Source organism: Bombyx mandarina, chromosome 08 (genome assembly GCF_030267445.1).
Source record: "Bombyx mandarina strain Sakado chromosome 08, ASM3026744v2".
NCBI classification, from domain to species: Eukaryota; Metazoa; Arthropoda; class Insecta; order Lepidoptera; family Bombycidae; genus Bombyx; species Bombyx mandarina.
The window spans coordinates 6,011,985-6,154,881 of NC_143215.1; the positions used below are offsets into that span (position 1 = coordinate 6,011,985).

At 35.5% G+C, this 142,897-nt stretch overlaps 4 protein-coding genes across 7 annotated transcripts; 1 reads left to right on the top strand and 3 right to left on the bottom strand.

Annotated features, from left to right (window-relative positions):
• Positions 1–11,305: 11,305 nt before the first annotated feature.
• Positions 11,306–101,302, bottom strand: LOC149502493 (G protein-coupled receptor Mth2). Its single transcript, XM_089729053.1, has 10 exons — positions 100,751–101,302; positions 23,332–23,543; positions 20,593–20,819; positions 19,900–20,085; positions 19,705–19,783; positions 18,741–18,922; positions 17,221–17,346; positions 16,601–16,751; positions 15,553–15,742; positions 11,306–14,821 (listed from the first exon to the last, which is right to left on the bottom strand). Exons 1-10 carry the CDS (start codon positions 101,252–101,254, stop codon positions 14,714–14,716), a joined length of 1,965 nt encoding a protein of 654 aa, XP_089585179.1. The 5' UTR covers positions 101,255–101,302; the 3' UTR covers positions 11,306–14,713.
• Positions 101,303–110,798: 9,496 nt separating this feature from the next.
• LOC149502494 (inositol polyphosphate 5-phosphatase K) lies at positions 110,799–134,286 on the bottom strand. Of its 2 annotated transcripts, XM_089729054.1 has the most exons (10): positions 133,874–134,286; positions 133,491–133,610; positions 130,711–130,936; positions 129,040–129,215; positions 122,969–123,214; positions 121,884–122,037; positions 115,511–115,714; positions 114,704–114,847; positions 111,703–111,898; positions 110,799–111,143 (listed from the first exon to the last, which is right to left on the bottom strand). In XM_089729054.1, exons 1-10 carry the CDS (start codon positions 133,885–133,887, stop codon positions 110,947–110,949), a joined length of 1,677 nt encoding a protein of 558 aa, XP_089585180.1. In that variant the 5' UTR covers positions 133,888–134,286; the 3' UTR covers positions 110,799–110,946. The 2 variants fall into 2 exon arrangements, with proteins under 2 accessions (XP_089585180.1, XP_089585181.1); XM_089729055.1 differs by lacking the exon at positions 115,511–115,714.
• A 1,109-nt stretch (positions 134,287–135,395) lies between these two features.
• geminin (geminin DNA replication inhibitor) lies at positions 135,396–138,057 on the top strand. The gene is made up of 5 exons (XM_089729059.1): positions 135,396–135,637; positions 135,708–135,829; positions 136,002–136,142; positions 136,737–136,863; positions 137,651–138,057. The coding sequence occupies exons 1-5, from the start codon at positions 135,617–135,619 to the stop codon at positions 137,750–137,752; spliced, it is 513 nt and encodes a 170-aa protein (XP_089585185.1). The 5' UTR covers positions 135,396–135,616; the 3' UTR covers positions 137,753–138,057.
• Positions 138,058–138,061: 4 nt separating this feature from the next.
• On the bottom strand, positions 138,062–140,528 carry LOC149502496 (uncharacterized). 3 transcript variants are annotated; one of them, XM_089729057.1, is made up of 4 exons: positions 140,307–140,528; positions 139,836–140,118; positions 138,974–139,507; positions 138,062–138,726 (listed from the first exon to the last, which is right to left on the bottom strand). In XM_089729057.1, coding segments are annotated over exons 1-4 (1,122 nt in total). In that variant the 5' UTR covers positions 140,309–140,528; the 3' UTR covers positions 138,062–138,423. The 3 variants fall into 3 exon arrangements, with proteins under 3 accessions (XP_089585183.1, XP_089585182.1, XP_089585184.1); XM_089729056.1 differs by having other exon boundaries at positions 140,203–140,528; XM_089729058.1 differs by having other exon boundaries at positions 140,303–140,525.
• Between the last annotated feature and the right edge of the window lie 2,369 nt (positions 140,529–142,897).

Sequence of the window (142,897 nt, forward strand, 5' to 3'; positions counted from 1 at the left end):
TACAATTAAAAATAAACAAAATATTACATTTTAATTTGGAATCTGTCATTTTATATGATTGCTCATTTTCTCATTTTGGCGCCAATACTGATACCGATCATTCTATTGATAACTGGCCTCAACGTTTAAAGGACTGTATTGCAGCCAATGAAGACCACTTCGAATAAGCTTTTTATACTTTAAATTGTTTTATATTTCTGTATTAAACTAACACACTGTAAAAGTAATAAATGTTATTTGCAATAGATTTATTTTCATTTTTAATTGTAACAGTATTAATGGCCAGACTAAGTATATTAATAAACAATACAGAAAATTGCAATGATTAAATATTTAAAAAAAACATCAATACATACAATTGTTCACTAGAACGGCTCAATCACATTTCCTTGTCTAATTTCCGTTCGGTATTTCAGTGGGATATAATAATCGTATGTTGTGAAGTGTTTTTCGTAGTATCCGGGACAGGCACCCATGCCGGAAATTGATGTCAACGCCCTCTCGGAGACAGCATCCGGAAAGTAATCGCCCGCGATGCTGGACACATCCATTTCTATAGTAACACACCTGCGGCACGTGTTTTTTATTGCCTTATAGACAGATGGGCATACGACCCACCTGATGGTGAGTGGTTACTGTCGTTAAGTATTCTCCACAAGCCTCATTTAAATCGTGTTGATTAATTTCTACAATAACATTGTGTCGTTCTAAGAATAAAATTAGGTTAAACGATTACAGGAAACTGTTTTTCCTTTGCGTCATTTTGGTATATAACAGTTAATAATAAAAACAGTAAGCACTCATAACAATCTATTGCTCAGTAAAATAGAAACCATACGTATACAGATAATCAGGTCAGATCATAAACGTAGCGTTACTGATCTAATGCAGAGCTTAACATTTTAATTAGATATACATGTCTTTATAAGTCATCGTGGCCTATAGAATAAGATGCCCGGTGTATTCGTATCAAACGATGCGATATGCCGAAGTCAAACCTCAAGTACCATTTTTTTTAAATTGAAGGTATTATATAAGTATTTTTAAATTATATAGAAAATATTTAATAAAAAAATTTGGTATTCGATATATAATCACGAACGGCTTCCACTAAACCGGAATAAGTCTTCTTCTTCTTGTTCTTATTTGTGGGGTCGGTGTAGCAAGTTCTCTTTTTCCATTCAAGCCTATCATGCGACATCTTTGCACTCAAATCCTTGTCTCGCATGTCCTCTTTCACTCAGTCCAACCAAATAAGAAGATACTGTCAAGGAATAATGTGAAAACAATGAAAGTCGCCAATTGTGTGGTAAGGCGCATTGAGTCGGCATGGTTAGTTGGCAACGACCTGACTCTTTCTACTACAAATCACCCCTTAAAATGCTCCAATTTGAACAGTGAAATGCCTATTATACTAATTGAAGCTTTGACCTCACGTCTCGCAGTGGAGTTCTGATGTTCATGGGCTCTGGTAATTACTTTACAACAGATGGGCCGTGGAATAACAACACCAATGAAGCAATAGATAAAATTAGCATACGTTCTATCTGATGTTGGGCAGTCTCCGTGGATCATCGACATCACTGTCTACTGCCAATTAAAGGTTTTTTTGTGTTATCTCACGAGCACTAGAACACAGACGAACGATCTTACTCCACAATCAATGTAATCCGGTCACTGGATAGAAAAAAAAAAAATTTTATAATAACGTTCTAAGCTACTTTTTATCCTGTGTAGCTCCATCCAATCAAATCCCAACTTGCCTTTATCAACGGACAGGAAATACTATTTAGGGTTGTCCCTTACACCAAACAAAAAAATTGGAGTCAATACATTTTTATTCTGATTTCCTGGCTGATATGTAAATCACGGTCTACGCCAATGGACCTAGTGCCTTTTTGTTATGAATAGAGTAAGAAATAAGAATAGTTGATCTAAGTTTCTCCTTTTGCATCGGTAGCCAACATCAAACACAATCAGAAGAAACAAAACACGCTCTAACGAAGAGATAGGCGTCATATTACACGATGTTGTAACCACTATTATAATACGTCTGGATGCAAAAGGCAAGAGACCGAAAATAATGGGGTGCATATGAAGAAACCTACACTCAACTTTGGGTAGACACGGGTTGAAGAGCAGAGAGTTAAATAAATAAGACATCTATGTTTGTATTGATTGACACGTTATGCGTGAGGGGATAATACCAGGGTACGAATATTTTTTTTCAATTAATCAATCATCTTTCTTTCAGTTTCTTTAACATCTCACATGTGGCACAAAGTAATTCAACAAAAAATATCACTCTAATAAGTATAGATCAGAATAAATTGTTACTTCCCATTAACTAAACAACTATCCCTATAAAAGAAATATCTATAGAATTTCATTTTCAATTATTGTATAGACTTTGAAAATAACAAACTTAGACAGACAACCCTAAATGAGAGTAAAAATGAACAAGATTGATGGCGTGTCATCACGTAAACGCCCCTCTGTAAGATATTACGCCTCTCGATAGTGAATTATTGTAGATTCTGGAACATCACTGAAATCATTGACATTTAATCCTATTAAAACAAAAACACATAATCAATATATCAATACGTGAAGCAAAAACTTTGTATCCCTTTTTACGAAAATTGCGCGGACGGAGGAGTATGAAAATTTTCACACTTATAGAGAATATAGAGAAGAAGTGCACAATGCTAATATTTTTTTTAAATAATGCATAAAAGATACATTAAATCAATAAAGAAAACATTACACACACTACATACCATGTATTTGACGCACACACGCATGCATACTATTTATTGTCAAACTTTTGTTCTTGACGTCTGTGGTCAAATTGAGAATAGATTAAATATTGTTTGTCTTTAATAATATTTTTATAGAGTATCCTTGGCGAAATTTGTGATTATAGAAGTATAAAATACAATCATAATAGTGTACAAATTTACAATTCCAATTAATTATAGTCGAATTTCGACTACTGCGAAACATCTAGTATTAACAGTTACATGAATTTATGTACGTTTGAAATCCGTTCACGCCTTGCTGTGACGATACCTGCTAAATACCCATTTTTTGTTTCATCTTCTATTTAGGATTGAAATGTATATTTCTATACTGCCAATTTCTATCGCGAAGCAGACACAAGTTTCGGTTTGAAAACCAGAAATGCCATTTTACAATGCCATTGAGATTTGCCATTTCAACCTCATGCCTAAGGGTAGCAATCAGGATGCCATGTCTATGAGCTTTAATGATCACATAACGCCAAATGGACTGTGAGCTCGTTCACTTATGTACGCAATATTTTGTTTAACTGTCCGCGCCAGTACTTCACGTACAAGCGGGGACTACGAGGTCTGCGGGGGAGTCCAACCACCACCACGGCATCGACGACTCGAGCGGCGAGGGCCGAACACAGACAGTGGACACAGAAGACAACTGGAACGATATAGAATCGCACGCGCGACTCGCGGCTTATATTTTAATTATACTTTATATGCAGTCCACCTTACAATAAAACCTCAAGAACAATAAACTTACTTTTACTGAGCTATCGAACAATAACTATAAATTTACAATACATCACTGTCTGTGATGATACGCCATCAATCTTATTTGGATTTTTTCACCTAAGTATGTCATTTTCAAAGGATAAACAATCATTAAAAAGAAATAAGTGACGAAGTATCATTATAACGGATACTCACATTTAGTTATACTTACATTTAGCCGGTTACGTACTGAGAAATAACTATATACTCCTCTATGAATTGGAATACATGACGGCTGGGTAATATAAATAAGGATGGAACTTGTATGACACATTCGAGGTCACAAGTCACCGTGTACGAACATTGGGGCAGCTAAAATTTAGCTTTAGATAAGCCTACTGTAAGGCTTCGTAATTCGCTATCAAAATACTGTTCATTTTAAGTACGTAGCAATATTCTAGTTTAAAGCCTTTAACCCTGATCTGAAGTTTCGATTTCACTTCAACAAGAACAAAGCTTCACAACAGTAGTTATAACAGTAGGCTTGGCTCTGCTCCTGGCATTGCTGACGTCCATGGGCGACGGTAACCACTCACCATCAGTAGGCCGTATGCTCATTTATGTACAAGGGCAATAAATATAAAGCTTCAATAACACTTTGGCATCTATAGAATTAATATCATATAAACTGAAGTTTCTTTTCATCTTAACCGATTCACACATGAAATTCTTAGAACAAAATTTATAACTCTTTATTCTACGCATGAGAAAATTAATTTTTTTTTATTGTGCTGTGTAAAATAAATTCAGTTTCACGTAATATGATAATTAATTAAAGATACAGAAATTGAATCTCTTAGAATAAGGATACTTTTTTCTTTATTGAAACAGGGGTCTGTGTTCAAGGACGAAAAACGTATGAATACATTTAATATTTAACCTTTTTTTCGGTAAGAAATTCGGCTCCTACCAATTTAATATATTATTAACCATTTGAAAGCAACAATAGAATATTCACGCAACCATGCATATGTGAATAGAATATTTTTCATTACAAATGTATCAATTTTAGAAGTCGTCGTGGCCTAAAGGAGAAAATTATTTGAATCGATGCAACTATACCGAGATTCAAATGTCGCAGGCACTTTTACCTCTTATCTGAGGTCGGTGGCGTCAATCATGTCGCAATTTCTATAGGATCCAATGACACAACAATGACAAATATAAAAAAGAAATTAGTAATTTTAGGAAATACATAACACATGTTTACCATTATCTTTCACGATATAAGAATGACATTGGACGCTAAGACCCGGCAAAAATCATTCGTGAAATTACTCATAGTAGGGCGTATAATCGGCACACATAGGTAAGCACCAACATCCTGCATATATCTACTACAAGCAGATACCATACTACGCTCTTGGCACTGCTAAAATCATTCGTGAAATTACTAATAGTAGGGCGTATAATCGTCACACATAGGTAAGCACCAACATCCTGCATATATTTACTACAAGCAGATACCATACTACGCTCTTGGCACTGCTAAAATCATTCGTGAAATTACTAATAGTAGGGCGTATAATCGTCACATATAGGTAAGTTTTTTTTTTTTTTTTTTATCCTACCTATGCTGATAGCCTTGAGAGGCTATTTCAGCTTCACCCTAACGTTTGTAGGTGAGCTCGCGGGGCTCAACCGGAGAGTTGCTAACACTGACCCTAGCAAGAGCAGTGCTTCGCAGAATCTACCACCGGATCGGAAACGCGACCCACTGAGAAGATCCGGCGAGAAACTCAGTGGGCTGTGTCTAAGGGTTAGTTCGCTCGTCGAGCCCTTCGTCGCAAACGACGGGTTCGACGAGGACGGTGACCGGTGCTTGTGGTGCCTAAAAGCACCGTTAATCGATCAGGAGGATCCGTAATGACGTGCTTTGGGCGACGTCGACGATTTACCATTCGGTCTACTGGGTCGGGTATGTAATTTCCAGCGGCTACGATGCCGACTGCAGATACTTACTAACTGTTACATAGGTAAGCACCCAACATCCTGCATATATCTACTACAAGCATATACCAGACTACGGTCTTGGTACTGCTAATATTTACGAGCAGCGTCTATTAGATGGCCCTTACTCTGGTTCTGTTTTTAGACTTGTACTAGGGTAGAAATCTATACTGCGGCAAAATCAAGCGATTCCATCCAAAGACCACAAGGAACGAAGCGGCTGTTATACTAATAGTCAATGATGCGAATGAGGGATGTTACCCAACTTCGAGATAAGGCACGGCCGCTCGCGCCCCTTCGCGTCATAATTGACAGATTAATCATGAACTAGGCCAATTTTACTGTCTTAGGTTTTCCTCGGGAAGAGACGAAATATACGGTTTTATTTCCAAGATAATACAAAGATAAATTGTATGCTTTAGTTAGATCTATTCGTTTAGAACGTATTAAAGCGAAGTACTGTCGTTATTACAAATTTGTTGGTTCTAAAATTTCCATGTAAATAGTCAAAGTGAATACTGCACTTGACTGATTCATTTTTGGCCTCTGTTTATCAACTGATTTTGTTGATAAGACAAAATTTTAATAGCAAAAAAAGACGAATTGTATCTATAAAATGAATCTAAGAGTTGAGTTGTAACTAATAGCTTAGCTTCGGCCACTAGATGAGCATTCATTAATATTTTTTTTATTTCTTTTTTATTGCTTAGATGTGTGGACGAGCTCACAGCCCACCTGGTGTTAAGTGGTTACTGGAGCCCATAGACATCTACAAAGTAAATGCGCCACACACCTTGAGATATAGTTCTAAGGTCTCAGTATAGTCACAACGGCTGCCCCACCCTTCAAACCGAAACGCATTACTGCTTCACGGCAGAAATAGGCGGGGGCGGTGGTACCTACACGTGCGGACTCACAAGAGGTCCTACCACCAGTAATTACGCAAATTATAATTTTGCGGGTTTGATTTTTATTGCACGATGTTATTCCTTCACCGTGGAAGTCAATCGTGAACATTTGTTGAGTACGTATTTCATTAGAAAAATTGGTACCCACCCGCCAGCGAGATTCGAACACCAGTGCATCGCTCGATACGGATGCACCAGACGTCTTATCCTTTAGGCCACGACAACTATATATAAAAAAAAAACCTTATGTGATCCACACCACTTCAATAATTAAGAGTACTTTTCCATCATCTGTCCTTAATTCTCACCTTAATTTCCGATCCAACTCTCCATGTGATACCTATCTCGAGTACTGATAGTAGGTTGTCTGTCCTGCCTTTTTCTGCTATTGAAGGTAAAAAGGAGAGTCTACAGCTTCTGTTAAAATAACCTATTAAGTGATCATACTACATTTAATAAAACCAAGCTACCAGGGAATCCATTAATTGGATTAGGCAAACTCAATCGGAACTTTGCTATTTCGGCTCCCTATCATTTAGTGTACGGAATCAAGTACATAGTTTCATAGTACTTTTTGTTTTATCAAGATATGCAGTACTTAAGTATTGTTGGATGTACGCATTGTCTTTGAGTATTCCACGCATACTAGCCAGTCTGTGACGAAACTTATCCGTTATTGCGATTACTTTCGCAACACTTGTAATGAATATGCTTGATATAATTGATGCCGATAGTATACTGATAATAATGATTCATTACTATTTTATAATAGTGTAATAATGACGACCAAGTGTCGCCCGGTTTGATCCAGGACAGATGAAACCTAATTACTTAAAAGTTAAAGTGGTAATAAGCAGACGTCGTTATCTTGGCAGTTGGGTGTTCGCGCTCCCTGAATACTCATTATCGGGCGCGTTCATCTTTGAATTTTTCAAATCGGAACGCAACACAGCTTCCATAATAGCTTCTCATAACAGACTAGATGAACAAAATGATTTTACCCATGCTCCATACGATTCTACAACAGCAACTGTCCTACTACCAGTCCAGACTTTAAAATCTACTAACTAACTATATACTGAAACCTTAGAACTTATATCTCAAGGTGGGTGGCGCAATTACGTTGTAGATGTCTATGGGCTCCGGTTCCCACTTAACACCATGTGGGTTGGGAGCTTGTCCACCCATCAAAGCCATAAAAAAGAACTCACGGTCATGTGCAGCCTTCAAATTTAAAATAAACTCACACCTTTTGATTACGGAAACTAAGTTCTTATAATGAGAATAACGTAATCTACGCGGCGGGTGCTACGCCAGCGTAGAACTAAACACGAAACAATTTTATATTCAAAAAATTGTTTCCACAAAAACTTAAAGAATAAATCTCCTAAAATATGCGCCATTTACCATATTCCCGGTGGCGGGTATCGTGCACCGGCTGATAAGAGCCATCAATCACCCTCGTTATAAACAAAGCGAACAGCCTCTTACCCTTCATGCAGCCAAGGAGAATATCTCACAACTAAAGCAATATATAGAGACGATCATTTTATTGGATTGCTTACCAGGTACGTTTAGATAATAAAAGGTGACTAATTCGATACGTCTATGATGTAGCTTTGGTTTTCCGATCGCACGCTTTGATAAACTATATGTCTTAGATTAAACGATACTAAAACTAATTAAGCGGCGATTTCGGGGCGCTATAACAATTTTTATTACGTTGTTTCAAAAAAGGCTTGGAAAGAGTCATCTGCGGTAGACAACGATATTACTGTTTTCATAGCATCGCGGTAGTCCATGAGCGACGGTGATCACTGACCTTAAAAGGGACCGTAAGCTTAGTCTATCTTCCAACAATAAAAAGTAATTTAAGTAGTCGGTTTTTACGCTATAATGCTTGAATTATCAAGTTTCCTAACACAGTTCCCTTTCATTTAAATAGAAATAATAATTATACTATATTTAAAATACAATAATAAATTTTACAAAGACAAATTTTACAGAGACTCCCCCAGCAAATGTAGCTACATTTGCTTGAATCTTGAGAGCTTGCTCTCTGTAAAATTGTAATATACTTACGAATTCACAATTCAATGATTGATTTACACACAAAAACAATATGAACCCGAAATCAAAACTCAAGGCCGCATATTGAATTTGTAACGCACAAAAGTCTAATACGATTTCTAGTTTCTTGGAAATGTTTCAGCTACCTCTAGCACACTAGAACGATTTCAAGATCCGTCACTGAAAACGTTATAGTGGCAATAACCTAGAAATAAGTCGAGTACTGCGCGTTCTCTCTCCACTTGTAACATAATAATATGACGGCTTGTAAATTCTGAAGCATGTACTTTATCTTCAATTGTTAAAATCATAATAGAATTCTATTGCGTTCTATTGCGATTAATGAAGTATTTTCTTGGATTATCACAAGTCGTTAACATAATTAAAACTACAGCTTAGTCTTGTGTTTTCTAAAGTAATTTTGTGAATAATTTCATTTCTTTGTCACGGTAAAAAACGTGAGACTAGAAAATTTAATCTTGTTTAATATACGTTTACTGTTGGTAGGGGATTTTGTGAACCCGCACGGGTAGGTACCACCGCCCTGCCTATTTCTGCCGTGAAGCAGTACTTCTTTTTCGTTTGTAGGGCGGGCCAGCGGTTGTACTCTAAAACTGAGACTTAGAACTTATGTCTCAAGGTGTTTAAGTGTTTTTTCTCACCATAAGGTGGTATTTACATTTTTAATGTCTATGAGCCCCAGTATACATAACACCCCTGAGCTCATCCACCATCTAACAATAAAAAAAAAGTTTGAGTTTATTATGAGCTATTTTTTTAACACAGAAAAATAAAGTCCCCTAACTCTACCTTGGAAATGTGTAACTGGTTTTGTAGAAGCTACTGACAAAAAAACAAAACTAGTAGTATATTTCATTAAAAATAATTAGAGCGAAGATGTTTTTGTATTTATATAATAATATTTACTTTTGATAACTTAAAACACTATTGTTAATATTGTTCAAGCAAAGTTTAATATGGTGCTTAATTCTTCACTTAGAAATTTGCCGCTTGTGAAAAAGAATTCAGTCTGATTCATCGGAAATCGTGCGCGTGGGATAGTGAAGATAGATCTTTTCGCATTCGGCCGGAATTCCGAGAGATTAACGCCTGAGCTACAGCTGAGGGATATTCGGAAAATAGGTAGTATCAATATATAGACGATATTTTTTACTTCGTTTATTTCTTTTGAATGCTACTATGTGGCTGGTAAATTGCATATATAATAATATACCGGTTCAAGAACAGAATATAGGATATTACATTTCAACAATATTTTAGGATGTTCCGCAATGAAGGTAAAAAAGTAAAGGTCTAAAATATTTAAATGTAAAAAAGTACATCGACTCCATAGCAGATTACAATTTTTGCTTTTCATTTAACAGTCCACCAGAAGTTTTTTTCCATTATAAGCGGCCCATTTACATCAGCAAAACAAATTAAATCCCTTAATTTGCATAAATATTTTAATTTCATTTAATCTAAATAAGTTTCCAAAGGCTGACGAATCTAAAATTATAATTCACACGCGTCATTTTCTCGCAACGTAATAACGGGGTTTCCTTGCAATTACGAATGCCAATCGGAATGCCGGATTAAACAAGTTGAATCACAAATTCTTATGCACAATTTAATTTGAGTAGGACGACAACGTTCGTTCTGTTCACGGCTTATTTACGTTTCCGTCGAGGGAAACTGTATGAGTAATGAACGGAATTCAGTATTGCATTGCAATATATTAAGTTCGTGTGTCATTTCCGTTCTGATAGAATTAGTTTATGTGGGAGAATCGATTCGTGACGCACGCGAAATTTACGACTGAATAACACTGACGGTAGAGCGTGTTGAGACAGCGGTAGGTCATGCTTTCCGGCATACTAAGAGGTTGGGGAAAAAAGTCTTTTCGAATTATAGTATGTGTGAATTTCTAATAAAATATCTTTGGCTATACTATTTGTATCTGGATGTTATCGAACAAAATGGTACCTACATACTTTGTTTAAATGTAAATAAAGTATATTAAAAAAGGTTGTGAATTTTCTTAAAAAAATGCGAAGAAAATTTTTCCCCAAACTATTATTTAGTGCCGCTGAACTCATGTTGTCCTCACCTGTCAAGGCTGGTGGCGACATTCACGCTGTGTTTCTATGGGTAGCCTCAGCACCAGGTGACCGATGACCTTACCCACACATGTAGATTACTTACTGAAAATGAGGTATAAAATTACATCATTGTATAACAGTTCGTATTTAGCAAAAATGGTCAAGGACCAACAGTATCAGTTAGACCGGCGGACTGAACGAAGACTGGAAGATGGTTACCGTTTTCGGCTCCAGCTACGTAATTTAGGGCTACAGGGGGATTTTTGTTCTCTTTTTGTGTCTTGAACGATAGTCCATTGGAAATAATCTGAGGTGCATGTCGAGATGGCTTCGCTACCTTCTTCTTCTTACGTTTAATTTTGGCTCGCGCGGCTTGCGCATTTGCCACAGAGCAAAATAAAAGGTTGGGAAACTACGTAATAAAAAAAAAACTTGATAGGATTCGCAAGAGAAAGATTGGGAAAGTTAGAGAAAATATGAAAATATATATATAAATAAGATATATGGCCCATTCTCAGACGTACATATTTACCACGTAACATTAGGCTCTGGAATGAACTCTTTTCGCAGCTGACCTCAATAGCTCGTCCTCCTTCAAATTAAGCTTAAAAGAACTGATTCTCGGTAGACAGCAGCTTAGCTGTACCCACGGCATTACCCGTTTTAATTATTAGATGATTGTTGGTTAATTAATCAAAATCCAGTCTTTGTATAAAGCTTGTTTATTTAACGTCATATTCTGCAAAATAGACAAATATACAATTTCAATTATCATATCTCCGCTTAAAATTTCGCCTCAACGTTTAACAATTACTATACATAGTAGTTACTGTTACACACATAATTATATTTTACACCTAATTAGACATAAGTTATACATATACACTTATTTAGTTTTACATATTACACAATTATTACATTTACATATTTTTTTTACATTTTAACAATCTAAAAACTAGACAATTTAAATTTAAATTACGTATATTCGAACTTATGGGTGTTCATGAAAACAACACGAAACAAATAAATATTTTATTAAATAATTTCCATTTAAAATATTAAGAAGGCAAGAACCACTTATTTGAATAGAAAGTAAACTAAAATAATTAATTTTATTAATTCTAATTATTGTCCATTAATTTTCAATTTTAAGGAATTTTTGGAACAATTTAAGGAGATTGTTTTTCTTTCTAAAATGTCATAAGCTTAAAATTTTAAAAAGTGACCAACTTGACCTGAAACCTAGTTCAGTGATCTAAGAAGTTGACATTCCTATTAATAATCCAAAAAGAATAATAATTCAGTTATTTACGTATGTCAATTCATACCACCAGTCTTATCCAACAACTAGTTTATTTAGGCCTTGATGTCTTCAAAGTGTAAAAAGATTAATTTGTTTGTTTAATTGTTATCGTGCACTATCTTCTAACTTTTTATTCTATTTTACATCAAGACACATAACATAATTGTAAATAATATGAAAGTGGATTTTTTCTTTAATATTAGAGATTATGACTAGCTTACCGAAAATAAATGTATAAGATTGCTGAAAATCAAATGTTGTGAAACACTATGGCACTATTTTTTCTCACATTCAGCCTATATCCACGCATGTAGAATAAAATTAAAAAATTATCCAAAACACTGCAATTTATTTTAATTTTCGCACACATTTATTCTATTTTAGTAAAAAAACTGATAATTTTGTGTATGTGTTTTTTTTTTACATTTCAAATGACACATACCTTCAAACTATTTATAAGTCTAACGTGTGCTTATCGCCGTTACTTGGTCGTACATTAATATATAAAAATATCTATTTGTACTTAGACTATTAACAACCGTTCATACAAAGCATATTTAGTAAAACAACAATGAAAGGAAAATTTACAAAAGGTAAGTAGAGGTTGTTATATATGATTTTTTATTTACGAATATCTATAATGAGGATTATCTATCTACATATGTATATTGTCATGGATAATATTTCACAAGAATTGATGCTGAATTTACATTACGTGAAAATTATAATGTTCTTCTACAAACATTTAATTAGAATTCTAAAATAAGTATAGGTTTTCATTTGGTAATTATTAGAGAATACCAGAGAATCATGAAGTACCCACACACTACATAAAATAGGTTTTTAGAACGTGCACTTCACTAGTCAATAACATAAGTAATTAATAATATAACGATATTTTGTATGATACAAGCGTAGTTAGGAATAAAAAGACAAACAAGATTTTTTCCTAAATTTGTTACTTAATTTTAAAAAAAACAGTTGAATTTTATGTTGCATAATGTTAGCTATCACAGGAATAAATATTTTTCATAGACATTTTAAAACATCCTGTATACTGATTATGAGGTCGATGCAAACGGGAAATATTTTATAAGCACAACGGCCGTCTGGTGTAGTGGTAAGTGACGTAGTCACTACACAAGGGGGTCGCGGGTTCGAATCCCGCCAAGGGAAGATATTTGTATGATAAATATAAAAATGTCTTTTCCAGGGTTATGGATGTATATTAAATATATGTATGTGTATAATAAAAATATTACATTTATTTTCGTTATCTGGTACCTGTAACACAAGTTCTTTACGAACTTACCACGGGACCAGTTAACGTGGCGTGATTGTTAGTAAAAATATAAAAAAAAAAATATATTAATTATTATTTATCGTAGTTTGAAAGAATCAAAATGTTTCGAATTTCAAAGTGTCTTTTAATTAGATTAGATAATTGAATGTAACTGTATGCAATTTTTAAAATACTCTGCACAATTTTTTTTTCCTGGTTTTCTTACCATCTATCTACAAGGTTAGCTAAATGTACCAATCCGCGTTTCTGTCGAGGATACTCTTTCATTACAGTTACTTTTTCATACTTATATCATTCATCTTCATCTTCTATCCCTAGTGAAAGTCATTGTGCTTCAATTATACTTAAGTTTGTAGTCTTACTGCAGAATAATTATCGTTATGAATTTTATTAATCAAAAGTAAAAGGTTTTCCTTTTCTTATTATAGCAAAAACGTTTTCAGCCTCAGCCGAATCGAATGCATGGTAAAACGCAGCCAAAAATGCGTTTTACCTGCGAAAAGTTCCTTTCATACAAAATTACAATAACATAATTTCTTTGAAATATTATTTCGTTTGCATCGCCACGTACTCAGATCCCTCAAGAAGTTTCAGAAAATTTTCATAAAACTATGAAGATCTATAGCAATGTTCATTGAGTTTTAAAGCAGAAAATATAGTTAAGTTTTATTTAATAGGACAAATCTTTTTATGATAAAGTCGCCACGTGAACTCTTAGACTGTAAATTGTGAATAAAACGCCCTGTTCATAGGAAGTAAAATACTGGGGCCATATACTTTTTCTAAGTACGTTCTAGGTGCGTATTTCTTATCAAAACCAGAATAGTCGTATTATGCAATGCAAAAACACAATATATACTTGATGGAAAAATCTTCAATTCTACATCAAAGCCTAAAAGTTTCTAGAAGTTCGCGATTGACGTAAAATCCAAGTTAAATCCGGCGGAAGATTGATGGGCATCACTATGTAAATAAATTGTAACCTAAAACATTGAATGAACATCTGCCATCGATCTTAGAAAATAATACTGTTCCTATCTTCAGTCTCGCTTGTCACTTCACCCGATATTCTTAAGCCTCGTTCACAATAAGAGGCGAGGCAAATATCTTTGATAACGTTTTATTTTATTTTATTTTTTATTGCTTAGATGGGTAGACGAGCTAATAGTCCACCTGGTGTTAAGTGGTTACTGGAGCCCATAGACATCTACGACGTAAATGCGCCACCCACCTTGAGATATAAGTTCTAAGGTCTCAAGTATAGTTACAACGGCTGCCCCGCCCTTCGAACCGAAACGCATTAATGCTTCAGGGCAGAAATAGGCAGGGTGGTGGTACCTACCCGCGCGGACTCACAAGAAGCCCTGCCAACAGTAACCAACGTGAGGTATAAAAGAAATCAACACAACAAATACAACATCCTAGCAGAACTACCTACAACAAATTTGTATTGATTAAAACTACAGAATTGAAGTCACCTCTTATTGTAAACCAAAATATAATCCACTCTATACATAGTCTCTTCTTCCTTGTCCTGGATTGCTATTCCATTCGCTCACAACTGAAACCTCGGAGCTGTTCCTTTTACTTCGACACGTTGAGAAGAATTTTGAAGACTACGAAAAAAAAAGAAGCTTAAAACCAAACCTAACTAGAAATTAAAATGATCTATCTTTTTCCGAGTCACTCTGATTTGAATAACCAGATAATTAATGAAATTATTATGTTGTCATCGATCTTAAATTTTTCAAATTAATAATATTACGGGAAAAATTCATTTGAAAGAATCCATTACATAGACATTAAATTATATCTATATATTAATACGTGAAGCAAAATCTTTGTATCCCTTTTTACGAGAATTGCGCGGACGGAGGAATATAAAATTTTCCACACTTATAGAGAAGGAGTGCAGAATGTTTTTTTTATTTATTATACATAAATATACATTAAATCAATAAAAATAACATCACACACATTACCATGTATTTGACACACACGCATAAATAATTATGGTTAAAGTCTGTGGTCAACTCAATTTGACTAGATACATTAATAGAATAGATTAAAATTGATTGTCTTAAACATTATTTGCCTATAGTGTAGCCTTGGCGAAATCTGTGATTCTAGTAAGTCTTTGGCAATAGAACTTTAATAATGTTCGAATTTATAATTTCAATTAATTATAGTCGAATTTTGTAGGCAGCCCCTGGTATTGCTGAAGTCCATGGGCGACGGTAACCACTCACCATCAGGTTGGCCGTGTGCTCGTCTACCTACAAGGGCAATAAAAAAAAAACATTTCGTCTACTGGGGGGCCACTAGTATGATTAAAACAGCGACTGACCTTGACATAGGATCGAACGGGTTGCTGCAACACGAAAATTGAAAAGATCATGACTCCTTGGAGAGCGTTGATGAGATCGAAGATGGACCACACCGACACCGCGGTGGAACCGGACCCGGCCGCCCAGGAGACCACCTCCAGCACCCACGATAGACCCATGATGAAGGAAAGCATACAGCATGTTCGGAAACTGGTAAACGTGAAATAAATTTAAAACATTGGACATTTTATTTTTTACCCCACTGCTGATAGAGGGTTGTGACTTTCTAGAGCATGTTTATTATGTATTTACATATACCTATAATTAAAATAATTTGATAGCTTAATCTGGCGCTTACTATAATAATATATACGTATAATATTATCGAAATTTCATGTTTTTACAGTTTTCGTCTTCGATCAACAATAATAACATTGTTGATCGAAGGTTTTCGTGATCAAAACCCACCAAGGTCGTCGACATTTGAATATTATGCTAACTACCATATTTTTTTCTTTTACATCAAAATGTATTCATAACTTTTACCTTTCTTTTCACACAGAAAGGACTAACAGTATAATTCGATGTACATACATATTATGTATATCTAATTCACTAATTCCTCTAATGTCGTCCACTCTTTAACTTAAAACTTTTGACAGATATACTATGTACTATGTTACATATACTATGTAACTAGATTTGTCTTAGTGGTGGTACTGACTAGAAATAAAACATTTTTATGAGTAGCTTAAATGCTTCCATTTATACACCACTAATTTATCTCGATCTGCAAAACCTTCAACAGTACCTGTTTTTCGTTTTTTAGTGTTTTTAGTGCAGTCAGATTTTTGGTTACATCTAATAATTTATTTTATTGACGAATACTGTTCCTATATAATATCAGCATTTTTTGGACCGTTACCTGCTATTATAATATATAAATAGAAAAATATTAAAATTTAATTACGATCAGTGGAAGATGACAAAATTTTAAGGTCGATTTTTTTTCTCTAACGTGGATACTAAGCAATGGTCTTTGTAATCGGGTTGATTTAAAATACTCACATCTTCTTGTACTTTTTCAGTCTCTGACTAAAGTTAGTGGGCGCTTCTCTGGGTGATGTTTGCTCCTGATTCGTAACGGGCTGCCCCAGTACTGCACTCAACCTGACCCAGTCATCCGATGTGCTGAAGTCTGAATGTGCCATATCTAACGCTACAAAAATTATGCAAACTTTAGAAGTGTACTTATGCGAAATTCTAGCCGATACGGAAACATTAATAAGGCGTGCGTATCCTTTACATAAGCTTAAAATAGTAAAATTGCATATTTAAACAGGGTATGTAAAGACGTTATTTGCATTTGAAATTTCGAAGATAGCTTTAGGGTCAATGATCGCACGACCCACCTGATGGTGAGTGGCTACCGTCCCATGGGCAAACTCAGCAATGTCAGGGGCAGAGCCAAGCCGCTACCGTCGAGTCAGCAATTTAGCCATTATTCCAATTCATTTGAGACTTATCTCACAACATCTAGCTGCATTCATATAATAATTCTCATAGAATTTGCTAACCGAGCTTCTTCAAATAAATTGCACAAAGAATTAAACATTCAGTCAGCTGTATTGTGTTATCACAGTCACTTTACCTTTCGTAACAATATTGTTCCGATAGTTAGTACTTACGTGTCAGGTCTTTCAGCTTGTCGTAATGCTTGGCAAAGGCTCGAGAAGTTAGGAAAAATATAATTAAGTTGCTGAACAAAATCACGGCTACCGGCCCATAGAAATATGGCAGTGCTGCTTGATCCGCTGCAAGAAACATAAAATATTGCTTTAGGGTGGTAATTTCTCATATCAAATAATAAAAAATACCGAAAATATTTTTTCTTGGCCTTCAAATCAGGCTTGTTTTGAGATCTAATTCCTATTTATCTCCTAAAAAATGCTATTAGAAACTCAGAGACGCGCTTTAAAAAATATATTTCTCCACTTAACCTTGAATCCAAAATACGGTATATGAATCATAGCTTAAGGAAGTCAGTGGACAATAATAAGAGGTTAATAGCAACCATAATTTCCAATGTTTCTAGATACATTAACAATACTTAATTCCACTGTGTTGGTTGTTGTCATTTTATTTCGAAGTGCCAGATAAAAGTGATATTTACAGTGCTTTTTGTAGATGTAAATAAGCCGATATGAGCTCATGCCTATCCTTGATTGAAATGATATATCTGACCCGACAAGGCGAACTCAAAGTCTCACTTCAAGGGTTATACTACCCCCAAATTAAATTAAAGTATTTGTTTGCGGTCACCCAGTGGTAGAATCTGCGAAACATTGCCATTGCTAGGGCTAGTGTCAGAAAATTCTCACAAATTGAACCCGTGAGCTCATCTACTCGTCTTGGCGTTGTCGCAATAGCCCCTTACGTTATCAGCGAATGGTTAGAGAAAAAATGGCGCTAACAATACACATGACAATGTAGCGATGACGTCGACTTCGTGCACTTCTATAATTTGTATTCACGTAATAAAAAAATGGATATATTAAAAACTAATTTTGTAGTTTAATCTCACGTTTTAATTCTTTATTTTCACTATTTTGTTTCGTGGTCATGAACGACTGTAGTAAACGGAGGTCAAAAACTCGAAGCATTGACTTATGTAATAACAATAAGAGATTAAACCGTAAAAGTAGTTTTGAATTTAGTCAACGATTCGCGAAAATCAAAGAAAATACCAAAATATGGATATTTGGAAGTGCATGAACATTTTCATGCACGCGTGGAACAGACTATGTTTAGTTTTGGTACTAATAAAATTCACCCACCTACATTTGTAACTCTGAAGCTGTCTGATAAAATAATATTCCATAATTAATTATCGGTTTTAATTTAAGCACTATAAGAGTTATTTTTCTTCTATATACTTATCTTTTTAGGATTCCGTCATGCATTCGTTGATATAATCCTTATATTTAAAATTTACTATTAAATTTATAATTATACTGAATAAATTATGATGAAGATAATTTCGCTGCATTATAATAACAAGTTTGAAACAGTAAAATAAATTTGTTTTTCTAACAGTGGCTATTGAGTTCAAAGGACCAAATTTCGGCGAAGGGTTGAAACGCCCTCGAACTGTATGACAGCATTAAAAAGATCTAAGTGAAGTACGAGGAGATTCTATAGTTCTTACTTTTAAACCAGCACCCCACTACTCCGAAGTTGGGCTTGAGGTACGTGCTTGGCACAGCCGGCGATAAGTCCATCGTGACCGTGATGATCAACAGTAATACTGGTAGCAGTACTGCATACGCGCAGTACCAGGCAAAACGGCGTCTCATGCTTCTTCTGGTTACTGATGAATTTACGTATCTCCTGTTGATAACCAGGAACACAGATTACAAAAATTCAAAAAAATATAACATGTGACATGGATTCGACACAGAGGAGTTTGCCTATCCGACTGACGAAAAACAATGTAAAGAAAGAGAAAAAAAATTAAATTAAAAATAGAACGTACTTTTGTTTATCAAGTTCATCATCCTCCTGCCCTTTTCCCAGTCACCTGGGGTCGGCGTAACAAGTTTTCTCGTTTCGTACTCCTCTATCATATACCATTACTTCTCTCACTCCCCTCTTATACATATCGTCTTTCACGCAATCCATCCAATTCTTCTTAGGTCTACCTCTTCGTCTACGCGCGTGTAGTGGGCGCCTAAGAATACCCCCAACCCAAACTAACCTCATGAATGTCGTAGAAGGCGACTAAGAGCCAAAGCCTGACCGAAACCAATACAACCTAGGCCCAATGTCAGCAAATGCATTGCCAAGGAGGGTTGAGGACAGGCAGGCGGCCGATCATAAAAAAATTGCCAAAACTTAGAGCAACTTTTTTTTTATCAATAACAACAACAACTAAATAACTCACGAAGAATTTTTAGTTTCTCCCATTAATGTACACAATTTTTATTTAAGAAAACTATGAAAAAAATATTTTGAATACCTACGACATGTTTACTAATCACCACAATAGCTAAAAAACAAAAAAAACTTGATTTTAAATAATGTTCAAACTAGATCACTGAAAACATCTCAACTTACGACTTTGTTAATGACCAAAGCAATAAGTAACCAACTACTTAATTTTAATAACTTACCTAACATTTAAAAATATATCGAAGCACATCACATTCAACCAGAAAAAACATGAGACAAATGAGAACTGGATGATGTACGCTGAAAAAAATATATAAAATGTTAAAAAATACAGAAAGCAATCGTACGGTTCAGAAGCAATATCTATACTTCCTAAAAAAGAGACACTGAACTTGGATGTAGTTAATAAAACTTACCCATCACATTACAAGCAGTGCTCGGAAAAGCATGGCCCGCCAACTGTGTTGTCGCCAAACATATGAATGCCAACGCCAGACAGATTGTATGGCACGCCAGAGCCTTGCCGTGTGTGTCTCTAAGCTCGCATATACATAGATACACACATGCTGTTGCCAGTAAAAATGGTACAGATATCAAAAGTCCTGGAAAAAAAATCTAAGTTTTTTAAAATGATAGAAAAATAAATATATTTTTAAGCCAAATACACAAAAATCTACCTACCTGAAATAATATCTGTTCAAATTCCTAACCAATAGATTATCTTTATGATAATTGAAAAGTAATTGCATTGTCTTATGATATCGCGTAGAATACTTATCATGAGTATTTTAAAAACATGGTATAGTTATCTTTTACGCTACACTCATAATGTACTAAGATCGATAATACAAACCAATAGTGCTTGGCAAAGAAGCTATTAAAAATTTAAATTGCTTCATTACTGGATATCTAATGGATAATCTCTATAAAGGCTTTACAACGTAAATGCGCCACCCACCGTAAGATGTAAGTTCTAAGGTCAGTTACAACGGCTGCCCCACCCTTCAAATCGAAACGCATTACTGCTTCACAGCGGACCCGTGCGGACTCACAAGAGTTCCTACCACTAGTAAAATTTAAATTTAATTAATTTTAGTTTCAAAATTTACCTGTAGCATAAACGATGAGAGTGGCGGAAGTCTTAGTTTCTTCTAAAGGCGTAGTGAAGCAAACCATGGGCAACGTTACCCCAGCCGGATAGGTTTCGTTCCAAAAAGTTTCCATACAAAAATCTTTGGTACCAAGCAAAGGTTTCTTACTATAGGGAACGAATAGCGAACCATTTATTAAAAGGTAAAATTCGTCTGCACTGTATTTATCCGGTTCCAGTTTATATCTGCAAAAACGACAAATATTTAATAATTTCACGGATGTAGAACGCTATTTTTAGAAATTGTCTCCTACTTATTTGTCAAGATGACCACTGCAACTGTGCGAATTTGCCTTGGGTTGATCCTGAGTTAGGTATAATTCTATTGACTGGATTGTTTACCTCGTAAGTATATGTATGAAGCTTGAATAGGTCATGTGCCAACGACTTATCTTTTTCTATCACGCGATCTGTTTACAAGTGTAGCCGAGAACCTATACAAATATAGTCTGACAGATGGCGACATTCACGTTATTGTAACTTTAGCAAACAGCGACCGAATATATTCAGGGTCATGAATGCTTATGCCAATATAAAACTTGGAAAAAAGGAATTCCAAATTAAATTTACAGTACCAGGCAACAAATATCGCACATCGATATTTAGAAAGAGACAGTCGTCTAATTTTGTTTTTGTTGTATAACGTTACCTGTGTGCGACGAAACACTAGTGATCCGGTGTCTAAGAAGACTAAATGTCAATTAGGTAATGTGCGACAGATATAACGCTCTACGAAGCAAAAATTAATCGTCTCTTTCCCACGGTCGATGTGCAATAATTATTGCCGGGTACTGTAAATTACACAGCATTATTTCAGCATTACGTTTCACTAATTCTACTGAGATGCGACGACCTAGCACTAATAAGTCCTTTTCATCCATTCGTAGCAGTATCATCACATATTTTATTGCTCTTAAAGGTAGATGAAACATTCTGTCCACTTAATGGTCGTCAGCAAGACCAGAGACTAAATCTCGTTCAAATAAATGTGAATTTACAATTTATGTGGCATGACATGTTAAAAACCATCCGAGGGGCGATTATATGCTTGTTTACATAATAAATTAACTATTAATACAAAAAAATTTGGATAATTGAGAGCTCATCTGCCTATATTAGAGTAACCGATGGTAGAGTTTATTTTATATGCATTCGCGAGGCAGCTGTCTTTGAACAATTAGGTCTCTTTCAGAGACGCTCGGGCAGCTGTTAGGAAATCCCATCCCTTCTAGCTGAGCCTTTGCTCGCCCACCTGTCCTGGTGAAACTGGAAAGGCCTCCGAGCCACAAGTTATCCTTTCTTTATAAAAAAAAACAACTTTATTTTACGTAAGGAGCTGTTTTCCTCTGTGGACTATCTAATAATTGAAACATGATCTGTAATGAATAAACTTAACTTCATTTATCCACTCATAAAATTCATATACGGATATTTATTTATAGCTTTATCACTACATGCAATTTCTCTACATCCTGTTCTCTGTACAGTAAAAGATAGCGAAATTAATTGTTTGCAGTGTAAAATTGATACGATCGTACCGCAGTTGGGTATGAAATTCGTTTGCTATGAATCATAATGACGTCAATAATTATCACAAGACTGCTGAATGTAAAATCCAAGTACCATTCCGAGAGCTGGAATATTTTTGTTCTTGTTTAGGTAATTTATTTAGGTTGTGAAGCTTAGTAGTATGTTTTTATTCCTTTTGCATTTTATTACTTTATCAGTAAGAAAATATTTTTAATTGAACTAGAATTGTTACTTTAAACTATTATTTGTGTTAAGGAATTATAATTTTTGTTCAATAACAATCGGACCACTCCTAAGAATTTTTAATTATATTGAGAGAAATGGAGAATTTTATGAATTAGAAAGATATTAGGTAAAGTCGTAAAAGATATGTAAATTCAGACGGATTCAGTTCTAGTTATTTGGAAACCCTATTGCATTTTAATAACATTAACGATGCCATGGTATTTCTGACAAACTCTCTGAATTATTAAAACAACAGATTATTTAATGTAATGGTTGACGAGAAATATCTTGTTTTATTGTTTTTAACATTTTATATAACAGCCGAGATTAAATACGGCACTCAATTCTTTTTTCTCTGACTATATGTAGTCGTAAACAAGCGACGATATGACCCACCTGATGGAGAATGGAATTTATATTTGAATATGACATTTATTTTTAAGTTATAATTCCAATGTTGATATGAATTAAACCAGTACGATTAGCAGACCGTTATGATTGTCAGTTCTTGAACCATTGTCCCATGGCTCACTTGCGAACTAACAAAAATAATGACAACCCCTTAGGTAAAGAAATAAAACGGTAGAATTCGTAGTTAATGCTTAAAAATTAACATTTTACTATATTAAAGATTTTGATATTTAAAATTGTTAACATTTTAAATAATCTTATTTGACAGGGCTTACTTGTATATTATTATTCTTTGTTTATTTTATTTTGTTTTCTATATGCACCTATTGTAATTTAAATTTTGATTTAAATGTGGGACGCCCCCTCATTATGTGGTGCGATGACCTCCGAACGGTGGCTGGTAAGAGGTGGATGAGGAGAACCCAAGACCGGGCTCAGTGATGTTGATAGGGATATGTCTATGTCCAGCAGTGGACGGCTGTGGGCCGATGATGATGATGATGATGTTGTATAATTAATCGAATTGAATTACCTTTCGTAGCTACATGGGTTTCCGACTATAGTCTCGTATACGTTGCTATCGTAACTGAAGATGTGCGTGTCGTTCGCGTTATGGAAGATCGGTTGGAAAGTCAACGAAGATCGAGCACAAGAGGTTTTCGTAACGCCGTCTTCTACAGCGATAGAAATATTTTGGCCACTTGGACAGCATTTCGGGACCACTGGTAGCTCCTTTGCTTCATCCTGTTCAAAAAAGAAAAAAAAATCATATATTACACTTAACAGATATTTTGAAAAACAATCGCTTAAATAAAAGTTATGTCTGTTTAGTATTTACTACTTTTATCTACTTTAATGATTAAGGAAATAATATTGTATTGTATGTAACGGATTCTCGCCTAGGGCCCGATTTCTCGGCTCTAGATTGTCATAAATAAATAAGTTCGTATTATTCACTACCTACATAATCTAATAGCGTATTTTAAGAATCAGCGGCCCGAGCTTGTAAAGAACATTTAATTTTGATTGCAAATAAAATCTTGCGAGGTTTTAGCGGCCTGAAAACGATGGTAATAAATGAAAAATACTAAAGTTTATCAATCTTGTAGCCTAACAAGATTTGTTAATTAGGTAGTTTTGTTGTAGTCAAAATCAAGAAAGGAAGGCAATGCGGCGCCTCCTGAGCGAACCGCCCCGAGAATACCTTATTTGACCTTAGGGTATTTTACAAAAAAAAATTCTTACCTATGATATTCTTACCTATTCTTACCTTGCCTTGAGAGGCTATTTCAGCTTCACCCTAACATACAGATGAGCTCACGGGGCTCAAATCGGAGTGTTGCTAACACTGGCCCTAGCAAGAGCAGTGCTTTGCAGAATCTACCAACGGATCAGAAACGCGACCCACTGAGAAGATCCGGCGAGAAACTCAGTGGGCTGTGTCTATGGGTTAGTTCACTCGTTCGAGCCTATCGTCGTAAACGACAATTTCCACGAGGACGATGACCGGGACATTTATCCATGACATAATCACTGACGAATAATTAAGAATTTATTGGATAAATATCTTAACTAGCTCCAGTAGTCTCTCTCTATAATGTAGTTAGTTAATGTGCTTATCAGATTTAAATGGCATGTGACACTATCTTATAAATTTGGTCTCGACGCATAAAGCCCAATGTAAATTACGGACAACTTAATTACGCATGTCATTCAAACAATGATAAACTGTTCGGATCGTATTCAAGCTAATCAAAATTCAGCGGCAGTATTTGAACTTTGACGTTCTAAAGAAGCTCTTCAAGTAAGACTGAGCGAATGATGTAATGTTTTCATATCAAATTGGTCACGTAACATCTTAATGATCGGTTGAGTTGTGTGCATTTGACTTAATTTTATGGTGCATTTCATTGCATTTTGCTTGTTAGTTTCAACGTGACTCTTTCGAAATTTTGTTTCGGATATATCAACACGAAAGATCGTAGCGGTGTTTTGTGAAAATGCTACCTCAGAGATATAATTTATCAAACCCTAAAACTTTCGATTCAAAATGACAATGACAATGAAACAAAAGTAAAAATAGGATACTATTTGATGCCGACACCCACACAATCTCGGAATACACTCTCGCTTCCCTTGAGAGTTGAGAGTGTAAGGTAAAAAGCCCAATATCTGACACGCCACGTGCGTCTGTCACGCGTCTCGTTAGAGACGTGACATGCCAAGTAATGAGAGCCGATGACACGGGGGAGATCTTTGCGGTATCTGATTCCTTTTGATTCAAACTGGTCTACTTCATTACGCAATTGCCTAAAGTAACGCTTTGTCGGTTTACTTGTAGAGGGTCGTTTCGTGTTTCGAAATACAATCTTTCGAAGAATAGTCTTACAGTGTTTAAGTCTGAAGATTTGGTAATGCATAATATTACCTACATATATTTTTTTCTGACGATATGACTTTCGTATAATATAGAAAAAATATTTTAAAAAAAGGTGTGTGGTGTCGTGGGACACCGGATAGGAACGAAATTCCTTATTATAAAAATATTAATTTTAAGTTCTATTCGAGGTATAAAGAAAATAATTATTCGGGTATACATTTTTTATTATGATTTTTTTATTGATAAAAAAAAACTACTTTACAAGGTTATCAACTTTATTTTATTCACAATGATTTATAAAATATATATAAAAAAAATATGTTATTTTTTATACGTTATTACAAAGCCAAGTCTTACACTGTGTGCATTACTAATAAAAATCTTTCGTTACGGACGTTTTTTCCCGGTTAGGGTACCCCCCACATCGTTCCATAAGGAATTTCGTTCCAATATTACTAGATGCGACGAGCATAGAACAGTAAGTAACCATCAGAGTCCACAGACCTCATCACTAGATTAACGCCACGCGCTCTGGATCATGGGATCGTGGTCTAATTAATCTTAAATAAAGAATTACTATTGATATCTGTCTTGAATATTCGAAAATATAATCGCATCAGACGACATCAGAAATAGATCGGACATTTTATCCGTTAGACAACGTTACCAAGTCAAGACTTCACTGGTCATGGCCACTCGATAAATGATTTAAGTCAATTCTCACATTTAAGATGTGACTACACTAAAGATTCTATATCCACATTAACACTCGACTCTCTATAAGTAAGTGGGTGTTCACGTTTGTAAAGCCCGGTTTCCACCGCAAGCGGAACGGACCCATTAATTACTCCTTTTGCCTCTCAATACAAAACTGCATACATGTGTTTCCACCAACAGAGAGTCGAGTGTCATTTGATTTGCGTCATTATTGGTGGTAGGACCTCTTGTGAGTCCGCTCAGGTAGGTACCACCACCCAGCCTATTTTTGCTGTGAAGCAGTAATGCGTTTCGGTTTGAGGGGTGGGGCATCCGTTGTAACTATACTTGAGCCCTTAGAACTTATATCTCAAGGTGGGTGGCGCATTTACGTTGTAGATGTCTATGGGCTCCAGTAACCACTTAACACCAGGTAGGCTGTGAGCTCATCCAACGGTCTAAGCAATTAAAAAAAAATTTACAACGAGGGCGAAAAGAGTAAATGGGCTGCGGACTTGGATCGGAGATGACTCCGGTTCAAGTCAGTTTAATGTCAGACTAGTTTGAAACAGATTCGCTCGTTTTGCACGTTTTTTCTGTGCCTAAGATATAATAAAATGTACTTTTTTTTTCGGTATACATAATCACTATCCTCACTTGATTCCGTGTCACTTAATAACATCGCGAATTCAGAGCAAAACACTACCGCACAACCAGTTCAAAACTCCAACTGAACTCGCTCTCTGTGGAAATCGACTATTCATTTCCCATTTCTCATATTCCGTTCAGATCGCTCAGCTGATTCATCTCTGTCGTTATCCGTTTGCAGTGGAAATCAACAGGCAAAATTCTTCGATGGTGGGAATGCAAGCTTATTTTGTTTAAAAAGAGTCCGCTTTTCTGTAATTGGAAAACTACCATTAAGTAATGGTTAATTACAGAGCATAATGCGACTCAGTGACGCACAATGCCGAATTATGCTGAAGCTTAGTTGAGCATTATGCCGCATAATGCGCTCTTGTGCTGTAATTGGAAAACTGCCATTACCCTTCCGCGGTGGAAACCGGCCTTAATGCTGGCATTTGAATGTACGGAAGCAACGATTCCGTGTGTAAATCATCGAGTACACGAATCAATGTTTAATTTTGTAATTTAGACGTCCGCGTCGCGTGCCGTGCTGTAGGTCCGCATCGTTAAAACAAACTATAGCGTAATAGAGTTGCTTCTAGAATTAGCCTATCCATAAACATATTACGCATACCCTCGTGAAAATTATCGCTTGTTGAATTTCGACATTAGAAGCGTAATATCTGATTCGGTTTTAGCGAAAATCGCTTGAAAACAAATCCGTGTATGGTTTGTTTGCCTTTCGTTTGGGGTCTCGAAAACTGAATTATTATCTATATATTATTAATACGTGAAGCAAAAACTTTGTATCCCTTTTTACGAAAATTGCGCGGACGGAGGATTATGAAATTTCTCACACTTATAGAGAATATAGAGAAGAAGTGCACAATGATAATATTTTTTTTAAATAATGCCTAAAAGATACATTAAGTCAATAAAGAAAACATTACACACACACTACCATGTATTTGACACACACACATATATACTCTTTGTTTTTTGTCAAACTTTTGTTATTGCTTAAAATCTGTAGTCAAATTGAGAGAGGTTAGTATTGTTTATCTTTAATATTACGACTATTTGTCTATAGTGTAGTCTTGGCGAAATCTTTAACAATAGGACCATAATAATGTTGAGACTTATAATTTCAATTAATTATAGTCGAATTTCGACTACTGCGGGACCACTAGTATAATTAAATATACCAAAAAAAACGTTATCTTAAAAACGATCGCATTATTTATCTATAAAACATTAGGACCATTTCCAATTTTGGTTCAAGATTTGAAAACTCGAATATACAAACTTCTCTCTAATATCAAGTTAGAAGTACTTATATAAGTACAGAATATTAGCATGTGTGGTTTTGGATTCATAAAGTTTTCGACGATATTGTATTCTGTAAATATGTTTCTCTTAAATTTATATATCGTAAAATTTTACTCAAATTTTATCTATACTAATATTATAAAGAGGAAAGATTTGTTTGTTTGTTTGTTTCGAATAGGCTCCGAAACTACTGGACCGATTTGAAAAATTCTTTTTCCATTAGAGGCCGACATTGTCCCTGATGAACATAGGCTACTTTTTAATTTTTTTTTAATTTTTTTTTTGTTTCATTTGTGTTTTAATGTTTCCGAAGCGAAGCGAGGGCGGGTCGCTAGTAATAAAATAATTTTACATCCAAAATAAACGATTAAATTACCTTTGCTCGTCACTAAAATCGTTCAGTTGGTGATTACGTAAACAAACAATGACCAATGAACATAATATGGATCGTCATCTTATTTAACAGAAGATAAATTGTATACGTAAGCATTGAGACGATAATTATTTTATTCAAAATCCGATTTTATCTTATTATAATATGACACATTCTAACAATGATTTGTATAATAACTGGGATTATTATGAGCTTTTTCTAACAATTCGCGGCCAAAGTTAAGTGACCAACAGGACCCGGATGAATAACTAAAGTCTAATTGTATACTATCCGGCTGCCCCATTTTTAAATTAGAACTCATGACTCTTTCGTTGCATCATACATATGTTCATCCCTCATTCATTCTGTGCGAGGTTAACATATATACTGTTATATACTGTTACCAAAAATACATTCAATTTAAGCCTAATAAATTAATCGCAGTAATTGATCGGAAAATAATCATGTTTTTCAATACACGAAAACTCAAATCATTCATAAGTAAATTACCAAAAAATTTAGCTGAAAAAACTAAATAAGCAACTACGGAATATTTTTGTCGCGAAAACAAACCAGATTTTTTTCACGACAAAGGGACAAAAAGAAAGGGCAAAACTTTTGGAGCTCGCGTCTACGTTTGTGAACGCTAAAACAATTTGTTTTATAAGGTATATCTTTATGGAAATATTTCGGACAGATACGAACCCCAAACCTTGTAAGTTTGAAACAATCATGATTTTCGGTGAGAACGACAGAACAGTCCTTGCAATAAATTTAAGACTTCTACTTCATATCTCAAAGTGGACTGTGATATTCTTTTTTTGAAGTTATACTTCTTTAGGCGCGTTATGAAAAATTGATGAGAGTGAAATATTACGATGCGCATGCACCGTGACACAATATTAACAGAATGAAGTTGCCCACTAAATCGCTCATTACAATACGACCGACGTAACTTGGCGAGTCTGAATATAGCCGCAGGTGAACTTTCCGAACCGTACCGAGAATTACCGAATTTATACGATGTCAAGAAAAGGGATGTCCAATATGCGTGTATGAGGATGTAGTTTGATCGATTTTTTTTACAAATTGATTAACATTTAAATAAAAAATAAAAAAAAATTAATAAAAATAAGTATAACTTCTTACGCGCGTACATAAATACACGCACCCTTTTTTTTATTGCTCTTGTAGGCAGACGAACATACGGCCCACCTGATGGTGAGTGGTTACCGTCGCCCATGGACTTCAGCAATGCTAGGGGCAGAGCCAAGCCGCTGCTTACCGCTTAATACTCTCCACAAGCATCCTTTAAAAAAGGACATGTCATAGCTTCAGACTTTTTCATAACGCGCCTAAAGAAGTATAATAGTCTATTCGATCTAGTAACCACACTAAGAAACCTGAATGAGTTCCATCCATGCAAAAAACTCCACTGAATAATATTATAATAATAACTATTAAGAATAATAGAAAAACATTTTTTGCATTTAATATTAATTTACGAACACAAATGCACTTTTATGATGACATCACTGTAGAATCTTATATCTTGAAAAGACCAACAAAAATAACCAATTTAAGGAATAACTCAATTAAATTACTAAGAGATAAGATAAATTTAAAACTGCTATATTAAACATTGTACAACGTGTTGTAATAATTGCCTATAATGTTATTATGAATATATAGAAATATTTGGAACAAGAATAAAAAAAATCCTTTGTACTGCTATACATTTATAATAACAATTAGTAAATATTCGAAGTCGCCGTGGTCTAACGGATAAGACGTCCGGTGCATTCGTGTTGAGCGATGCACCGATGTTCCAATCTCAGGCGGGTACCAATTTTTCTAATGAAATATGTACTCAACAAATGTTCACGATTGACTTCCACGGTGAAGGAATAACATCGTGTAATAAAAATGAAACCCGCAAAATTATAATTTGCGTAATTACCGGTGGTAGGACCTCTTGTGAGTCCGCGCGGGTGGGTACCACCGCCCTGCCTATTTCTGCCGTGAAGCAGTAATGCGTTTCGGTTTGAAGGGTGGGGCAGCCGTTGTAGCTATACTGAGACCTTAGAACTTAATATATCTCAAGGTGGGTGGCGCATTTATGTTGAGGATGTCTATGAGCTCAAGTAACCACTTAACACCAGGTGGGCTGTGAGCTCGTCCACCCATGTAAGCAATAAAAAAAAAAGCATAAGTATTGATATGTCTATGCAATCCTACAGAGCAGAACGCATGCTTAGCTTCGTCATATTACATCTTATCTTATGTGTATCTCATGAAAATACACTGTAACATTTACGTCATATTACCTTATCATACCACGAAATATTGGCGATGCAAATACGACGTCAAGATTTGAATTCGTACCTTGGTAATTATTTGTTTAGTGATTTATTTGGTTACTATTTCATTAGATTATTTTTGATTTTTTAATAGTTACATTTTACTAATTTTAGTACATATTTAAGTCTCCTGTGATAGATTTTCTGAATTTATTACTTAAATAGTAGGACGAACTCACGGCCCAATTGTTATTAAGGGGCTACAGGGGCCCATAGATAACACAAAGCAAATGCCGCCACCCATTTTGAGATATGAGTTCGAAGTCTCGAATTCTTCGTACAAGGACTGCCCTATCCTTCAAACCGAAACGCATTACTGCTTCATAGAATAAAACGATTTAAAAAAAAACATAGTACTTCTAAATAAGTAGTTGTTATATTCCCTAAAATTGTTTGCGTTCAACAGCGTAGTTGAAAAACAATAGTGAATCATCAAAGAATCAACATGAGATATAAAAATATTTCATTTAAAAAACTACACACCTATGTTACTCAAACACAAGTTTAGCGTATCATAGATAAGATTAAATAGGTAACGGTACCGTGTGTAAGGGCACCATTACCCAGTATGATTAGAAGTGGGAGTGACGATGGTTTCTAACGATATTATTAATAATTACGGATACTTACGAACGCATTACTGCTTCACGGCAGAAAAGGGCAGGGTAGTGGTAGGTACATAACCGTACGAGCTCACAAGCCGCCCTACCACCACCAATATCGACAGTAATAAAAACAAGTCATAGTAATAAAATTACGTCGAAAAGAATATTAATAAGATAAGATGCTTAGGTGCATGAGACTTCAAAGAATGTTTGTACTATTAAACTTCTACTTTGGGTTTGTATAAAACAAAAGTTGGTAAATGACAACTAAGCTGGAAAACTGGTATTCATTCCAAACTTAACAATGAATACTATAGTCTTATTCTTAAAGAGAGATAGAGACAAAGAGATATAGACATAGACAGAGAGAGAGAGAGAGTATATTTTTTTGCACACCAAAACATCGAAAAAAGTCAACAAAAGCAATCTCCTCCAGACAATTATTTTTGTGTCAGGAAACTCTGAAAAAGATACCGCTTGTATGCCATGTACCATTATTAACTATATTCTTATATATTATTCTTAAGATAATGCTTTATCCATCTTTAATACATACATATGATTTACGTGAATCTTAATTGAAAACATCTTCAGAATAACGAAACACACCTTATTACTTTATGACCGCAAAACGTCTGAGCCCTGACTGGAATTTTGAAATAAATAAAAAAAACGTTCTCCCTGAAGATGCAGACAGGCAATATATGATATCAGATACTCCAGTCACGTCTATTCACGAAGGAATAAGTAGGACAGGCTGACTAAACGCCACCGCTGCGGAGTTGAGAGTAATTTGTTTAGATCGCGATGGAGTTAGCAAATTTTACTGATTTAGTCTAGAAAAAAAAAAAAAAAAATTGTTTTAGAGTCACGTTTGTTTGTTACAGCGAAAACCGGAAACATCAATTGATCAAACACAAAATTAATAATCGAAATAACTAATGTAAAAGGCTAGAGGCTACAACAGACTGACGTCTCTTAATCCCCCGAAGTGTTAATTTATTGAGCATCCTTGAAAAGGTATTAGTTCATACACGTGATATTAAATATTACTATTTTCAAAGCATCGTTATTAGGATAGCACCAACCCATCTCTTCCCACAGCAGCTTTCTCAGAGCATTGTACTAGCGTGATCTGAAAAATACCATCCTATATACTGAACAACAAAAATTATTACACATACATATCATTCATTTCTTTTTATTAAACTCATAGCTACATAACGATAAATTAATTAAGAAATTTTTAACGTATGCTTGCATTGTTTAATTTATATAGCGATTATCATTACTCCCATCTTCATTTTTATGTAAATAAGCACCTCTAAAGTGACAATAGGTATTTGAAAAATCGGTTAATAATCACACATTTCTACCCTTTTTAAATAATTAATTCATACATACCAACAAATACTAAGTTATGAAGTTAAATTTAATTTTTTAGTCAGACGAAAACAGTATTCAATTCGATAAAATCTAAACGTTTTATTGGACGCGATTTATTGGAATACGTAAATCAAATATTCAAAGCGTCAGATTTCAAACTCGGTTATTTGATTTTTTCCACGTTATAATACGTATTTACCGAATGAATTTTAAATTAAATCATCGGTAATAAAACGTAGGTAATAATTTAGAATCATTTCAAATTTTCTTCATCAGAACAATATTGTTATAAATTCTATTTGTTAATACGCCCATGATTTAGTGGTATCAAAAGTCAGTTTAGTAAGCCGATTTTGCAGCATGATCGAAGCTATGCTAAAATGGATTGACCACTTTTAAATCGAAAAGGATTACTAATTCATAGCAAAACGAATTGCAGTTTGCTAAGATAACAATGTCGACCCATACAAGCTTTTACCATACCTATTACGAGTATGCAAAGTTATAAATTTAGATGAATACAAATACTATGAGCATCATAAACCTTTTTTTATTGCGCACATTAGCGAAATAACATCATTGTGCAGCAAAGTATAACGGTCTATAGAAATATGATGGTTTTTTATGCACCCATGTTTAAGGACTAGCTCACGATCTAATAAATGTTCAGTTGCTATCGCGGCTCATAGAGAAATTATATGGAACACGCCGCCACCCGCCCCAAAACGTGAAAACGATTAGATATCGATTATATTACTTAACGTCTATCGCACTCTTGAAACCGGAATACACTAGTAATTAATTAATATAAAATTGCGTGCACAACAATCGCGATGGTTTCTAGACTTACCTAATATACAAAAGCTTCGAACGAGTTTAGATCTCTCTTAAAATGTAGTGGGCTTACTAGGCTCGCAGACTATTGAATAAAAATCCAGTTTGTTGTGAATGATGGACATTACAATGCCAGTTTGACATTCGGGTAATAGAAAATAAACATTCTCCTGTCGATCTTATCCTTGTCAATCGACGTCAGCTGGAGCATACGGGTCTTTTAGACGCAGGAAATTACGTCGGGAGCCCGCTTTTAAACATAACACGAAATGGTTTTCTTTTGTTGAAGTGAGTGGGCAGACACACACGGCCATATACAATAAGCTTGATTGAAATATGACTTAACCGTGAATCTGGAACCATTGATTAGCCACTGAAATTAGTACAAAAGACGGTTTGAATACCTCTCCGTTCAATATTGCATTGGCTCACAATACGTTGAAGCCAGTAAAATATTGATTGATGATTTCAATATTCTTCGTTTTCAATTTATTAATATATTATTGTATTCATTGTTGTTGATAATGGAAATTCAAATTCAATTAAAAAATATTCCATGTGTCTTTTTTAAGTTCAGAATCCGAATTTTAATTAGACACTTATCTTATTTATATCCCACATGCATCTTGAAAATTGTAAAAAAAAAATTGCCTGAAAAATAATTGCCTGTTTGTAGAGCAAAAATACAACGGTCCAACTTTCGTCTTATTGTAATAGCTTTTCGTATTTACAAGCACGTGACAAACGAGAATATAAGCTCAAGACTGTTCGTAAGATATTTTTTACGGCTTCAAGTTAACTTATATAATTAATTTTTAGGTATAACCGACTATGTATTTATGATATAACTTACTGTTCTACTAGTACGCGTTTGTTAGCTAAAAGAACATACCCTGATTAGTCGTGAATTTAAGAGACTTACTTTTCTTAATTTCCTTAATAAGCTCGTAGAAATTATCAGAAATGCGGAGGCTCAGAGGATCTAGCGACCAAAGAACTGCAGTTTTATAATTCTAAAAAAAATAACAAGACAAACAAAAGAAGCAACAACAGAATGAGCGAGTTTGTACTCAAAGCTCTCTTGTCAATTCTTCAGTAGATATTGTCCGGCTCCAGTAATGATGTCATGGAGTGTTAAAGAGTGACTAGGTAGTCTTCCAATTTACAACTCTGTTTTTTTTCTATATTTTAGGATTAATGATTTTTTGTATAACTATGTAATAATTGTAATGATTGAATAATTACGAATAACATTTAGAAGAAATTGCATTTGAGACTCAAACCGATTAATAGCTCCTTTCTTACTATCTTTATCGAGACGGTTTCAATGAATTAAGGGCAATACACACATAATGTAGGCGGTGATATACATTCGGCTTCGTACAAAACGATATACCCTTTTCTGTTTATTATTGACTGAAGAAACCCGTTTGTAGTCATGCAGATTATTTTGTTGACCGTATATTTTGTTGATTTTGTTGTATAAAAAGTACAAAAAAATTCATAATTTGTAACGATACAAGCGCTCCGGGTTTTTTTTTTTTTATTCAAATGTCATCGTATTTTTTTTATATATGATGAAACTCGTTAATTCAAAATCGAATAACGTCAAATCAACGAAAACATATAAAACAATTTCATAAAATCAGTGACAAAACACTGAATTCGTCAGTGTCGCACAAGGTCGGATCTACTTTTCGCAAAAAATGCTTTAAAAAGTGATTTAGTTTTTTGTATTCATATTATTTGGATTTCGACCTCTAGACTACATAATTTAGATCAGCTATATCGTAAAAATTTATCTAAATAAAAATGAACGCATGATATCTTGAATACGTTAGAACTAATTGCAATCCGGCATGCTCAATTTGAAACATTGCTTATCGCGCGCATTTTTTTCATTACTTAAGGTGAACAGTCCGCTTGGTGTGAAGTGGTTACCGAAGCTCATAACAGCAACAACGTCAATACTCTCCCACCTTGTGACATGAAATCCAAGTCTCAGTTGTATAATACATGGCTCCATGTATGACTCCATATGACTCCTCATCCTTCAAACCAAAACGCATTATTGCTTCACGGCAAAAACAGGCTGAGTGGTGGTGGTGGTAGGTAACTGTGCAAGCTCACAAAATGCGATACCACTCACTAATAATTTCGAAAATTATAATGTTACCTTCATTGTGAAAATTATTCGTGAACATGTGAGAAGATCTTCGACTAAGCGGGTGACATTTCTCGATAGACAACATTCGGACCGACGGTCAGTGAAACATTCCTGTTACCCCTGGATGACAAAGAGCCTCGTGCAGGAAAAGTTTTGCAGTACATGTTTCTACAGTGGCACAAACTCGGAGTAGTGCATCAGCGGCATGGTTCTCTTTCCCCGGTCTGTATATAATATCGTATTTGAAAGCAGCAAGTTCCAGTCGCCATCTTTGAATCTTTTCATTCTTCATCTTACTTTAATGTTTCATATTAAACATAAAAGAAACCGAGCGTTTTTTTAATTTTGCGCAATGGAATGATCGGAAGCGTCACTTTCGACTGTAAAAGGTATATTTACATCAATTGCATGTATAGAAGACATCGCGATATCATTTTTCAGGCTTTCGAAACATTTAATAAGACGGTCCGAATGTTGTTGTTCAGAACTTGTATATAAGCAAGCTTATCTTGAAAATATCGTAAGGGAGGTTCAGGCATCTCTCAAATATCTTGTGTTCTATGATGGCTACCGCCATATGCTAAGTATGTATTTCATTAGAAAGATTGGTACTGCAATCCTGCAAGATTCGAACACCGGGATGGTCGCATCGCTCGATACGAATATACCGGGTATCTTATCCCTTAGGCCACGACGACTTTAAACAAGCAACGCATAAAAGCAAACGCCTTTATATGGAAAATCGTTATTTAACAACGATTTACAACAATATTACAAATGAAAGTATACACAATACAAATCCGTAACATAATCTAAAGAAAAACTGCCAGATTGGGAACTTTTTTCGAAATAAATTTCTTCGTCTAAATATTTTCTAGACTAATTAGCGTTGTGTCTGAACAATTTCCAATAAATCGGCTATCGGCAATATAATAACAAAGTAAAAATAATTCCAACACAATTACGAGAACAATATAACTTAATTAAGTTCGGTTAAGTTTTTCTTTTCGATTCTCACAGAAAACATATCGGTAAAAAAAATATTTAAAAAAATATTCGCAGTGACATTGTCTATACTAGTCTAAATCTATACTAATATTATAGAGAGGAAAGATTTGTTTGTTTGTTTGTATTGAATAGGCTCCGAAACTAGAGAACCGATTTGAAAAATTCTTTCACTGTTTGAAAGCTACACTATTCCCAAGCGACATAGGCTACAATCTTTTTTGAAAAAAATTAGGAATCCTTACTAAAATTACAATAATGTAACTCAAGGTGTAAAAAAATTACCTAAAATATTCTTTACATCGCATGCCCTGCGAAAACTATGGATGATAGAATAAAATAATGTACAACGACTTTGTAGAACACATTATTATTTACAAAAAGTGTCGCGACAGCATATGTCTAACTACAGGGTGGCCCATAAGTCCTTTGAAAAGTAAAATTTGAATAAAACGAACAGGGCGCGCGTGAGCGGTGCAGGGGAAGCGTGGGGAGTAACTTCGGTTTCTGGGAATTTAGTCGCGATGGAGCGTTTTACCGGAGCGGACCGTGCGTTTTGTGTGCGCGAGTTTTATAAAAACGAAAATTCGGCAACCGTTGCGCGGCGTAAATTTCGAGAACACAAAGGTTTACACAACTTTGACGACACTCCAACTCTTCAAACGATTAAGAACTGGGTTGCTAAGTTCGAGGAGACCGGTTCGACGTTAGATAAACCGCGGTTGGGTCGCCCAAGGACGTCACGTACGGAACAAAACATAGACACAGTGACACAGTCTATTCGCGAAAATCCGACACAGTCAACTCGTAAGCGATATGTGGCTATGATCGAAGAGTTTTTCATACCAGAATTGCAAAACTTTTCAGGCTTTAATGCCAGGACGTGGTTTCAACAGGATGGGGCCACTTCTCACACCTCTAACACTGCTATGCCCGTTATCCGTCAACTTTTTCCTGGCAAAGTTATCTCTAAGAGAGGAGACATTTCCTGGCCTCCACGTAGTCCAGATCTGACCCCGATGGATTTTTTTTTGTGGGGCTACCTTAAGGCTAAAGTATACGACACAAACCCGCGGTCAATTGAGGCCCTAAAAGAAAACATCCGCAGAGAAATGACAAGCATTTCAGCAGTGACGTGCCGCGCAGTCATCGACAATTTTAGACGTCGTTTGCAAGAGTGCCGTGATCGCAACGGATTACATTTAGGAGATGTTATTTTCATAAAATAATTCCCGTTTTTTAAGCTTTTTATGTAAATAAAAATTTAATTCATAATGTAATTAGTTTTATTTTAATAATTTTTTTTCATATCAAAGGACTTATGGGCCACCCTGTATTATAGCTATGCCGTAATAAGTGTTCTTTTATTTAAAAATATAAAGCAACGTCAAATATCTTTGAAATTTTTGTTAAAGACCCGAGCGGAGCCGGATCGGGCCGCTTATGTGACATAAATATGCTGTTAATAGCAATCCATTCAAAATATGATGGTAGTTCTGATATAAAATAATACATAATATAAATCTGTTTATCTCAGTAACACGACTCCGCCAATGCGAGTGGGTTCCTTCAGTTGAGCGAAATTGATATATTTGATACATTAATTATGTCGTTAAGAAAAAATTACATAATTATATTTCTTATTCTTCGTATTTATAAATAAATGTATTCTTTGTATTTGTAAATACATGTATTTATATAATACTAGAGGTCCCGCAGTAGTCGAAATTCGACTATAATTAATTGGAATTGTATAATAAGTTTGTACACTATTATGATTGTATTTTATACTTCTATAATCACAAATTTCGCCAAGGCTACACTATAAAAAAATATTAATAAAGACAAACGATATAGAATAGATTAATTCTCAATTTGACCACAGACGTCAAGAACAAAAGTTTGACAATAAATAGTATGCATGCGTGTGTGCGTCAAATACATGGTATGTAGTGGGTGTAATGTTTTCTTTATTGATTTTATGTATCTTTTATGCATTATATTAAAAAAAAATATTAGCATTGTGCACTTCTTCTCTTTATTCTCTATACGTGTGGAAAATTTTATACTCCTCCGTCCGCGCAATTTTCGTAAAAAGGGATACAAAGTTTTTGCTTCACTTATTAATATATAGATAATATATAAATGGAATAATTTGTATTAAAACAGCATTGGTGCATCGAACCCGTTCGAAGCGTCGATCGGGACACAAATCAAACATTCGCTTACTCTTGTTTATTTTGTTTTGTTTATAATGCCCACGATCCTTTTTTGAGTTTCGTTGCGCTCGAATCTCTCCTCGAAACGATCTCATAAAAACGTGAATTTAATAGTATGGCGAGTTATCTCGGAGACATGACGCGGCGATACTGATGCGTTCACAGCGACGCGACAGTAGCTCGTTTGTGACAGTCGCAGATAAGATACACCCACACACGAAAGGCGGGACGTAATGGAAACGGGAGTATAGTTAATTCTACATTAACGTACAACAAACCTTCTGTCATTAAATTAAAATTTGATTTGTGTTTTAAGTCGTCGTGGCCTAAAGGATAAGGCGTCCGGTGCATTCGTGTTGAGCGATGTACCGGTGTTCGAATCCTGCAGGCGGGTACCATTTTTTCTAATGAAATACGTACTCAACAAATGTTCACGATTGACTTCCACGGTGAAGGAATAACAACGTGTAATAAAAATGAAACCCGCAAAATTATAATTTGCGTAATTACTGGTGGCAGGATCTCTTGTGAGTCCGCGCGGGTAGGTACCACCACCGCGCCTATTTCTGCCGTGGAGCAGTAATGCGTTTCGGTTTGAAGGGTGGGGCAGCCCTTGTAACTATACTTGAGACCTTAGAACTTATATCTCAAGGTGGGTGGCGAATTTACTTTATAGATGTCAATGGGCTCCAGTAACCACTTAACACCAGGTGGGCTGTGAGCTAGTCCACCCAATTAAGCAATTTTTTTATTTTTTTTATTTAATTACTTCAGTGCGCCACGTAGGGCACCGGTGACCTATATTGCAGTCAAAGGGTTAGTCATGAAAATATACAAAATACTGAAAACAATATTTTATTGTAAATCAAGCTTAAACCCCCTAAAGAACTAGATTCTCAGTTGATAGTCAAAATGTACTCTGTTAATTAATTAAAATTTTGTACATTACAGAATTATCAAACATTGTAATGTATTTTTTTGATCACCTTGAGGTATGTCGGGTGCGCGAGTGCAAGTGTTCCCACAACCTATTATAATATTATTTTTAAATAAAGAACATAAAATGCATAAGAGATTATGAATATTATGGGTAACTCTACCTATGATAAATGAGGCAAAAAACTTATATTGATGACGTCCATGGAAGATAGCAGCCACTTTCAATCAAATTTTAATGTAACGTAGGCCTATCTCGCTACGTCAATAAAAACGATATTTTTAAAGAATATATTATTATGTATACAATAAAACAAATGTCCTTTTCTCTTGCTTTTTCTCTGATATCTACTGATTTCAAACTATTGTGAGGAAATTTGTTTAAATTGTTTCTAGCGTTCAAGTTACGTTTTACAAAATTCAAATCTTCGGAGATATTTTTGTTGCGCAGCAAAATAAAAGCTAATTCACATTGATTTCAAAACAAATTTTCTCGTTCACTAATTTTAAATTCCCTTACAAAACATCGTTCTTTGTTTAATTCGATCGACTCAAAATCATAAACCGCTATAAAATACAAATTTATCTCGCAGTGAATTTTGATATCATAACTACGCGTAGCTAGCTTTTTTTAGTAGTTTGGTGCCATTGCACATTGTGTGTGCACATTCAAAAACAGTGAGGTTCCAATTTGGCAATGTCTATACAGATTAATTGAGATTTCGACCTCATGCCTCAAAGTGGGCCTACGAGTATGGCCACCAGTAACCACTCAACACCAAATGAGCCAATATCCGGAATGTCCATTTTAAAGAAAACAAAAGCATGACTGATTAGAACAAATTCACAAAACACTCAATCGAATTAACGTCAGAAATACCTTACTAACATTACGACCATACAAATTCTCACACGACTTTCCCGAAATCAATTTCTAGAACATTTCAAGTATCATTTTCACAACAAAAAATATTATTATAAGAAAATAATACACAAAACATTATATCGAAGCAGTCGAGAGCCGTCCTAACGAGTCTTATTTATAAGCTCTCCACGTCAACCCCGCGCGCGGTAAATAAATAAACAGTCAAGATGTGCCACTTAGCTTTATAAATAAACATAATCGAAATAATAAAGAAATGAAATCACTGAAAGGCTTTAGATATAGCCTGTGAGCGTTAGAAGCCCTTCTGAATATACAGCGTATTATTCTAACCATGGCAATCAAATATGAATACTGCACTAGGAAAATTTAAATCTATCTGATGACTACAGAAGCGTTGACACGTTTTGTGTATGCATTCCAGAATAAGTTTCGTCGTCTATCAAAAGATAACACAATGCGGGGATCGTGACGTAAATGATATCAAAACAAATGTGAAAGAAAATTTGATTTCCCAATGTTATTATTATTTTATGTGCACAATCCGAAACGATAATCTCTTTATTAGATTCCTAGTCTAGAAGCGTTGTTATATCAAAGATAATAATAGAACCTAATACGTTTACCAGTTTCTAACAAAAGAAGGGGTAGCAGTCAATAAAGTGTGATTCATTGCTGGTGTTTAGACGGTCTACACGTCTCGTCCGTGTCTTTAAATCCATTCTCACGTATAAATAAATGTCTTGCCAGTTCCATTGAGCAGTTTGTATTGTGCCCTCTTAACGGCGGCGTAATATGGCCCTTGAAGAATTAATAAAACCAGAAAGCCTAAAAGCCTAAAAACATGAAAGAGTAGAAACGAAATTCTACTTTCAATTGAATACATACTTATTACGTTTAAATTATTAGAATCCCAATAAAGTTATATGCTTTCTTTAAATCCCTAAGCTGCCCTTAGAGTTTATTAAAGAAACTTCTAGAGAACACTCAAGACAGCTTTGTAATGAGCGTTTTTTTTCTTACAATAATTGTTTTTCTTCGGATCTTATCGTCTCTTAGCTGCTTAATTTCTCTTAAAATCTTTTAAAGTAAATTTTTATCCATTAGTATTTTACCATTTAATTAAATTGGGTAGAATATTTTTTAGAACGAATTTAAAAATTCTTTTGCGAACTTCTTTTTGTATAGCCCTCTCTATAACAGAATGTATCCCCTACCATTTGTATCTTCAATTAAAAAGAATCAGATAGATTTTTTTCTCGAACATTTTAAATCCCTATTCAGTACTTTTGACTGATGTCAACACACTTTGATCGGATAATATCCACCCAGAATAACATAACCTCATTTCTTTACGTCCGTTATCCGAGGATACAACTATGGCAAATCAAGAATTACTACTGGTATGAATGTATTTGGAATCTGCATGGATGGATACCACCATCAAACGTTTTTCAACCGCGAAGACATTATACCATATTGATATTGTTGCACAGTGCATGTTGGAACTGGTGTAAAAAAAAGAATATACAACATACATTTTTTACTGGTGGTAGGACCTCTTGTGAGTTCGCACGAGTAGGTACCACCACCCTGCCTATTTCTGCCGTGAAGCAGTAATGCGTTTCAGTTTGAAGGGTGGGGCAGCCGTTGTAACTATACTTGAGACCTTAGAACTTATATCTCAAGGCGGGTGGCGCATTTACGTCGTAGATGTCTATGGAGCTCCAGTAACCACTTAACACCAGGCGGGCTGTGAGCTGTTCCACCCATCTAAGCAATAAAAAAAACTTGTCCATGAGCTAATTCCATCCATGATCCTAATGAACCGTGAACCGTCCTCGAACGAAGACATAAATTAATGTCTCTAATAATAAGATATATTGTATAGTCAAGCTATACGGAAACCTATTACTGAAACATCGCTCGTAGTTACACTTAACTAAGAAAGTCTCACGATGGTCCTTAGTTAGGGATCAGTCTCGAGGGAATCAATGATTAATTTTTACCAGCCCCTTCAGTTCCGGATAAGCTTGCTGCAATTATCGGACCACAAATTGAATTATTCCGTGATATCGCTATGAATAAGATTAATTATTCGATTGAGATTAATTTATGAAGCGATTCTTATTTTTCTGCTGCTTATAATGGAAATTGAAATTAGATGTATGTGTAACAATTGTTTTTCTTTTAAATCTCTTACGTAAAATCTCGTTTTTTGAACTACATAGAAGGGTAGTATGCTCATTGCTTTAACCCGTTTTTAATAAGATAATTTTAATTTTAATATCTCTCAATGTGATTCTTAAATATATTTTTATTGACATAATTAACTGTTATCCAATTATTTGATTTACAAAAAAAAAAACAATTGATATATCGACTATCATCACAAAAAAGGTTAGTTTCTTTTTTAATATTTTTTGAGTTATCTATGATTAATTCTTTTCGTCTTTTGAACTAAGAACGACTACGTGGACATCCTGATCTTGATGATTTTAGTACATAAATGTAAATAATCGAAAAGTCTTACTTGCTAATAATACTTCTGATAAAAAAACATATCTCGCTATTAAACGTAGCGTGTCGTTGATTTCTTTTTGTGTTTCACGTGTTCGCGACTCATTTACCAGTTTAGGCGACTCATATCATAATAATAATTATTATTTATTATTCTATTTCATTAGTCAGGTTTTTTGGGTCAGGAAGAGCTTTCGGACTTCTGCCTTCTCGTAGGGTGCGGCAAACGAGACGTGTCGTTGAATAACCCGCGTCCGAATATTCAGTGAGACTCAGTAGAGAAGCAATCGAGAAGGGAGCAAGGCTTACCTTAACTTAGCCTTAACTTAGCGCGGAACGCCATACCGGTGGCGGTAGTCACTAAGTATTTTGGTCAGCGAGCTGTCTTTAACCCATCTACCCAAATTATAGCCCAGACATACCCAGCTGGGTCAAAACCAACTTGAATCGGGAAGGTCATTTGTTACCCATATCGCTACACTTATGGTGTGTTACAACTTCACTAGACTTTCACTCTAACCTTAAAAAAACATATTTTAACCCACTCATACCCTAATTTATAACGGAAACGTTCCACTAATTTTGCACTACAGATAAATTGGCGTAATATTTTTTAAAATTTTCGTCAAGTTATTGTGAAATTTCACTTTACCTAACGTACTAATAACACATTAGGGCAAATTTTCGGTGTTGCGTGAATTGTTTCAAACAAAGATTTAACAATACTAGAGGTCCCGCAGTAGTCGAAATTCGACTATAATTAATTGAAATTGTAAGTTTGTACACTATTATGATTGTAATTTATACTTCTATAATCACAAATTTCGCCAAGGCTACACTATAAAAAAATATTAATAAAGACAAACAATATTTAATCTATTCTCAATTTGACAACAGACGTCAAGAACAAAAGTTTGACAATAAATAGTATGTATGCGTGTGTACGTCAAATACATGGTATGTAGTGTGTGTAATGTTTTCTTGATTGATTTAATGTATATTTTAAGCATTATTAAAAAAAAAATTGCATTGTGCACTTCTTCTCTATATTCTCTATAAGTATGGAAAATTTCATACTCCTCCGTCCGCGCAATTTTCGTAAAAAGGGATACAAAGTTTTTGCTTCACGTATTAATATATAGATTCACAGAGTGATAGGTAATTATAGGAGCACATCGACATATCAAGGAGAATGCGATCAATTAGCTTGAGACATGCAGCCCAAACCCCATTGGCTGTCTGCTCCTTCTAATCCCAACAGATGACTGCTTCACGAAATAAGCGGTATGATGAGGATACCCTTTGACTTTAATTAAGATATAGGAGTTATGAAATAGCGTCACAGCTTGGAAACTAATTATAGATACTACCGATTACTACAGAAAGATGAACTAAATGTAGATTTAGACGAAGGAGGCGGAACGCCTCATAAGTGTAGCTTTTGGCGAACGGCCATGAATTCATCTTTTACCAAACCATTTTACTTTGTTAATTCACGTGAAATACTATAAATCAAGAAGAGCGTTTCATAAAAACCTTTTCGGACACTAAAAAGACGTGATCTCAACTTCAATTAATTACAAAGGTAAAAACCAATAACGAATCCTGAAAATTCACAAAGAAAATCTATCAAAATTCATTTGCCGTCTCCACTGAGTAAGCTTCCATTGAGTATTCGGAATTTTAATTAAACAATTGACTGTAGATTTAATTACTAATTCTAGAAGATTTTAGATATGTTCAATTTAAATGTTTCATTTGATTGAAGTAAAAGATTCATTACTGCCGTAGTTGCCAGGCTTAAAGACGTGTTTAACTTTACACTGATGAGTGATTGCCGGGCCCAATAGTTCTTACAACGCAAATTTTGGAACGAAGTTCCGTATGGGACGATGCGGAAGGGTACACTAACCGGGAAAAAACGTCCGTAACGTAAGATTTTTATTAGTAATGCACACATTGTACGACTTAACTTTGCAATAACGTACAAATTAGTAATGCACACAGTGTACGACTTAACTTTGTAATAACGTACAAAAAATAACATATTTTTTATCATTAATTGACCACGATCTCAGAGCGTCTGTTTGCGCAATACACTAACTCTTATGCAAACAACCGTGAATGAAGTGTGCCACAATAAGTTCGCACCTTACCGAATGACCGTGGGTTGCTGCGAAACCTCCAGTTTTATTTTCTTTATACCTCGAATAGAACTTAAAATTAATATTTTTATAATAAGGAACTTCGTTCCTATCCAGTGTCCCACGACACCACACACCTTTTTTTTGGCCATTTCACCGTTGAAATCTAAATCAATGAATGCTTCGCGCAGAAATTAATAGAATGGAAGTATGAGTATGTACACATGCTTGCAATACGTCCCACCAGTATAAGCCAGTATTTCTCTTAACCAAAATTTCATTGTTCATCCTACATCAAGTACGCTCGACGAATAATTTCTCAAACATTCGCTTTGTGCTGTTAAGAATATGTTACACGTTTGGTTAGACAATGTTTATGATCCTGAGCAAACACTCAAAATATCTATTTACATCTTAGTCGCTCCTGTATTTACTGAACAATAGTTGACTACCCAATTTGATATAGAATAAATACATAATACTTCCAATTATTAAATTGAGTAGCATATAAAACCAAAGTATACGGCATTATTGAAAAATCCTGTGTAATTCAGTGCATCTGTTGTCTTTTTCAATCGTTTTCAATCTAAAATATATTGTGGCCAGTTCTATTAATGTCTCTAACTTGTGTTAACATGTTAAGGCCAAGTTGAATACTGTTAATAATTAAATGCTGTTAAAATTAGTCTGTAAGCAAATTACGCTGACAAAATCGTTTGCTACGATAAAATAATCATTTTCCAAAAATTCGTGTTTATAAATACGACGACATTATAGTCTGCAAGTCAGAGCTCAACTGTGGCTTCTCACATTCCGAACAATGTTCGCAACACGTATCAGCTACTGACAAACACTTATGGCTCCATTCCGGAAAGTGATCACGTACGGCAATAAACTTCGGTAAATGTCAAAGATTGATTTATTACGTACTAAAATGTTAAATTTGCATATCTCGAAATTTTCAATGACGTTACAGTAGAAATATTCTATTTGATTCCTTTTATGCTTAACATACATCCTTGTTATATATTAGGTGATTATGTGAAGTTTATTGTTAATAGATCAATATTAATTGGTCTTTTCATTAGCATATATGTATATCTTTACATTATAATTGGGTATTTGATTAATATTCTGTTTTTGAAAAAGTCCCAATTAGGAATGCACTTAAATGTCATTAACATCTTGAAAAATAATTGAAAACAGTAAATCAGTTTTAAGAATCTAGGGTGCAGATAATTAAACCAAACGTCCTCACCAAAAGTGAGTATTAGATGGGGATGCTCTATCTCTTTCACGCCATGCGAGTGTTATAGACCTTGCGAAACGCGTTCTTGGATGTTGACGTCACTGTACAAGATAATGTGCTCTCTTCCTAACCGTGCACAGCTTTTAATTTTGTCTTTACTAGCAGGCATTTAAGTCATCGTTAGAGTTTATGAGACATTAAAAAAGATCAGTTCACATACGGATTTTATGAATTATTTTCTATTTAATGCTAGCAGACGAACATCCTGCTGAAATGAATTTAATCTTTAGTAGAGGAGCAGAACACTACAATAAATGTCTCTATACTCCTTCAAATAGGTTATAGTTTAACTAATTGAAATATAAAAATTAAACTGAGTTGTTAAATGTAATATGTAGGCCTTGTTTTTCCGAAAAAGGATAAAACGTTATAATTTCTTTATCTAAGTTATAACTTTTTAATGTTTTCTTTATTTTTATTCATTGAAAAATGCCCCTGAAATAATGATTTTGTAATCATTTAGACGGTAGTTACCGCGATACTCATTCCTATAATTTAAATGAATTTTGACGGATTGGACGAGAACTATGACCGGTACTTGGGGTATCTAAAAGCACCGTTATTGGATCGGGAGGATCCGAAATGACCTGTTTTGGGCGACGTCGACTGTTTACCATTCGGTTTACCACGTCCTTACGGATCCATCAGATCCAATAACGTTTGCATTAGACGCCTTCAGCTCTAACACTAGGAGCAGGCTTAGGGACCCCGGTAACCGTACTCGTCGAACTCGACAAAGAGTTCGCCGTGCAACCTAACCCATGAATCAGCTCGCTGAGTTTCTCGCCGGATCTTCTCAGCGGGTCGCGATTCCGATCCGGTAGTAGATTCATTCGCGAAGCTTCTGCTCTTGAGCTGTTAGGTCTCCTTCGGAGGCGCTCGGGTAGCTGTTAGCAAATCCCACCCCTCCTGACTGAGCCTTTGTTCGCCCACCTGTCCTGGTGAAACTGGAAAGGCCTCAGGACCACCAGTAATCCTTCAATCTTAAAAAAAAAACATTCGGTTCACAGGAATGGGAATACTACAATGAATAACAACATATATCTCTATGATAAAAACCATAAAGTAAAAAATCTTCAGAAATTGTCAAACCAAATTAATAAATGCGAATACGTATTAATGTTTTCGAGTCGCAAAAACGAGGAAAAATGCAAATGTTCTATATCAATCTTGAGATTTAAACAGGTATTACTTAAAATACTCTCCTCTATCTTACTTAATGTGGTCATTCTTTATCGTGGCCACGGAACTTCAAATTTATTATTTTTAATCCTTAACGTTCCAATGATTCCGCATTCCAGTCTAAAATTAATAGCACGTGTTGTTTATTTTACAATTATTTACTGTTTCACACGTATCATTAAAATGTAGGTGTGAGATAGTACAGAGCTGTTGTTTATTTAGTTAAATTTAGTTTATAGGTAGATATAGTCCACAGATACGAACGTGTGAGAAGTAATCAAACATATTTATATAGATAAAAGTTTTTCTACTACTATTGTATGTCTGCAAGAGGTACCTACATTTCAGAATACATATTAGGAAAGCTATAATTTAAAATAAATAGTAAAAGCATAAGAATGATGTGTTATTATCAAATAAAATATTCACTGCCTATAGGGATTTGTCAAAATAGAAAGGAAATTAAAAAATTGAAAGTTAAAAGTATGATTCACAATTATTTCTACTTTAACTTTTTTTTACTTTGTTGCAAAGTTTTTTCAACATGTATGTCTTTTTAAATGATAAACTAACGATAACCGTTTTGTAATTTTATTATTAACTAATAAAAAAGAAGATCAATTACATTTTGATGATAAAAATTCATTCGTCTATTTGTAACAATTGTTCAGAGTAATTTACAACCCATTTATATAAATTTAAAAGTCATAAAATGGATGCAGTGATATCACCCGAGATATTTCTAGGAATCAAATTAGTTTTAGTACATAATACAATAGTTGATGGGTGAAATAATCTAACAACGTATTAGTCATGCCTAAAACTGTTTCGGTAATGATTTGCATAGTGCTTGAAAGAAAGATAAATTATATAATAATACATATAAATAAAATTGGAGTATCTGTTTGTAATATTGAAATAACCGCTTTTTACTACATTCATATGAATATATATACGGTACATACACCAAAATAACATTTTTTATAATTTTTGTCTGTCTGTCTTTCTGTCTGTCTGTTTGTTCCGACTAATCTCCGGAACGGCTGGACCGATTTTGACGGTACTTTCACTGATAGGTAGCTGATGATATAAGGAGTAACTTAGGCTACTTTTTTTAGACTAGCTTTGCCCCGCGGCTTCACCCGCGGTACGATAATAACATCGCGGGACTGAGCTATCAATAATAAAATTTAATGTTCCGAAGCGAAGCGAGGGCGGATCGCTAGTATAACAATAATTTAATTAATAAAAATAAACCACGAAGCATCACGAGGAATTGTGCTGATAATAATGGTTGTAAATTTCAACTTGCTAACTTATATATTTTATTCATTGATTATTTATTATTTATAAATGTAAATACAAAATCTGTAACCATCAATATTTACTCGTATATAACAATTATAGAATCTTAGATCCTATAATCTATCTCATTAGGGGGTTAAAAAAAAGGGTTTTAGTGGTATTGCACCAATCTATGTTTTTTATCATCTCTGGACTTTCGGTAAGCCATTAGTAAATTAAAATTGATCAGACCGCAGCTACCACCATGGGACAGTGGTTCCGGAAGTGGCGCATCGACATCAACCCCACGAAAAGCACAGCGGTGCTCTTCAAAAGGGGTCGCCCTCCGAACACCACGCTGAGCATCCCTCTCCCGACTAGGCGCGTCAACACCCCCGCCCCCGCCGTTCGCCCAATCACGATGTTCGACCAGCCCATACCGTGGGCCCCGAAGGTCAAGTACTTAGGCGTCACCCTCGACAGTAGGATGACATTCCGCCCCCACATTAAGACGGTACGCGACCGTGCCGCCTTCATTCTAGGACGTCTCTACCCGATGATATGTAGGCGAAGTAAAATGTCCCTTAGAAATAAGGTGACACTCTACAAAACTTGCATACGCCCCGTCATGACCTATGCAAGTGTAGTGTTCGCTCACGCGGCCCGCATACACTTAAAATCCCTTCAAATCATTCAATCCCGTTTTTGCAGGATAGCCGTCGGAGCCCCGTGGTTCGTCAGGAATGTCGACCTCCATGACGACCTGGACTTAGAGTCCATCAGTAAGTATCTGCAGTCGGCGTCCATGCGCCACTTCGATAAAGCGGCACGACACGAGAACCCTCTCATCGTGGCCGCCGGTAACTACATTCCCGATCCTGCGGACAGAATGGAAAGCAGTCGACGTCGCCCAAAACACGTCATCTCGGATCCTCCCGATCCACTAACGGTGCTTTTAGGTACTTCAAGCACCGGTCACCGTTCTCGTCGAACCCGTCGCTTGCGACGAAGGGCTCGACGAGTAAATTAACTCTCAGACACAGCCCACTGAGTTTCTCGCCGGATCTTCTCAGTGGGTCGCGTTTCCGATCCGGTGGTAGATTCTGCGAAGCACGACTCTTGCTAGGGTTCGTGTTAGCAACATCGTCAGGTTTGAGCCCCGTGAGCTCACCTACTAAAGTTAGGGTTACGCTGATATAGCCTCTCAAGGCTCTCAGCTTAGGTAGGAAAAAAAAAAAAAAAAAAATTGATCAGTGCAGTAAGTTCACGATGCGATAAGAAACATTACTAGTTTTTTTTCCTGGTGGTAGGACCTCTTGTGAGTCCGCGCGGGTAGGTACCACCACCCTGCCTATTTCTGCCGTGAAGCAGTAATGCGTTTCGGTTTGAAGGGTGGGGCAGCCGTTGTAACTACACTGAGACCTTAGAACTTATATCTCAAGGTTGGTGGCGCATTTACGTTGTAGATGTCTATGGGCTCCAGTAACCACTTAACACCAGGTGGGCTGTGAGCTCGTCCAACTATCTAAGCAATAAAAAAAAATATATATACATATATATATTTTATTTTACGATTAATCTCGTACACAATATTTTCAATAACCTAACCCCACAAAACCGTCTAGACGGTTTAACTGAGACTCATTGAATCTTCTCAGCCATGATTCTCCGTATAGTAGAATTCTCTACATCGCCTGATCCAAACACATTACTTGTAGAACCATTCCGAGCGTTAAAGAAAAACATAGATCTTGTAGTTGGACTCATAATTTTATAACACTTAATATAACTTAATGTTTTTAATCTTTTCTTATAGGTGTAGAAAGGGAAAGTATAAAAACTAACCACACAAAAGTAGATTATGAACGATATCTATACATCTATACAAATATTATAAAGAGGAAAGATTTTTTTGTTTGTATTGAATAGGCTCTGAAACTACTGAACCGATTTGAAAAATTCTATCAGTGTTTGGAAGCTACACTATTCCCGAGTGATATAAGCTATAATCTTTTTTGAAAAAAATTAGGGATCCTTACTAAAACTCCAATAATGTAACCCAAGGTGTAAAAAAAATTACCTAAAATATTCTGTACATCGCGTGCCCTGCGAACACTATTGATGATAGAATAAAATAATGTACTACGACTTTATAGAACACATTAGTATTTACAAAATGTGTCGCGACAGCATATGTCTAACTATTATAGTTATGCACAATGTGTTCCTTTATTTTAAAAAATTAAACAACGTCAAGTATCGTTGAAATTTTTGTTAAAGACCCAAGCGGAGCCGGAGCGAGCCGCTAGTATTTAATAATAATAAGCTTTGCACTAGTTTGGACGACTGTAAAAATAAATGCCAAAAGGAGGCATTTTTATCTGCAGCGCTTGATGGCTTCAATCAGATTATAGGTAATTCAGAAAATACCAAATCGTGGCTCAACAATACAGACTCATCCACTAACTGTACTAGTGCTGCCCACTTTCAACAAGAGAACGACGCAGTCAAATATAGCAAGCAATATGAGCGATCCAGACACTTATCCATTATACTCCACCTGGAGGACTAGACAATCTGTTGAATTATTTAATAATTCGATTGTTTTTTCAATCATTTGAAATCATAGTCTGGCAAAAAAAATATAACTGGCACAAAAATATCCCTTAAAAAAAACAAAAGCAATAAAGTATATCTCTTTGTTTGCGTGTTTTAAATTATCCGTTCTATCAAAACATTTAGCTTTTAAAGTACGGTACCAATTAAAATACCGGGCTTTTTTTAAATTTAAGCGCAGTGATATCGCATCGCGTTGTGGCTGCGTTTTTAAACGATCACCGATGAGTGAATATGAATCTACACTATTCATTTATTTTGCTTTCGATAGACCGACGGCTCTCATTCTCTCGAGTTCAATGATCACCAGAGCTGAAAGGCCAACTACATTGAAATTGAGATTTAAAAAAATATACATATATTAGTTATATAAATATAAATATACAATATAGTATTATTTTTACTGGACCTCTTGTGAGTCCGCGCGGGTAGGTACCACCGCCCTGCCTATTTCTGCCGTGAAGCAGAAATGCGTTTCGGATTGAAGGATGGAGTAGCCGTTGTAACTATACTGAGATCTTAGAACTTATATCTCTCAAGGTGGGTGGCGCATTTACGTTGTAGATGTCCATGGGCTCCAGTAACCACTTAACACCAGGTGGGTTGTGAGCTCGTCCACCCATATAAGCAATAAAAAAAAAGTCAGAAGTTGGCAAATGCCGACGAACACTTTAATCATCTATGACCACCAAAACTGGAAATTTGATGGGATTCGTGGGATTCGAACGTAAGCAGTTTTGTAAACACTTCTTAATTTCGCATTCTGTATCAAGCTCCGGCTACTGTTTAATAAAGTTGAAACGTGAGCTTGTTTACCTATGCTATAAACACAAACAAAAAAAAACTCAATCAATTAATTTCAACTCCACCCTAGTAGTCGTTTACTAGTTAGTACACAAAGACCAACTTTCCATGAAAGCACGGAAGCTTCAGAATATCATCATAATGTTCAGTCATAAATTTTTATTTTAAACTATATTTGAAAATAAAAGTAAGATTCTAAATTTAAGTATTTGGAAATTTAAAGACAATGAGTTCACAAAAAAAAAATTTTTTCGCGAAATTTAATCCCAGTCATCAGTTGCAATACAATTTTATTCAAAGTGGAGCAATCGTTGTCTCTTATTATCATTATCATCACCATTGTTATTTCGACATTTTTTAATGGCTCTAATAATGAATCCGGTTGTATTAACTTGGGTAATTTTCGTACAGCATTACGGAAATAAAATTATGATTTGATCGAAAATGTTTTTATTTTTATTTTTTAACTGCAAATACAATATAAGATTTATTTTTTATAACATTAGTGTTGGTTGTATGTATATATTTATTTAAAAAATAAATGGTTAATTTTATCGAAAGTGTGAAGTTGCATAGGTAGCTTGGATATGCTCCTGGCATTGCTGATGAGTTCTTGACCGATGGTGACCACTTGCCACCAGGGCGTCCCACTTCGAAGGCAACCAAAAAAACGTACCTAAATGTGGTTTACTTTAAAGAACTACCATCTTATTATGACACCTGAAGTTAAAAAAACTAATAATATAATTCGAAGGAAAACACGTTTCATGTGTATGACGTCACAAATTAACTATATTTAACCTCGTGGGACGCGAACGCAAAAGCGCCGGACGGACCAATTTATCAGCATTTTGCTGTTCCCAGAACTGTTTGAGACTCACTTAGGTGCTCAGTCTAACCACTTACCCAACGAATATACATATGTACGTAGTAACCGTAAAAGACAGGGCCGTCTTTGGAAAATACATTTAGTCTCTATTATTATTTATTTATCAAAAATGGAACTACTTGTTATTCAAAATGACAGACACAGCAGAGCAACTGATACAAATTAAAAAAAAAACAAAATATTTCATTTTAATTTGGAACTTGGCACTCTAATATAAATATTAATTGTTTTCGCATTTCCCCGCCAATTTCAGTTAAATATTGAGATAATCTATGTACATAGTTGTTTATATATTACACAAAGTATGGAGCCGAATTACATTTATAAACTTCTCCATCCGTTTGTACATCCGACGAATACAGTCGAATGTTTGTGAATTGTAATATCGAAATGTGTAAAATGTTTCCTATTCGTGATAGAAAATGATCAGACTGCTCACATATAAAAATCGTACCAAAAGATGATCACATATGTGAAACAAAGATTCCGATGAAATTATCATTTTATTTGGAGAAATTTAAAAAACACCCACAACGGGGTCGCCTATTTTAAAAGGTGTGTAAGGATACGTAGCTTCTAAGCACATAATCAGATCACAAATCCACCCAAGCGTGTCTAGAAAGGAACATTTCTGGTTTTTTTATCAACAACTCAAGAATGGCTGTCGTCTAGACCCGATTTTAATCCAGTGGATTATTCTTTACGATCTCTTTGCGAGAGTACGGCATGTTTTAAGCCCTACGATAATATAATTATTTTAATACCTATCTTTTTCTTTCTGTATATTCTTTATTATAAAAAAATCTCTAACATTGTAAAGATAGTAGTGACAAATTAATAATACATCCCGTCAAAGAAAACTGGCCACAACGTTAATAAAATATATTAAGATAACTTATAGATAATTTTGAATGATCTTGATATTTCTGCTGTTATATTAATGCATAAACTGCACAATGCAAACGATGTTGTCTTCGTATTGCGATGGATTTAGAAAACAATCTACTTCGACAAAGCGGTGCGACACGATAACCCTCTTATCGTGGCTGCCGCTAATTACATATCCGACTCAGGCGACAGGGCAACGCAAAGCCGCCGTCGCCCGAAACATGTCTTGTCGGATCGATTGATTTTAGTTTACTCAAGCACCGGTCACCGTCCTCGTCGAACCAAACGATTACGACGACGAGTTCGACGAGCGAACTAGCCCGTGGACACAGCCCACTGAGTTTCTTGCCGGATATTCTCAATGGATCGTAATTCTGATCCAGTGGTAGATTCTGCGAAGCTGCTGGGGCTAGTGTTAGCAAATTCTCTCAGGTGATAGAGTACCCGTCCATGTATAAGTATAATAGCTATACAATAGCTATAAGTATAAATGTAATAATATATAGAAAATAATGCTTTCTTTCCAATTTGCTTGTTGTTTACTAAACCAAAATTGTATTTTTTTTAAGGAATTAAATGTACTTGGTCATTCAAAATCTTGACATTTGCTGTACCGAACAACAATCAGTGACTATATAAATAAAATGTCAAAAATGACACTCGCGGACTGCCGCGTTAAATCTATTGCAAAGCATTTTTTAACAACTTATGCAATTATAATTAGACAATAATAATTTAATATTAAAACAATAATAAAATAAGACCACGCTATATTTATAAACATTAACAAAAGCAAAACATTAACTGTCCCCTTCACACTCATAAGCTAAACCGCGCGAGAGAGGGAGATGGGCAGACTTTTCATGATGCGCATGCAATGCGACATCAGGCCGTGCGCTTATTCACAAACACTACACAAGCGCAAGTGTGAATGTGTTGAACGCGAGCTACATGGTAGACGGATTGGGGGGTGTTGCGTTTTATTTTCGTAACGGAATTTCTTGATTCGGTCGTCGCGCTCAAAGCTCGCGATAAAAGCTATGCAATAGCTTAAAAAACCCATACGATTTCGATATTCTACGAATTGATAAGTGTTCTAAAAATTCGAAGACTAGCTTCGGTTCTGGTTCACAGCCGAACTTTATTAGTAGTTATTTCTAAGAAATAAGCGTATATCGTGAATGTAAATGTTAGTACGAAGTTCCCTTACCTTAATAAAAATTGTAGGTAGAGTTAAATGAATTTAAAACGGTAACTTTTACGGTACTTGCTCAATAACCGGTTATTAAAAATTAATTCAAGATTAAAGATTGTAAATATACTTCAACACGATACTAAAGTGTATTTAAGGCCTGTATTTAAATTCGATTTTTTTAAATTATAACGGTTTTATTATCCTTAATTTTGAACTGGTTTTTCTGTACATAACAAAGGATCTCACCACCCATCTGGTATTAAGTGGTCACGGAAGCTCACAAAAATGACAACGTGAATGCCACAACCCGCCTCAAGAATTGGGGCTTATGTCTTAATTACGGCAGGTGGACGAGCTTACGGCCAACATGCTATTAAGCGATAACTGGAGTCGACAGATATCAATAACGTCAATGCCGCCACCCACTTTTTGACCTGAGTTATGAGTCTCAGCTTTGCAGTACAACGGCGGTGGAGATACCTAACTGTTTGTGCTCACAAGACGCTCTACGACCAGGAATACAATACAATTTCTCCGCGGTAAAACAGATTGCTTGGTTGTATTCACCTGTGCTCACCACACGCCCTATCACAATTGTTCGAAATCAATCTGTGCGTTTGGAGTTTTTTACCACGGCAACACTGGAGGCGAATTGACGCGGGCATTCGTGACTTGCCATTTGACACATCTCGGTTGGCAAAATAGATTCGCAGGTCGACCGCGCAGCCACCGTGTATCTAATCATCCCTAATTTCCCTACCACACCCTCACCATAAAACCTCCTATCCTAAGGCGCGATACGACGAGGTCATCGGCTCGGGGTGAGTAATAAGCTAATAATCTATTGCGAAAATACATTTGCAGCGCCGCGCGATCGCGGCACGTGTTTGACAGGCACCTCGTGCTGGATTCGGATCGAAAAACTATATTGATGCTACTGTGGCAATACCCATCATAGAATACAAGATATTTGACAGATGCCAGAATATCGATAACGACATTTTCAGTTCCAAAGTTTCGAATTTGGAAACCGTCGGTTTTCCGAGAAATTACACCCGCTCAATAGAAAACCTTCCCTTGCCTTTACCCCAAACTACTAATAATTGTTATTTACACATGTATACTCATTACTTATCCGGATTATTCTGTCTTAATCAAATTCTGTGATTAGCCTAAAAGGATAGATGTAACGTAAACAAGTTGAGTTGTTATTTTGTTTTCGATGGAGCCTGTATGCAATCATTGAAATTGATCCTCACTCGATGTCTGCAGTCTAACTACCAATACGGCTTACTCTCTCACATTTATCATATATTTTATATATATTTCACATATATTACATATTTTACCATTTTCCACTTTTATAATAAAATATTTTATAGTTTTGGTGGTCACGGACGACGAAGGAGCCATTTTTCAATATTTGAAATTGAAAAACACCAACTCAACATGACTTACATATCGCTAACTTTTGATTCTTAAAGTTCTTCTTCGGTTTATGAATATACAACAACAGAAGTAATGATAATGGAATTGATATGTAAAATAAACAGCCACATTTGATCTACGCATCATGCTGAGGTTAACTGTAGCCAATTAGTGAAATCCACGCGTTAGCGCCCGTGTAAAGCGTATGAATAAACTCGGCTAATTAATCCGAAGTCAACAAATGAGCGTCGGAATTTCGAATATCTATCAAAATCGACATTACTTTGTAGATTACGAATGTTTAACATAAATTAACAGATAATTTCGAACCCAAATGCGAAGATTCAAAATTAAGCAAAGTGTGGTTTTTTTCACAAATAAAATTGACTATGCAAATTAAAATAACTGTAGAAATTATGTATGTAGATTACAACTCTTGTATCCAACTAATCGTGATCTTGCCTCTCCTAATATCATCTGCATATCACAACAAAAGGTTTACGGTACAATCCAGACCGCGCCAAGGACCACGTACTTTGCGTTGAGCCGTTAGTTTCTAAATCAAATAGCACCGCTTTATCTGACAACAATAAACACAATCTAGAATCTGAGCTTTTCAGCTCGTTCTCTGCATAATAATGTTTATTAATCAAAACGATACAACTCTAGCAGGTCGTTTTGTTTTACAATATATGAATTGGTCCGTGACCACGAAAACTGTAAAAGTAATTTTCATGATTTCTACGTCTGGCGATAATAGGAAAAAAAAATGAGTATATAAAGTATTATATAGTATTGCATAGTGAACATTTAGTATCAGTTTTAATTAAAATATTTGTTAATGAAAAAAAAAGATTACTTTTTTAATGCAGACGTCAGATTTTTTGTAGATTCTGATTTATTACCATGACAGTATTTGTGATAAGATAAAAAAATTTATGTAATCTTTCTGATAATGAGTTTTATCTCCATCAATTAGATTTTTTTCAATTCCAATAACATTACAAATTCTATGCCTCCTATTTTAATCGTTACCAAAAAAAATTACAAAGTTATATAAGAAAAAAACAAAAAAAAAATACAAACGAGGGAATGTGGAAGTACTAGAATTTCGACACAATACAGTAATTTTCATTTATATTCTCAAAAAGACGTGAAATGACGTCATTGTCATAGCAAAGTACAGCGGTCTATAGAAATATGGCACAGTTGTACCATACTGCTTCAGATGACGAGGGTCGCGCCACACTTTCATTCCGAGCGGTTGCAGGGTTAGCAACAAGGAAATATTGTACAATATATGAGTTATTCTAGAATTATTATTTCATTCAGCTTAATAAAATAAATAACGCTTTAATCGCTTAAGTTAATACAGTTTTATTTTTTAGATGGGTGAAAGAACGTGAGCTCGGCTGACCGGGCGTCAGATTAGGTTGACGTTAACCCCTTGAAGGTGATACCTAAGCCTGGTCTTCTCGGACAAGATGAATCGCGATCGAGGATGTCTCACCATTCGGTAGGCAGCGGCTTGGCTCTGCCCCTGGCATTGCTGAAGTCCATGGGCGACGGTAACCAATCACCATCAGGTGGACCGTATGCTCGACTGCCTACAAGGGCAATAAAAAAATAATAAAAAACCATCGTGCGACACAGGTACTCTGAGGACATGGCCATTTCGGCCGTTCATCATCATAGTCGGTTACTCTTGACAGAGCAGTCGTGGTCATGTGGAATTCTTGTTTATTAAAGCCTTGACATAGATTCCATAGATTGCCAACTGAGGCTTGGCGCACGCACTCGTTAAGGCCGAAGCTCGTTCGGCATGGACACCTTATCGCCTGGAGGGAGCCGACGCCTAAGTGCCAACATTGACGAGGATATATGTATACAAGCTGACCCGGCAGACTTCGTAATGCCTCAATCGATAAATAAAAGACCTAAACTTTTATATAAAATAAACTTAAAACAAACAAAAGGCATCCGTCCGACGGGCGACACATCAAAGGAAAAACAAAATTGTTATTTTTATTTATTTCCGACAAGTATTATCATATTTATTTTTAAACCTTTTCTGGACTTCCATAAATAATTCAAGACCAAACAATCAAATCGGTCCAGCCGTTCTCGAATTTTAGCGAGACTAACGAACAGCAATTCATTTTTATACGTGCCTACGATTCTCGGCAACCACGAGTCTTGGCAGGCAATGCTCGACTTCTCCAAGTGGATCATCGGCATCGTGCCGCCGCCATCCAGCCGGGTCGGAGAAGGGCGATCGCCCTGCTCCTCCTCCTCTGACAAATAACAGTAACTTCACTGTCCTGCCATATAATCTTTGACCATATATTCTATTCAATTACAAGTACTAGATAAGAGCATGAATTACAAAAATAAAACCAAGATTTATCCACGGCAAAACCTATGAGCCCTTAAACTTCTATTCGTAAAAGATAATAAACAGACAAGTAAGAATATAAGAGCGCCTAATTGAAGATAATCATTTCGCAAGAATGTTACCTTCAAATACAAAAGGATTGAAATTATATTATAATACTCGTTTTGCAAATACTGAACTAAAATATCAAATTCGGAACGTAATTTCTGAGTAATCAACCTACTGAAATTTATCTCTGGTCATTAAAATATTAGAATCGGGCGAGGTATCGCTTTACGCTGTTACCTTAAGAGATCCAATTATTTATTCCATTAATAATTGACGTTACGTCTTTAAACGACAAGTTATTGTTCTGTTTAATCCGGTGACTGGATGTAAATTAGTTTTAATAATAAGATTCTTCTTCCTAGTCGTACACTCTTGACCGAGTGGTCGTGGTCATGCATCAGTCGGATCCTGCGATACCGATGCTCTCGCGATGCCATGTGGCACGGTGTTTCGCAGAGTGAGAGCAATCATTTATGTTGGAGTGAATTACAGATTTTATGAGGTCGGTCCATCGTGTTGGAGATCGTCCGCGAGATCTCTATAATAAGATAGAAGATAGATAGAAATAAGAAGAAGTAGGTGCATTTTTGTCATTGTCCTGTCGACCGTACACTAATAAAACAACAAACATTTTTAGACAGTTTTTTAAAGCTTGTAACACACTTGTATTCAAGCCGTAGTAATAGTGAAGATGAAAACCCCAGTAAAATTAAACTGCTCCAAAAAACCAAATATTAGTCCGCTCTGTGCGAAATGAAACTTAAATCCTAGAATACTTTTTACTGGTGGTAGGACCTTTTGTGAGTCCGCACGAGTAGGTACCACCGCCCCGCCTATCTCTGCCGTGAAGCAATAAATTCGGTTTGAAGGGTGGGACAGGCGTTGTGACTATACTGAGACGTTAGAACTTATATCTCAAGGTGTGTGGCACATTTACGTTGTAGATGTCTATGGGCTCCAGTAACCACTTAATACCAGGTGAGCTGTGAGCTCGTCCACACATCTAAGCAATAAAAAAAATTAAAAAAAAAAAAATATATCTCTGCTTTACGATATAGCTTTATAACGTTTTTTTGTTTATTGCGTAGATGAGTGAACAAATTCAGCCCACTTGATATAAAATAGTTAGCGGAGCACATATAATATGTACATCGCAACGGGAATACCACCACCCACCTTGAGACTAGAGTCTTGAAATCTCAACTGTACCGTATAACGACCTTCCTAGTTTTCAAATTGAAACGCTCGACTTCTTGGCCTCAAAAATAAGCAGACTATAATACCTGGAAAACGCCCAGCCCCCAGAAAAATCATTCCATCAATTCTCTTTTCTGGTCCCTTAACTGAAAGTCAACACATCCCAAAGCTACACGCTGCCCTATCCAACAAAAATGCTCTCTTAAATTATTCTAGAAAGAACATTAAAATATATATATTTTTTGTATGTTTGTGTAAGTTCGGTTTTGTGGGAAAACTTGTTGTAAAATTATAGTAGGTATACATTAATATTGCAGTAAATAACTTAATTCCTTTTATGGTATCGAAACTTTTAGAGAATTTTAATTTAATTGTAATAATCAAATACGCACATATATATACGACAAGTACGTCTCAATCTTAATGAAAATACAGAAATATAGTAAACTACTACCTATATTTACTGTATTTTGTCAACCCTAAGCAGTCGGCAAGCTTTGGTTATATAATCGTACCCGCTGCGGGCCATCGGGACTCTTAACATCGTCTTGACACGGCCTATTTCTGAGGAATTTGACATCTTTGACACTTTCTCCTGTTTCGTGAAAGAACTTACACTAAAAATGGCTTGCCTGAAACTTTCATACCGTCTCAATTTGGGGCTAATATCGAGTGGTAGTATGTTTTTTTTTAATCTTTTTTTTATTACTCGTGTGGATAAGCTTACAGCCCACCTGGTGTTGTGGTTACTGGAGCCCATATACATCTACGACATAAATGCGCCACGCACCTTGAGATATAAGTGCTAAGGTCTCAAATATAGTTACAACGGCTGCCCCACCCTTCAAACCGAAACGCATTACAGCTTCACGGCAGAAATAGGCAGGATGGTGGTACCTACCCGCGCGGACTCAGAAGTGGTCCTACCACCAGTATGTGTATAAACAGTAGTATAATATATTATGACGTACTAAATCGGATCGTTGTAGAAAGGAAAATAAATAGCCCCATAACAGTGTTTAATTGAGTACTTTGAAAATAAGCTAAATCTTCACTCTTAAGCTTCAAAGTTAATGCCAGTTTAATGAACCGTCTTATCCATATAGGTTATCCACTCGTATTCTTTTTTAAATATTATTTTAAAAATATTAACGATTACCCCTATCTTGCACATGTACTGCAGTCTGGAAGACACAGTAGTTGTCATTAGGGTGTAATTGAAATTTCGTATTAGCGACGTTGGCCTGGTGTTTGTCACGAGTCTGACCGAATCCCAGCCGGATATAGCGACTTTTGGAAATATTATATGTTTGCTATTTGAGATCTGAGTGTCTTGTCTCGTATGTATTTATTAGTAGTTGCGTTTATATGCTCGTCTAGTCTTATTTAAACACAAAATAAAGTGTAATTAAGTCAAAATCGGTTTGTTCACAGATACAATAATCTGCATTCTTCTGTGATAACAAGCGGGGGCTTTGACCAGGACTCCAGTACGGGGAGCCATACGAACAAAGCCTCTGCCACGGAGGTGATATCTCCAGTCATATGGGCAGCGAGCATCCACGTCCCAGGGCGATATCCTGTCCTCGACGAATACGATGCGATATCCTCTGTCAAGATATTTTTCTTTCTATACATATATGTATAGCATCATATAGGTCACGAAATCTTTTGCCCTTCTAAGTAAAAAAAATCTAATTTAACATTTCACAACATAATAAATGAAATATAACCTGAACAGTTCTTCATTCAAACACGTATTACTGGTGGTAGGACTTCTTGTGAGTCCGCGCGGGTGGGTACCACCACCCTGCCCATTTCTGCGGTGAAGCAGTAATGCGTTTCGGTTTGAAGGGTGGGGCAGCCGTTGTAACTATACTTGAGACCTTAGAACTTGTATCTCAAGGTGGGTGGCGCATTTACGCTGTGGATGTCTATGGGCTCCAGTAACCACTTAACACCAGGTGGGCTGTGAGATCGTCTACCCAACTAAGCAATAAAAAAAAAAAAAACGTAACATCATTTTGATCTCATAAAACTGACAACACAGTCTCGAGTTGTAAAATAATGTTTACAAGCGATCTTTCGCGTGCTCCTTGCGAAATCATAAAAATGAGCAGAATAATCGTAAAATTTTATATGTGATTCTTACGAATGTAACGGAATACAAATTGCTTAGTATTCCCTCCCGTTTCTATTGTTGTATAAAGATTGCAAAGTTTTCTTAAGTTGTTTATTTGAAGCATTTTATTATTTTAAAGTACTAATCAAAACTGTTTTGAGCAAATTGAAGCAAGAATCAATTCGAATTGAGTTTCCTTTCATCAATAATTAATTATTCAATAACTTTATAAAATATTAATTCAACAACAACAACAACAAAAATCTATAAGAATTCAAAGAAATAACAAGTTTTAAGGAGCAAATTAAAAAACCTCGCTTAAATTATAAAATTGTATAATAGAAAAAAAAAATTTAAAATTTTTTTTTTTAGTGCTTAGCTGTGTGGACGAGCTCACAGCCCACCTGATGTTAAGTGGTTACTGGAGCCCATAGACATCTATAACGTAAATGCGCCACACACCAGATATTATTACTTTTCCCAACTGGCTGATTCATCAACGTAGTCTAAATTTTGATAGATTGCTAAATTTTGATAGATGTTGTAAGTATTCACTTGTCAAATTTTTTTGGTCGGAAATTTTACCTATTAGAAAGTATAATAGGTGGTAGCCGGTGGTATGGAAGTTCATCATTCTCATAATAGGAAACACGAAATTTCATATAACCGTTTTTAGTTAGAAATAAGTATATGGACGTAACAATCGATGTATGTGCATGCCAAAACACTTTTTTTCCTCTTAAAAGGCTAACTTCAAGGTTGAAAGTTTATATTAGAAAACAAGACACATTGCAAGACAAATCATAAATTTCAATTAAAAAAAATATCTATATATCATTTAGGAAAAGTACTACATATATAATAAGAAATTTATAGCTACAATACTCCAGCACAATATCTTGATTTACATGATATAACATCAATTTATAATTTATACCTACCTGTATCTTCACTATCTAATCTTGTTTTATACATAGTGTTAACGCGCTAAGCAACTTTATTTCAAATACTCGTTTTATAATAAAATCGCTGAACCTACTCAATGGTATCCTCAACAGATAATCTTTAGAGTAATCTTATTGATCGGAGTGGAAAATGTTAATAGCCCTACAAATAAATGACATAATTTACCTACTATATGAAGAGAAAACAGTTATTATTTCCATTTGAAAAGGCAAGCAAGACACTTCCACTTATAGTAATTTAAAATTGTTCAGTTACATGCTTGAACTATACAAAGCAAAGAAAAACAATTAGGAAGTGAAAATTATTTTTATAGGGTCGTAGGTAAATTAACGCGGTTATGGCTCACCTGGTGTTAAGTGTAATACTGAACCACTGGTAATTACGAAAACTAATATTATTTTGCAACTTTCGCTTGCAACATCATCGTCTCGAAAGACATTCGTGTACACGCCAAAATTAAATCTTTACGTAGAAAAAGGTACTTGAAATCCGGCATTCCGTACAAGTACAGCGGACTTCTTAAAAGTCTTCTAATTAAGTACTCGAAAAAGGCATTCAACATTTGGATCGATTTTATGAAGTGAAACTTCTTTAGGTGCGTTGACAGTAAAATTTAACTTGCGACAGATTCGTTACGACTAGAGAAACAAGATACAGTTTAGGAAAAGCGAGAGTGAGAAAACAAACAAAGCGTCTCGCGAACCATTCGACAGTGGAAAGAGGGAAAGGACAAAGCGAGCTAGGTCGAAGTTTTGAAGTCTTCGTGGCCTAAGGGATACGACGTCTGGTGCATTCGTATCTTGCGATGCACCGGTGTTCGTACCCTGCAGGCGGGGACCAATTTTTCTAATGAAATATGTACTTAACATATGTTCACGGTCGACTTCCACGGTGGAATAGCATCGTGTAATAAAACTCAAACCCGAAAAATTATAATTTACGTAATTATTGGTGACAAGACCTCTTGTGAGTCCGTACGGGTAGATACCACCACCCTGCTTATTTCTGCTGTGAAGCAGCAATGCATTTCAGTTTGTAGGGTAAGACAGCCATTGTAACTATACTGAGATCTTAGAACTCATATCTCAAGGTGGGTGGCGGCATTTACGTTGTAGATGTCTAAGGGTCCCAGTAGCCACTTCTCACCAGGTGGGCTGTGAACTCGACCGCCCATATATGCAATAAAAAAATAATAATAAAATAGGTCCCTTCCCTTATACACAGCATTCCCTATTACAAGAAAATGTTGATTTAAGGATGAAAAATAAAAAAAGCAAATAGCAAAAGAAGCTTGGCTTCTTTCCGTGAACCAAATTTCACGAGTATCATTTTTTTACTTAAATAAGGTCGGTAATGGTTTTTAGGTTTATCTTTATAGATATCTTCCCTAACAAACGGGATTTTACGCAAAATAATATTTGTTTACAGAGAAACAAATAAATACCAAAAAATATTTGTATGCCATCTCAAAAAAATCTAAGTGTATTATTGATATCGGCCGTGAGTACGCTGGTACTTTGTAAAAAGAAATGTATTGAAAAATATCATTATGTATCAATAGAGCTAAGCGAAGCTCAGACACCCGGGTCCAAAACAATATCCTAAGATCGGTTATTTAAATGTGTGGGTGTGTTTATTTATTCATTTGCGACCTTGCTTGCGCGACACTTTCTCGATTAAATTGAATCTATATTTACAATTGATGCTCAATCTGATGATTTTTGTGATAAGAGTATGGATAGTATCGTGTATAATGAATGGTAGGTTGCGAGCCAGTTTTTCCCCCCTACCTACTAGCCAGTAGCCTGAGGAGGTATTCCAGCAACGTACATACAAGTAGGTGAGCCCTAGCCACTAGCCTAGAACACTAGCCATAGCAAGACTATTGTTTCGCAAAATCTACCACTGGATCGTAATCGCCATCCACTGGGAAGATCCGGGGAGAAACTCAGTGAGCTGTGTCTACAGGCTGACTCGAGTTCGACGAACGTGGTGATCAGTGCATGAAGAGCCTTAAACCACCCAGAGTGGATCCGGGGGACCCGAAAAAATATGTTTCGGGTGACGACGGTTTTGCGTTGTTCCGTTGCCTGAGTCGGATATGTAATTAGCGGCGGCCACGATAAGAGGGTTATCATGTCGCACCGCTTTGTCGAAGTAGCATTCTAATGCTACCTTAAGGTATTTACGTTTAGGTTCTGAGTTTAGATTGTCGTGAAGATCGGCAGTCATCTCGTATCAAAGTGCTCCAATGGTTATTCTGCAGAAACGGGATTGGATGACCTGGAAACCTGATTGGATGACGTGATTCCTCTAATTGATGTACTATTTAAGTGTTTTTTTTTTTTATTGTCTAGATGTGTGGACGAGCTCACAGCCCACCTGGTGCTAATTGGTTACTGGAACCCATAGACATCTACAACGTAAATGCGCCACACACCTTGACATATAAGTTCTAAGGTCTCAATATTGTTACAACGGCTGCCCCACCCTTCAAACCGAAACGCATTACTGCTTCACGGCAGAAATAGGCGGGGCGGTGGTACCTACCCGTGCGGACTCACAAGAGGTCCTACCACCAGTAAAATTAATGTTAAATTTGAGTGGTAAATTTTCTTTGTGAACTACATACATAAGTACAAATTTTATACACAAATTATTTAGTAAATCAATTGTATGGCATATTGAATAAGAATTGTTTTGAAAAAAAAACTAAAGGAGAGGATCCTTCAATGATGACTTATCTTCGCCTCTAAGTAAATGTTTCCTTATGCTTGAATAGTTTCATGAATATATAGTTGAGATCGTTATGTTAATTTCTAAGATATTATCTTTTGATATTATACTAATGAAATGAACATGTATAACGAGAAAATTATAAAGTTATTAAAATTTAAAATGCCTGGAATCGGGCTTGGTAGAGAAATGTAGGGAGTACCTATAACTTTTCTTTTTAACTTTTTTTTTCTCAAATATTTAATGTCAGATATGGGGATAAAAACGTTTTTGCTATAGCTGAGGGCCCGGTCGGTGCTAAATGGTCACTGTAGCCTACGGATATCACAATGTGAATGCCACCGACCACTTTGCGAAATACTTGCATCAAATTATTTATATCCTTCGCATTGTCCAAAACCATGCACGAGAGTCACAACCGTTGAACAAGTGGGCCATAACCTACTTATTAAAAACCCTATGTATAATTTATTATATAAATACAATATACATATAGATTTAGAGTTACATCAAGAATAAAATACCCTACACTGTTGCATTATGCCGGTGTTCGTATCTAGCAGGCAAGTATCAGTTTTCGTAATGAAATATGTACGCAACCTTGTTAAGTAATGAACAGGTAGGTACCACTTACTGCCTATTTCTACGGAAAAAACAGTAATGCATTCGGGTTTGAAGAGTGGGGCAGCCGTGGTACTTTTAAAACAGAGACCTTAGAACACATGTCTCAAAGCAGGCCAAAATATTTGACACGAATACGTATAAAAGTGATTTTACGTATGAAGTAAATCCGACCGTGCTTTCTGTTGTTTTAATTTGTTGTACAAGTAATATAAATGTAATGTTATTGCAAATATAAAATTTAAACCGAAACAGCCGAGTCACCAGTCAAAGTTATGTTCATAATCGGATTTGTTTTTCTCCTTAATTACGTCACGCAATTAATGACGTCGTCATTTGCAGCGGCAGCAGACGGGCTTTTATTATAAAAAGTTAATTTCCTTAATTTGACCTCTCTTCCCTTTCGGCGTCTATTCTCCGCCAGCCATAATGAGAAAAGTCCTGCTTATTCACGTTTAGGTATTCTCTTTTACTTACATTTTCCTTTACGTGAAATTCGTCGAAAATTAAATTTTCTTATTAATACAATTCTTGGGGCCGCGTACTGATTTTTGAGTACTTTTTTTTTTGCTCATTTCGCTGAACGGAAACCCTATTAGCGATGTTCTTGTGCTCGCCTTATATAAACAAATTCATTGGGTTCTTTCAACACTTTCTTGTACATTGTTATGGAGTTCATTGTACGCAGCTTTTGAAATACGTTTCCTGGTTACGTTAATGATTTAATGCTTTGAACGAAAGAATGTTTGCAAAAGCCTTTCTATTTTATATTATGTAAGATGTAATGTCGACAAAAATGACCTACGCCAAATTTACATGAATTTTGAATTTACCCTTGCCTATAGATGCGTATAAAAACTACTTTAAAACTTTAATAAAACTAAGAATGACATGTGAACATTCTAGAACATGCCCAGAATAGCACCACCTCTTCTTGTGGGTGTCGTAAAAGGCATCTTATTGAGTGCAGTGATCGCCAAAGTGCATCTATGTCTGATAAGGCGTATTATAGGCGGGCACGGATAGATACCACCACCCTGCCAATTTCTGCCGCAAAGCAATCATGTGCTCCCTTTTGAAGAGTGAGACAGCCGTTATACTCTCGTCTCTCAAGGGTGATTATATTCATGTCTGTGGACTTAATACCAGGTGAGCCGTGAGCTTGTTCACTCGTCTAAGCATTAGAACAATCTAACAAAATATATGTCGCACAAAAACAAAAGATTTTTGTAGAAATCTAACAAGATATTATCTCACTCATAAAGTTTCATTGGCCATTGCAAGGTTACTCTAACTATCTTGACCTTGTGTGTTGTAACATTATGAAAGGAGCGTTTCAGAGAAATAAAAATTGTTGTTGCTGGCAAATACTTTGTAGACGTTATGTAAGAAGGAAATCTTTTCAGAAAAATCTCAAGTACTACCGCGGACTTTTGACATTTTAGCTAAAGATTTTAGACAAATACGTACGAGTATAATGAGATATTCATAAGTACTAACGCTAAAATGGTTCATTCATATGTTAATTTATTTCATAGAATTTGATTTACTACGTTTTGTTTCCAGTACACAATTACCAGTAAATAAAATACCAAATGAGCTACTTGAATGTCTGAAAGGAGCGCATATTAGCACTGGTTTTAGTGTTATAATTTTGAATTTAGTATTAATCGAATTTCAAGGGCAATCTTGAACGCATTAGTTAATGGAATATGAAATTAGATCTCATAATAGAATCACCAAAAATACGTGCAATAAATATCACATCAGCATGCCTTACGTAATCTGTTTAAGGGACAGAAATAACAAAGATTTTTGAGGTGAATTACTCTGCCCTCCAACCGCCTAATGTTGTCAACATTATACTTTCTTGGCGTCTACATTTATTTTTTCTTACGAGGCTCGAATATATTTCGTGTCGCGTGTTTCACGCTAATGTTATAAGTATATGTGATCTCGTCACTAACGTTAAAAGTTATATATTGTGTCAATTGACCGCATTCTGTGGAAGGCATTGGGAAAGGCCTGTATCCAGCAGTGGGCAGATAAAGGCTGATGATGTTGATGCGATGACTTATAACTTTGAATGCTGGCCACAAATTATTTTAATATAATTAAAACTACTTTTCGGTTTTTAGTAGATGTTATATACATTCTTCGTCTTTATTAGAATTTTAATAATTAGATAAATCACGCTCAAATAGCAACATAATGTAAGTAATAAGAAAAGGTTATATGAACAACTAATGCAAACAACAAAACCATCCCAAACATGAAATAACTGAACTAAAATAGCATCAAATACCTCATTATGCGACAAAGACTTTAGCTACAAGGTGAAACACCATTTATATGAATAACGAAATTGCCCACCATACAGCACAAAGTCGACATTACGAACATTTTAAAAGCTGGCAATCATTTTCAATATTACGAAAAGAGGTTTTTTTTTTTTAATTCCTCAAGGCAAATCGCGTTGTCTTTGTTTCGAGTTTCTTGTGTGTAATTTTCGGTGATTTGGAACTTAGCCAAAATTTTGCACCGTCAAATTAACGTGCCTTAATTGCTCGGTTGTTTTGATTTAATGTTTTCTGTTTGTAGAACTAACAAATTCTGTTTTTCACTTAATTATTGTTCGGATTTGGAATTTGCTCGTTTTAGACTTTTTTCTTCTTCTGTTTAATGCACTATTGAGAATCTCGTGTGCAGATGCAATAGTATAATGGCGTTAAGTTGTAACCAGAGGATATCGATAACAAAACGTGACTTTTTAAGATAAAAACGTTTTTCATAAATTGTTGTTCCTTTACGAGTTTGATGTATCAGGACAATGAAATCTGGTTTAGAATATTTTAATATTGGTCAATTAGTTTGCTTATTTTTGTTTATACTAATGTTTAATAATTATGCTAAAATTTGCTAACAAATTTTTAACTTATTAAATTTTTAACTTAGATAACTATTTCATAGCAGTCTTATTTTTTCAAAAGCTTATTTTCATCTTTAAAAAATCATGTTGATGTTGCGTTTATGTAGTTGTGGATTAGACGGACGCGATTATTAAATTTGAAGAAATAGTAAATTAGGGATATTTCCATATATTAAAAATTCAAAATCATAATGAAATGCGCAAATTTTCTTTACTGTTTTTAGACAAATAATTATTTTGTATTATTTTAAAATGTAATATTGAATGCATTTATTAATAAGATAAAATCATGTTCGCAGATAGCCAGATTAAAAATACAGGTTTTGTTTTAATTATACAATAGAGCTTGCCCGGTGTAGCTATTAAGCTGTTGTTTGAGCAAATCGAGCTCACTTTGATGAAACAGTAAGTCTATCACAATCGGAACTTGTCCTTTGACCTGAAAACAATAGCATGCAGTTCTGAATAGATGCTATTCCGGCATCCCATCTGAAAATCCATTCTAAGGTTAAATAGCCCTCGTTCCAATGAAAGAAAAGATGTGTGGTGTCGTGGGACACCGGATAGGAACGAAGTTTCTTATTATAAAAATATTAATTTTAAGTTCCATTCGAGGTATAAAGAAAATAATTATTCGGGTATACATTTTTTATTATGATTTTTTTATTGATAAAAATAAAAATATAAACTACTTTACAAAATGATCAACTTTATTTTATTCACAATGATTTATAAAAAAGATATAATAAAAAATACTTATGTTATTTTTTGTACGTTATTACAAATTTAAATCGTACACTGTGCATTACTTATAAAAATCTTCGTTACGGACGTTTTTTCAAGGCTAGGGTACTCCTCCGCATCGTCCCATAAAGAACTTCGTTCCAACAAGAAAAAATCTTAACCTAATGTCTGAGATGGACATGACGTTCGCGCTGTGATTTCTATCGCTTTCGATAACACACCAGATAAAAAAAACAAGCAAGAGAAAACAGTACCGTTTGCAAGAAACGATAATTTTGAAATCTGGGTGGGCAGCTATTACGGCAATGTTATTTAGGTTTCTAGATAATTAAAGAGTAACGGTATCTTATCGAAGGTACTTTTTTTTATCTTTGCGGCTTTGAACTTTCCGAATGTAATATCAAAACGTCGACCGCGGGACTGCTAATCAATTTATTACTACGCCCATGGCTCAGCTTTCGTGTTTCGTTTGTTCTAAACTCAATAAACTTAAATAAAGCAATAAAATGTCTTGGCTCGGTCATTTTCATACCGGGACTCCGAAACGACGGTCTAATGAAGTTAATTAAAGAATGACTAAACTATAAAATGAGAGAATTGTAAAGAATAAATAAAATATACCGCCCAACTAATCTGTGATCTTTTGTAGAAGACCAATTAGCTTTTGATTGTTATTTATACGAATACAATTCTGAATGCAATATAAGTTTGCTTAGCTAATTAAAAAGTCACCGTTAGAATGTACGTTCAAAGTTCAGTATTTGTTCCTATAAAAATTTGAAATACATATTGTTTAGAGTAATTTATTAAATGTATATAAATAATTGTATGGGTTTTACAAAGTATTACTTTCGAAATCCCAACTCAAGGGTATTGCAAGGTGACTTTAAGGATGCTATTCTCGTATAATAATATATATTTTATTGAAGCCATTATTTTCGTATTATTGAGCATGTGTAGTGTTGTACAAGTTCGACACAAATTCAAAAGGTAGTATATAGATCAAAATTTATTTATATAATGACAAATTGATGGTAAATATGTGTACAATTGACGGGGCCGTTATATATATAGACTGATTGGTTGTGCAGTAGTTGGCGGCTCTGGCTGTCGTGGTTTCGATTCCCACATCGGGCAAACATTGTATGATGAACAGGTTTGTTTGCTCTTTATCTAAATAAGTATGTTTATCGGTCGCTGGTACCTCTGGTACACAGGGTAGCCTAAATTTCGGCCGGATGATCGTGCGTGATTTGATTGTTCCCAGTTATTATTATTATTATTAGTATGAGGTTAATTTAAGTATCCGTGCTGTGACGTCATCACAGAAAAAAAGCCTAACCCTCTAACTCTTGAGCAACCCGACTCCACACTACTTTCACCGTTTATTGACGGGACGAAAATGAAGCGAGACGCGGATGCCTACACGGGCTATTACCGAATAAAATTTCATAGAAAGCATCGCAAACAAAGCCTGATGGAGCGACCCATTAGGGGTCATGCATAAATTGTTAGTTTAGTGACGGCGAACAGCCAACGGCCCTGTTTTGTGGCACATTGTTTTTGCTAGATGACTTTTTCCGGTGCGCGCTACTGAATAGAATTCCTATTATGCAAACGAGGCTTTAATTTTTTTGAGCGACTTTTGGCGCTTCCGCTCCAGCCCTTATTGTTTTTAGATACGACTACTTTAACTAAAAAAAATTTTAAAATTACTGTTTTAAGTACTTAAACTTTTGAAGTACTATTTATTTATTTTACACATTGCCAACAAAACAAACAGTTATTTCAACATAATCTGACTATTAAGTTATTATATCAATCAGAGACATACTCTCTAAACCTACCTTGAATTTTCTAAAACAAAAAGTTAATTCATATAAAAAATATATTGTTTTGAAAATATACACAAAACAAATCAGCTACAGCTACGACCACCAATACGTTCAAACTAAATAGAAAAAAATAGACAACACAAAAAAAAAAAAACGACGCAACACTTTAATTCAATTTAAAGTATTTTTTTACGACCGATGATTGTTTTCAAATCGTAGTCAGTAGCCGGGAGTTAATTTATAGCTGGCTGCCTACAGTCCCCGAGAGTAGGAATAGACCGCCGCAGTCGCAGCAATAAACAATTAATCATTATTATAATAAAACATGTTTCCGACGAACGACATTGTTCACGTTGTTCGAAAACAATGGTGATTTAATCAAAACGAAATCAATTTGAAATGTTTGTCGTACAAAATAATCATTGTTAGACATGCGCATTGACATTTTACATTCTTTTTTTAAAATTGAACGAGTTTGTATTGTATCTGTGGAAATAGTTTCGTTGTAAGCACTATTATTTTTACTGCTTAAAAATACACATTATGATATAAGGACTACATTATTTTAATAAATTTTTTTTCATATCAAAGGACTTATGGGCCACCCTGTACAAAGTATATTTTAGACAACCCATAAAATCTTGTTGTAAAATTAAATTGGCTAATTAAATTATTTCTACAACTAACGTGGTTGTAAGTAATTTTACATACAAGACTTAAAACAAATATTCGTAAATGAAAAGATCTAGAATGTACTTGACTCACTATCAGAATGCGAATTTTCGTGTTACGTCATACTTAAATTTAAGTTACAGATCACAAATAAAATATGTATTACATTTAAAACAAACAAAAAGTAAGTTGGTTTCATAAATCTGAACTATTTCTGTATTTAGTAAACGTGTTAATGTTTATAAACCCGCAACTATTTATTGCTGTTCGAAAAGCTTGAAACAGCATGCGCGTTGCAACTAAATTGTAATCACAAGTTTATAAATTGCTCGTTACAACAACAAAGTTTGCCGGTAACCCGATACTTGTGATGTTGTTTTACCACGCTCTATAATACAACAAATAATTACGTAATTATAGTACTAAACGATGGAATAATAATAGTGGAACTGAAATGTCATCGTAATTATCATCATATAGGCTTTTTAAAGTTCACTGCTGAACACCGGTTTTCCTCTCTCCTCCTCTAAATAGTTGCTTTCTATCGACCGGCGTGCCATTATGACTAAAACAATACAACTTAATTGTTTTAAGTCTAAAGTATTTATGACTTTCATTAAACAAATCACTAAACATTTTTCGAGAATGACCAAAAATTTAACTCAGCACGTAACATTTACACATAATTTACGTAAGCTAAAATAAAGTATTTGTATTACGTATTATCACATTCTAATTTTAATAAGTATTGAATTATCACATTATTTATTATTATATTGATAATTCAAATGTTAAAAGTTGTTTAAAGAATAGAAAATCATTTAAAAAGATAGAGAAAAAAAAATCTTATGCCATGTCTTGTTAAGAGTCGCTGTTTCCATTTTTATTAGCTGGAATATCGTAATAGAGGTATAAAATTATATAAATATATGTAAACAAAGTGGACTTCCTTTAACGCGACATTTACGCGCTTGCGCTGTTTGCATAAGCAATTAGACTTAATGTGTAATGTCAATAAAACAACGGTAACCGAAATGAACAAATATCAAGTTATGAAATTAATTTCTATTTAGTATTGTCAACTAGTCTATATCTATCTATATATATAAAAATGAAACCCGTTTTCCGTTGTCACGACATAACATGAAAACGGCTTCACCGATTTGGCTTATTTTTTTTTTTGTAGTTTTCTAATACTCTGTACAAGGTTCTTACGGAAACAAATATTAAGAAAATCTCTCAGAAATATTGAAAAATATACATTTAATTTTGCATATTTATTTGTGAACTATTCCACGCGGACGAAGTCGTGGGCAAAAGCTAGGTAATTATAAATCTACAGTAGTTTTTACGGATGTTCCGTTATAACTACTGAACCATGCATCCGATTGACTTGAAACTTGGTATCCATGTAGAAAATACATGTACTTAATAATGGATAGGCAAATATTTATATGAGTGTTGGACTTCCTAATAATAATGACAATAAATAATAATTTTAATTTTAAATGCCCAGCGAGTACGGCTAGTTTACTATTAAAATAGACTTTAAATATGGTTTCTTTGATTTTACAAATTAGTATAGTAACAGTATTAGTTTAGTATGTATTTGAAACAAATAAAATACTGTTTTTACAGAGCGACATATTCACATAATCTTATTTGAAATTATTACCAAAAGTACTGTTAGAAATTTATATTGTTTATGTTGTTCTTATATATGCTTGTTAATATGAGATTAACAATCGCGAATTAAATGGTATTTTACAATTAGATGAAACTTAATGCGCTTTAAACCTAATTGACAAAAACATTGACCCTTTCATCTAAGAGTATTTTGTTAAACATCACCTGTATAGTAATCGTAACTTATATGATTATAGTCTGTTCCCAGCGTTGATGATTCAACGAAGACAATATTGTCGAAGTGTAATATTTTGTTACAATGTTTCGCCTATAGAATTAAACGTAAAATAGATTTTTAATATACGTATGAGTAACAACGACAGATGACTCGAAGTTCGAGAAAAACAAGTGTTCTAAACGCGATTTATATCCTTTTTAATTTGATGTACATAATTATATATTTTAAGCGATTCTAGATTTTATTTAAAATATTTTTTGAAGTTATACTTCTTTAGGCGCATTATGAAAAACTAATGAGAGTGACATTTTACGATTAACAGAATGAAGTTGCCCACTAAATCGTTCATTACAATACGACCGACGTAACTTGGCGAGTCTGAATATAGCCGCAAGTGAACTTTCCGAACCGTACCGAGAATTACCGAAATTATACGATGTCAAGAAAAGGGATGTCCAATATGCATGTTTGAGGATGTTGTTTAATCGTTTTTTTTTCAAATTGATTAAAATTGAAATAAAAAAAATGAAATATATTTAATAAAAGTAAAGTATAACTTCTTACGCGCGTATACGCACCCTTTTTTTATACTTTTTGTTGCTACTTACGTTGACTTTTAATACCAAAACCCTACTCTTAGATTTCAGCGTATTACACTTAATACTACAAAAAATCTAAAAAAATCCATCTATTAACCCCTATATTGAAATATTTTCGGATCTCCTCCTTGCGTCGGTTTCCTCATTACTGAGGGTCGTGGTCATGGCCTTGAAACAGATTGTTTTTTATAGTGCACCGCCAGCTGTTCCTATCTGCAGCTGAGTGCAGAGCATCGTGCACTGTGGTATCCAGGGCTGCACGAATCTGGTCCGTCCAACGGGTCGGGTTCCTGCCTCTTAGTCGCTTGCCCTCGACCTTTCCAGTGACCATCAATTTCTCTAAGTTGTCACTGTCTTTCCTTGCGATGTGGCCAAAGTATTCAAGAATCCTTCGCATGCAAATGGTGGAGAGTCTAGTCCGGATCTTCAACTGAGCTAGGATGGATAAATTGGTGCGGCGTGCGGTCCAGGGAATATCCAACATCCTCCTCCAGCACCACATTTCGAAGGCATCAATCCGATTGCGGTCAGCTTTCTTTATAGTCCATGTCTCTGCTCCGTATATGAATATTGAAAACACTAGTGTGCGGACTAGGTTGCTCTTGGTGTTCATAGAGATATTTTTGTCCTTCCATATTTTGTCCAGCTGAGACATGGCACCTTTTGCCATCCCAATCCGTCTACGAATTTCCGGTTCACAAGAGCCATTGTTGCTGATGTTGGAGCCCAGGTAAACAAAGTTGTCCGTTACTTCTAAATTAAGTGTACCGCTGAGCTCCAGTCTGCCTGTGCGATCAACGATCATGACCTTTGTTTTAGATCTGTTTATCGCGAGTCCGAGGTCTTTGCTAATGCGCTCCATCCTGTCCAAGAACTTGCTCATCTCGATTTCGCTGGCTGCCAGGAGAGTGGTGTCGTCAGCGTAGCGTAAGTTAGAGATTTTACAGCCTCCGACGGTAATACCACCATCCCATCCATCGCATGTTTTCCTGACGATGTATTCGCCGTAAATATTGAACAGGATGGGTGACAGGATGCAGCCCTGCCGCACGCCCTTGTGAAATTTGAACGAGTCAGATGCAGTCCTATCGATTCTCACTACTCCCTGGCTGTTGTAGTATAATGACTGAAGGAGTGCAGTAAGGTGGCGAGGGACCCCCAACTCTGTGAGGACATCCCACAAGCAGTTCCAGTCAACACAGTCAAAAGCCTTACTATAGTCAACGAAACACATGATGACCGGCGTGTCGAATTCGTAGCACTTTTCCACAATCTGTCTCACGTTCAGTATTTGCTCCCTCGTGCCCTTGCCTTTTACAAATCCAGCTTGTTCCTGCGGGATCTGCCAGTCCAAATAGTAACGAATCCTGCTGTTTATTACATGCAAAAGAACTTTGCTAGCGTGAGAGATGAGGGCCAGGGTGCGGTAATTATCACATTTTCTAGTTGAACCTTTCTTGTGCAGTGGGATAATTATAGACCGCGTCCAGTTTTTGGGCCATTCACCGTTTTGCCATACGTGATTGCAAATCTTATGGAGTACATCCAAGCCATTGTCACCAAGAGCCTTGAGGATCTCCGATGTGATATCGTCAGGTCCGGGAGCCTTCTTTGATTTGAGCCGGTCTATTGCATCCGTTACCTCTGATCTCAGAATATTAGGCTCCAATTCAAGATCTTTCCAGTCGAACCGGCTTTCGGTAGATTCATGGGGAGCTTTATAGAGTTGCTCACAGTAGCCATAGCAGTAGTAGTATTTTCGGATATTAATGAGTAAATCAATTATTCTATCTATGAAAACAGGCAGTAATTATCTTATTATTAATTGCCAATCATTCTGAGAGAGAAATCAGTGATAACGCTAAAAAAACCGCACCGTATTTCTTGACAAACATCAAATAATTCTTAGTCCTCTAAAACATTCATACAAAAAAGTTGTTGTACAAATTAAGACTAAAAAATATGAACGCGCGTAAGATTCGAGGTCAATAACCGGGGTCCAGTTCTTAATTGTTTACGTATCGTGTTACGTTATTTGTAATTTGCGGTCGCGATAATGATTCGAAACTTGCTCTACGAAGTAACTCGAATGCGTTTTATTGTAGGTATGTATACAAAAATCAGTCGATGATGTCAAAGTTAAAAATAATAATTCTCATGATCTTAGGTGGCTCTCTATCCCAAAATGAATGTTATATTTTTAAGATTTATTTATAATAAACAACCATGTTGATTCTTCTAACTGATTTTAACAAATTTCGTTACGCCAGAAGAAAATATATAAGTTCACATAGAGCTATTTTTAAAAGCAAAAATATGGGACAGTGAAAGATGCAATCTGAGACTTATAATTAATATTTTATTGCAGTAAACGGGCAGATGAATCTCATGAGTTTCCTGTAATTAAATAGTTCCCTGAGCCTATAGACATCATCAACGTGGCACAGAAGGTCGTAGTCATTGTATCACGCATGCTTGCGGCAAAAATAGTCATGGTGGTACCATTGCGTGTACGACCATATTACGACGATACGACATATACGACGATATTGTAACCTACCACGGTTACAATATCATATTGAATGAAAACCAAAAAGTACGTTTAAGGGACGTTTAAAATTGACCGGTTATGGGAATGCCACAGGTTATAAAGTACCATCGTCCATAGGAGTAGGGACTCATTTGCATTACACCTCATCCTTGAAACTAGAACATATGCTAGCTTCGCAACGGATGGTCCGGATGTTAATACCAGTCCTCAAGGGATCACAAGCTCTACTATCAACACTCGAAATAGAAATTTTCGGATAAGTAAGATTGAAAATTGGATTTAGGACACGAATACCGACGAATAAGAGTTAGTAGCAGACGTAACTTAAAGCACACGAAAAAAAAACAGCCAAAACATACATTTTTTTTCTTTTTTCAAGTTATTTTTCGAGTGAATTGAAGATTCACCTTTCAACTTAGAACTGAACTTTAAAAATGATGTCATGACAAACTAAAGTATCGTCAACGGTAAAATTAGCATTATCAATGAAATGACTCCACACGATACGGATTAAATATTGTAGATTTGCATAATGAAATTTATTGTTCGCTCGTGACTTGTATTGTTAGTGAAATAGAGTTTATTTTCGCTTAACATAATACTTAGACGACATTTAAATCGCCCACTCTTTGAACGGACCCACAAGAACTTAATTATTCTCTCAACAACTCTACCTTCTTGGATTACGTGAAAATAAATGTAGCATCCGGACCAAAAATTTGTTTCACTAGGGTGGTTATTTTGTATTTTATCCCACGTAGGTCAAGAGGCCTACATCGCATATTTGTGGAATCCTGAGCACTGAATGATGAGTGACTGAACAATGAATTTCTAGCTGGATCTTCTCAGTGGGTCGCGATTCCGATCCGGTGGTAGATTCAACGAAGCACTGCCCTTGCTAGGGTTTGTGATAGCAAACTCTTTCAGACTGAGCCCTATGAACTCGCCCACAAGTCACGACGATACAACAATAATCCCTCAAAGCTACTGGCAAATACCTACGTAGGCAAATGATAAAAGATTATTTAACTAATAATTAATATTAATTAATGATTTAACGGTAGGCAGCGACTTGGCCCTGCCCCTGGCATTGCTGACGTTTATGAGTGACGGCGACTATTTACCATCAGGTGGCCCGTATGATCGTCTGCCCACATACAATAAAAAAAAATTAAATTCTCAATAATAGTATTCATCATCATCATCATCATTTCAGCCTATCGCCGTCCACTGCTGAACATAGGCCTCTCCAATAGATTTCCAGTGCGACCGGTCCATTGCCACCTGCATCCAACGAGACCCAGCGCTTTTAAATAATAATAGTATTGCGAAAGAAATATTTTCTATTTCATTATTTATTTAAAGACTTACAACCGACTTCACTTCTGTTGTTCAAAATATTACAGCTATCTCACACGTGTAGTCTGAAGTAGAATATTATTTATTATCCGACTGACAACCCAACTGATTGTACCGTATACCTCCGAAGACGTCGGCGACATGACAAATACCCAAGACATCTAAATTTCTTAATGGAAACGATTACGAAAACTCATAAATCTTTAAAATGATTTTGTATAATTAAAATGTTTTTCACCGTTATATTTAATGAAGCACGCCGTAAAAACGTAATAAAAAAAGCATCAGTTTCACATTGACGCGCTGCGACACACAAATATTTATGATAATTAAGTCAATTGGGCTTTATAATCAATACTTTAATATCCATAAGCCTGACATTCATTACTTTTATAGAAAAATAATTAATATTAAACAACTCTCTTTAAGATAGCAATGTCGTAAAATGTGCTCTTACTCAAACGAACTTTTTCTAAGAAATCATTTCAATCAGGACATGCAAATTTATAATTAAAAATCTAACAGCTCCATAGATGAATACTTCAACGGAAATGACTAGCATTTTAAAAAATAGCTTGCTTCCCGGGTGTTGCTTGAATAGGTACAACAGACTTATATATCAGAGAGAGGCGTAAACATTTCAATGAGGATCTATTCCCGATTTTATTTTAAATAAATTTAGGAACTCACTTTAATACCTACTGGGAAATTAAATTATTTCATTGCTTTTTGCGGTGATGTATTATTTCCGTGTTTATTTGTTTTATTGCTGTAAATCAAGTGACCGGAGTCCATAGAGACCTCAAAGTAAATGCTCTTTGAGGCTTAAGGTTGAAATTTCATTGGGATTCAAAACGACCGTTTCACTTTTAATTATGGAATTGCTTTACGCAACTAAAACACAGGATGGTAGAATGAAGTAGACTCTTACACCAAGCACTTTGATTATATACACACCAAGCATTTCGGCTTTATAAATTGTACGGCTAAGATTCTTAAAAACATTATTGCTTAATCGAGGAAGTCGTTCGTGAAGATGTCTTAAGTACGCTTATATGTGTTTGTAAAAGTTGGTAAATGTCATTGGATTTATTCCATGCAAATAGTAGGCTACATACATATTTCAAATATAAAGAAGAAAAGAAATAAAAAAATAGTGACGCTATTAACACGTATTTCACCCTTTTTCCTCCCTCCCCTGCTCCCTCTTCCCTCCTTTCTCGTCCTTTAAAAAGTATAACTGTACTTAGTACTGTTAAAAAAATTTTAATTGTGAATATAGAAGTGGCGTCTTGCTCGTTTGCCTCTCGTTGCTATAAAAAAAAAAAAAAAAACCAGATCTCAAAAAAGGTTATCTCTAAAATTTTCTACGTGAAACAAACAACTGGTAACTAATAAACAACTAAGCGAGTTCGACTATCTTCTCTCACATCTTTTTAATCTCAAGATATGCACTCGTTACAATTTATGTTTGCATACGCAGGCTTTAAAACAAACACATTGTTTGTTTTAATAATACTATCAACACTTTTTTTTTTATAACAACTAAGAGGCAAACGAGCAAGACGGGTCATCTGATGGTAAGTGACTCACCGCCGCCCACGGTCACCAGCGACGCCAATGCGTTGCCTACCCTTCAGGTAAGAATATGCTCTTTTCTTGAATAACCCAATGTCGCAGTTGTTGAGGAAGACCGCTGATGGCAACGAATTCCAGAGATTTACTGTGCGTGGCAGAAAACTGTTTTGAAAACGCATTGTAGTGGAACGCCAACCATCCAGATGGTGCGGATGATAGTTCCGGCGAGACGATCGGTTGCGAAAATCAGCGGCTTCTATTAAATTGAACAACTCCTCAGAACACTCCCCATTGTAAATTCTGTAAAGTATGCATAGGGAAGATAGATCCCTACGCAGTGCCAAAGGATCTAGTCGATCGGCAAGTTCAGGATCGTCGACAATCCGAGATGCCCTACTTTGGATTCTTAAATAATAAAATGACACCTTACTTTTAAAAAACACTTCAAAACTAAATAAATACACCAAAATGTTGATTGACTAGCCTCTTCGTTGTAGATTGAATCGAACGATGCATTAATTACATATATTTGAACCAGGGAAATATTGGAAATGAAATGTAACGTAACATTAAGTTGTCAAATATTACAGCTAGAAATGTTAGACGGTGACATTTTGAGCACAGTCTGTTCGTGAATTCATTTAATATTCAAGACCTTATTATGTAGGAATTAGCTATCATGCAATACCTGGAGTGAAAAATAATTTGATTTACCTATATGAACTTAAAATTATAAATTTCGAAATATCCGTTCTTTTAGTTTCATACTCTTCTTCTTTCTAGCTTGACCAATCGCGGTAGGATATGTTCTGAGTCCACGTGGATTATTACCACCGCCCTGTTGGGTCTCGAAGCCTTATGTATAAATATGTAATGGATACTTTCTCTTAAATATTCACACACATCTAATTAGTTCATTCCCGTCCGAGCGTAACTGGAATAGCCCCTTAGGCTACGTACTGAAAATTGTTAATTAACTTTTTTTAAATAGCAATACGATAGTACGGTATCGGTGAATTAGTCCGATGATAAATCTGCGAAATGGGTCAAAATACCCTTGATGCTCCTTTTTTTTTTTTTCCTTTGCAGGCAGACGAGCATACGGCCCACCTGATGGTAAGTGGTCACCGTCGCTCATGGACGTCAGCAATGCCAGGGGCAGAGCCAAGCCGCTGCCTACCATAAAGTACTCTCCGCAAGCCTCGTTTGAAGAAGGACATGTCATAGCGCTCGGAAAACACCGTGGAGGGGAGTTCATTCCAAAGCCGGATGGTACGTGGTAAAAAAGATCTTTGGAAACGCACTGTCGATGAACGCAGCGGTTCCAGATAATATGGATGAACCCTGCTCCGATGGGCTATCCGATGGGCTATAAGCTCATCGAGGTTGGTTCAAAGCTTTACTATGAATGAATATTAATAATATTTGTTTTAAGCTTTCGCGGCTATCTACAATATACAACTACTGATCACAGGCAGACTGGACTGACTTAGTCTATCAATGATCATGGCGACTTCAATAACGTCAAAATATCAGAAACTCATGAATCTGAAAGTCGTAGCATGAACCCGTTGAATAAGTAAATAGCTCTGATATTAATTAAGAGAGCTATTTAATTTTTTTATATAAATGACAGATCACTGACTTGTAGGAGATCGCAAGGTGACCTATATACCTTCATAGTTTTGTAACTATTACATAAAGTTATGAAAATAACTAAGCGCTCAAATTCTTACAAACATTATTCTAATGACGCAGAGAAGACTAAGTCTCTAAGTAATTATTGGTACCCAATTCTCCACTTTACATCCATAATGAAAAAAAATCATCACATGTTCCGTTAGCAAGTTTCTCAATTAAATCGAGGTTATGTTGGATTGCGTAATATGCCTTTGCCTGTGCCTAGCCTGCCTTTTGTCGAACAATTTTCACGATAACTTTCATCGTACCAGAAGCCGTAAATTGAAATTGACTCTTCTATTAAAGTCTAAAAATAACTCGGATAAATTTCAAGTGAACAATCACTTTTACTGAGTTAAAGAAATTGAAGGTAAATATTTTATCGGCCGCCGTAAGTAAAGTCCATTACTCTGTACGTAGGAAGCAATCGAGTAGATCTATCTAAACTAGCTCCACTGGGATCACTTCCACATACTGGCCGATCTGTATCTCTATTACTAATTAGCGTTATTTAGGAACCTACTTAATTCCAATTGGACATTACTTACAGAGGGTCGCGCCTAAATAAGACGGTGAAGCCCTAAAATTATGTATTATAGCTTTAAGAGAACCGTTTCCAAAAACAAAGGCAAAAGAATCTAAGATTTGAAGTGTCATGATTATGGTTGAATTTCAATAACTGGATGACTTTTTAATATAAGTAAGTGGCCAAAAACCAGTGAGCTATTTTCATCGTGACAAGTTGCGGAAAATATATTTATGTTTGTTTCCATTTTAAGCCAAAAATCACGCTTGGTCACAATAAAAATAAATGTGTTGCGTATACAAACTGCGTATATCACTGTAAAACACATACAATGCACAATATTGTATGAGTTTGACTCGCTTTCCGAATGGTCTCGAAGCATCTGTACCCGGAAATTGAATATGCGCCTGCATCTGAATCGGACCTCAAAGAAAGACCAATGATTCAGTCATATGTTCACGAAATGGAAATGATTTCAAACAAAGCAATTTTAAACAGATTTATTTGAATAATTCCGCAATACTGGAGGGATAATTTGTGTTAGGAATTTAAAATAAGAGACAGCGGTGTCTCACGGTGTAATTACACTAATAGCATTTTATACTCAGATCTTGACTTAATTCCAAATAAATAATTTTTGGTAAGACATGATTTAATCAACAATTTTCAAATCCTGTTACAGCGCCTAATAGCCCCGACGACTCTACCAGAACTTTCGAGTAAGATTCACAGTCAATCTTTGAAAAATATTGCGTTTGGGCTCATGATGCCATTCTTTTTGTCAATAATTACATATTACCAGAACACATACACAAGCAAAAGTTCTAGCTTGTACCATGGAACTTGGTAAGATTCCCTAAAAAAAAGAACTAGTAATCACTTAGCAGAATGACTTTACCAATACTACTACTTACTATTTATTATTTTAACTGTCATTCAATGATAAGTATACGGCCCGTCTAATTATGTGTCATCATCGTTCCTCATAGACTTCACTAGAGCCAAGCCAATGCAGCTAAAGTATCTTTTCAAAGTTCGCTTAAAGGTGAACCATACTTTTTTATATTTATACTTTATTGCTTATATAGGTGCACACATGAATGAATTTACGGCCCAAGACCTCATCCCATGTCTTAAAGGGGCGCTAACACAGCCCAGCCAGTTTCATCTATCAATGAATAGTTATGAAAATCTTCAGAATGATGTTCTTTTTTTTATTGCTTAGATGAGTGGATGAGCTCACAGCCCACCTGGCGTTAAGTGGTTACTGGAGCCCATAGACATCTACCACGTAAATGCGCCACCCACCTTGAGATATAAGTTCTAAGATCTCAGTATAGTCACAACGGGTGCCCCACCCTTCCAACCGAAACGCATTACTGCTTCACGGCAGAAACAGGCAGAGTGGTAGTACCTACCCGCGCGGACTCACAAGAGGTCCTACCACCAGTAAGAACCAGTGCTCCAGAGGATATTACCAAAATTAACAAGCGAATGATGAATAACCTCTGGCTGAATCCTTGAGCTTACCTATTCGTCCGTGATAAAACTGGGAAGCGACAATGCCAAAGAAAGAGTAAAAAAATTGCTTACTTTGACTTTATTCAACGGTCAAAAGTGCGCAAATAAAATAGAAAAACCCTTTTATGGAGTACCATAAATAAACCGTCGCTTTGGTCTAGTTTGTATAGGTCTTGCTCGGGTCAGGGTCCGGTGGGAGTAGCTCTGTGAAATGTTAACTTTGACAAATATAGCCTTGACTGATGTTTCTAGGTACAAGAGTTTCAACGTGGCAAAAGATTTCTGTAATATTTACATTATCGTAACATTTATGGTTTGTGAAATTAATAGAAATAATGACCTTTATAATTCAAAATTTTAACATTTCACAGGCATGCGTTATAAGTAAGAAGCTTCCAAGGTCTAATAGGTAAAACGCCCGGTGTCCTCGGATTCAGGGTCAGGGGTCTGTTTTCATAAGAAAATACGCATTTAATGGGTATTCACGAACGATGAAGGTGTAAATGACGTATTGCAATAAAAATTACATCCATAAATTTTGGCAAAAACCTGGTGATTTTTTTGGGAGTCCGGACCGATAGATTTCACCATCCTGGAGCCATGTGAGAGGAAATCATGCGATCCGACTTTCTACCATACAATTACAAAGTAAAAAGCGATCTATATACTTCAGTAATTAATTACTACCAATCTATACCACCAATCGAACAATTCCATCCATCGTTGAATATCCAACACAATACTTAGTGACGTGCGATGGGTCAAATTCGTATAATATTATGTACAAGCAAATTATTATTTATACCTATCTTCAAATTATTCTATAAACGGTCTCAATTTATGAACAAAAATAAATTTGAAACAGACCTCCATCGTAAATTATGATCCGTCTCGGTGCTCTTTCTGTAATTACTTAATTATTTTACTTTGTTATTAGAGCGGCCCCGATGGCTTTTTCTTTAATATACTAAACGTAGGCATTCGACGCTATTATAATAAATTGATGTTATTACTTATTAATAAACGAGAGTAACGAGAAAATTCGGCCATAAAATTTATATTCGTTAAATTTGTTATTTTTTGCTCTGCAACTGAGATTAGGCTAACTATCAAATGTTCATTAATAGCGATGAAATACATTTTTGTCCTGGTGAAACTGGAAAGGCTTCCTTCCGGGCTACTAGTAATACTTCAATCATAAAAAAAAAGTTGACACAATACGTATTTTATTCCACAACTAGCTGACCCGACAGACTTCGTAGTGCCTCAATCGATAAATAAAAGACCTAAACTTTTGTATAAAATAAACTTAAAACAAAGAACAGAAAATTGTTTTTTTTATATATTTCCCAGCATTTTCATATTTATATATCTTTTAAACCTTCTCTGGACTTCTACAAGTAATTCAAGACCAAAATTAGCCAAATCGGTCCAACCGTTCTCGAGTTTTAGCGAGACTAACGAACAGCAATTCATTTTTATATTCCTAGTCTTGCCATAAATACTGAGACAAAGGGAAAAAAAATTCTATTGCAAATAACATTTGTTACTTTTACAGTGTGTTAGTTTAATACATAAATCTAAAACAATTTAAAGTATAAAAAGTTTATTCGAAGTGGTCTCCATTGGCTGCAATACAGTCCTTTAAAGTTGAGGCCAGTTATCAATAGAAGCACGCAATTTTTCCATGGGAAAATTTTTCACTGCCAATCGTACGAATTGTTTTAGGGACTTTTTTTTTTATTGCTTAGTTGGGTGGACGATCTCACAGCCCACCTGGTGTTAAGTGGTTACTGAAACCCATAGACATCTACAACGTAAATTCGCCACCCACCTTGAGATATCAGTTCTAAGGTCTCAGTATAGTTACAACGGCTGCCCCACCCTTCAAATCGAAACGCATTACTGTTTTACGGCAGAAATAGGCAGGGCGGTGGTACCTACCCGTGCGGACTCACAAGAGGTCCTACCACCAGTATAAACAGTACTCCAAATTATCATGGCGTTTAGAGCAAGCCGTACTCTCTAAAACTGACCATAAATCATAATCCAGCGGATTAAGATCGGGACTAGACGACGGCCAGTCTTCAGAAACGTTCGTTTCCCACCAAGACTGCGGAGAACGAGCTTTATGACCTGGCGCCGAGTCTTGCTGGAAGGACTATTCTTGATTATTGAACACGGTGTTGTTAAGGGGCTTCACTACCTTCTCAAGAATGGTATCTTGATACACTTGTGCCGATGTTTTGATACCTTTTTCACAAAAGTATGGCTCAGTCACTCCTTCATAGCTAATACCCCACCAAACCATCACTGAAGTCGGATAGTGCCCACGTTGCACTCTGTCGACTAATTGGGAAGGTTCCTTAGAGCTTTGAGGATAAATACGGTCATTTTGTTTGTTAAAATGTTGCTCAATTGTAAAAAATTTCTCCGTAAACAAAATTTTTCTATGACCTCCCTTTGCGTACCGCTTCAGTAGTTGTTTCGATTTTACCACCCTATTCTCTTTTAAATTATCAGTTAAGAAATGACCAGTACGTCTCTTATAGGCTGCAAGTCCTAAGTCATCTTTTAAAATACGCGACGTGGTTCTAGGTGCTATCTTCATCTCCCGAGATAAAATCTTTTGTTTTCGGACAGGATTTCTTCGAATTCTTTCCCTTACTGCTTGACCGCCTTTTTCGTACAAACACTACGTGGACGGCCAGATCTTTTTCTGTCACAAACAGAGGAGGACTCATTGCGCCTATTAATAGCCCGGTACACAAACATTTTACTAATACCAAGCGTATGGAGAGTTTTAAAAATTGCATTTAGCTCCATACCTACTTTGTGTAATGCAATCACAGCGATTCGGTTCTCTTTATCATCCCACTCCATTATAATATCGCAAAATACTGTACAATGTATTGGCGCCAAAATGAGAAAACTCAATGAGCAATCATATAAAAATGACAGATTCCAAATTCAAAGGTAATATTTGTTTATTTTTAATTGTAACAGTATTTATGGCCAGACTAAGTATATACCTATAGATAGATTAAAGGTGTATTAATTTAAAGTAGAGAAACACGCTTTGTACACAAAAATATTATACAGTACATTATGGAACTAACGCTAATGTAAACAAGGTTGTATTGCTAATGACCGATATAAAACCGGCCCGAAAACCAATAAACGTGTTCATCTATAACGAATAGGCCGTTAGATGATTATACAATATAACAACTTCAAAACAAAACAGTGCGTTAGACGCTAAACTCCAGTGTCTCAATTAAACCGAAACTCGTTTCACAGTCGACGCGACAAATAATAGGTGGTCTAAAAATATAAACAAACATCTCGTTGCGTAGGTATGTACAAAGCATTGTTCGATCCTTACATGACAGTTTCGCCTCCCACGTTTTTTGATAGAGACATTAAACCATCGATTTATTTAGATGTCGAAATAATCTGAACCTAAAATGGAAGTATAGAGAGTTTCTGTTAATAATAAACGAATGTTTATATGGAAATTATACCAAAAGTATTTTTTTTTTTGTTTTATCGGAAGAACATTTTCGAAAATGTATTTCAATGCAGATACATATTAACAAATTGAATTTAAGAGAGGCCGCCACATCAAATCTCAAACTTTTTATTTATTAATAGCGTTAGATAGCTAAACGGGCTTACGGCCCACCTGGTTTTAAGTGGTCGCTGCAGCTCAGAGACATAAGAATCTGAATGCCGCTACCCAAAAAGAGATATCAAGTTTCAACTTTATGATATAGTGACTGTCCCACACCACATCACCCCGGAACGCATAACTGCTTCGCGAAGGAAATAGAATTCATGCGTGGGCTCAAATTGCACTTGAATACCAGTAAAAACCTTTGGATTGGATTGGATTATAAAACTAAATAAAACCTCAAAAAATAATAACTATTAAAAAAAACTATAAATAAAAACTGTATCCGCTTATTAATTATTAACTATGTATGCTAATGATTCATAATTAAAATATTACAAGTATTGCAAGACTTCTTGGTGATATATTCGAATAATCATATTTTCCATCTCGTATTTACTTTGGCTAATTATTGACTAAATAGAATTTATAAATAGGCGCGGTCCGTGGTTACGCCCACGCGGCTTTTAGAATGAATTCTATGAAATATAACCTCCACGTCCACTTTTTTTATTGCTAAGATGGATGGTCGAGCTCACAGCCCACCTGGTGTTAAGTGGTCACCGGAGCCCATAGACATCAACCACGTTAATGCTGCCGCCCATGTTGAGACAGGATTTCTAATTCTCAGTTCTTATAGTACAACGGCTGCCCCACCCTTCAAACCGAAAAACATTACTGCTTCACGGTAGGGTGGTGGTACCTACCCGCGCCGGCTTAAAAGATGCCCTGCCACCAATAAATTAATTTGCGAAAAAAAGCTTTTAGAAGAATAATTTATGTAGTTTTTGTTGATGTATTGCTCTGAATGTTGTATAAACTATATATTTGTATTGATGTATGTATATTTGTGTGTATTTATATTTGTATATATTTACACTTATGTATAGTATGTACATATTTGTGTTAATTTGTTTAACTTATATTTTAATGCATTTACCATTATTTACTCTACACTACCTCTGGTTCACTGGTAGATAATGTCTTAAGCATTAAGTCCACCAATGTAAATAATATGTGAAGTATAGGTAATAAGCAAATAAATAAAAAACTACCATTAATTTGTGAACAAAAGCCTTCATTAAGCTCGAACAATCAAACAAGGTAATGGACAAACAAATAATAAGTGGTATGGGATCAGGTCCACCCAAAAGCGGTGTCGTTTTGTTCTTCTCTAATCCAATCCAAATAGTATTGTATAATAAATCCAAATAATAGTACCTATAACAAATCCAATAAGTATAATCTATATATCTATATATTAATACGTGAAGCAAAAACTTTGTACCCTTTTTTATGAAAATTGCGGGGACGGATGAGTATGCAATTTCCCACACTTATAGAGAATATAGAGAAGGAGTGCAGAATGTTAATAATATGTTTTTAATGATGCATAAAAAATACATTAAATCAATAAAAAAACAGTACACACACTACCATGTATTTGGCACACACACGCATGCATACTATTTGTTTATTGACAAACTTTTATTATTGCTTATAGTCTGTGGTCAAATTGAGAATAGATTAAATAATGCTTGTCTATATTAATGTTTGTATATTGTGGTCGTCGTGGCCTAACGGATAAGACGTCCGGTGCATTCGTGTTGAAAGCGATGCACCGGTGTTCGAATCCCGCAGGCGGGTACCAATTTTTCTAATGAAATACGTACTCAACAAATGTTCACGATTGACTTCCACGGTGAAGGAATAACATCGTGTAATAAAAATGAAACCCGCAAAATTATAATTTGCGTAATTACTGGTGGTAGGACCTCTTGTGAGTCCGCACGGGTAGGTACCAACGCCCCGCCTATTTCTGCCGTGAAGCAGTAATGCGTTTCGGTTTGAAGGGTGGGGCAGCCGATGTGACTATACTGAGACCTTAGAACTATATCTCAAGGTGTGTGGCGCGTTTACGTTGTAGATGTCTATGGGCTCCAGTAACCACTTAACATCAGGTGGGCTGTGAGCTCGTCCACACAGCTAAGCAATAAAAAAAAAAAAAAAAAAAATTGTCTAAAATGTAGTCTTGGCGAATTGTGATTATAAAAGTAATAGTCTTTGACAATAGAACCATAATAACGTTCAAACTTTTAATTTCAGTTAATTGTAGTCGAATTTCGACTACTGGGGGACTAGTAGTTAGAATGATAATGTAGATACATTTTTATTACAAAACACAGGCAAAGATGCTGATTCTGGCCCTTAAAATATACCCTGTCGGTTAAATCAAATAATAAACTTTGTCATTTACAGTATATTTTTAAAATGGTAAAATTACTGAATGAGACATTGGGAGAGTCAAATCACAATACCGGTACACTCAGAATAAAATATACAAGTTTGCATATAAAAGTGTTTTTTTTTTGTCGTTGTATTATTTTATATAATAAATACTTATATATATTAAACATATCCATATGATTTTGCAAAAAGAATCTCCAAAAATCAATATAATGTTTTGGATCACTATTACGAGTATAGACGAACAAAACAGAAACTGCGTCATCCTGTGCGACATCTCCCAAATAAATGCAAAAATAAAATTCAAATTTCTCCATAAATACCTAGTACTCAACTAAAACAAATTACTCAACAGATACTGTCAAAGCCTACTCGGAAACACGACGAGACAAGGCCAACTTGTCGGAAGTGTCAGAACAGATTAGAACGATTGTACAAAACATCTATTAATAAATAAACAATATAAAAAAAACAGAAGCGATACAAAGTAGATTAACTTTTTCTTGATTAGTTCAATATTGTTCGCGGAACGTGTTCAACGAAGATAAATTAAACGATAAACTTCATAGCGATGCTTTGATTTATGAACGCTCGCGAAATTACTCTGAGGAGCGGCCTTATGCGCGTACCGTCTAATATACATCCATTATTGTTCCATTAAATTGTTAAACGAAAATGCGCAAATAAACACCGTAACGATGCTTAATATTGTTTTGGTATTACGAAGATATTTGGGTGTTCAAATTGTAATCACTTCACGTAATACCTTTTGTTGTTTTTTTAAACAATATTAACTAAATTGGTCCGTTTTTTTAACCAAACACTCGACTAATGTTTAGAGAATATTTCACAAGTAAATTGAGTGTTCAAACAGTGTTGGTCGGTATTTTTTTAAAGACAGTTCCTAAAAACACAATCTTACACATTTTTATAGATACTTAGATAGATTTCGATTTGAAATTGTAATCACTTCACGTAATCCCTGTTGTTGTAATTTTTTAAACAATATTAACTAAATTGGTCCGTTTATTTAACCAAACACAAAACTAAGGTTAAGAGAACGTTTCATAAATATTATTAAATAAATAAATATATTTTATAATTGAAATATTTCATAATTGAGTGTTCAAACAATGATTGTCGGTGTTTTTTAAAGACAATTCCTAAAATCACAATTTTACACATTTCTTTCTATAGATAGATAGATAGATAGATTTCGATTTCGTATTCTATTTACTTCATGTAATCCCTTTTGTTGTGTTTTGTTAAATAATATTAACTAAATTGTCCGTTTATGTAACCAAAGAGACAACTAATGTTAAGAGAATGTTTCACAAGTAAACTGAGTGTTCGAACAGTGACAGTAGGTTTTTTTTTAAACAAATCCCAAAAACACAATCTTACACATTTTAGATAGATTTCGATTTCGTCTTGTGTTGGTGTTTCGTGTTTATTTGATTCTACAATCCAATACGAGCACTCTTCGAAGATCTAATAAAAATAAGAAATCGTATTTCACAAATCATCCAAGCGTCAGACACTCGTCAGGGTGCGCGATACGAGTCGAGTGTTTCTCATTATATTGAAATTTGTAACCCAATCGATGACCAAAACCCCTTAATATTATTATGTTTTAAAGTGGCAGGTGCAAGTAAAAGGGAGTTCAGATATCGATTTTCTCTAAAACATTTCGCTCCGTCGTCCTCAACGACGAGGGACACGAAAACAGATAATTATTTTGGTTGACGACTGACAATATTTCAAAGGCAGATGTTTGATTCACTAAGGAATTACAGTCTTTCTGTTGGGAGGGAACGTCATTATTACTACGGCTTGTGATTTTGTTACGATCTTATATTTTACGTAAAGGTTTTTACGGTCGTCGTCATTTTAACGAGATAGCCTTTTGAATATGTATTTGATTTTAAGAATGAATTTGAAGATCGTAAACAGCTAACACAAAAATAAACGTATGTAACAAGCTTATATAAAAAATCTAAGTATCTAAAGTACAGAAAACAAAACACAAGATTTTATTGATAAAACATCAAACTTCATTCAAACAAATAAATCAATGCGAAGAAGCGTTTCTCTTTTTTCTGAGGATTCGAAGTGAACTGTCACTTAACGAGTTCATGACTATCGCTAAATACATATGGAGTGCAAGCCTTAAATTTGTATTTTGCGAAAACTCTCCTAACACCTAGTGGCCATAGTATATTGGTCGAAGATGCTACGTCAAATACCTTCACTGTACTGCCAATAATAGCAGTACAGAGTTTCAACTCGACCGGGTTAATAGGGCATTAAAACGGAGAACACGAAAAAAATATTCATTGAAATTAAACAGATAGAAAAAAATCATTTTCCGAAACACAAAAAGAATTAATTAAATAATTGAATTCTTGGAATAAATAATAGAATATAGTATTTCATTTGATTTTAGCGAATCATAGATATCATTAAAATTGCTTTACGGTTTAATCTCGAGTTATTATTTTCCTTTTTACTATAATATTTCCGACGATGCAAATCGCTTGCCATGATTTTCTTAATCATGAACGCGACGTTGAGCCGTAAAAGTACTTTTAATTATGCAAAGGAATATATTTAGCTATGGTGATAATACAAGTTTATTTTTTATATACTTTTATGTGTTGGTTTACGAATATGTTTAGATAAATTATTTATATAAGTAAAAATATATTATAAGATAAAGATAAAAATAAAGTTCAGATGATCGCGAATGCTCGAATTACACAAAAATAAAAATATCTTAGAATACTTATCAAATAATTTTATACAAACTCACGAATTTCTCAACGTACAAGCAAACCAAGTAATCATTATTAGGAATATACCTCACTATGACTAAACTACCTTATTATTATGTATTTTATGAAGATGGGTAAAGCCGCATAACTACTTTTGTAGGTAATTGCGGCTCTAAATGTGCCCGTGAGGAGCAATGAGGATAACCGAATAAACAACGGTGAACCCGTCTAACATTAAAATAAATAATGAATTGGATGGTATAGCAACTGTACAATGTCGGTAATAACAAATGATTGGATTAAATTTGGGTCAAATAAATTTACAAGAAACACGAAAGGATGGTGGTATGTACATCAAGGATAACCTGAACGCTGTTTTTTTTTTGCTGTTGCAATAGCTATTTTTTCACGTTGTAATTCAATATATGTTAATCGTTTAAATATTTAAGATTTATTTTGTAATATAAGACTCATGAAACTGGTTATATGTATTTTTATTTTATTTTTATTATTATAAGTTCTTAGGTCTCAGTATAGCTAAAACGGCTACCCCACCCTTCAAACCGAAACGCATTACTGCTTCACGGCAGAAATAGGCGGGGTGGCGGTAACTACCCGTGCGGACTCACAAGAGGTCCTACGACCAGTAATTACGCAAATTATAATTTTGCGGATTTGATTTTTATTACACGATATTATTCCTTCACCGTGGAAGTCAATTCACCGAAGTATATATATTTAAAAACAGATTATTTAATCGTGACATTTCGAAAACATTACAAGCGAATCATTGCATTTAGGTATTCAAATTCAATCAGACTGTATTAGTGATCGGTAAATTGCACAGGACTGTATGTATGAGACAAGGAAATTATTGATTTGTGTCTAATTTCCGGTTGATCGGCGCCGATGACCGGCGGGCGTGGACGGCGGTCACAAGTTACGATAGATACATGTTAACGCCCATTACAGATAGCTAATCCTAACAGCTATCATCTATGGCAAGTTTGATCAATATCAGTTGAACCAAACAACGATCAGTAGCCATTTTAACGGGCCACGGCCAGTTTATATTTTAATTATTTACTTATGAAATACAAAATTAAATATGATGTAATGCAATTTTTGTTAATTAAAATAATAAAACGAAGAGCGTCTTATCTATACTCGTACTCTATACTAATATTATAAAGAGGATAGATTTGTTTGTTTGTATTGAATAGGCTCCGAAACTACTGAACCGATTTGAAAAATCATTTCACTGTTTGGAAACTACACTATTCTCAAGTGACATAGGCTTTAATTTTTTTTGAAAAAAATTAGGGATCCTTACTAAAACTCCAATAATGTAACCCAAGGTGTAAAAAAATTACCTAAAATATTCTTTACATCGCGTGCCCTGCTAAAACTATTGATGACAGAATAAAATAATGTACTACGACTTTGTAGAACACATTATTATTTACAAAAAGTGTCGCGACAGCATATGTCTAACTATTATAGTTATGACGCTATAAGGGTTCTATTATTTAAAAAAATATAACAACGTCAGATATCGTTGAAAATTTTGTTAAAGACCCGAGTGGAGCCGGAGCGGGCCGCTAGTGCCAAATAAAAAAATAAAAATGTGTTTAAAAAAATTGATACAGTCCGTGTAATTTTTGATATTATTGCTGTTGTTCATTTTGTGTTCTGACTTGCTTCCGTGAACCATTTGAGCGTGAGGTAATACGCACCACTGAGCTCGTCCTCTTATCGACTCCATACCGTTCGCCTTTAATAAAATCTACATACACTATGTTTTCGCATTCACGGTCTCCACTCAAGAACTTGTTCTAAACGAACTGCACAATATTTACCTAAGTACTTCATTTGAACCGCGTATAAAACCGCAGACACACATCTAATCTTACATGAACACTATAAAATAAATTAAGGCAGTCGCGAATTGTTTTTACTCATCAATTTTTACACATTTTAAATTTTAAAGAACAAATATCTTCGGTGTTATTTTTTTTATATCGTGACCTTTTAAATTTTAATAATTATAAAAAGTTCGAAGTTCTAATGCTTACCAATTTGTCTAAGTAAATATTTTAACGTACGGCTGGCAAAACAATAACGTCTAAAATTTTTTTACCGCAAAAATTGTACGAAATCTAATTTGTTGTGATAAGTCGTAAAGTGAGCTCGCCCCGATAGACGAGTTTAAGCTTGAAGGGTAGAACAGTCATTACCCAATTCAATAGAATCGTCGACTTTATGTCTTAAAGTGAATATCGACAGTCACGCTAGGGTATGTTTGAGCTCAAGCGATCACTTACGACCGGGTGAAACGTGAATGCAAAAACACGTTCACCCAAAATGGCCTCTACCCACGGTTTTCGACTCTGAGTTGACCATAACTCACTGCCACTACAGCTTGATAATTGTTCTTTACAACCCAATACATTTCGTCTTCTCGCATTAGAACTATAATCTTAAAACTTACTAATTTTAAAGGAGAGTGTTTTAAAGGTTTAACATGTGATATTTTTAATAGTAATCATCTTTGCAACTACATATATTGTTTATTTTTTACCAGTTTCATTATCTGTCTTTTAAAGTAAGATAAAATTATGTATTAATTTTGTTAATAGTAGTCAAAACATAGGTAAACTAAAAAAAATATTAAAACTAAACTACGCTCTTTTGACAGTATTAATTAGAAAAACACTGGTGATGCCAAATGATTCCGCATATAAACAAACTTTCGAATATTTTTGGAAATTGTGCACTTTTAATGCGAAAAGACGATTTAACAAACTAGGTACAAAATACATCGAATAAATAAGTAGGTATTATAGTACATGCGTATATTTGTAGATCTATTATATTACATTAACATATTAATACGCAAGATCTACTATCACCGTATTGTATCAGTTCAGTAGAAGAATAGAAGTAATACTATCTAATATCTGGACAATCACATTTAACAGTGTCCGTGTAACTAATAATTACATAAACATATTTCTAAATCAATTACCTACATAAAAACTTCATCGTAAATGTTTTAAATTATCATACATTTGCCAGTAGTAACACATTAGTTTTGAAACAATTTTTTCCATTCCCAGACTATTAAATATGTTTGTGATTCATGAATTAATGTTGATGATGATTCATGACATAATGCTTGAGAATAATAATAAATCAGTCTGTACGGATTCTTTGCTGAGACTTATAAACTTGAGGCTGGGTCAGTTAACTCAACTCTGACAAATCCTAATGCAAAATGTTTTAATAAGAACTGGAATGGTTTGATTGGTCAATTAATTTTAGCTTATTTTGAATTTCATATCAAGTTCCTTGCTAATACTTGTCATAGATTATACTTTAAATATTGTATGTAGATTCGGGTTTACCTGATTAGAAAAATATTTTTTTGTAAATTCTAAATTTGAATAATAATTAAACACATTAATAATCATCAAATTTTAACAACCTCTACCAATGTAAGAATTCAATGAAAATGAAAAAAAAAAAACTAAATAAGTGTTTGTACATAGAAAATACAGACTAATTTATTTTCCCAGAGGACTATGAAGCTAATGTTTTACAGTAATGGTGTCGCGTTTTTACTTTCGTACATTTAAATTCAATAAACCAAATAGACATCACCGAGTGGTATTTAAGTACAACTAACCTGATGATTAATAAAACAATAAGTTAACGCATTTCTACGTATAGGTGTATTCTGGTATCGTTTGGATGGCCCTCGACCTGGTGCGCTGATTGCCAATCAGGACTCTGTGTTAACGAGTCTACATAGATAAGCCTGTCATTTTAACGAACCACACTTTATTGACGTTGGCGCCGTTCGTATTGACATTGGTATATTTAGATTAGGTATTCTTTGATAATTGTCCATGACCGTCGATTGATACTTTGATTGTGATATTCATTGTAATATTTGATTGTCATGGCTCGATAAGACTGTAGACGCAAATAATGTATGCCAGTTTTTTTAATTGTGAGAATATAAAATGCAATTTAGTAAATTTGTTGAGAAATTACTAATTTAGAAGTAAATTAAATTTGATGTTATTAATAATACTATAATAAGGATGCTCGATGCTCACCAAAGTTCATGATGTTACTACTGCCATTACGGTGCTGATGTGCGAGAGGGATAGCGATAAAATATTCCCACTGCAAAACCGTTTCTGCTTCCATCCATAACTATTTTTAAAATGTTGTTTTTTACTTCATTTTACTTTTTACATTTTAAATTATATCATACTACATGTAATAAAAACGTACACAATCCAATATAAAAAATACATCCTTATCAAAATAAATTATTGTTCTGAGTTCTGGCTCTCAAAGCAAACGATTATTAATATTTAAAACGCGATTCCACGCGACTCATTCGACCGGGTTTCTCATTTCGACTTTATTAATTTCATAAAAGAAATTAAAATATAAATTTGTCGATATAATTGCTAACAAGGATTTTTTTTTTATTTGAATGTCACATATGTGTATATGAACATAAATATTTTAGCATATAATATAACTGAAAAGCGTTTAGATCGATTTTAATAAGGATTTTCTACTTCTTAAAAACATTTAAATTAATGTAATTAGGTAAAGGAAAGCGGTTAATATGGTACAAAAACAAATGCTCTAATGTTATAACCCAACGAAGACAAGGGAATATGTTTTTGAGAACTAAATGCGGCCCGAATTTCCTCTTCAATGAACGTAAGACAATTAAAAGTCGATCTTCGGGGAAAAAACCGTATAGCCGTTTATGTTCTATTTAAAATATTTAATGAAATAATAGATTAAATCTATTATACTTTCATAATGACTTGGTTAACTACGTACTTCGTACAATTCAAGAGATGAATGTTCTAAATTTCATAGGTCCACTTAACTTTGGGACTTCATATAATTATTGATTCCGTGTTCATTACATGGGCTATAGAATTCTGGCTAAAAATGCAAGGCTACACCGGTATCCTAGAAATCTTGACTGATATGAAGTAGTTATCGCCCATGGACATCGACAAAGTTAGAAAGAAGCAAGACTGTGCGCAGCTGCTTACTGCCAAATATGCTTCATAAAACTCGTTTGAATGACAAGTGCTCTGGTAGCATCCAAGAAATACGTCATACCAGAATTTTAGCAAACTGATTATCTTCTGAAATATTTCTAAAAACTTCCTACATGCAGAATTACTTATCTAAACTAATTCGGTCAATTGTGATCAAAACTAAAACACAACGTTAAAATTGGGATCGAACATGTCAATCTTATTCACAAGAATATAGGCAGCAGCTTAGCTGTGCCTCTGGCATTTCTAACGTCCATGAGCATCGATAACAACTCACCATCAGCTGAATAAACTCATCTTCCTGCAAAAGCAATAAAAAAAACAATTTTTTTTATTGTCCTTGTAAGCAGACGAGCATAAGGCTCACCTGATGGTGAGTGGTTACGGTCGCCCATGGACTTCAACAATGCCAGGGGCAGAGTCAAGGCGTCAGAGTTAATGTACATCGATAATAGGGAAACCATTAATGGACTGACCAAATTATTGTATACTTTCAAGAATATTTGCTAAGTAATTCTAAAATTTACCAAGACAATAATACTGTGATCATTGTTAACAATTTCTTTAATTTTTACTTAGAACCGAAGGAAAATTAGATACCTAGAGAAAAAATTGACACTCTCCGAGTCATATCTTCATGTCTGACAAAAGGGAAAATCGATTCAGATTGTTTATCAAATAATAATAAAGGAAAGTCAGGTACCCACCCACCCTCAGGCGAGCGGAATTCTCATGACGGTCTGTTCATTCCGAGCTACAAAAACCTTACTCGACCCATACTGAAATTGAATTTATAAAGTTTGTGCAAAATTATTTGTCTTTGAATTCCTAATTGTGTATTACGAAATAATGAGCAAAAGAATTTGTTTCTCTTTAATATTGATTTTTAACATACAATTTTTGTTTTTCTAAATTACCTTTTCATAAGTCACATAGACTTAGCCATAGACATAGAGTCTTAGACATAGATTTGAAAAGAAAGCGTATTTTTTTCACGATATATGTTCCACGTTATAAATTATGTTCGCGATACAATATTTATAATTTGTATCATGAAAAATTACTTTTACATTGAATGAGAAATATAATTATTCGAAACGACACTATATTTCAGTATTACCGTAATAGTTATTAACCTAATTACGATAAAAAAGATTTAGATCGTAAACATGTTCAACTTTAATATTTCAGGCGTACTTAATAAAGCAAATTGTGGGTTGTACTTAAATGTGACCTCGACTTTGAACCGATGATTATTACTCTAGTTTACCGACATTACTATTGCTATTATAAATAAGCCTATAAACAAGTTCAAGACCATGTTTCTGTGAAATAAAATTACAAATAAATGCAAACATGAACAGCATAACCAAAAAATTTATTGCTGAAAATCGATCAGTCTATGAACATAATTTGTAATGGAAATTTCTCATACGGAAATACGAATCCGGTCCGTTAATTAAGTTTTCCTTGGGAGAATTCCTTACATGCACATTAACTAACTTCGTTCTGAATACTTTTACGTTGAATACTAGTTAATACTCCGTAGTGGCTTCTCAAGACTATACCGTAAAATAGCACATTACCAAGATTGTTTCTGTATCAATGAATTATAGATTACTTACAACTTAGATTACTACTAAGTAGGCTAATATTTAATACTTAATTAATTTAATAACCAGTTAGTGTGGTCATTTTGCGTATCATGGACAATAATAAAACAACATAGTAACGAAATACACAATGAATTCGTTCTATTCAGACACCAAAGGTCTTATCAGAAAAAACAATTACTATGTTAGACTGATAAAGACACATATCGATACCCTGCATACTTATGTAGATTATACGTGAAATATTTACTGATAACGTCACTAGAGAGCCAATCTCGCCTTGAAAATATATTTTTGCTCCGTGTCCGGTGCGATAACATCTACATGCAGCCGACGAGAAAATATTTAAAAAACAATGAAGGGCATTCACTTTTATCAACGCATCGTCGCCTGGGGGTACTCTGAAAAGGAAGCCTGAATAGAAATCCCTGCGGCATCGCCGGTAGGCTATCAGTTGAGTGAATGGCTATTAACCACCTCGAGGCGACGATAACGATGAAAGGCGTCACATTCACCTTGTTTGTCTTCGTTCATTACCTCGTCCGCGGGCTGCCGGAGCGTCATCGGCGGCCCCACATCCCGTTCCTCATTCACTGCCAAACTGCCACTCTCACTCACTGCACTCGCGTTCGCGGGCTGTATGACGCCCTTATGTTCGATATCATCCCACGGTTCCTCGTAATCGTAAACTAAAACGTTCATCATTTTTGATCCCGAATGAAATCTCCAGGGTAAGTCGGTCCCGCTCTGCCGGGGCCGTCGTCTCTTGTGTCGAACTTTATGCCTGGTGAAGCGCCCGAAACCACCTCCGTGACTCTCTTCTACCATAGCTTTGTAAAGAGAGTCCAGGTCCACTTCCAATTTGTGGCGTTTCGTCGTTTCTGGTGAAGGAACCGCAGTCGTTATGGGCTCTCTACTTAGTCCCTCCGCGTCCCAGAGTTGTATCCTAAGAATGTTATCGTGCGAAGATAAGTGAGCGCTCGCGGTCGCCAGCGCGAGTATCGCGAGTGTCAGCAAGAACGCGCGCGAGGACCCGTCCATATCTGCCGGCGTACGCGAGCCTACTGAAGCACTCACTCGTCGGCAAGGTTTTCCCGCGCTTTCCCGATAACGCTACGAATCGCTACTACGGAACTCGTATTCGACATCAACGCCGTGCCTTCCTCCGTGTTTCGTAGCTTATCTCACAATGATTTATTAGATAAGGGGCGATTCAGTATCGACAGACAGAAATACGTATTTATGTTCAACTTAATGTTAGTTAAGTTTAATCATTAGTTTATTACTGGTGGTAGGACCTCATGTGAGTCCGCACGGGTAGGTAGCACCAGCCCGCCTATTTCTGCCGTGAAGTTTCGGCTTGAAGGGTGGGGCAGCCGTTGTAACTATACTGAGACCTTAGAACTAATATCTCGGACCGGTTTCTTATTTCGTTTTACAACAAAACACTCCTTATAATTCTTTCCGCAAACAGCTTGCTGTATGTTACGTATAAATTGTCTTGAGCGCCCTCCGTGAATTTCAAAAAGACCAAAAACGGGGAAGTGTAGGAACATTAGAAGTCGTCGTGGCCTAACGGATAAGACGTCCGATGCATTCATGTTGAGTGATGCACCGATGTTCGAATCTCAGGCGGGTACCAATTTTTCTAATGAAATACGTACTCAACAAATGTTCACGATTGACTTCCACGGTGAAGGAATAACATCGTGTAATAAAAATGAAACCCGCAAAATTATAATTTGCGTAATTACTGGTGGTAGGACCTCTTGTGAGTCCGTGCGGGTGGGTACCACCGCCCTGCCTATTTCTGCCGTGAAGCAGTGATGCGTTTCGGTTTGAAGGGTGGGGCAGCCGTTGTAACTATACTGAAACCTTAGAACTTATATCTCAAGGTGGGTGGCGCATTTGCGTTGTGGATGTCTATGGGCTCCAGTAACCGCTTAACAACAGGTGGGCTGTGAGCTCGTCCACCCATCTAAGCAATAAAAAAAAGGTTTCTACTTACGAAATAAATATATATATTATACAGAGGGTTAAAGTAAAATGATTATTATATGATGTCGATTATCCTCATCTTCAACTCAACTGTGAAACCCTAAAGTCTACAAATTAATTACTTTACCACAATTAAAACGGGTTTTGTATTACTATCGAATTCTCGTTCATTTTAAACCGAAGTATATAACTAAAATGAAATGATAATGTAGTAACACTGTTTTCTCGTGTTGAATGAATAAAGCTGTCGCATACACATTCATATATCTATATATTAATACGTGAAGCAAAAACTTTGTATCCCTTTTTACGAAAATTGCGCGGACGGAGGAGTATGAAATTTTGCACACTTATAGAGAATATAGAGAAGAAGTGCACATGCTAATATTTTTTCAAAATAATGCATGAAAGATACATTAAATCAATAAAGAAAACATTACACACACTACAACCCATGTATTTGATGCACACACGCATGCATACTATTTATTGTCAAACTTTTGTTCTTGGCGTCTGTTGTCAAATTGAGAATAGATTAATATTGTTTGTCTTTGTTAATATTTTTATAGTGTAGTATTGGTGAAATTTGTGATTATAGAAGTATAAAATACAATCATAATAGTGTACAAACTTATAATTCCAATTAATTATAGTCGAATTTCGACTACTGTGGGACCTCTAGTGTCAATTAAAAACGTAAGTAAATTAATTTAACAATAAGAGAAATAGCAAAGTATATTCTAGATTGTTCTGAAAATCTAGAGAGATTTACCTAGACTATTGTCTCCACATTTGCAGTCACAGATAGTAAACTTAAAACTACAATTTAAGTAAAAAACTATTTATTATTTTATTATTAACTATTTATGATTATTTCGCGTTTTCATTCATTATCGCTCTCAATATGTATATATACTTTACTGTACTGTATGATTCAATACGTGTTAAGAGTTCATGAAGTCTTAATCACTATTATTAAAAATAAATAATCAAATAAGTAGGTAGGTCAGAGGCTCCTACAATAACAGCCTGTTCGGGTAATTTGGTTTTTCATCAAGGATCACGATCGCGCGACCTCTACTGATTACTGCTTGTGGGTGACTCACATGTATTTATTTATTTTATAATATTTTATTATAATTACACTACACAAAATACATACGTACATACTTCATTTTATATCAATACATTAATTTATCACACAATCATACAAAACATTATTTACACTAAATTAAGTCGTCGTGGCCTAAAGAATAAGACGTCCGGTGCATTCGTGTTGAGCGATGCACCGGTGTTCGAATCTCAGGCGGGTACCAATTTTTCTAATGAAGTACGTACTCAGCAAATGTTCACGATTGATTTCCACGATGAAGGAAAAACATCGTGTAATAGAAATCAAACCCGCAAAATTATAATTTGCGTAATTACTGGTGGTAGGAGCTCTTGTGAGTCCGCGCGGATAGGTACCACCACCCTGCCTATTTCTGCCGTGACGCAGTAATGCGTTTCGGTTTGAAGGGTGGGGCAGCCGTTGTAACTATACTGAGACCTTAGAACTTATATCTCAAGGTGGGTGGTGCATTTACGTTGTAGATGTCTATGGGCTCCAGTAACCACTTAACGCCAGGTGGGCTGTGAGCTCGTCCACCTATCTAAGCAATAAATAAAAAAATTATAAAACCTATTGTTTGTTTTTCTAGTTTCTCCTTCGATGAATCATTTTCATTTAGAGACCCAAATACAACAATATTATGACTAAAGCCAAACGTTGGCAAAAAAACGCGTTACGTTTTTTCATTCAAATAGAATAATAGAATTTTTTATTAAATAACATTTAAACGTCCATTGTATTGGCAATAATTGTCACGCTCCATCTAGTTTAATAAAATATCTACTTGGCATTTTTATCATATTGCCTGTTGAGTTAGTATATCAAAATTTCGAATTACAACACTAACTTAACGCTTTACATGAATACTAAAACACACACACTGTTAAAAAAACGAATTTAAAATACTAGTTTATTCCAGCATAGTAATACAGTACATATACTAACAAATTTCATAAATGGATAGACATGTATTATTTTAACATGATTTATATATATTTTGTCGAATAAATTATTGAACGTAAAAAATATAAACAAGCTTTAAATATTATAAGATTTGCGTTAATTCACCTACCTTTTTACCTTTTGACCTATTGTATAATAAATTAATTTCGCACTTGGAATAAACTCCAGTTGCTCGTGACTGACACGCACAATTTTTTTTTTATTATATATCATTGCTCTCATAGATAATGTACCTTTTAAATTACCAATGAACGCGATTTTCAACCACTAAAGTATTTTTAATAATCTATGTATAAGCCTCGCGAGAATCTTCACAAAACATGCTCATGGACCCTTTTAAAGGATGGGAATATTAAATAAAAAGAACTATTCTATTTATAATTTTTATTTAAATAAGTACATACATATAATAACAACAATTCTTACTATGATATTATTATATTATATTATATACGAATTGTAACTTTTTAAATGCTCAAATGCTTTGAATATATCGTTAAACGTTGTTATTTATAATAATATAGATTTTGTTAAAATTGTTTTAGGCGGACCATGTACCTATAGTCTTCGGTAAAAACTGGTAAGATGGGGCTGGCCGCACGAGCACACAATACGTCACAACAACATTTACCTATATATTTTCGACCACCAAAAATTCGACTATAGATTTTGCATCTTCGAAAAATTTGTATCTGCTTGCGAGATTTGAAAACTAGCAAAAGCGCAACTCTAACAAATCTACCATTAACGTTTAGAAAAAGACGCACTTTTGACGTAAAATTAAACAAAAAAACCGTAGTTATTCGATTGCGATGCTCTCACGAACGACGCTTAAGTCTCTATTAAAAATTACTAGACCACCAACTAGACCAGCCTTTCCCAAAGTTGGCGATAACGCCCCCTTGTGAGCGCTGCAGGCCTAAAGGGGGGCGATAAGATACCTAGAAAAAAATCGGGGCGTTGTGTAGAGGCTTGGGAGGCGATTTGTAATTTCGTCTAGAAGGATTCTTAGACACCGACTGAGCTCTCGCCATAGTGATTTTTAAGTAGGTGAAGAAATGGGGGCGATAAAAAGTAATTTATTCTCAAAGAGGGCAGTAGACAAAATATGTATGGTAACCCCCGAACTAGACCAACACCAAAAAGAAACTTGCTGTACTTTTGTCAACACTATTGCACTATATAATGTGTGGCCAGCTTCGATGTACCAATAAAAAAGGTAGCTATATCCAAACAGTTAAATATTGCGATAATTGAAATATGACAGTCACTGTACAAATCAAACCACAAGTCATTATTTAAACATCAAAAACATAAGCTTCTAAAAATATTTTCCGTTAAATAAAAAGGGTGTGGTGTATCGAACATAAAATCAAATAAAAATATTATAAATAAATATTAATCTATACCTATAGCAAACGATCACATAATACTAAGTATATCATCATTATACCAACGAATGTCACCTGATTTTTTTATTTATAAGAATTTAAATCAATTATTACATTGAAGTAAATAAACAAGACGGGCAAACCTCTTCAATCTCAATCTCAATCTTAATTAAAAGAGTAACCAAATAAAAATAAAAGTGACGCGTTATCTTAAAATTTGTACTAATTTTGTAAAGCATTTTTTTTTTGTTTATATGGACAAAGCTGTTCCATAGCCCGCTAACAGTAAAACGTGACACTGAATTGTCAGAATTGTTATGGTCGTCATAAAATTTACATTATATAACTTATTTATTCCTACCACAAAGCAGTTATGCTTGGTTTGAAGAGTTAGACAACAGTTACACAATACTAACCAGTTGGCTAACAACAAGATACTACTGAGCTCATTCACCCAAATATGAAATAAAAAAACCTCTCTGTGCCTTTTTGCATTACCACCGCCGTCAGTCTTAACTTGCGACAAAAAAAACCAACCTGTATATCAATGAATTATTGATTTAAATTCTGTCACCATTTTATGTAGCTTCAATGTTATCATGAAATAATTCAACCATTTATACGAATACATAACATATAATATTATTAATTATCCCTCACGTAAAATAATATTAAACTATTACATCGCCTTAATATCACTTTCACGTGTTTCCGTGTAGCAGAAGTGAATAATTTTGTACAATTGTAAAGTATAAAAATAAATACATTTCAACAATGCTCTCTTGAAACTTAATGGGCAAGGTTCGATTCTAAGTAAATTAACTAAAACTAAATAACGTTAAAAATTACAACAAAAAATATATATTTGAATTCAGAGTATTAGGTACGAAATCATACTGTTATTTTCTTAAGCGCTGTAAAAAACAATTAGTTTAGTATCATTACTATTAATATCAATTAAAAAAATGTATTTCGGAGTTCGATTTATTTTGGTGGTGTTTGTTTAGTCATTAAATCTTAAATAATACCACGGTATTAAATCCATACGGTTGAAAAAGTCTGATGTCGGAAAACATCGCCGCTTGTGTTGTTGTACATTATATAGGTAGCAAATATGCAAGGGTTATCCAAAAAAATTAATTATTATGCAATCATTTATTTATTTGTACCTGTGTACTTAATTACATTTTTTTAAAGAGATTTTATGACCTAGAACTGAGACCTTTAAGTCATGTCTTATTTTAATTTATATTATTCATATTTTTATGAAAAATGATATTATGGAGTGAAATGAAACGAAGATGATTAATTTGAGACACTAATCAACTGAGATGAAATTAAATGAAATGAATTGAGATGATATGGGATGAAATATAATCTCAGTAAAATGGTGGTCATTTACTGAGATTTTTTCAGTGGACTTTTTGGAGGATCCCGAGAAGTTACGTCCAGCGGCTTTGTTTCATTTTCCCACATTTGTGCACTTTCACAGATATTAAGCAGTTAATAAAACACGATTATTACACATTTAAACCCGAAGAAACACTAAATAGACAAAATAAAACAAATCACACAACTTCACTCCTCGCGTTCCCGCCAAAAAGTCTTAATTACATTTAGAAGTGTTGTAGTGCCAGATATATACGTGACACTTTATTGTTATATGTTTTCAAGTTCACTTCAAATGGATGGCGGGTCATTTATGATATTTACCTAAAATCTCTATTTATTTATTGCGTTCTAATTTACATAAAACAGGATGAATTGATAACATTTTGGAAGTCGGTTAAAAATTGGGTTATTTCTGACTATAATACGAGCGAAACCCCGGGCAAAACTATTATAAAATTTCGAATACATTTTTAAATCCCAAATTAAACAAAGTTAATATAATTATAAAAAAATATATTAAAAGTGAACCATTTATTTTGACCCTAAGTGTACGAAGATGCGCAAACGGCCACACACTCTTTTGTCGAGAGCTCACGACTCGTGCCGATTACTATACATTCGTTTCCTAGCTGTATGGATTGTAAAACTGTGCTAATACGCAACCCCAAATTGAGAATAGAAAACACTACACAACATACAAAATATTATTGATATATATCTTTATTATCGAGTAAGCAAATCTTGAATACCAAATATCTTTCACAGAATGTATGTAGTGGCTCCGTTCGACCTCGTGTATTGCTCCAATAAGGATGAACCGTAATGAACGAACAAAGCGAAAACTTGAAGTTGAAATCAACATTTTGCCCCGGGCGTTTCAAAAATGATTTTTTTTAAAAAGTTTGGTTTTCGCGAGCCGTTTAAAAGCAAGACCGAACCATAAACTTAGTTTTTATATTTATATTATAAACTTAGTATTGCATACACGGGCCAACGATTTTAAGATACGCGTTATTAAGCGACTATCGGAACCTATAGAGATGCTATAGTTTTACACTATCTATCTTGCGGTCTAATCGAAGTGTTTTGTTGTATGAAAATTTATGTTGTTGATATCTATGGGCTCCGGTAAACACTTCAAACCAGGTGGACAGTGAGCTCGTCCACCCAATGAATAAAAAAAGAAGACTAAAAAAACCGCAGACGTCTTAGCTCAAGTCGTCGATAGATTGAGACACAAAAAATATAAATGTTAACAACTGGTCATGGATTTAAAATGTGAAGTTTTGCTAGATCGAGCCACAGTATATAAGTAGGTATATAAACGATGATAGCTGCCATATTGAAGACATGAGTGTTTGAAGGGGTTAAGTACCATTTTTAAGATTTTTGAGTCTTTACATTGAATGAAGGTGTTGTGTGCCTAGAAACCATATTAGACCTTAAAAGTCCGGGTTTAAAGGCTATTTTTAGAAGTCGCATGTGATAAATGAGTTATTTACGTAGAAAAAATACAAGTAACAAAAGTTTGATGCCCGTTTTCTCAAAATTAACAAATTGTATCATATCCCCTTCATCCACTCATGTCCTCTATTATATGTATCTATACATCTACGTCTCGTGAAAACCGAAGCAAATACTATATACAACTAACTACATTTATACATAATTAAGCATTTATACACTTCTCTCTTCGAATACATTTATATATATATTTATAAGTGAAGCTGTTTCTTACATAAGTTCTTACATACGGTTACTTACATAAGGTTACACATAGGTTTTACATAAGGTTCGATTTAAGTCATAAGAAAGCGCGTTGTACTTTTGTCTTCAGAATGTTTCAAAAATAGATTATTTACTTGGCGTGTAATATAATTTACTCTATTCTATAAATAATCTATAAGCATTTCAATATGTATATTTAGATATTTATAACAACACTATGACACATGAATAAAAAAATCTTCATAATATATTTAATTCATAACATTTTCACGATATCATTTTCCCAAACCGCAATATACCATTAAACTTGTGTTATATACCCGTTCCAATTATTCAACTAATAATAATTTATAACATTGTGCCCTATGCTATTAAAAACAAAAAATTTAATACTTTTAATTCTACAACACCTTTTAAGCTTTTAATTATTGTACTAATATTTTGTTTGCATTAATTAGGTACTAGTAATTTCAAAATGTTAATTAAATCTGCATACACCACCTTATACCTTGACTTTGCTTCTCTCTTCCTCGTAAGCGATTGAAAAGAGTGAAAACACTAAAACTAATTACCTACTTATCACATCATTAACTACGTTAACTTTTTTTTAATATACTACATAAGAATATATTTCACTACCTTCGCCAGCAAGAAATGTGTTAATAACGATACTATTGTCATACTGTGCTTTCATTCATGAACGATACATAACCCATAATTACAGACAGGTTTACTAGAAATTTGGACCAGATTATCATCAAATACGCTTTTTATTCAAATCGTTACCACACGAATATTTAGATTGTGTTATATTATATTTCATTAAATAAATTATTGAATTAAATTAATTAAAAAAATATATAAAAATTATTTAATGAATCTTTATCCGAAAAATGTTCACATCAAATATACATATCGACGGGTGAAAAACTATTTGGCTTAAGCAACATTTTTTAAACTTTACAGAAGTCGCTTAAAATTTAAAAAATTGGAAATAATATCATAACAGAACAACTTCTTCAGCTATTTGAATGGAATTAACTTAATTGAAGTTCAATAAAAAAAATCGACCTATTGATACTAATATCAAATAAAACACACATTTAAATACAAAAATAAATGTCCTTTCACCCTTCGATGTGTATTTATAGTTTGTTTATAGTAATTGTTATAACTTAACTAGCGACCCGCCCTCGTTTCGCTTCGGAAACTGTAATTTATTATTGATTTATCCACTATTTAACGGATGTTATTATACATATAAAACTTCCTCTGCAATCAGTATATCTATTAAAAAAACCGCATCAAAATACGTTGCGTTGTTTTAAAGATTTAAGCATACATAGGGACAGAGAAAGCGACTTTGTTTTATACTATGTAGTGATACGCGGGACAGTTGATAATGATTTTTCCAACATTACGTTATGTTCGAATGTAGCCTTTAAACTAAGTGTCTCGCATATCAAGCTTTAGATTTATAAAATAAAATACCGTAGATTGGGAGGAATAGGGACTAGGGGTAGAATAGGGACAAATCTGGGTTGTCACTACGCTTTTGTGAAATTTAAATTTGTTGAATTGAAAAGGACTTTTATTGAGTGTTTAAGAATATTAAATAGTTTAATTTAGTTATCAAAGTTTTGTAACTGATGAAAGATATTGAAAATTTGATTACCTAAAGGTAAGTATCTACCTAGCAACTTAACAGTGCCAACCCTAGCGAAAAACTATTGTCCCCATACGTGACCCGATTCACTCCAAAAGCCATTGTGGATCAGGTCAAGCTAGTTTTTTCAAGCTTTTGTGTATATTTTTCAATGAATTATGTAGGTATAATAAGGCATCGTATATGAAAATGTAAACCTCCGAAATCATATTAATCTCAGTTTTATTGGTATTACCCTAAGAAAAACCGGTGAACATTTGTGTTGGAATTAGAAAGCGTCCCGATTCCCCCTAATCTACTGTACTATCCAATCATAATCAATTAGGCTTTGACAAATTTCAATATAAACCGAAATCACGGATCCGTAAAATCGAGAAGGATTAATTCAATAATAAAATTGGCTGTGAATAAAAGTAATGGTGCATGTTTAGTTACTGCCGTCCTTCCTCTTGCCGCTGGGCGAGCCGGGCAGGTACCCCTTTAGTCAGTCGATGCTGAGATCGTTCGAGAAATGCCTGGACAACTTGGCCACGTCCAGACCGGTGAAGTCGTTGAAGATGTCGGTGCTGGCGGTCGCCGACTTGGGCTGGCCGGGCGAGGAACTAGTCGACGGCTCCTCGCTTGTACCCAGAGTGACCAGCTTGTCCTCTTTGCTGCTCACTTCGAAGGGCTCGGATATACCTTTTAAAGTAAAAAAATGACATTTTTTATTGCTTAGATGGGTGGACGAACTCACAGCCCACCTGGTGTTAAGTGGTTACTGGAGCCCATAGACATCTACGACGTAAATGCACCATCCACCTTGAGATTAAGTTCTAAGGTCTCAAGTATAGTTACAGCGGCTACCCCACCCTTCAAACCGAAACGCATTACTGCTTCGCGGCAGAAATAGGCAGGGCGCTGGTAACTACTCGCGCGGACTCCCAAGAGGTCCTACCACCAGTAATTACGCAAATTATATTTATGCGGGTTCGATTTTTATTACACGATGTTATTCCTTCACCATGGAAGTCAATGGTGAACATTTAATTTTGTTGAGTACGTATTTCATTAGAAAAATTGGTACCCGCCTGCGAAATTCGAACACCGGTACATCGCTCAACACGAATGCACCGGACGTCTTATCCTTTAGGCCACGACGACACGAACGCCCCTGCTCGGTGGCGGCGGATTTCTGTGTAGTGAGGAGAGCTTTGTCTCACTCGCCAAGCCGAAGATCCCTACATAGCAGGTTTCTTACCTAAGACACTCCGCACGTCACTGTTGGGCTGGCTGAAATACAAGAACCTGTAGAAGCCCGGCGTCCTCACGCCGCTGCCCACGGGGAAGCTCAGGGTGATCGTCCTCGGCTGTCCGTCACTAGCCGGCCGTACAGACAGACCGACCTTATCTAAATATTCGTATGAAATGTAGTCGTCTAGGTTGTGGAAGTTTGCCTGAAACGCATCAAATGCTCCCGATATTAAACCTATATAACTAGTCAGGTCATAAATTCTGTCACATGTTTAATGTAAAATAATTGAAACAAGTTTATTCATTATGTAACCATTCATATACCAAAATGAACTTAACAAAACATAGATTCTTATGACACTAAAGTTTATTCAAAATGACTTCCGTGATTTTGAATACAGGCCTTCAGTCTGCGCGGCCAGTCGTCTATCGCAGCACGAACGAGGTCCATGTCAATATCGGCGGCTGCCTTAATCAAGGATGTCTTGAGTGACTCCAAATTGGGATGAGGCTTTGAGCACGCCTTTTCCTTCAAGTGTTGCCATATCTTGTAATCTAACGGATTCAAATCTGGACAGGAGGAGGGCCAGTCTTCGTGCCGGATGAAGTCGATTTCACGCGCCGCCAGCCAGTCTTGTGTGCTCTTCGCTCTATGAGCTGGCGCCGAATCTTGTTGGAATACCCAGTGCCTGTTATTGAACATGGTATGAGAAACAGGTTCCACAAGGTTCGTCAGGACTGTATTTTGATACACAACTGCATTCGTTTTTACACCTTTCTCACAAAAATGTACCTCTGTTAAGCCCCAATAAGAAACTCCCAACCATACCATGAGCGAGGATGGAAAATGACCTCGTTGGACACGCGGAATACGGTTGCTCGCTTCTTCACTACTGTGTGCGTACACCTTATCATTTTGTTTGTTGTAGCTCTCTTCTAACGGTAAAAATTTTTTCATCCGAAAAAAGAATTTCCCGATATTTTTTTCCCGCGTACCGCTTCAACAAAACGCGGCATCTCTTCAGTCTCAGGTCCATTAGACGAGCATTCAAACGATGTCCTGTTTTTCTTCGATATGCCCGAAGCCCTTAATCTTCATTTAACACCCTTTTCACCGTTCTTCTGCTTAACCCCATCTGAAGGGCCAACAGTTTCTGCTTACGTTTGGGATTTCTTTGAATTCGCGCCTTCACAGCTTTTATCACTGCTGGAGTCCTAACAGACCGAGGGCGACCACTTCTTGACCTGTCATCTACACTAAAGTCTTCATTGTATCGTTTGATGGTACGATAAACGAATCTTTTGGTTATATTCAAAATTTTCAGTATGTTAAAAATTTGAATTGGCGCGTAACCGCAACGATGCAACGCAATAACTGCAACACGGTCTTCTTTAAGCGTCCACTCCATATTTTAAAATGAGTAAAATTCTAAAAGTATACATTTTTATTTTCATGAACAATTCGAAATTCGAATTCAATAAACTTTTTTGTGGCCAGCATTCTAACAGAAAAGTTTTTACTGTGTGACAATACTTATGACCTGACTAGGTATATAAAAATGAATTGCTGTTCGTTAGTCTCGCTAAAACTCGAAAACGGCTGGACCGATTTGGGTAATTTTGGTCTTGAATTATTTGACGAAGTTCAGAGAAGGTTTATAAGGTAAAAAAATGTTTAAACTCTCGGAATTAAATAAAGTTTAGGTTTTTATTTATCGATTGAGGCACTACGAAGTCTGCCGGGTCAGCTAGTCAATAATAAAATTTCTAATTAATTTTTTTTTTATTGCTTAGGTGGGTGGACGATCTCACAGCCCACCCGGTGTTAAGTGGTTACTGGAGCCCATAGACATCTACAACGTAAATGCGCTACCCACCTTGAGATAAAGTTCTAAGGTCTCAGTATAGTTACAACGGCTGCCCCACCCTTCAAACCGAAACGCATTAATGCTTCACGGCAGAAATAGGCGGGGTGATGGTACCCACCCGTACGGACTCACAAGAGGCCCTACCACCAGTAAAGAAAGTATTAGATATTATTACGTTGCGATTTAAAATATTATCATTTATATTTCACAAGTGATAGAACCGGTGATTCGTGCGGTCAAAGAAATGCCCTACAATCAGTAACAATACTCGAATCAACCAGAGATTTCGGTTTGAATGATTACACCGTTGCAATTAATTGTTAGTTAATTTTAATTCTTAAAACGGGTGAACGAGCTCAGGCCCTTGTGTTAAATGGTTACCGACGCCCACAGATATCCCAACGTGAAGACCGCCACCTACCTTGAGACATGAGGTATCAATCTCACTCTTCAAACCTAACAGGCATTACTGCTTTGTGGCAGAAATAGGCAGGGTGATATAGGCTTACAAGACGCCTTACCACCAGTACTTATAAAAATTATATTTTTTTATTACATAACGTTATTCCTTCATAGTGGAAGTGATTCGTGAACATAATTACATAATTAAACACATTTTTAATAAATAAAAAATCGGTTGTCTGTAAAGTCGGTTTACTGACGATAGTTGAACGTGACAACGTCATAAGAAAATACTGATGGAATGGTACGCATAAATACAATTATGTCAATTTTTTTTTTACAACGAAAATTTTAAATTGACGAAATCATGTAAATGTATTAATTATTGTATAGCAGCTGTACACGCGGATGCATCGCTCACTCAAGTAGGAGAGAGACAGATGTCAAACGCTGCCGAACGCGGAGGCCGATTGTGCCTCTTTGTCGCTCGTTGCGCGCTCTCATTTGCATTTCAAGCCTTAAATGGAACGCCTCAGATCGAGGTAACGCCGCATGAGTCATGTTTTTTCGTGCGTGCAGCCGGCTCCATCGAACTATAAGACATCGTCACGTCAAAAAATGTTACCCGTTAATGAGATTTGAACACTGGCATGGTCGCATCGCTCGACACGATTACACCGGGCGTCTTATCCATTAGACCACCACTATTTCATAACTACCATACACAAATGTACTCACATCATATATACCGATCCAATCGCCTGGATTAACTTCGATATCGGGCGTGAGGGTACACTGGGTCCTGAAGTCGGCGTCTCCTATATACCAAACTCGATTTATCGGAGCGAACTCAACTGTCTTCTCAGTGTAATTTGCAAACGCCTGTAATAAGAAGATTCAAAACGATTTTTACTCAACCATTTGTCCATTTGAAAAGGATTTCGTCGATAACGTAAATATACAGGGTGTACGGGAACGAATTCCGTAAAAGAATCATTTTGGTAGAGTTGTTGATTCATAATAAGATACCATTAAAAACCAAACTAGTTTTATTTATTTATTAGAAGCATTCGAATAACACACGAGATCAACACTGTGCAGGAATGCGGGGGCAGCTACCTATTACGTTAGCTTTTTGTTGCATATTCACGAAATATAAACTTTACAAAAATCATAATACTTGGTAAATTAATAAATATGTTTCCATTATTATTCAATTCGTAGTTCATTAGTTTCAACTTCGGAAAAGTTTTCTTTTAAATTTAACACCCTGTATACACTGATCTTATTAAGACATTGAGAAACAAAAACATTTCAAGACATGAATCATCTTATTTAAAAAAAATCCTAAATATTTAATTTGTTACTTTGAAAACCATATACCACTTTTTTTAGTGAATAGCTAATTATTACCTATATAGGTGGGAGTTAGTAAAAATATTTACATCAACATTAACATACCTCTCCAGTACCAAAGCACTATTTCTAATAAAGCAAAATAAATACAACCTAATTTATAATAATATAATGAAAACGATTAAATACCTCATTACTAGCTTCCTCGGCCAGCTCGTCTACATCAATGTGAGACAGGAGCCCAGTTATATTCTGTATACCGCTTGCTGTCGTACTTAATACGTGCGGGGTATCGCTGTTAGTGTGCGATGGGACAGTTGCACGGCGTAGTTTGACATCAGAACGTGATACAGGGGGTCTCTCGATCATTGATAAAATGAAGCCGTGACGTACCTAAGCATGCGATCGCAAATTAAAACGCCAGCATCTAAATAAGCACGCGAATATGAATTAAGTCACTACGGATGATTAGAGCGAACACAATGAATTTCAAAGCAATAAAAAAAAAGTTAGATCAATATTATCGTACCCAGTAGCCGTAGCCCTGCTTATTTCAGCCGTGAAGCAGTTATGCGTTTCGGTTTGAAGGGTGGGGGCAGCCGTTGTAACTATACTTGAGATCTTAGAGCTTATATCCCGAGGTGGGTGGCGCATTTACGTTGTAGATGTCTATGGCCTCCAATTACCACTTAACACCAGGTGGGCTGTGAACTCGTCCACCCATCTGATCAATAAAAAGGTTAACGTATGTGAAAATTGTTGTAAATAGGTCACGTTTCGTCAGATATTAAACTGTTACCGTTGCCCGTACACAAAATGCAGCCGCCTCGATACACCAGATAAAAGGCTCATTTGTATTGTGTGGATAGTTCCAAACTTAAAAACGGAAATCATGATTTTTCACGAGCAATTAATACAAGAGAAAAACATACAGTCGTCTTTCTATCTATCTGGGTTAAAATCAAGACAAAGATAGTATTATCTTCAGTTTTCACTAAACGTTGACATAATTAAAACTACTTTTACGGTTTAATCCAGCGTTTTTTTATAATCATTGTACGATTTCTGACGTTTTAAATACTCCACAGTTTTCATGCTCTCGGACGGATTTTAACTTTCCCTTTCTCCAAATATTAAGGAACCAAAATAAAATATATTAATAATTTCATTAAATTATTCAAAAAAAGTTAATCTGCAATGAATAGCAAACTCTTAGCAGCATTACGTCTCGAAGGTGTTTCACACCTTAAATAATTCTCGAATACAAGGTAAGTTCTAATGTTTGTCTAACTGGTGTATAAACATATTATGTATATACTTTGTACTGTATACTTTAGTTTATTTGTGTACAATGCATATCGCTGTATTGGTATGTAAATGTAACAGCGATTTAATACTATAATAATATGTTTGTTGTATATTTTTATTTATTTTTCCTCGTTTTTTATTAATACATTTAATGATTAACGATTGGTCTATTTTGATGATAGTATTTGAATATTATTAGTCATAGTGCAGCTCAACATAATGTATCATTTTCAAAATTACTATAGGTGAACAATTGTATATTTTATAACTTTATAATATTTTATAATTTTCATATGTTTTAGTGTGTCATAAAGTGTACTATTTTTCAGTCTTTAATGTATTAAGTAAAGGATACCTATTCGAGTGTTTAATAATTAGTACTGCTTAGGATAAAAAATCATTAAATCATTGAACTAAAAATTAGTCTAGAGTTTGAGACCCTAAGGAAAAGACAAGGAACACACTAAATCGACTATAAACTTTATTTTTAAAGTAGATTCGACCTTATATTTATCGTATCGATAAATGTCATTAAATATGCATTACTCGATAATACTGTTAATGTTTGAATAATGAACATGTATTTATTGTTGATAAAGTTTAAAATACCTACCTAGATTAATATCTGTAGTGATCTAGTCAGTCGGATTATGAGTGCTGATTTAATATTTTTTTTGTAAATTTCTTTGTTGCGTTGATAATATATGTGATATGATATATACGATACTATACATTTGAAACATAACAAGCTCTGAGCTGCTTGCCAATTCTTCACAGTAGTAAGACAGCATTCGGAATCAGTGGTGAGGACACAACCACTTAAAAGTGCTTGTCAAAGCCTATTTTAATTTTTATTATTTTTTTATTATTAGAAGTATAATAATTGGTAATTATTAGTGATAAGCAGTTAGTAGAAGTAAACATAGTCAATATATTTATTAATGTTATTGGAATGTTGACCTATTAAATTTGAACTGCAATTGATCCCTCGTTATTTAATTTACTTTATTGCTGCGTTAACTTCGTTTAAACAATAAATTATTAAGTACCTATTTACATTTAAATTTGTATTTAAAAATGTTCAGTAACAAAATTTACTCATCAACGTCAGCCGAAAGATATCCACTGCGGAACATAGGTACATAAATACACATACTAAAGAAATCTTAGCCTCAACACATACGTACGCGGTGACTCGGAAATAGTTATTGATTTTCCTATTTCTGTTTCAAGATATTTTCTTTCAGCCTTGAAAGTTCAAATCGATCCGGAACGACCCCGGCAAGACCGTCGTAATACTATAGGACTACGATAACATGAACTACAAAGTGTGCCCATTATTTGACATAGGCGTTTTCCTTTAGACGAGACCGTCTGGTGTTAGCAATCAAATACCAGAAAGCATAAACATGTACAGGCACCACCGACATGTCTATGGAATTCGAATATGCTGACGTCCATGAGCGACGGTAACCACTTACCATCAGGTGGGCCGTATTCTCGTCTGCTTGCTCAGGCAATAAAAAAAAGTGATCATGGTTGTGACTGACGAAAATGCTGTTTCCATTTTTTTTATTTGAACCCTAAGGAAATAAAAAACTGTTCTGTAGTTTTACATAAAGCAAAAAAAAACACGCAAACACACAAACCAGGTGACAGTGGCTTGTCTAAGTTCCTAGCATTGCTAATGTGCAAGAGAGATGGTTGCCGCCATAAGGCTTCTCTGCTCACATCTGGCGTCAGCAATACCATGGGCTTAAGCCGCTACCACCAAACTTTGTAGTAAAATACTTTTTTTTAAATATGCACCCAGCATCGCAATTTTAATTGAGTTAAATTGTCAAATACTTTCTGATATGTTTGTCATTATACAAAAGTATAAAATATTTCTTCAGATCACGTGTACAGTTATTTTTATCATTAAATATTATACGGCTCGAGAACATATTATTATAGGCACTCTTATTTGTACATTGTTAGCTACATACAATACCTATTTATTATTAATTAGCGCGAGCACGAATGTTATTAAACTAACAAAGCAAGGTTAAGGCTATTCAAACACCAGTCCTCGCCTAACGATCGAAATTAGACCCTAATCACTGATATCTCAAGAGCTAAATACGTTTCCATTTTCTTTTATAAACTTTATTGACATAATAAAAACAGAAACTATATATTTTCAAAGAATGTTGCTTAAGCGTGTTGTGACTAGGAGTGGGTGATATAAATCGTATATAGATTCAATATCTATATATCGCAGCAATATCGTTGAATCCGATATCGCCCCGCACGAAATCTATATATCAATATCAGCCGATACACGATATTGCTCGATGTGATGCGCATCGGCATATCGTACCGATTCGTGAATCGAAATCTATATAACGATATCAGCCGATACACGATATTGCTCGATGTGATGCGCATCGGCATATCGTACCGATTCGTGAATCGAAATCTATATAACGATATCAGCCGATACACGATATTGCTCGATGTGATGCGCATCGGCATATCGTACCGATTCGTGAATCGAAATCTATATAACGATATCAGCCGATACACGATATTGCTCGATTTGATGCGGATCGGCGTATCGTACCGATTCGTGAATATCAGCAATATTCGTTTGGTTCGTATCGAATCGCCAGAGTGAGTGAGCGGACGATATCCCTATCGTGCGCTCACTCACATATGATGAATGAAACAGAAACAGGCATTATCCATACAATTATAAACCTTATATTTAAGTCCATACGTCTGTAGATTATTCTTAGTGTATCAGCAGGATACAATTTAGGAAAAAAGTTTCAACTTTCGACCCTACTTAGAATGCAGTATAGCCTATTTGCACCGTTGAATTTAATTTCACGCGCTTTGACCTTGAACTAAAATTTTTGGATAAGTGTTTATAAATACTTAAAAGTTTTTTGTTTGATTTTTAAAGTACACATTTTTCTATTTTTAGTTAAATCCAAATAATTGAGTTTATTTGTTGTGTTTGTATTAAACTTTTGAAAGCTTAGAAACTTTTATTTTAACATAAACTTAGTAAATAATAAAATTTCTGAATTAATTTTGTAGTGTATGATGTATAAATATTATCAAATGAACTTCTAAATACGTCTCCGATATTTTCTCGAGACTTCATCTAGGCAATACTAACGTTAGGTACCTTAGGCGCGAACGAAATCGCGAATGTTACCTAAAATATATGTATTTAGTATTATGAAATATTCTACCTAATCTACACTCTTTTGGTATATTTTGTAATTTTAAATTAAGACACAAAATACTAAAAACTGAAAATAATGTAGCCGGTCCTAAGCCTTGTAAAAGCATGAAGGAAAGTTTTTTTGATATTTTTATTTTCATGTTCTTTTTATTACTTTAAAATCATATTATTATTATAAATTGATATCAGAAAACCAACCGTATAACGTTGACTTGAATCTATATCTACTACAATACTATATCATCGTATCGTTTCAAATCTCAAATATCATGAATCGAGAAAATCTACTAGCATCCATCAATATATAGATTCAGAAAATATATAGATTCAATATCCGATATCGATACTCGATATATAGATACGATTCGATACGCGGCAAAACCGATATTACCCACTCCTAGTTGTGACTCTGCACGGGTAGATACCACCACCCTGCCTATTTCTACCGTAAAGCAGTAGTAATGCGTTCCGGTTTGAAGGTTTTGGGCAGGCATTGTTCTATAAAAATGAGACTTAGAACCCATGTCTCAAGGTGTGTAATGATATTTACGTTATTGGTGTCAATGGGATCTAGTATCCACTTAGCACCAGGTGGCCCATACACTCATCTACGAAATATAAAATAAAAAAATAACAATAATAATATAACACTAAGGATCGTGAACAGCTAGAAAACAAAATAAAGAACAGAAATAATTGGTTGGGGAATACAAAGAAAAAAGAGAGTGAACTGTTTTATCATAATAGGCGAACTATTTATATATAGACATATTATATTGTTATGTATAACGAACTCGCTCGGTGATAAAATGTAGTATGCGACACCGCTATGATTTGTCTGAACCATACTCGGGCTATGTTCACGAGTGCTCATGTTAATGGTAGTCAATTGTGACGTTTAAGTCGTTTGCCAAAGCATATAAGAGCGTATTAATAAATCATGCAAACTAAATTAGTAATTCATGCACTACCATGGCATCGACGTAATGTCTGCTAAGAAGGTTTGATGTTGAACGAAGTCAACATTGACGCCAACATGAACAACTTTCATGAAACGTCATATTATGTATAAACATATCGTCGTTGTCAAACCAAAGTATGTATATGCATATATATGTATATGCTATGTGCAATTTTGGAGCTTTTTACTTTTTGACCTTTTCGTATAGTTCACAGCCCTATCTACCGTATGAAAAAAAACTGTTATGTTTTAATATTTATCTATAGCAGGGGTGGGCAAATATTTTGATAGTCATTTTGACATTTCAGATGAAAATTTGACCTCGGGCCAAACAGTTTTTTTTTTCTAATTTTAAGTATGGTTTTTGCTAAGGATGTCAATTAATGAATTTTAAAACCAACATTTTTGTATCAAAATATTTATTTATCAAGTCATTTGAATAAAAAAATTGAAAAGAAAATTTATGTTAGACAAAAATTAATATTTGTGTTTTTAATAATAATATGTACAATGTTTCACGGGCGAGACAAAATTCTACCGCGGGCCGCCATTTTCGCAGGCCTGATCTATAGTTTTCATTCGATATAGTTCTTAAAAATACACCTTCATATAAAATTTTATACGAAAATGTTTTTACTCGTTAATTCAAAATAGAGTTTTTGCACATAGCAGATTTTGGTTTGACAGCGACGACATACGAATAGCAGCAGATACAATACATTGATAATGTTGAGGTTTTCTGACAAAATTCCCTAACACTAACAAATTTTCTAATTTGTAATTATTTTCATATAACTGTATTTGTTTTATTTATTCCAAAACATAAGGTAAATAACGTTCCCTTCTCATAACGAATAATAACAGACCACGATCGAAAACATAGCAACTGTCATATTTGTATGAAAAAGGGAATATGGTAATATATCCTTCTGAACAGACACTCGACAAATGTCATCTATCCTTATCTTAAACATAGAAAGTTAATAAAAATGAATAGGACAAAAACAGAAATCATGCACTGAACAAATATTATAATATAATGAATTACAACTGACCTTAATATTGAATTGCGCCACAACTGGCTTGTGGTCACTCACTGTATAGTGCGGCATGTAATTATATGAAACAAGATCCGCCCTTAACGTTACATTCTCATAATTATTCGCTACCACTTTGTATAGGACTCGGTCTGTCCATGATGGTTTTCGTCTGAAATAAATTGGGAATTTAGGAAAAACGAAGAGGAGAAAAAACAAAAGATTTAATTTATTTTAATCTTCATATCAGAGCCCGACATTCGGTAAGGGGTCAACCCTAGCGGGCTGAAAACATGCCCTACTATCAGTAAAAGCAGATAAGATAAATTAAATAGAATTTATTAAAGCATTTATATTCTGAGTCACCTGTGGCTTACTAGGTGAAGTATCCGGTACTCGAGCAATTAAGCTTTCATTCGATTTGCGGGTAATAAAAAAAAACCTAAGGGCAATTTACGTAACGCGAATTCACAAATAACTTCCAATTTAAAAAAATATACATTTATACAAAGATCGAGTTTTTAATATATTTTGGACTTCAAGCTCCCGTTTCAAAGTAGATGGTGGTAATAAATTTTTCATGTCTATGGGTTTAAATACAAACACCAGGTCGGACGAAAGTTTGAGAATCGACGTCAGTAATTTTAGTCAAATATTATCGAATAAATGATTCAAACGCTGACCTGAATGAATTGATTCATATTGGTCAATAGAAACTTGCAGTTGCCTTTCTTGGTATTGAAATACCTCGGTAATGGTATGAGAATTCAAGGCTAAATCGTCATACGTAAAATTACTTCAAGAGTTTTTCTATTTATAATTTGTATCGAATCGTTGACTGAAATATTTATCAGAGAAATTTGTAAGAAATAATTAAATTCAACGTTCACTTATAAGAGCTATTTGAAGACTAAAAAATAAGCTTTAAGAAGAACTGTCGAATGCAATATAATGAACTTATGTATTTGTTATTTTATCTTTATTATTTATATTCTTATTATTTATATACTATTTTATTTAATCTTCAATTGTGTTCAATTTAAAGTTAAAGATATATAAATAATAAATTTTAATTGTTTGCCGATTAAAATAATTTAACTCACTTGAGGTCGTAGTCGTCGCCGCCGATCGCGAATTTGTAAGTGGGGGGGAATTTGATATCGGCTTCGGAAAATTCTGAGAAAGCTTCCCCAGCATCCATGACTGCTAAAAGCTGATCGTGTTTTAACAACGCAGCGTATTTATCCTTCTCAACCTTCTGCAATTTCGCGACTATCTCTTCGGACGTAGGGCTGCTACCGGTCGGATGATCCGTTCGAAAATTCAAATCGCCGATCCAGAAAACGTAACTGTAACAAAAAAAAATGCTGAATATAAAAAGTAACCTCTTTTCATTTTACACGATGTGGCTTTGATATGATACTCTTTTTATCAATTCGATCACTGTCCCCCTTTTTTTAAACTACCTAATTCCAATATCCCTAAAAACATGTACGGATTATTATATGCATCATTGATAAATAAGTCTTAAAAGTATTTAAGTCGTGATTACGTTCATGATTTGAGTTAAAATTGGAAAAATGTTTTGAGGTAATGAATAAAAACATAACAAAACTACATTTGATTCATACACAGAGCATATTAATAATATGTATAGGCTAAAGCATATGTTTGCCAATGATGACACCATTAGAGGAAAAACAAAAGTCAAACATATTTTGTTAAATAAATTAGTAATTAATGATTGTTTTCGATTAAAAATTTATTTTCTGTAATTAGTTAAAATGGTTTTTCAATCAGAGAAAAAAAATGGTCAATCCTAATTCTACTTCGTATATTTGAAAATTATAAAATTTAAATAATTTAGAAACAGATAAAATACATTAATATTTTTTTTATTTAAAAGAAAAACATTTAGAAAAATCAACAAACACACCGTTCTGAACATACATACGAGCATACTTGAACTTTTTGTGCGCATGAATTGCCATACTTATTTGTGTTGGGAATTTCAAAACACCGTTCTAGTTCATTATGCGAAGCTGTATTAAAAAAAAACAATGACATAGAATATAAAACCCTGCACTGTGTACACTTAATGGTGACCAAGTAATATTTATGATTGTGACTTAAGAATAGAATGAAAAACGCACAGGCGCATTGACTATTAGGCTGACGTAAACCTAAAAAAATGATACTAGAATTACTTTGATAACGTGATATTTATTTTCCGCATCCAAACAGAGGGAATGCATATTAATACGACTAGTAACCCAAAACTCATAACTGGAGTCTCAGTATAGTTACAACGGCTGCCCCACCCTTCAAACCGAAACGCATTATTGCTTCACGGCAGAAATAGGCAGGGTGGTTGTACCTAACCGTGCGGACGCACAAGAGGTCCTACCACCAGTAAAAACATCTACATGATAATCTTGTATACAAGTTCCGAAACTTCGAAGCGTTGTTCTATCGAGCAATATCACCCGCTCTGTGCAAATCTGCCCTTCGTACTTGTACAGACCTTTCCGTAAAATAAACACTATGAGTATTCAGAAATTGGAAGGGGTCCAGTATGTCTTGTAGGAAGACAATTATTTTTACAATTACCCTTTTTTATTTATATGTATTTTTTGAAAACCTATATTTAAGATTTAATAAGTTGTAGGTAGGTATTCTCTTGGTTATCTAATTAACAATAATGAAATGACTAAAGCTCTTATAGCAAAAACGTATATATTAGTTTTTGTGAATTATCAAATATCTACGGAAAGTAGGTAAGTAATTATCAGCACTATAAACCGTTTCGATAAACGTTATTTATCGAATACCACTTCAACGATAACGGTCCAGTTTGTCTGATGTTAACTTAGGATTTTCTAAGGTTTGTAAAATTGCCAATATTTCGATATCTAAGCCGGAATATGAGACACAACTCGAATTACATTTTTCTTAATTCAGTACTGCGATCACAAACCGTAGAACATTGTGAAGCATCAACTTTTGTAGAATGTCGAAATAACCTTTGTGGACATTCCTTCCTTATAAAGTTCATTTATTACAACTTTATTACAACTAATTCGCTTTTTGATGGGCAATTTGGCTTTCCTCGTATTTAAGAATTTTCAATATTAAACTTGCCATACCCTCTAAGCTGGTAATTTTTCCTATCTCCATGCCGGACAATACACTCAAAACAATATGTACATGAAGGTTTTTTTTTTGTGAATGAGCGATTACTGGTTGTCAGAGGCCTTTCCAGTTTCACCAGGCCAAGTGGGCGAGCAAAAGCTCAGCCAACAATATATTGTACATAAACGTTGAACGTCACCAATATATTGGAAAAATTATTGACAACGTCTAGAACTAAAACCCGGACGCTGTGGTCCATGGGTCAGTAATCTACAAGCCGCTAACGCGATCATATCAATTGATTTAATCGCTCCACACCAATTTATTACTCAAGAACAAAATGACGAAATCAAGTAAAACTTTGCATAAATATTCTGTTATTAACATACCTCTAAATAACAACATAACGGGTCATATGAATCTGTTGATACAATCAAGTTATATAATTTATTTACAATAGGCATTAATCTTGGGATGTAAGGGGTGGCAATGAAATCACAGCTACTCAATAGCCAACCTCACCTGCCCGTGGTGCATCCTGCTAGCTAACAGACGAGGCCCTGGCGACCGACCGATGGCGGTATAACCATCCATAACCAGCTATGTCTCTAAATAAAAACATATCAGGACATGGGCAGCAGCATGCCCTGAAGAAAGCACATAGTACTGCGGTCACCAACCCGCCTGCCAAGCGTGGTGACAAATGGCATAACCCTCCCAATGGACAAAGCAAGAAATGAACGGCCCCCAGTCCCGGGCAGCCCCGCTGTTCCTGGTTACGGCAGCGGCCACGGTAACGGTGGGGCAGGGGGTGCTAAGAATCCCCCGGTGCGATCCGGCTGCCATAAACGACTGTACCTTGGCGCATATAATATACGGACATTGCTGAAAGCTGAACATCTCGAAGAGCTGGAGACAGAATTGAGTGCAATAAATTGGCATATTATTGGCCTATCGGAAACCCGAAGAGAGGGAGAGGGTTGCGAATCCCTAGCTTCAGGGAATATGCTCTTCTATCGAGAAGGAGAACAGCTCTCGCAGGGCGGCGTTGGTTTCCTTGTCCACAAATCCCTTGTCAACAACATTACGGAAGTCAGTAGTGTGTCGGCGCGGGTTGCGTATCTTGTAGTAAAACTAAACAGTAGATACTCATTAAAAGTTGTGCAAGCATACGCTCCCACATCCACATACTCTGACGAAGTTTGCGCGGTCTTTTACGATGATATCGTAAAAGCCATCGAACGCACCACTAAGACCCATTATACCGTAGTGACGGGGGATTTCAACGCGAAAGTAGGAATACAAGAATGTGGAGAGCCTGTATTGGGACCCCGCGGTGTTGGCTCTAGGAATTCCCGAGGGCAAATGCTGGTAAATTTTCTTGAGATGCGGGGGCTTTTCTTGATGAATTCATTCTTCAAGAAAGGACTCCACAGAAAATGGACCTGGCAAAGCCCAGACGGGAAGACTAGAAATGAAATAGACTTCATTTTAGCGAATAAGCGGCACATATTTAGGGATGTCACCGTGATCAATAGGGTTAAGACTGGCAGCGATCACCGGCTGGTACGCGGCACCCTAAATATCGACATTAAGCTGGAAAGATCGCGTATGGTAAAGTCTGGCTTGCGACCAACTAGGCAACAAATCTCGGAGCCCCCAGAAAACTTCCAATTAGAAGTCAAAAACAGGTTTGACATTTTGGAAACTGACTGCGATGTGGATAAGCGTACCAACGAAATGGTGAAAATTCTAAGAGAAGTGGGCAATAAATACTTTCAGCATAGCAGAAAAGGCCAAGACACTAAACTCTCCAACGAGACCCTGCTATTGATGAAACAGCGAAGGGAAACTGCAGATGCTGCTCCGTCAGATGGAAAAACTATAAACACTAAAATCAAAAAACTGATTAGGCGTGACCTTCGCCAATTCAACACAACAAAGATTAAAGAGGCAATAGAACAAAACAAAGGCACCAAAGTGTTTATACGGCAGCAACAACTAGGCCGAAGCCATCTGACGAAGCTCAAAACTGCCGATGGAAGAATTGTTAACTCAAGATCAGAAGTCCTCACTGAAGTGGAGAACTACTACCGTAGTCTCTATGCCTCACATGCTCCCAAACTCTTTGCCCACCCAGAGAATGACCACCGAGCCCCTTTAGTCCGCCACTATACGGAAGACATACCCGACGTCAGTATAGAGGAGATAAGGGCTGCTTTGGAACAGCTTAGAAATAACAGAGCTACAGGGGATGACGGAATCAGTACAGAATTGTTGAAAGCAAGTGGTACACCAGTTCTCAACCAATTATGCACAACGTTCAACACCGTCATCCAAAAAACGACTATACCGGATGCCTGGAGCAAGGGTACTGTTATTCTTTTCTTTAAGAAGGGAGATCGTGCTCTGCTCAAGAACTACAGGCCTATTTCACTTCTTAGCCATATTTATAAGCTGTTCTCGAGAGTCCTTACAAATCGCTTGGCCTCTAGACTTGACGAGTTCCAACCTCCGGAGCAGGCTGGGTTTCGCAAAGGCTACAGTACGGTAGACCATATCCACACGCTGAGACAGGTTATTCAGAAGACTGAAGAATACAATCGTCCTCTGTGTCTCGCGTTTGTGGACTACGAAAAAGCCTTCGACTCCATCGAAACTTGGGCTGTTCTGGAATCCTTACAGCGATGCCTAGTCGATTATCGGTACGTTGAGGTGTTGAAGAGTTTATATAAAGCCGCCAAAATGACAGTCCAGATCCAAAACCAGCAGACAAACCCGATTGAGCTTCACAGAGGGGTGAGACAGGGTGACGTTATATCGCCGAAGCTGTTCACTGCTACTCTCGAGGATGTCTTTAAGACTCTGGACTGGAGTAAACTGGGCATCAATGTCAATGGCGAGTATCTTTCACACCTCCGATTTGCGGACGATATCGTTATAATGGCAGAGTCGCTGGAGGATCTCAGCTGTATGCTAGGTGAGCTCAATGCCGCGTCACGACGTGTTGGCCTGGGAATGAATCTGGACAAAACTAAGGTCATGTTCAACGACTATATAATTCCTGGAGCGGTAATAGTCGAATCTGCGGTACTCGAAGTTGTGTCTGAATACACCTATCTAGGCCAAATTATTCAGCTGGGCAGGGCCAACTTTGAGAAGGAAGCTGATAGGCGCATACAGTTGGGCTGGGCTGCGTATGGAAAACTCCGTCACATCTTGAACTCAGCAATCCCGCAATGCTTAAAGACAAAAGTTTTCAACGCTTGTGTGCTGCCGGTCATGACATATGGCGCTGAAACGTGGACATTAACCGTAAGTTTGGTCCGTAAGCTCAAAGTCGCTCAGCGTGCTATGGAAAGGTGTATGCTCGGAGTTTCTTTGATGGATCGAGTCAGAAATGATGAAATTCGTCAAAGAACCAAAGTAACCGACATAGTCCTAAAGGTTAGCAAGCTGAAGTGGCAATGGGCCGGACATACGTGTCGCAGAACCGATGGCCGATGGAGCAGACGTGTTCTGGACTGGAGACCGCGTACCGGTAAACGCAGCGTTAGGGGCGTCCCCCTGCCCGTTGGACCGATGACTTGCGGCGATATGCTGGGAGAGATTGGATGCGGAAGGCGGAGGATCGTTCATTGTGGCGGACTATGGGAGAGGCCTACATCCAGCAGTGGAGAGATACAGGCTGATGATAAGGCATTAATCTTTAGGCATTTTTTTTTGTCATAATGTATGAACTATTTAATCTTAGGTGTAACGAGACATGGGATGAAAATTTCAGCTATATAGTGTAAGAGCTGCCCCGTTCTTTATAAGGGACGCATGACTGCTCTGTTACATCTTTCCACCAATAATTATGTAAATTGAGGACAAGAGTTTCAATCTTACGGCACGATGTTATTTCTCTCTTGTGTAATCTCGTAAATGGTACCTGCTTGCGGCATTTGAACATCGCCATGGTCGCATCGCTTGAGACGAGTACACCGGCACACAAAGCATTTAGAAAAAAAAACCAGGAAAAAAGGTGTCATAGACTTACTCGTGATACAATATGTTTGTGGTCTCGTTAACATGGTACAGATGATGCTTAATTATAGTGTTGTAGTCATTAATCCGATCCGCCAACAAATGTTCGTGCGCAGTTAGATGACAATTCACTAAGCATACGGAGCAGCCATATATATTGAACCTTATGCTGACCGCTCCTTTGTTACCCTGGTGAATAAATTGTAATGAAATAAATTTGTTTAAAGTTAGGAAACTACATACACAACTACATACACGGAAACTCCAATCCACCTGATGGTTGTCTGGAAGAGATCGCTCTTAGCGATAAAACCGCCAATTGTACTTTTTTTTGTATTTATTCTTTCGTATTTATTTTTTATTTTTTGGTTTGCAATAAAGAATACTCTCTCTCTCACACACACACACACACACACACAGTTTTTTTCATCTTCCTGGTAATACTATAGGGTAATATGAACCCGTGTGAGAAGGTACCTCTGCGGTGCCTGTTTCGATGCCCTCATACATTCAATTTGGAGTGTTCTTTTTTTTTTGTACACATGGCTGGGCAAACTCATAGTCGTATCCAGTGGCTGAGCCTTTGCTCGCCCACCTGTCTTGGTGAAACTGGAAAGGCCTACGGGCCACCAGTAAATATGCAATCATAAAAAAAAAAGTCGTATCCAGGTGCTAAGTAATTACTGGACCCCACAGACATCGCAACGTGACTCCCACCACCCATTATGAGAGGTGAAGTTGCTAAATTATATTGCATAATAACTGTCCTACCCTTCGAAGCAGAACACGCGATTGCTTTGCGGCAGCAATAGGTAGAATGCTTTTTTTTAAAGAACGAAGGATTGCTAATGACCCTGAGATATTTCCAGGTTGACCAGTACATATGGGCCAGCGCAACCCAAGGAGACCTAATAGCTCAAAGGTAGCTTTGCGAAAGAATACACTACCGTATCGAAAACGCGAGCAGCTGAAAAGAACCAGCCAGAAACGTTTACCACGGACGGCCCTTGTACCTGCTCCTAGTGTTAAAGCTGCAGGCGTCTCATATCTGTGTTATTCGATCGGATAGATCGATAAGGACATGGGTGCGGACTCACAACATGCCTACCAATAGTAATTCTATAAATTTATAAATCTTAATATGCCTTCGTGAACAAATGCTAAGAACGTACACCCACCCAGGATTGGAGCACCTGTATAGACACAATGCTTGAAGCCGGTTAGTCGGTTAAACCTCAAAAACTTCCGAAACTAATGGGACATATTAATAATAATATATACCAATAAATAATATAATTGAGACGTGAATTCGACGTGGCACAATATAGCTTCAGTATACACTTTATACCAGACCGTGAGCTTTTCTATCCAATTTGAAAGAAATACACTCTCATATAAAAGGGAAGAGAGAGAGAGAACTAAACCTTATAAGAGTTGACAAATATGTCCTCAATGTGTTAGATATAATTATTGACGTCATAGTTTATAGAAAAAACAAGGTCGCCTTTTATTACTGTGAGATTATTTCAAGTCACTCGAGATTTGGTAAAATTATTTCTATTATACAAAAAATTACAAAAAAAATCATGGTCAATACCTGATTCTCCAGTTAATTAATATAACTCAATTTTGATATTAAAATTTCTTGATATCAATCTAAAAGTATTTATTCCTTTAAACTTACCCACATACCACCTAATCCTGTTTTTGTGTACTGTGCTTCAATGTCCCTTAAATGTGTAACATGTTTCATTTGTGTGTACACCAAGAGCAAGAGACCTTGCAATCTCGTATTCTTGGCTATTATATATCCCTGTCGGCACAATATTTTGTTGATTGTGGATGTCCACGGATCACTGAATAGGGAGTCCATTAGCATGTTCTGTGGCTGTGATTTTACTTCTTGTAACCTGAATTTTTAAAGCGAAATTAGTAAAACTAATACGATACGGAAATCTCTATTTCGTTTTACACGAAACAAGTATTTGAACAATAAACTCGATTATTATTAAGTTAACCTTACATTAAATATCAAGTTTGTGCAATGGCTTTTTTTTTTTTTTTTTTTCCGGCCCGAGGGCCGAACCTCCTACGAGGTCCCCGCGCCTAGGGGGCGCGCGGGGTATGTGAGACTCAACGATCTGCAGGTGTTGAGAGCAGACCGCGGGCCCAAGGAATTTAGGGCCCACCCACTAAACGACTCCCCTGCACTCTTACACCCGGCGTCCGATCTCCGTCCGGGGTCAAAACCCGGTCAGAGTAGGGGGGTTCCCGCGGTCAACACTACAACCAGACACGCGGCGCCACCCCGAGGACGTCCGACCGACGGGTCGTCGAGGCGATAGTCGACGACCAACGACGTCAGTCTCCGCGGTACGGCGGCCCTTCAGGCCGCCCGGGCGATGCCGCTGGTGTTCCGGGATACCCCGCTGGGCCAGAACCAGCCTGCCGGGTCGGAACGCGATACACCGCCGACCGGGTTGCTCTTCCACAGTATGTTCGGCGACGACAGCGACGACGAAAATGCGGACCGCATCGCAGTCCGCAGCCGCCGACGCGTCGTCCCGTCCTCCTGGTGGCAGCGCGCTAGAGTGACGGTAGCGTGCGGCGCAGTCTCAGCCCCCTTAGGTCGCCCCGTGACCATCACCGGGAGGAGACTGCCTCCTCATAGGGGCCGGAGCTGGACAAACGCCCTCCTCCGACCCCCGGCTCGACGGCGGCGGCACGGCGCCGAGAGGGAGGAAGAGTTCTCCCTCTCCCGTTCCGCCGCCTCCTTCTGCGAGATGGTGGACTCGCAGAAGTCGAGCATCGCCTGCCAGGACTCATCGCTGCCGAGCATCGCAGCCACGACGGTCGGAAGCGACAAGTCCGGTCCTATTTTTGCAACGAGGACGCGGCGCTGCTCCGCGAAAGCGGGGCAGCACGCGAGCGTGTGCTCCGCCGTGTCCTCGTTGCAGCCACTGCAATGGTGGCACTTCGGCGTCGGCTCCCTCCGGGCGACGAGGTGCAGGTAGCGACCGAAACAGCCGTGTCCCGTGAGCACCTGCGTCGCTCGGAAGGTGAGACGTCCTCGGTCGCGATTCACCCAGTCCGAGAGGACCGGGCGGATCGCCTCGACGGTCCGTCGCCCGTAGGCGGGGTCCGCCAGGCGGCGAGACCACGCCTCGAGCACGGCACGCCGAGATTGAAGCTTCCGCGCTCGAACTTCCGCCGCGCCGGGACGCGGCTCCCCCCTGGAGCGGAGATCACATCGCCACGCGTAATCCGCAGCAAGCACCTCCGCTTCCAGGTCCCAGGGAGGCGTCCCGGCGAGCACGCACGCCGCCTCGAACGAGACGGTGCGGTACCCACGAACCGCCCTGACCGCAATCGCGCGCTGCGGACGTCGCAACGCTGCGACGTTGTCACGGGTCAGGGCGTGGCACCATACGGGCGCCCCGTACAGTGCCATTGACCGCACCACCCCCGTGTAGAGGCGGCGCACCACCATGTCGGGACCCCCGACGTTCGGCAGCCGACTCAGCGAGCCGGCGGCTGCCATCAGTCGGGGACCCAACCTTTCGAAGTGAGCACGGAAGCTCCAACGACCGTCCAGTACGAGGCCGAGGTACCGCAACCCGGTCGCCTCGATCTCGACGCTTGTGCAATGGCTTATCCAACTACCATTAAAAAAATTTATTAATAAAATTTCCAGGCTAACAAAATTTAAAACTGAATAGCATGATCCTTAATCATTTAAATACAGATTAAAATTATTAAAAAGTTAAAATTTGTTTAATTTGGCAAACAAATAAAACTTTTGGTTCATTTATTTAATTTTGTCTAATTAAGTATTTTAGTGTTTTATAAAATTTCATCATCATCATCATCAACAGCCCACAGTCGTCCACTGCTGGACATAGGCCTCTCCCAATCCACACCACTGAGCCCGGTCTGCGGCTCTCCTCATCAACTTCTTGCCGGCCACCCTGCGGAGGTCATCGCACCACCTAGCCAGTATTTATAAAATTTACATTTTTTTTATTAACTTAATTCATATAAAGAAATAAAAAAATTAAGCTTTGCTTTAAAAATTCTCAACTTCAAAACAAAGTATGTAAATTTACAAAATACAATAATTGCTCTTGAATACATCAGTTTAAACTAGTTGGAAGATTTTCACACAGATTAAAGATCAAGATAACAGTGTTTTTACATATTTTACAATACAGGGAATTAAAACCATCACAAAATATAAAGTTATAAGAATAATATGTTAAAAGTACTGTTTACACCAAAAAACTTAGTGGAAAAGAAAACATTATATTTGAATTATAAAAAAAAATTGTATGTATTCGTATAAAATTATCTTAGTACAATCTGAGGCAGACGTAGTAACATATTTGACCCAGTGAATAACTAGGTAAGTATGCTGCATTAGCGTAAATTACAACACCTGTTATAAATTATATAAGTGCCACTCACCCAATAACATAAAAATCTGGCAAAGGCTTATTCTTGTTGTACTGAGATGGAAAGTCTAGTAGAGCATTGAGATCCTGTGTTGGTGCCTTTGTAGCTACATTGTAGGTTACAAAATAGAATCTGTTAACAAATTTAAGTTTTTTTATTTTATTTTGAGTGAGTAACAGAAAATATAAAAAAGTTAAATAATTACATACGCATATTAACGTAAAAATCACTTAGTAAATAAAATTGTATAGAAATTTTTAGTTTAGGATGAGCATTTAGTAATATTTACGACTGAGAGAAAAATACGATACCTACTCGCTGACCTTGACTGCAATTATAATTAATAAGGATTAAATATGTACCTTTAGAAAGAAGAAAACATTTTTATATCTTACCTTAAAGTATCCATTTTGGATATTATTATAGAGTTGGGTTTTGGCCAAACCGTTATCTTTATTTTAACACTTCAATTCCCGATTTTAAATAAGGTACTGATAAGATAAGCCTATGAGAACATTTCTATAAATCTTAAAATGTACTTGTAATATTTAATGTATTTAATTTAATTTCAATTATCTTTACTATAATTAAAATTTAGCGAACATTACACTGGCCACATAATTATCATAATTTATTTGTTATAATTTACACTAACATCATTGTTTTAATACATCAGCAGTACATAATCACACACGAACTCACTATAAAACCTATGAAAACAGTAAACATCAAATCATCTGTATTAAGAGATGCGAAAATCACACAAACCCAAAGATACGTTTATGCGTTATTTATTTTAAGCTAGCATAGGGAAACCTCTTTGTGACGTTATGGCGGGAAAACGAGCTGCGATGCTGTATCAAATGCTTTATTTTGGTGATTCAGTGTTTTTTCAGGTTTAAACGTGTCTTAATGCATTCAATGCATTTGACTATCGATTTTTAATTAATTTTTTTGGTTTTATCTGTCAGTAGTGGCGTGACTAACACTAATCTCATAAATTCACTGTTTATCATTACCGTTATTTATTTTCGAAATGTCTTCTCTAGTTGTGTACCGACAATCTGGTCTCATGTTTAATCTAAAATTTAGGTTAAGGTTTTAAGGTCTAATTTTTTTAAATTTAGTCACCTTCAGGTTTAAATATGTAATAACGGTGGTCTCTTAACTGTTTAGCATTTTTGAAAGTGCACAAATGTGGGAAAATGAATCAAAGCGACTGGATGTAGATTATCGTGTTCTTCCAAAAAGTCCTCTGAAAAAGTCTCGGTAAATAACAATCAATTTAATGAAACTTTATTTCAACCCATCTCATTTAATTTCATCGCAACTAATAAAGTCTTAAATGATGATGAATGAACTTGATTTCATTTCGCTTTATTCCATTTTTCTTTAATATAACTGAGAATAAGAGAATATTAGAATTAGCTCAAAGGTCTCGTTACCGGTCCATAAAATCATACAAAAGAATCGTTTAAACGTTAACACTAGTGGTTCAGTTTCAGTTATTTTTCTGAAGGGATTTTATGACCTGGTAACTGAGACCTTTAAGTCATGCCTTATTTTAATAATTCATATTTTTATGAAAAATGACATTATGGAGTGAAATGAAATGAAGATGATTAATTTGAGACTTAATCAGCTGGGATGAAATTAAAGGAAATGAAATGAGATGATATGGGATGAAATATAATCTCAGTAAAATGGTGGTCATTTACTAAGATTTTTTCAGTGGACTTTTTGGAGGATCCCGAGAAGTTACGTCCAGCGGCTTTGTTTCATTTTCCCACATTTGTGCACTTTCATAGATATTAAACAGTTAATAAACCACCGTTATTACACATTTAAACCTGAAGAAACACTAAATAGACAAAATAAAACAAATCACACAACTTCACTACTCGCGTTCCCGCCAAAAAGTCCAGTTTCAGTTAAAATTAAAAAAGCGTACCTACCTACATACCTACATAATCTAACCAAAATGTTTTGAGTTATTTTAGATATTTGTGTATCGGGATTGTTTCCTAATTTACGAATTCATATAAAATTGTGAAAAGTATCGATTTGAATACGATCCGATTCATTTTGATGATTCATTTTGGTTTCATTTTCATTAATATCAGATATAGATTTTCAAAATGAGCTCGCATGAACCACAGGTTCGTTAATGTTTAATATTTTAGTTTTCTTGTTGTTTTGTTTGATGTTAATTTTTATTACTGTTGGTAGGAATCCATAAGAATAACAAGACGATCACTGAAGACATTACAACATTCAGCAAACGATAGGGAAAATTTGGTGGGTAGACCAACGAAAGGACTGAAACATCAACTTTCGCAAGAGAGCCCCGGGTACTAAACTTCAATACTTAATTTATATTTAAATTTTAATATAGGTTTACTTTATTACTTCAGTAATTTTTGTTTTCACATGAGCAAAATCATAACATACAATTGAAAAAAATTGCCATAAGACATGAAATTTTCAAATCAGATTTATATATTTTTTCTTTCGCTGTTTAAGGGAGTCTGTAGAGGTAAAACGAAAGAATCTATTGAGTAAAGAAACTCAGGCCAATCTCGACACAAAGATTTCTGAAGATGATCTAACAAATCCTAAAGGAGCATCAGAGAAATATTGGCAAATATTAGCTGAGAAAAGACAGTAAGTAGATTACAGAATAGAGTTTAATCTTCTAATTAGAGAATAACTGGTTGCAAATTTCAGATGAAATTTAAGAAACTGTACAAAAAATTCCATATTTACATATACATATTATTATGTACCTACATGCATATCTTTACCTGATGTAATCACACAAACTTACAACATTACTATGTGTTCAGTTGTGAATGTTAGCACAAGCATGCATCAATCACTAAATGTTGATAACTTTTTTCATATAATTAATATTTATATGTCCGACATAAAATTAAATCCTGGTGGGTTGTAATTGAATGCACTGAGTTTGTGATGGATTTTTTTTTAGATCATTAGTTACTAAATATATTATTAAGAAATAAATTTTTATATGGATTTGTGATAAATTTTGAAATGTTATCTTACATTTTGTATTGGATTGATTACTTTAATTTCATTATTCATATGTACATTATTTATTAATTGAAACCTAATTAAAATTAGTGTTCTTTTCAAACGAACAACATAAAACAAATGTGTTCAGAAAACGTACAAATACCATATTTAAGCAAACATTTGAAATAATTATTGGCACATGTATGCTATGTATATTTTTAGATTGGCTTTACAAGATGCTTTAGATGAAAATGAGAAACTACGAAAAACTATTGAAGAACTGAAGGAGGAAAATGCATCATTGAAACAGATGCTGGAGGAGGCTAATAGCTTTGTAGAAATAATCAAGGTGTGTATTTGTAATAAATAGCACAATTAATAATAATTACAGAATGAGTATCTTCTGTTTTTTAATGGGCGCTTTCATAATTTTAATTCAACTGTCACTTACATACCTATTAATTACTATTTATGAATTAAGTCTATGTCATAAAGACTTTTAACATGTTGCACTCTATAGGTGACTGGCTCACCAAAATAAGTGGTCATCATCGCTATACAGTGCAAAGGGCTAATAATAACTGTCATTGGACCTTTGTTCAAGATTGATAGTACTGTCTTGCTGCGTTTGATTAATGTTTACATAAACTGTATAATTTCTCAGTAAGTTGAATCAACTTAATGAAAATAATGGAGACATCATAAAAATTGATAAATAACAACTAATCAACTGCAAAATGTACATACTGCCAGTGACCACATGAAATATGATAAAAACAATTTCGATGCCTCCAATGAACACTACTCTAACTCACAATTTTGAAATTTTCGTTTTTGACACAAATCGCTTCACTATGTTAAAAGTATTACAATTAATCATTATTGATGGGGTTCGAAGCAAGAGTAAATCAGCTAGTTACACAAAAAAAACCATAAATATATCTGCAATAATAAAGATTTTATTAACTTTTTTCATTTAAACGCTCCTGTAAATCTACGAATTTGGAGTTAGCGTAGTGTTCATTGGAGGCATCGATTTTAATAGTACCTTTATGTTCGCTAAATAGTAATTTCCAACATTTATTTATGAAGATTACCTGGGCATGAGAATAAATTTCAAAATTGTCTTATTTTAGGAGGAGCTTGCAAATGATAGCAACAATGACACAGGTATTGATGTAAATGATGTCAGTACTGCAGATGAAACAACGGAAGAGGATACCACTAAAAATGATTAAAGAAAACATTCTACAGCAAATCAATCCAAACAAAGATCTAAGTTTAATATAATTTTAATTAAGTATTTGTACTTGGTACATTGGACTATAATGTGCCTTTCATAAATTTAGGTAGGTATAGTAAATACTGAATATTAAATTGAGCAATATTGTAGTCTCCTTTTGTGGACTTGCAAAACCAACTAACAACCCAAATTGTAACTATATTTGTAATTGCTATATGTTTAACATTACACTGTAACAGGAATTTGTTGGAAGTGGTAATAGTGAGTGAACATTTAAAATAAAGGTGAAATGAAATAAAACAGCTTTTATTCAGTAAAGTCCGATTGTCAGGTACATTTATTAAAAGTGACAGTTAAAAAACAAAAATCTTCACTTTATGGCAAGAGATTTATCTTCGTGTGTTTTTGCTAATTAGTTGATTGGAAATAATTGTTTCTTCTCTTAAATTAAATAATATAAATATGTTATAAACTTCTTTGTATAAACTCTAGAAGTCCAATTTGATGGTAATTTTATTTTAATCACAATTAATTTGTGTTTATTATGATTATTGTAATTACACAATTACAATCCAACTATGCATTTCAAAAATATACATTGCGGTTTGCATTGCAATACTGGTATTTGTTAATGTCTGTACATGAAAACCGTCCTACAAACTAAAATCAAGGCTCTTTTCTCAAAAACTCTTGAAACTGTTCATCAAAGTTTGTCTCGTATGTCCAAGGCAATAAATCAGGATACATTGTCATACGTGAAAATAGATCAACGTTTGCATTCTGTGGCAGCACACTTCTTACTTTTCTGTTAAGACAACCAGTTGCATGAATATAATTGTTAACAATGAGATTATATATGAAATTAACATATTTGTGATCCAAATTCTCTGTTGTATTTGGTATATTTTTGTTGTTTGATGTTATTTCATTTATATATCCTGTTGTTATGATTGGCACAATGTAGTCAGCCTGAAAGTATAAAACATTTATCATAAGCATTGGGCTACTCTATTCAACTGAATCAGAATATACTCAGTATAAGTACTAAGAGCATCACAAGAGTTTACGAAATATAATTTTTACAAACTACAAAATGATTAAGTGTAAAGTGGAGTATTCATTTTGGTCATAGTCATTGTGCTTATTTTCAGTAATAAAAACATAATATTGACTAAGTTACTACTATAAAAAGTTGAAACTACATTAAATTTCTTACCTTTTCAAAATATTCTCTTATAAATTTTTCAGGATTTTGGTAAGTTTCTTCTCTTCTATTGTTTAATGTTATGACTTTAACATTTGGTATTTCTGTCCAATTACTAACATATTCCTGTATGTTAATTGCAGTTGGTAGACCATCTTGAGCATAAGTTAAGAATAAAATAGGGCTTTCTTTTTCTGCTGGCTCCTGTTTACTAACTGGGGGCTGTAATGTTTCTTTAGGTCTTTTAGGGTCATTGTTTTGAAGGACTATATTTTTATTTAAAGCTGCAGGTAGATCATTGGGTAGGTTTTTGAGTGTAACAATTTCCTTTTTACCAGTTATCTTACCATCACTTTGATAACCACTATCATCTTTATTAAAATACTCAGCCATAGTACACAGTGGATTTTCAATTGCTAACAAAATGTCATACCTCTGCAGTTTTATGAATGCATCAACTATTTTATTTATAGTAGCTTTTTCATTTTGTCTGAATACTTTCAATACCATATCCACTGGGTCATCTTTTAAAGAATTCATTATGTACTGTGGAGAAAAAGAAAATTAAATGTTTTAATGGTAATATTGCACATTTACAAGTTACAGGAGTGAAAGGCAACTAATGCATTTATTTTGAAAGATTGAGTATCGGGGAAAAATATTTTTTAAAAGTAAATTGGTTCAACACAGCTCTTCCAGGAGGAATAAAGCTAATCCAGCTGCCCTAGTTAGGTCGGACGGCACTGACGCTATACAATTGAGGCTTCAACTTTAGGTAGGGATAGCAATATTTTGTGATATTCCGGTAACCACTACACCAATTAGCTTATTTTCCATTTTAGATTAAAATAAAAGTCTTTTCAGTTTATCTTACATTTAGGTCATCCTGTGTAACACCTAATAAATGGCCAACATCTCTCCAACAATTTGGAGAACCCCCCACTTTCTTCACTATGGTTTTCCAGACTTCATAGCAGGCAGCACCCATTTTAGATTTAATATTTCTATAGTACAATAAATCAGTATGGAGGTAATCAACTTTTTTACTTAAATAATTTAATCTATTTATTTCAGCTGCTCTTTGTTCACGTAAAAATTCTTCTAATTGTAGTGTATCTACACTTGCAGTTTCATCAAGATGTTCACATAAATATTCCCTGTAAACAAAAAAAATCATTAAATATACATACAGTAGGTAATTAGCACATTAAATGGTCGAAAAAAAAAAAAAAACTGCTTACATTTTTACATTAGTTTTAACAAGATTAAAAAGATAATCTGAAGTTCAAAACAAGATTTCAATCATGTTCACTTGTATCAAACAATAAGGAAAATACATACTAACATTTTTTATCTTGTAACTCGAAATGTACGATTAACCGAAACTTTTATGAATTTTTTATTTTATCAATCAATTTACAAATTTACAACGTTACAAAGATGCACTAAAATATACATAATATTGAGTATCATATATATAATTTTTAATATTATTAATTATGGCAAATTAACTCATTTCACAACAAAGACGTGTTGATTTTGTTAATTTCATAAACATTAATCAACATTTTAGAGTAAGCTTTGTCAATTAAAACGCAACAGAAACTTGATCTATACAGCCAAGTGCTTTCTAACCCAACGTAAGCTCTGTCAGTTGTATGAAAAGTGAAACATGATTGAGGTAATCAAATGGCATGATTTTGTTAGATTCCCCACACTTCTGCACTTTTACAGATACTTATTGAATCTTCCCATATTAAACGTAGAATAATATTAAATTAAGTTTATGAAACTGTTCACAGTGATATTTATAGGGATTCTGTAAGTAAAATTCTGGCATATCAAATATCGTATCTGAACATTTTTTGTATATAAATTGTTAATTCTAAATAAAAGTATTAAGCTTCACATAGATAAGATTTTTCATTAACACATAAATATAAACTGAAATACTAATTATGATATAAATATATCAGCTACCTACTAAAACGCCACCCAAAGACAAGAACCCAAATTTGATTATGACCCGCGCTACCTAAAGCTGAGAAGTTAATTTGGTATTACTAATAAATTATCATTATGCTTGAACGTTTCGGAATAAGATCGGATATGTTAATCTTATACGAGAACAGCATAACAGTTAAAAACGGAGTTGAAGAGGTCGGGTTAAAACACTACTTTTAGAAACACTGTAATAAAAATCAATTCCACTGGTTATGATTCCAGAGTAAGAAACCTCCAATACGTGCAGTACCAAGAATAACTGCTTTCTGTATGGTCCCTAATCCAGCTGGACATATGTAATACACTTAATATTTAAGACAGCTGGATAACGAAAGTTTCTTAAAGTATTGGTCGAAAATTTTCGCTATATATTATCAATCGTCTATTCTCGTCCTGGTCGTCGAACGACGACCGGGTATCGAAGAGTTTGGCGGTATACGTCAGCAGATTGGGATGAATTGCGTGAATTTTACGCATCCTACCCATGGGGGCGGCTCTGCTTTTCCTCTGGTGATCCTGACGTCTGTGCGGACCGACTTAAAAACGTGGTGCTTCGGGGGATGGAATTGTTCATTCCTTCTTCCAAGGTGCCCGTCGGGGGTCGCAGTGGACCCTGGTACAACAATGCCAGTCGGGACGCTGCACGCCTCAAGCGGTCCGCATACGTGGCATGGAATGATGCCAGGAGACGTCGGGATCCTAATACCTCAGAGGAAAGGCGGAAATTTAACGACGCTTCTAGGTCCTATAAGAGGGCTATTGCCAGGGCGAAGTCAGAGCAGGTTGCCAGAATTGGCGAGCGACTGAAGAGCTATCCCGTCGGGAGCCGTGCTTTCTGGTCGCTCGCTAAGGCTGCAGAAGGTAACTTCTGCAGGTCTAGTCTCCCACCACTACGCAAGTCCGATGACAGTCTGGCCCATAGTGCGAAAGAGAAGGCTGACCTTCTGGTCAAACTCTTCGCCTCGAACTCGACCGTGGACGACGGGGGTGCCTCACCACCGAACATCCACCGGTGTAATAGCTCCCTGCCTGAGATCTGCTTCACGCAGTGTGCAGTCAGGCGGGAGCTCCGACTCCTGGACGTCCATAAGTCGAGTGGGCCAGACGGCATCCCTGCAGTGGTTCTGAAAACGTGCGCCCCTGAGCTGACGTCTGCGCTAACGCGTTTGTATCGCCTCTCTTATTGCACTAACAGGGTTCCGTCTTCATGGAAGACTGCCCACGTCCACCCTATCCCCAAGAAGGGTGACCGGTCGGACCCATCGAGCTATAGGCCTATCGCGATAACTTCCTTGCTTTCCAAGGTGATGGAGCGAATAATTAATATACAACTCCTGAAGTGTCTTGAGGATCGCCAGCTGATCAGTAACCGACAGTACGGTTTCCGTCATGGTCGCTCAGCTGGTGATCTTCTTGTATACCTTACTCACAGGTGGGCTGAAGCCTTGGAAAGCAAGGGCGAGGCTCTTGCTGTGAGCCTTGATATCGCGAAGGCCTTCGACAGGATCTGGCATAGGGCACTTCTGTCGAAGCTACCATCTTACGGAATCCCCGAGGGTCTCTGCAAGTGGATCGCTAGCTTTTTGGATGGGCGGAGCATTACGGTCGTTGTAGACGGTGACTGTTCTGATACCATGACCATTAACGCTGGCGTTCCACAAGGTTCGGTGCTCTCCCCCACGCTTTTCATCCTGTATATCAATGACATGCTGTCTATTGATGGCATGCATTGCTATGCGGATGACAGCACGGGGGATGCGCGATATATCGGCCATCAGAGTCTCTCTCGGAGCGTGGTGCAAGAGAGACGATCAAAATTTGTGTCTGAAGTGGAGAACTCTTTGGGACGAGTCTCCGAATGGGGTGAATTGAACCAAGTTCAATTCAACCCGTTAAAGACGCAAGTTTGCGCGTTCACTGCGAAGAAGGACC

What these genes read in the sequence shown, in the direction of transcription:
- LOC149502496 (XM_089729057.1), bottom strand. An exon ending in TTACACAGGATGACCTAAAT is followed by an intron (nt 139,508 to 139,835) that starts GTAAGATAAACT and finishes TTTTCTCCACAG; the next exon opens with TACATAATGAATTCTTTAAA. An exon ending in TAAGAGAATATTTTGAAAAG is followed by an intron (nt 138,727 to 138,973) that starts GTAAGAAATTTA and finishes TTATACTTTCAG; the next exon opens with GCTGACTACATTGTGCCAAT.
- LOC149502493 (XM_089729053.1), bottom strand. Translation starts at nt 101,254, where the DNA reads ATGGACGGGTCCTCGCGCGCGTTCTTGCTGACACTCGCGATACTCGCG. An exon ending in TCTCATCGTTTATGCTACAG is followed by an intron (nt 20,086 to 20,592) that starts GTAAATTTTGAA and finishes TTTTTTTTCCAG; the next exon opens with GACTTTTGATATCTGTACCA. An exon ending in CCGTTCGATCCTATGTCAAG is followed by an intron (nt 14,822 to 15,552) that starts GTCAGTCGCTGT and finishes TTTTTTTCGTAG; the next exon opens with TCTTCAAAATTCTTCTCAAC.
- geminin (XM_089729059.1), top strand. Translation starts at nt 135,617, where the DNA reads ATGAGCTCGCATGAACCACAG. An exon ending in TGAGCTCGCATGAACCACAG is followed by an intron (nt 135,638 to 135,707) that starts GTTCGTTAATGT and finishes TACTGTTGGTAG; the next exon opens with GAATCCATAAGAATAACAAG. An exon ending in ATATTAGCTGAGAAAAGACA is followed by an intron (nt 136,143 to 136,736) that starts GTAAGTAGATTA and finishes GTATATTTTTAG; the next exon opens with ATTGGCTTTACAAGATGCTT.
- LOC149502494 (XM_089729054.1), bottom strand. An exon ending in ACAAACATATTGTATCACGA is followed by an intron (nt 123,215 to 129,039) that starts GTAAGTCTATGA and finishes TTTTTGTTACAG; the next exon opens with TTACGTTTTCTGGATCGGCG. An exon ending in GGCGACGACTACGACCTCAA is followed by an intron (nt 122,038 to 122,968) that starts GTGAGTTAAATT and finishes AATTTATTTCAG; the next exon opens with ACGAAAACCATCATGGACAG.